The sequence below is a fragment of the Pempheris klunzingeri genome, chromosome 22, assembly GCF_042242105.1.
Source record: "Pempheris klunzingeri isolate RE-2024b chromosome 22, fPemKlu1.hap1, whole genome shotgun sequence".
Lineage (NCBI taxonomy): Eukaryota > Metazoa > Chordata > Actinopteri > Acropomatiformes > Pempheridae > Pempheris > Pempheris klunzingeri.
Genome location: NC_092033.1, coordinates 9524480 through 9640247, shown reverse-complemented (window position 1 = coordinate 9640247; position 115768 = coordinate 9524480). Strand labels below are relative to the sequence as shown.

General features: G+C 40.6%; 2 protein-coding genes across 2 annotated transcripts; one reads left to right on the top strand and one right to left on the bottom strand.

The window, feature by feature from the left end:
• Positions 1 to 6986: 6986 nt before the first annotated feature.
• Positions 6987 to 18639, top strand: slc6a1l (solute carrier family 6 member 1, like). The gene is made up of 14 exons (XM_070853508.1): positions 6987 to 7227; positions 8651 to 8782; positions 9562 to 9662; positions 10799 to 10908; positions 11065 to 11197; positions 12653 to 12787; positions 12878 to 12981; positions 13068 to 13192; positions 14651 to 14763; positions 15542 to 15673; positions 16036 to 16138; positions 16464 to 16564; positions 17866 to 18033; positions 18544 to 18639. Exons 1-14 carry the CDS (start codon positions 6987 to 6989, stop codon positions 18637 to 18639), a joined length of 1794 nt encoding a protein of 597 aa, XP_070709609.1.
• Positions 18640 to 24009: 5370 nt separating this feature from the next.
• Positions 24010 to 115196, bottom strand: iqsec3a (IQ motif and Sec7 domain ArfGEF 3a). Its single transcript, XM_070853506.1, has 14 exons — positions 114610 to 115196; positions 95365 to 95445; positions 67603 to 68242; positions 57006 to 58312; positions 48187 to 48348; positions 43188 to 43310; positions 39207 to 39373; positions 36415 to 36554; positions 32710 to 32835; positions 31335 to 31434; positions 31017 to 31175; positions 28896 to 28988; positions 28383 to 28426; positions 24010 to 24582 (listed from the first exon to the last, which is right to left on the bottom strand). The coding sequence occupies exons 1-14, from the start codon at positions 115194 to 115196 to the stop codon at positions 24010 to 24012; spliced, it is 4302 nt and encodes a 1433-aa protein (XP_070709607.1).
• Between the last annotated feature and the right edge of the window lie 572 nt (positions 115197 to 115768).

Genomic DNA, 115768 nt, shown 5'->3' with positions numbered 1-115768 from the left:
ATGTAAAAAAATATAATGTTAAAAAACAAATGTATTTACAAAGGTATAACTTGCATGTGGACTGGTGTAAAGGCCCCATTTTGGGATTTAAAAACCGTTTTAGTTTCATTTTGTGCTTTTTGTTAAAGGGCTCACACAGAAATATCTCTGTCTTCCTCCATGAGCACGTGATGGATTTGTCTACGGCCCGTTTGTGATGTTATCTTTGGGTTGTTACTAACATGGAGCTGAATGGTAATTGTTATCTTATCAGATAATTATCGATGTCTTAACAAGGCAATCTGATTTAACACTTCTGAGCAGTCAGCCAACACAGCGAAGAGCTTTTCCACTGTCAACATATTTCTGCGAAACTTTAAACTTTAAATGTTGTGCTTGTTTAGTCATGTCTTATCCAAATTTAATGCAAATTAAGAAAATGCAAATCAATGTCCATTCCTCTAAACAAATGTTAGGAGTGGGCTGAAATGAGAAACAGTTGCGTGTCCTAATTTTCCAGGAGGGTGCCATTGCAGAAGAATAGGGCACAGCGAGATGCGTCAGTCAAAACTATTGAAAATGTGTATAAAAACAAGAAGATAGAAACACACTTTTTGTTTGCTATGTTTTACAGAATACACGGCAGTGAATGACATTGGCGGCAGGACACACATTTCTCTGTGTTGCATTTATGGCCATAAGTCCCCGGCTATATATCTTCATCAATGTTTAATGAAGCTTTTGATTGTTTGCTGCGCTCAGCAACAACTCCCACAGGGTAAGAGCTGAGAAAAGGGAGAATGTCTGGCATTATTGTTCAGTTAACCATTTGATGAAAATCACTATGATGAAGGCAACACTGAATGCATCACAGTAACCGATTACAAAAGTTCTACTTTTAGATTTATGCTGGATTGCTTCTTTAGGGCTTTTATGGTGACAATGTCTTGATGTTATATATTGTGGGGCACATTAAGGACAATGACTTTGCTTATAAGGTTACAAGGATATGAGACATGCTATGATGATGGCTAAGGTGGTTGATAGATCTCCAGGGAGGAAGCGCACACTCTGCAGTAATGCCAATGAAACTCTGGTGGATTCATGTATCAGACAAACTGTAAATGAAGACATTTCAATGCCCCCTGTCACGTCTTTTATGTGAAGTGCTCCCTCTTTCAGTTCTTCTTTCTATCTCCAGCTATGGAACTATCTTCTTTGGTGTCTTGCAGTCATTTTCCCATCTCTATGTATCTTTTCACCTCAGTCCCCTCTTATCTGCGCAGGCAATACGGCGACATCAACTTTTCCCATTTTCATCTCACTACCTTCTGCCTCCCAACTCATACCTATACCTTATTCCTCATTCTTTGCAGCGATTTCTCTGCCCCGGCCACCGTCGTCACCTTTCATCTTTTCGTTTTTCCTCTCTAATTAACACAATCACGCTCCTCTGATGTGAGCCTCGCCCACAGTTTGTCCTTAACCTGTGGAAATTTATGCGGCATGCATCGTCCTGCCGCATTACTGGATGAAAATGTTGGTAATATTAGCCTCCTATCTATGCATGCCAATCGCCTCTGGGTGTTCCTAGTTTTATAATAACCCCCACACTGATTCACAGACTAACACACGTGCTGTGAATTAAAGACAGTTCACAAGGAAGTCTCAAAGGCAGCAGTTTTTCATTATCTTTTTAACCAAACTGTGATCCGTTTCTGTTGAGGTTTGCGAAATCATTTTCACAAAAAATTGGCTGAATTAAAAAGAATGCTAATATGCCACTTTTATGATTTATTGACTCAGACTTCAAGTTGTAGTCATTGAAATTATTACAACTGTCACTTTCCATTCATCAAAAACATTGCAGCAACTGCATGAGATCTAGTCTGGATATTCTATGTTATTGTTGCTGTGTTGAGCAATTAAATTAAGATTGTATTGCTCTGAATAAGTAACTCGTGCTAGTGGCTCTGTGAGACTGGAATCAAAAGCATGCTAACAAGCACGTAAAGTCAATGTTAACATGCTGATGGCCGTTTTAGTATGTTAGCATGATAATTCTAATCAGCAAAAAAACCCAATGTGCAGCTGAGGCCGATGGGAATGTCATTTATTATGTTTATATCAGAATGCACTGCAGCTCTAATGTGACGTGTCAACCAATGTGATGAGGAAAATGCATCAAATGTATAGCCTCCCTAACTGGCAACAGGGTAGGCATATACCTTTCCCATTTCACATGTGGAATCAACATCAACTTACAAAATATTAGACTCACCTTATCTGTTGAAAACAGTAAATCTACAATAACTTAGGATATTATTATAAATATTGGTCCAAAGAAACATTGAGAATTTCCAGAATTTACCATTTTCAAAAACTGTACACATGATTTATTTTCAACATTATATATGCACCATTACTCTACTTTTTGAGAAATTGTTTGGATGTTGCTAAGGGCAATCATTATACGGTGACAGGACCAGGGCTCATGCATACAAATGGCTGTGCTGCTAATGTTTATCACTGGGCATGCTGACTCAGTACGTCTGAGAAGTATCCATCTCAAGTTGGGCTGCTGTTACAAAGTCAAGAAAAAAAGATACCACAGTGTGTTTAACGGAGGCCTGAACACACACACAACATGCCAGGTATGTTAAAAATGCACAATAAAGTGGTTGCAAGAATGATTTTACATAATGCGTAATGACACATGGGTTTGCTTCTCCTGGTGTGTCTTTTCTATTTCACACTACATTTGTATTTGGTCTCAGTACCTTAACTGCTCTGTACCAATGGGAGAAGGCAACAAATCTGTAGCAAAGAAGATCTTGAATTCTGACTGTGTTTTTCAAAATTTTAGCATCTCACTGTTAAAATTCCTTTTTGTCGTTCTCCTCACTTACCTCTTTATGCCTTTTTCTTAATCCTCTGTGTAATTTTTCTGCTTTGTATCACAATCTTAATATAAATCCTCTGAGGAAATATGACCAGGCAAATTCTTACACAAACCTCAAAACTCTGACAAACTTAACTTTTGCTTGATGACATTCAATCTCTCTGTCATTCTGTCTATGTTACCTACATAATTGCTCCCTATTATTCTTGGCTGTGGACGCTCTGGAATCATAATTAGGCTGCATTGATCGAGGGACACTGTAAACAGATTGATGAAAACCAGCTTTGACAACTCCAATCCAGCCAGCTATCATTATTTGGGTCCACATGGACAATAAACCTCACCACTGTTCTTGATAGGAGCGGCTTGCTGCAGGTGTAATTAAGCTTATAATACGATTTAATCTCTCACTTTTGAAACCCCTTATCTACCAACTGTCCCCATCTACCAGCACACAAATGGGCACTTGGTACAGTGCTGCCAGGGCATTGTGGAAAGGTTCATTAGTCGTTCTAATTGGCTGGTGATAAAATATCTCGCACAGATATTAACGTTAGGAGGTTACCTGCCAGGAAAAATAAGAGAGGTTCATGCCTCATATCTAAAGCCATTAATATTAATGAAGTCATTATTTTACCTTCACTCAAGTAATTAATAAGACAATATATATAAGGTCAGCATATCCTCTATGGGCATAACATTGTGACTGTGAGGACACAAAAAAGCACTTGCTTTTTAACAAAATAAACTACTTAAAGCAAAAAATTTGAATATTGAACTTATACTTGTAACAGAATTTTTCAACACTGTGATAAAACTTTTACTCAAGTGTGTGTGTGTGTGTAAAATGGTTTTATAATGAAAATCACGCCCTCTATACATCACTGCTTGATTCTCTCAACTCTTCTGACTCACTCACTTTTAATGTGCCATTAATTTCCACTGTTGGCCACCGTTCAGCAGAAGTTAAGCAAAGTCAAAGTCTTGCTTGAATGTTCCTTAGAAGGAACTATTATTTCCAGAGTTTTTTCTAAATAAAACAGCACTGATAATTCAGATACAGTAGACACTGGCACACGTATGTGTACTGGTCTGCATTATGTGCTGGGCACAATAGTTCATATGGCGGCTATTTGTGAAACTTAGCTGCGAGGGTTGCTATATACCCAAGATGGAGATTGCTTAAAATTGCAGGCATGTAGCATCTGGCATATTCAAAGTTTGAAGAGAAATGAAGAGAAATGAAATGTGTGAGTGGCACTCACACACTTTGATCTGTCCTCATTCCTTCCAATCACTTGGGTGAGGACACTGAAGATGAATATTAGGTCAGTTTATGTGCTGATTGCTGTGTCTGATATTGGCATGACTGCATTTATGGTCATGCATTTCCAGGGTCTTTGCCAGCAGTCATCGCTCCTTTCATTCCAAAGCTCCACGAGCTCTTTCACCAATCAGGCCCTTCTCTGTTGGGAAATACCATGGTAACAGTGCTGGCAAAAGCTGACCTCGGCTATCGCAACAGACACATACGCTCCAAGCACACACACACACACTGCTGCTGCCGCTAGAGTTCCCCACCAGAATTGGGCGATTGACATATCCCCCATGGCCTCAGGCCTCACTAGTCAGAACTGAGCAGTAATCAAAGCAGACACACAGGTCGAACCTTATTATCAACCACTCGATACCAGCTGCAGGAACAGCCACAGGTCCTCCAAAATACAGTATACAGGAAGGAGCTGCTAAATCAAACAGCTTCTGGGGCAGCAGATACATTGTGGCTTCCCTTGGGCCTGGAGAACCGGCTTGAAGCTTTCCACAGCTGACACAAAAATGGTCATTTTTTCCTTTGGATGTTAAGCTGAAGACTTTTGTGGTGCCGGCGTAGAGAATTGAGGCTGATGACCTGACAAAGGACTTGGAAATCTTTCAGGTAGGATTCTCCTCCTCCCTCCTCTGCTTTTAAAACTGTCTGTCATCAAGAAAGTTATAAAGATGAATTTGTTCTGTTCGATGGAATGCCACAGGCCATAAGAATAAACACCTTAATCGATGTCCTGGATGAAACTCTTTGTTAGCAGTTATTGCTATTGAGAGACAAAACTTTTCTGCTGTTGAAAGGCCAAATAAAAATGGCATTTTAAAATCTGTGCTGCCATAAACACCATGATTTATTTTGAATCTAAATGGATGACATCCTCAAAGGGAATCTCTGATGTGTTTTGTATTTTTGGTGTGCTTTGGAAGCAGATACCTGCTGTCACCTAGACAACAATCTGAAAGAACATTTTTGATCATTTCACAGTTTTATGCCCAATTGAAGTTTTGTTTTTTTGTTTTTTTCTTTCACAGTGTGGAACTCAGTCTGATCAATATTGATTAGACTCTACCAAACATCAGTCACTGTCCTTAACTTTAACAGATTTGTACTTAATGTACAGTTAGGCTACCTTGCACTGTTTTTGGTATTTTCATCTGTATCCACTACATATATATATATATATTTTCACTTTGCCAATATTCCTTTTCATCAACATCATCAAAGACTAGAGACATAAATGATGCATTTATTAAATAATGCACAGCATTTCATCATGGGAAATTGCTGTTGATATGAATATACATTTGAATACTTTGAAGAATATCGTGAGCACAATGAATCAGAGCACATATAATGAAGTACAGCAGGCTTTTTAAATCACTGTAACATGATTAATGATTAAGTATAACGAACAATTATACTGTGAGAAAGCTCAGCGGGATCTTGTTTCAAAAGCTGGTATTTGCGAGAAAATAAGCTGCTAAATATCCTTGAAATAATATCAGGGTTGAGCAGAGAATATATTTGTTCAAATGGCTGCAAGTGGTGGCACGAAAGGATTTAGACAATTTCTGGGTCAATCAATATTTGCAATCATAAACAGCTTCCTCTCAATGAACTTCCTGATAATGCCATCCAGACATGAGAAGACGGATCCTTCCATAGGCAATGAATGGCTTAATAATTATGAATACAAATTTGATTCTGCGGTTATATTTACATTACAGCTAGACGCTGATGATATTTGAGACGTACAGGCAGGTGCTGACAGAGGAACCTTTGTGGTATTTTCATCAAGGTTTTTCCTTGGCTTTTCCCATGTTTTGGTAGTGTGGTGACTCACCACTCTTGAACCTGACTGCAGTGGACTGGAGAGAAAGGTGAAGCAGGGGGTGTGTCAGTAATTATTAGGATGTACAGTGCAGAGTTCTTATGGATGAGCTGGATTGCGCCACCTGCCTGCTCATATCAGACCACCGGTGCTGTTCTGTGCTATTTTGTTTTGGCTTGAGATGACATACCCACACACAGTGAATAAAATCAAAGCATTTATTGTGTGTCACAATGCCTCTCTGATTTATTTTATTATAACTTCAATATGAGTTAATGTAACTTCCTAGATCTTCCCATGTACCTTTGATTTTAAAAAGAAATTTTACTGATTCCATTGTTGTTGATGTTATGCCAGTATCAAACCTGCATTAGAAGAAGCAAATATATTATGATTAGTTGATTAATTGATTAGCCAATTGACAGAAAAAAACTGTACAGTTTTTGAACCAAAGATGTGGGCACTGACGAGCATCAGTTGAAAGAGTGATCACTGGTGTTTTGTTATCACCCTTGAGCCAGAAAGTGAGTCCCATTTGATGCACCTTCATCATATTTCAACTCTAGATTTTTATATTTTGTCACTGCTCATGTGGTAGTGGTTGGCTTTAGTTTTGGAAGGTATGTAATTGAAAGTTAGTATAAGGGCTGTAAAAGTGCCTCAACATCATTACATTTTTATTTGAGTAGTATTCCCCTCAACTATAACACTGTCAAATGCAGCACAAAAATCAGAATATTGCCGATAGATAATTGTCATAACACCTATGATGTTCTCCTTCTCTTTACAGCACATTCAGTGTCCACACACTGACCTGAATCTGTCAAATCAACAACTAAACTCAGTGTGACAGACTCAGCCGGACAGGAACAGAGACTTTAATTGGTCACCATTACAGGCTGTGAGGACCGAGTGACTTCCTGACCCCTCTAGTCTGTAGTGGTCACACCATGGGGAAGACTGGGCAGAGCACAGTGGACTTAAACTCCCCAACAGAAATCAAACAAGCAGTTCCCTTTGAGGAACTGGATCCTGTGTCGACCCCTGAAGATAAAAAGAAGAAAAATGAAGAGCCACCTGACAGGGGAAGCTGGAAGGGAAAATTTGATTTCCTGCTGTCATGTGTAGGATATGCCATTGGCCTTGGAAATGTCTGGAGGTTCCCTTATCTGTGTGGCAAGAATGGTGGAGGTACGTACCATCCCAAGACCTTCAGTCAGTTTAAAGATAATTCTGATAAAATAATCATCACTTTGGGGGCATAAACTAAAAAAACATTGTATCCACCATCATCAGAGGTTTACATGGTTCCACTAGTTTTACCAGTATTCAGTAAATAGCTAACTATCTACTATAAGAACGTCTTTTGAGTAATGTCCCTGATAATAATGACCAAATAATGATGATATCAAAATTAATTTGTGTATTAGGGTAAAAGTAGAGTCAACACATCATGTTAGGCTAATATTATGACAAGATAGCTAAAATGCAGGCCAACTAATGTGAAAATTGAGCCACCAGATGAACAAAACAAACTGTTTAACTTGTCTATTCAAATAACCAGCATGGTAATATCATGCCATGCCAAGTAGCATACTGCCGGAGCCACCACATAACCAAACAATCTTCTGCAGATAGCCCACCTTGGCAATCGACAGAACAGAACTTCTTTACTGCACTTTCCCAGCTCATCCACTGGTTCTGCTTTGCCTGAGAGACTGCTCTTGCATATCTAGCAGCCTTCTTGTGCCACTTTTCTCCCCACTGAATTATGCCTTGGCAAACATATATGGATGTTTATAAAAAACTGCCCTAGCTCGTTCCTTTTTGCATCTGTTTTTCCTAAGACTTTATGGTTTCCTTGAAGTTGCCAACCTAGTTTTGAGGTCATTCTGCAGCACATTAATGCTCAGACGAGGCTACCAATCTCCTGTTGCTGCCTTGATTTAATTACCTCTGAAGCTAACCTTTCCCACTCTCAAAACCCCAAACCCTTCGACACCGTATTCATTAATTAAATCTTTAGTCTTTGCAAACTTCTTCTCAACTGTCCCCTTCTGTCCCCTTCAGAGCACATATCAGAACTGAATTAAGAGTTGTCCTAAACTGATTGAGGAACGTGTTCCATAGGTTGTTTCACTGCTTTTAAGAATACATTTTATAGCAATAAGGTCCTCAACAGCACCTTAACACTTACAGAAACTTTTAATCAGTTGTAAAACTTCCAATTGTATATTCTGTGGAAGATGTGTGTCTCCTGCATGCAAATTTTACAATATCTTAAGCGAGACTGTCCTCTAGCATTTTTCATAAAATGCTCATAATAAGGAAAATCTTCTGGCAGAAGCCGTGGTTTAACAAATTGGAGAAAGGGATATGCCATCCTTACCATAATATTACAGCAATATTTAATTTCCTTTTCAGTCTAAAATGAACAAAAAGAAACTCAGTTTGTGCAAATGGAATTCACACAGTCACTAAATGATATTAAAACCTTGTACTTAGGCAATCATTGACTTTATCTAATTAGTTCTAAATATAGAGTCCTTCTAATTACTATCTACATTATCTGATTGAACATATTTTGTGTATCTGCTTTGTGGTGATCCATCAGGGGCCTTTCTGATTCCGTACTTTCTCACCCTGGTGTTTGCTGGGATGCCTCTCTTCCTCCTGGAGACATCTCTGGGACAGTTCACGTCAGTGGGAGGCTTGGGGGTGTGGAAGCTCATCCCTATGATGAAAGGTAAGATCTGGAGATAAATAGGAAGATTTACCTATAAATAGGCAGATATAGCGGGTTGTCCACCACACGAAAGATTGGTGGTTCAATCCCAGGCTCCTCCATGTTGAAGTATCCTTGTTCAGGATGCTAAACCCCACATTACTTCTGCAATGTTTGAGTGCCTGTACATGATTAGTTCCCTCCTGACAGTGAAATGACATGATCCTACTATGACAACATGAATATGCACTGAACAGTAAGATATGATAGTTTAGCTAAATTAACTTTATAAGATTTTCATAAACTTTTAGTGACTGTACATCTTATCAGCGTGGGACAGGCAATTCAAAATCTACATTAAATGATACTTTTGCCTTTTTCCAGGTTCCAGGGACAGTATTTTACTCCACTTGACTTTTTACTCAGCATTTCCACATTGTATCGGGTTCTTTCTCTTTGCCATCACACTTGCTGTTGACTAAGCTACCAAAAAGGTGCAGAAACACAAAACCAAAGTTTTATTTACAACTTTTTTCATTTAAGAATCATTAGCAGCTAGTGCTGGGTGGTAGCAATTATACTACTGCCTCTAAGCTCAAAGAACTCTAGTGAAGCACATTTTATCTGCTGCCAGCACAGACAGCAACAGTGATAGGGAGCATGCTGCTGTGCCAACTGATACTCAGAGCCAAGGGCAAGTAAACATTGGAAATAGCAAAATAACAATGATGGGGATAATGAAGATTGTAACTAACCATCTGCTCTGGTGTTCTGCCTGTCTGTGCCCCTTTCTTCTTCAGGTGTTGGTTTAGCTGCAGTGGTTCTGTCCTTCTGGCTCAACATCTACTATATTATCATCATTGCCTGGGCTCTCTACTACTTATTCAACTCCTTTGGTTCGGTATGTAACATAATCAGTCCATAGGAAACCTTCTGAAATGATAGGTCAATTAGTCAATAGTTTATTAATTGTTTCAATCAATTCAAAATGTCAGAAACTTGAGATTGTGGACTGTTAGTTGACTGTGTCACCCTAGGCTCTGGGGAATTATAATGGGATTTTTTTTTACCAGTTGCAGCCCTAATTGTCTTTATCTTTCCCATTTTTTATACTGCATCTGAAAGAGATTCAGGAGTTCACAAAAACACTTAAGCAGTAAGATTTAGGCTGCACTTAGCAGTACTGCTTTTATGTTTGCAATGAAGCAATTGAGTATATGTAATGTGAAAGCTGTGGTGTGTAGTGGCACGCTCATTTCTGCAGTTCAGAGTGTTTTGCATCTTTCAGCTCATTGCTTTGGTGTTCTCGCCTGCAGTTTTTTTGGTTCACTCTCAGTGCTCTCATCAATGTTGTTTCTAGCAGAAGCTTTCAGTGAAAAAGCAATGATAAACTCACTGTACACTGCAAGAATCAAAACAGCAGCCTGAATTCACAACTAGCAGCTAAAGAGCTAAATATTTCCTTTAGGAGATGGTGGAGACCAAAAACAAAGAGGAGTTATTATTATTACTGCATTGGGTGGGCAAAACTCCAAATAAATGCTAATGTCGCTCTGTATCTGCTGGATGTATATAAAGGCCTATATATGAAAATATACTAAATATAATATACTACTAAATCTGTTTATAAAAATAAGTACCAACAAGGTGATAATATGTCGCTAATCCCAGTGGCCAAACATTAGCTATTGGTGGTTCACAAAAATACTATAATGGTAAAGTAAAAATTCAAATTTAAATTCTATTTTATGCCTGATTACTGGCTTCATCACCTCATGTGCACCGAGAGAAGATACTTGGGTCTTGTTTACCACCTAATCAATGCTTTTGTATGTCTCTTCACTTTGTTGGCATTGTGCATGCAACTCTTGTTGTGGGAAATATTGAGAACTGAGAGACAGAGGGCACAAAAATATACTGTTCATTGTTAAATGTTTTTATCTGAAGGCTAAAAACATAGTTGGTTCAGTAAAACTGGACTGTGATGAATCCCAAAACATTGCCAAAATATGTTTCTGAACATATTTTTGAATGCAGGAGCTGCCTTGGCAAAGCTGTGACAACACCTGGAACACAGAGAATTGTTTTTCCAACTACAGTCTACCAGACACCACCAACCTGACCAGCGCTGTCACCGAGTTCTGGGAGTAAGTCAGAGAGATATGTTCCTGCAATCCAGTGTGTGTACAAGGTGCTCAGTACAAGAATGTGTACATCGGTGTTGAAGCTATTTCTGGAAGTTATTTGTGCTTATCTGTGTCTGAATTCTGTGTGTGTGTGTGTGTGTGTGTGTGTTCCTGTAGGCGTAACATGCACCAGTTGTCCAATGGTCTGGAGGAACCAGGAGAGCTTCGCTGGCCCTTAGTGGGCACTCTGGCCCTGTCATGGGTTCTTGTCTATTTCTCAATCTGGAAAGGAGTGGAGTGGACTGGAAAGGTCAGAATCTTTGCTTGAGTTTCTCTCTCTTCTTTCCCTTTCCCCGTCCTTCTTTTCTTTACTCTCACTGGCTGCAGACTGTCTCTGCTACTTCACAGTCTACTTTATCTGAGCCTCTTTCTCTCTCTTTTGCATATTTTAAGCTTTAATCGTGGAGGCATGGAATGACACAGAGCTGCTCGGGAGGCAGAACTGTTGTTGTTGCTGTCCATTTTTGATTAATGGGTCCATTTTTTGATTAATGGAGCCAATTGAAGAGGAAAAATGATTCAGAGAAAACATGAGCAGGAAGTATGATACAAAAGTTAAATACAGGTATATGTAAATGAATCCGTCCGTTGGTCAGACAACCATCATGGACCAGACTGAACTATCTCAACATCCATGATCCCCAGAGGATGAACCTAATGACACTGGTGATCCCCTGACTTTTCTTCTAGCACCACCAGTGTTTTGTTCAGGTCCCTTCGTGGGCCAAGAAAAGTAATCTCATGCTTCACTTTCCCTTATTCCATTTTTTGATTGAGTGTGTGTTTATTAATGACAAAGCACATTGGCATGAGTCTAAGCTCTTAGTTCACAGCTCAGTTGGATATTATTCATCATTGCTCAGGCTATTGATCTATCCCAGACTTTGCAAAAGGGGGATTTATCTATTGATCTCAAAATTCATACATACATAAATGATAGTATGAGAGTTTTAAATTAAGTGATGGTGACATTTAAGCTCATTACTCACTAAAATATTAAATATAAACATCCGTGATATCCTACTTTAATAGTTACTGATTGAAGCTTTGAGAGACATTAAATCATTTAGATGTACAAGGCTGCAATGGTGTGAGTGATAACACTCCATCTCTTTCTCAACATTTCACCCAGATGAATAGAATTAGAAACATTTTCAAAAGTTATTAGTTAATCTCAAACTGCTGGATGATTTAGCGGTGATTGGAAATGAGTTAGAAAAAGAAAAAAAAATCACTCTGACTAGAGCCTGGAAATTTTAAATTACAACAAGTCGAAGCAATGTATGTGAGGAAAGACACATTTACACATTCACTGCCAGGGATAATTGGATTTTAATGCGTGTGAGAAAAATGAATTCCCCCAAGGCCCTGGCCTTGACGGACATTATCAATTAAGCATGATCATTATGCTACAGAAGTGGCCACAACCTAAAGGCAAGTTTTTCTGGAAAAGAGAAGTCAAGGAAATATTCTAATAGCTGACAAATTTTCTCTGTGTGCTGAGGATTTTTACATCTCCTTTTCAAATGTAGTTATTTAGGAGAAATGACTTTGAGTAGTTTGCAATTGTATTTAACTTGAAAAACTCCCAACCCCATCTTAAAACAAGCTTTCTTTTTGTTATTTTTGAACACAATAACAACAGGATAGGAATCTGTGTTACTTTATGAACCTACAAAGAAGCTGTTCTCACCCTTTCTCTTAGGTTGTGTATTTCTCAGCCACCTATCCCTACTTCATGCTCTTCATCCTGTTCTTTCGTGGGATCACTCTGCCAGGAGCCATAGATGGGATCCTCTTCTACATTACTCCAGACTTCAATAAACTCATGCGGTCTGAGGTTGGCAGCTTGCAAACACACTTTCATCAACATTTTCGTAGTCAAATAGACAAGGCTAATGGCAATGTACATGTACTTGTTGTCCGACAGGTGTGGCTGGATGCTGCCACTCAAATCTTCTTTTCCTACGGACTGGGCCTGGGCTCGCTCATCGCACTGGGAAGCTATAACAATTACAACAACAATGTATACAAGTAGGAACATGCTGTCACAAGCTTTGTACATTTAAGTTCTTTTTCTTCTTCCATGCCAACTTTTCATTTTGTTCCTTTCTCTTCAGGGACTCCATTATAGTGTGCTGCATCAACTCCTTCACCAGCATGTTTGCTGGTTTTGTCATCTTCTCCATTGTGGGCTTCATGTCCTATATCACTAAGAAACCTGTCCAGGAATTAGCAGCCTCAGGTACAGAACTGTATTGACTTGTTTGGCAATGCAAAACAGCATGGGATGTGTTAAAATTGTTGCCTTGGTGCTGTGTCTATCTTCCAACTTGGCATGAGTCTGAAAATGTTATGGTATGATTATCTTCAAAATCCCAGATTGTTTTGGTATGTGATAAACCACACTAAAAACAATGCATTACAAGTACAATTTTATATATATTTTAGTTTCATTTCATTCTACTTTCATTTTATTGACTATAACATATAAATATATTGTTTCAGTCCTGATTGATTTGGTGACACCCATGGTTATTGGTGATAACAATGAGTGAGGTTTCATACTACCTTGATCAGATGTTTTATTTTAGAAGAAACATAGGAACAATAGGTGTGTCCTGTATCTGTTCACAGTGCAGCCAAACAAACCCACACTGTTTTAATGAAGAATTCAGTCACTAATTGGCCAAAGTAGTTTTCCACACAACAGCAGAGCAAAGTATTAGAGTTGATTACTATGCTGAGGAGTCAGAGATGTGCAAGTTATTGTCTACAGCTCTTCATCAACCAGCTCACAGTTTTATGTATTTTGTTTCCTGTGGCTGCTTCACATTAAAAGCTAAAAGATGTTTCACCAGTTGAGCTTTTATTTCTAACTTTTTTTTAACCATTGCTTGTATTCTGCTTTGTATCTATGTTTTAATGTGAAGAAAGCAACAGTAGTTTGTATGAGCAGCAACTTCATACAGCTCTGATACAGCTGGAGGGGAGTTAGTAGAAAATAGTGAGACTTAGATCAACAAGATGAAATTTTCATCCTTCATGTTTGTGAAGGCGGTTTGAATCCAGTGTGGTCATGGTGGACTCCACTAACAATGAATGATGTAAAAATGTAAAAATTGCTGAAAGAACATTAAATATTAATATACAGTATATTAAAAAAAAACAGGATGTTGGATTATAACAAATCCAAACATCCAAGTTTTTTTTTAAAGTTTTCCAAAATAAAAGTACTGACCTACTTTGAATTGCCATATTTGATAGTTGACAAGGTTTCTGTCTTTCCCTGTCATGGTGGTAATAGAAATAATGCTATAACCTTTTAAAAGGCATGCAGTTGTACTTATTATTTTCACATCCCTTCATAAATTCAGAGAAATAAAGCACACCAATATCCTTCTTCATGAACAGAAAAGTTCTTAAACTTGACAGGTTGTCCATTTGACCTTTACATGGAACAAGCCCCCTCAGACAAGTTGACCAAAATGTTTCCAAGGAGGCAGACTAACCCATTGCATCTCAAATTCAAAAAGAAAAACAAAGTAACTGAGTAAATAATATGGTGCTGTTTGTGTCTTGTTTCTTCTGTTTTGTAGATGTGCAAATATGTTCATGTGTATACATTTCAGTAGGGTGCAGTATAATGTCATAACATGAAATATGTGGGATTGGAACTGTGTGCCTTCTGTGTGATTATTAGGTCCGGGTCTGGCGTTTTTAGCTTATCCTCAAGCAGTCACCCAGCTGCCAATGTCCTCTCTGTGGGCTATCCTGTTCTTCTCCATGCTCATGATGCTGGGATTGGACAGTCAGGTACAAATAGCACACTCTTTAGCAGCTGCTGCACAGATGGTATTATTAATTAGATGTTGTTTGTTGTGACCATTGTTCTTAACTGACCATGAAGATGTTCGTCACTCCAAAACACTAACAAAAGCCACGAATAATAGTAAGTTATTCATTAAGTATTTAGAATCACAGTGTCCTGTTCAAGAAAATACTAAGACCTGAACACTGAAAAGTGTCTAATAATAATACTGTATAGTTCACAGTTGGTCTGAGTATGCCACGCTGTCATGACACTACCTGTATTGACAATGAGCTTAACAAGCAGCAAGTGCTGCCATAAATAATATGGAAAACGTTTTTTGCCCTGGGTTTCGTCTCTCAGGCTTTTGCAGTTCAGGCTACCTTATTGGTGAAGGTTGTAGGGCCTGGATTAAGCTTGAAATGAATACCTTTGGTAATCAAGACTTGAAAAGGTACCTTGTTTATTTTGGATTGAAAAATCATTCATTTTTATTTATAGATAATATTGTTCTAAAATGACAATCTTTTTTGTGTAACTTTGCTGCGAGTTGCATTGCACACCCAAATATGTTAGTGGCTACATTGCACTGTGGGTAATATAGGCACCAGGTTTTAACTAATGCATGAAATAAAAAAAAGACTTCATGGTTCTGTATTATGATATGGACTATATCTCCTGCACTGATTTGTGTCCATCCTGATATATAAGTGAAATTCTAAATCAGTAGAGTACTTTTGACATAAAACAAACCCATGTGTCTTAAAAATGCCATGTGTTTAGTTCTGCACAGTGGAAGGCTTCATCACAGCGCTGATGGATGAATATCCCTTGCTGCTGAGGAGGAGGAAGAAGGTCTTCATCCTCATTGTCTGCTTCATCTCCTTTGTCATCGGCTTTTCCAACATCACACAGGTATAGTTGTGTACATGTTTGTATAAATGCCCTTAGGCCGTTCTGATTTTCTAAATAAAAAAATTGTTTAGTTTACTGCAGTGAACTTGACCTGCAGGCTGTGTGGTTGTATGATTGATGTATTTTGTAAGAGGGTAGTTGTCTTAAAACCCAATGCACATGTGTGCATGTGAACATTTGCATGTTTTTCTGACACTGGGGGAAAAAAGCCCCCTCCTACATTATACAAAATGACAAAACGATCTCACAGCAACCTGCGATGCCTATTCATCATGCATATTTTATTAAATGATGAGAAGGATATTATTATTCAACTCTAAAGCAGATATGTGTGTGTTTGTGTGTGTGTGTTGAACTCTCAGGGTGGTCTGTACGTGTTCAAACTGTTTGATTACTACTCTGCCAGTGGGATGTGTCTTCTCTTCCTCGTCTTCTTTGAAACAATTTCCATATCCTGGTTTTACGGTAGGAAATCTATTTTTACTCTACACTAAAACCAAACACTGTAGTGTGAAATCAAATGGAATCACCCGCTGAAATAACTTAAGAACATGTGGATAAAAAGGACTTTTTTGTGCCAAGTTACCACAAGAATCAAGCTTGGAGATTTCCCATACACACAGTTGCCATCCAACAGGAAATTACATTTATCTGCTCCAAATTCTGTGATAAGACTCTCTTTCCAATCAGCTTTCCCTCGCTTTCTCTTTCATAAGGCTTTGTTCTTGTACTAATTATCTCCAGATTAGCACACACTTTTCTCCTTTGTCCTTCTCTCTTTATGCCACAGGAGCTGAAAGGTTTTATAAGAATATTGAGGACATGATCGGCTATAGGCCATGTGTCTGGTGGAAGCTCTGTTGGATGTTCTTCACTCCTCTGATCTGCCTGGTAGGTGGAGGATGAGTATTGGTTTAACCCTCATAACATGCGGCATGGAGATCTATGAACCAATCAGGCTACAGCAGTTGCCGATGGTTAGAGATCTGATGACTTTGCTGTGTTGGTTTTCTCTGCCAAATGGTGATTTGTACTTGTGGGCTGCCAGGCCCACAGAGAAATCACAGCTTTGTCTTTATCTTCACTACTGTAGTGATAAAGGAAATTCAATGTTATTTGAAGCTATATAAATGAAAAATAAAGTTTATTGTGCCAACATGAATAAGTAGAGCTTATGCCAAGTAAGCACTGATTCCATGTTTTACTGGCCATATGACATTTAGAAGAATAGATTAAAACTGGGCTAAATTTGGTCTGGACTGAAATATTGCAACATCTATTTGATGGGTTGCTTTTGATACACACATTCATATGGTTTAAGAGCAAAAACCTGAAAAACTAGCGTCATTCAGCCTCAGCTGTACTTTGTGTTTAATGCTAATTACACATCACATCAAACTAAATGGTGAACATGGTAAACTTTATACTTGCTAATCTAAATATCAGTATGTTAGCATGATGACATTTATCTCAAGGCGATACTGTGCACTACTCTCTCTCATTACTTTTACATGCCCAAAATACTTACAAAAAAAAAAAAAGTTTCTTTTAAGTTGTTTACATGACTAATCAAAATCAAAATATTCCACTAATATTCCCGTTAACATGCAGCAGTGCAAACTCTGATTGGAGCAGAGTGGAACGGCTGGGCTATTTTGCTTCTTCGCGTCAAAATGGGACTTTGATCAGCTGTGGAAACATAGCCGCCCTCTTTCATTTCTTGAAATCACCATGTTTACATCACAGAGCCAACTTCAAACCGGCAAGAGGCTGCTTGTCAAAAACTACTGTAAATATCCCAATTGAGGCGCTACATATTTATTGTTGAGCTTCTGTTTTGTACAGTCTCTGGTGTATCTCTTTATGTATTTTACAAGGCCTATCTAGGGACCGGCCTTGAAAACTAACTTTGGCTATGAATGCTGTGGTGTGAGGTATTGGTTTATGCTACTTGTCCCTCTTGTTTAGATATCAACGTTATGAGTAACTGCTGTATTTGAGCGTGATACAGGACCCGAAGAAATATCATAATCTATAAATTGTCTCAAAAACTGTGGTTATACTTTTCTGTGAAATTTATCAACCAGGATGTCCTTCAACATACAAATCCCAAATCAGTCCTTGCAATAATCTCATTCTGTAGCCTGGCTAGAGATAGTATGGACTAAATAACTAATAACTGTGTGTTGTAGGGGGTGTTTACCTTCAGCGCCATTGAGATGACCCCTCTGACCTTGGGGAAGTATATGTACCCACTGTGGGGCCAAGTGATCGGCTGGCTCATGGCTTTGTCTTCCATGATACTGATCCCGGGTTATGTCATCTACATGTTCTGCACCACAAAGGGAAGCATCAAACAGGTACGAAGCTTCCTTACATATCTCACTGTTTTTTAACATCTATTCCCCTCAGTTAAGTACCAAGGATACTGCTATGTGGAACTGGTGCAAAGAGGGAAAGTAAACAAAGTAAAACAGTATAGGTGATAGCTGAGAGACATGCTGCAGACTGAGATATTGTGCAGATATGGTTTAGACTTTAGTCAGTCAGGAGGGAACAGGAAAAATGGGTTTGGCATGAAGCCAATATCATCATCCTGGTTGTAGGTAGGAAGGTGAGCACACCTTGTGCCTGTCAATCTGTTGTTAGTGTTTGTGTTCAACAAAACACAACTGTACCATTTTTAAAATTTCACTGTCTCTGACAAATGAATGACAGTGATAAGCCTAGTTCGGACAGCTTGTTTTTCCTGCTTTTTATTTAATTCTGTGTTTCAGTCCATCTAATTCTACATGTCTGGGCTCACCTAGAATACCTGTTAAGCATTTAGTGCAAATCTGAGACTGATGTACCACTCTTTATTTGACTAGCGTTGGCGGAAAATGACAACTGCCCAGGAGGATGAAAAGCCATCGGGGCGTGAAGAATTTACACACACGGGGAGCGTGGGCGAAGCTCCTGTCTAGCCAGGATCGTTCAGGTCGAAGTAATCTGACTGCCATTTTCCCCTGTCTGCCAGGACTTAGTGTAGTCCACACTGGTATTTGACAATTGAAAAGATGAAATCTTGTACAGTATTTTACTATGACTTTTACTATCTCCTCCATCTTACACCGTGCTGAAAAATCAGACGAGTAAGAACAATCTAAATATAAAACAGCACTGAACCTGTGCACATAAACCACATATGTACCATTAATGTATGACTTCAACCAACATGTACATTTTCTTTACCACTCAGCAAATCGCAATGATTTGTCTGTGTTCATAAGCCACAAACATCATGAATGTGGTTGTACAGGCATTAAAAATCTGGTAAAACTTGATTCTGAGTGTAAAAGTAAAATGCGTCAAAGATTATTTGCTTGATAGCTTAAAAGGACCAACCAGTACATGAAATATTACTTTTCCAATTAAATGTCTGTATATGTAAATATGTGGGCCCTATAGTTTTATTTGTTGTCTCTGCTGATCCAGGCCTACAAAAAAAGAAAACATTTGTAACTATGATATGAATATGATGAAGGTTGTACAGACTATTCACCATAAACGGTTTCTCAACTAACACAGCTCTGAGGTAAGTTTTAAATGACAGTGTGTAATCTCAAGCTTTGGCCTCCATGACAGCTTGTTTGATTATAATATTAGAAAACTGTAAATATAATTTTGTCAGTATATTAAGTTTGTTGCATGTTTTGTTTTTTGTAAGAGTTGGATGATGATAAAACAATCTGTTTTATCAGTTTGGGAAATATGTTCAATTAGATGTATGAAGGAATTTCTTCACTCCAGTTTATTCATGTCAGTAAAAACAAAATAAACTGCACCTGGTAACAGCATCTAGTCGTGTGGTGTTTGGTAAGTTATGCAGACAGTTTTTCATTGCTACTCTCCTAAAGTTGAAATAGAGAGTACTTCCTAAACGTTTGTGTTATTTTTCATGTGGTGTATATTGAAGCATCTGTGTTTATATGCCTCCTTGGTCACTTTGCATTTGATGTATGTGACACAGGCCAGAAAATGTATTATAAAAGTGATCCATTACACATCTGAGGCAGTAGGAAAGGTGATGTGATGTAATACATTCCCCGCAGCACTCGTAAAAGGTTGGGGTTAGCAGTAACAAGCTGTAAACAAAACACTCACTTATTATGTCCTTTTTAAAGTTTCCAGCAAACGCAGAGCAACATCAGCATTAATTTGAGTTGCGTCTGGAATGACCTGATAAGCAGAAGTCCAGTACTTGCTTTCCTTTTACCTCTGGTTTGTTCTCCACCAGCTGCTGAAGGAAATATCTGCCTCTCCAGACACTAATTGTCCCTCCTGTGTCGCCAGTGACTCACTAACTCTGTCTGTTTACTGTTTGGTGCTGGCCAGGTGGTGTATAGCGGGTTTGAAGGGTCTGAAAGCAGCTGCCTGCTGCTGTTGGAAACAACACTGATGAGAGCAGAGATTTACCAAGAAAATAAAGCTGAGGGGCTGGAAAACCAAAAGAATGAGCTGATACAATAATTATAACAATTGTCTGTGGGTTTGCATTGCAGGTAACCCCTTTCACATAAAAGTAGTAATGTGATCCTTTGTTATTACAAAAGATATTGATTGACTGCGTGAAAGAGGTGAATGTAGCCACATTAACATAAGCCATTGGTTTGTAGACTGCGGTTTTGACACTTGGACTTTGACTTTTTGGTCATAACCATCTTGGTTTTGAATCCAGAAGTGATGTTAATTCTGCGAAGACCCCACCACTGATTTATTAGGGTTAGGCATGATCCATCTGTCATTGGTTAGTCACAAGATAGTCCCACCCTACAGCATACCCTACTTTATGGTCTATTTTACTCTGAATGGGACCATAATTCACTAAACGAACCTCATGCTGTATCGAAGAGGACTCGAAACTAGTGATTGAGACCATAAATTCATTAGGAAAATGTTTACTGAGGTAATAAATCACGTGAGACGTAGGGTCATTTTCCCATAGACTTCCATACAGTCTGACTTCATTTCGCAACCAGTGTAGTCGCCCCCTGCTGGCCACTTGAAACAATACAGGTCTGCACTTTTTTAGCACAGCATACCTTATTTGGATTAAACTTGTTATATATATATAATACATTTTGTTTCAACTTTCTGGGGTACAATTAAAATGTTGCATGGTGGAATGCATGGTAATATGCATCGAACAATTGTTTTGCAATAGCAAGTCAAACACTGATGGTGGCTTTAAAATGTTTGAAGAATCAAGCTATTAAATCCAAGAACCAGAGCAAACCATTGTGGTGAATAGACTTAAATCATCTTTAATAGCATGTTGATATACTGCAAAGACAGGTAGAGGGGGGTTCAAAGCCAACTGAGGGAGGTGATGTTTCATAGCAGTTACACTCAGTTTCCACCTGTCTTACCCTAAATATGTCAATTTTTTATCTACTATGAGCAAACACAGTGTTGAAGAGCCAGACAAGATCCACATGTCATTCATGAAGCAGTGCACTGGTATGGCAGAGCCCTTTTTTCAGTTTCTTTAAGAAAGTTAGCCGCTACTGGACTTCCATATCAAATGCTGCACTCCCTAAATGCTACATTGGTTTCCTTTCAAACATACACTCGTGATTTTCAGTGTGCCTCATTTATTCTCATTTATTGCACACACAGTATGTCTCTTTCCCAAACCGCTTAAATACATTGTCAAGTAGGAAAAAACTGTGCAACCATAAACAAAGGGTAGTGAAAGACAGCGAAACACACATGGCCACAGTTTGGCAAAGTAGAGGCCTCAAATCTGCTATTCTCAATCCATTTTCATTTTTTAGGGCTGCTTGCAATCACAAATTACTTTTTTTCAGTTTCACCACTAGCTTTTTTTTCATAGCATAACAAGAAAACCTGTCATCTTCTTCTCCCACTAGTGTTCTCACAGCGAATTCGCCCATGCACAAAAAAATTTCAAGACTTGTAGGGATCAGAGTTCAATAGGCCTCCAAACTGATGTCATGCATGAGAAAAGAATCATAATATATCTGAAAGTTGATTTGAACAAATAAATGAGCAAGCGTACAATCATCATCCATCCAATGTAAAATAATCCATAATAGCAGAACTCTTGATGTTCTATGGGAAAGAACATCTGTTGACTTCCAACGTTTGTTTACAGCCAGCGAAAATATTGAACATTTCATAACAGCTCTTCATTTTGAAATTCTTCTCATTGTGTTACAAAATAATAACAAAAGCAACTGCCAGGACGAACAGGACTCAGGTCGCATTTTGTTTGACGTTGTTGGCAGGTCACGCGGACGCACACACACACACACAGGCAGGCACACACACAAACACACACTAATCATCTCTGCCAGCCAGAACAACCTGCTGTTTTTTTCTGCAACCTCTGTCTTTCCACTGGGGTAAAATCGTGAGTGGAAAAGGACAGAAAGATGAGATAGAGACCTCCCTGCAGTGGCTCTGTGATTATAAATCAACAAATCAGACAGATGGAGGTCAGATGGGAGCAGAGTTAACCGAACGTCCATTTCACAGTACCTGGTGGGGCTTATGTTTAAAAGATGGACGCATTCATGCTGGGGCAGTCGCTGACCTATTTCAAAATGAAGGACGCGTGACAGGGCAATAGCATTTTGAAGAGACTAAAGGTAGCTTGCTTGTCCTTTCTGACACTGCTTGAATGTGGTATTTACAATCTAGGCTGGGGTGAAAGAGAAAGAGATCAGATAACGCATTCTTTTTGTCCCATTCTTGTTTAAAGCAGGCTAGCCGACAGCACAAACAATACCATTAATGCCAGCATTTGCAATATAAGCTGTGTGTGCGCCTCTGTAGTTTTTGCCTTTTTGAAAATGTCAGACTGAAAGGTTAGGAGGGAAGAGAAAACAGTCACAAGGAGCTGAAACAAAACCTGGGAGTTGTACAGACATAAAGAGACAGTGTCTGGATGTCTTGTGGCTGGACTCGGTCCTGCATTTATGCGCCGACGGAAAACACACAGGGGTGGAATATGCTTCACACAAATTAAAATAAACACAGATCTTGACATTTAACAGTTGTAGCAGAAGCATCTTCATGGAAATTCATGGCGATTTCCTGAAAAAGCGAAGAAGCATCTCATAAACGACAGATGACAGCACAGTGTGTTGTACACATATGTTACATGTGAAAGCTGAATCGTCGTTTTAGAAAAGTCCGAGAGCAGTTTCAGCAGCTCAAACAATTTCAAGATATGAAAAACTTTCCCTCCATCAGCAGATAAATGTGGCAAGAACTCCTGGGAAGAATTAACGATATTAAATATGAGGAGTAAAAGACAAATGACAATCAAGAGGACCGTCCTGGGCTGACTTTTTGGTTTGGCAGCAATCCATGTGATTGGCTGCCTTTGTTTCCTGTCACCTCGCCGTAGAATGATCTATGGAGAGTGACAATGGTGTGAGAGTGTTTTCTGATAATAGAGAGCCACAACACAACAGAGGAGCAGATGAAAAACACAGCTTATCGGAGGATGTTTTTTTTATCCAGGGGAGCAGAGAAGAAGAAAGAAGGCCCTTTATCACATAAATAAATCAGCAACAGCGCAAATGGGGAGACAGTTTTTTTTTTTTTATGAAATATCAGTTTTGTTATTCATTTTTTTGTGCTCCTTGAGGGAGAAGCGTGAACTGACTATTTTCTCAAAGCAAAAGGATAAAGTACTTTTTTTTTTCTTTTCTTCTAGCCCTAGCGTTTAGTCAAGTGCAAAGAAGTCAGTGTTTAGTGGAGGCGTATGTATTTTGGCACACGTTTTTCAGTAAGTGTCAACTATGCACGCAGGCGCACATACAGCACAGTAGGCATGAGGTTTGGGATGATAAAAGCAAACAGAAGCGGAAGGTCCTTGGAGGGTGTCCACCCATCACAATCCGAAAAAAAGTCTGAGGGATTCGCGTATTTCTGTTGTTGTTGGCGTTGGTGGTGAATACTGGAGCTACAAGGAATCCATCCGGAAACTGAATATGTGTTTTCTCTAGCAAGAATTAAAACTGACAAAAAGTTATAGAAATTTGTTAAAACTACATAATATTTCAAAATACATGTGGAATCAAGTAAAACTTTAAATATGCACTTAATTTCTCCATATCTCTTTTAAAACCTTGATTTTTTGTTTTAGTTCATTTTTTCCTTAAATATATGCATATAAGTGAGATTTCATTTTTTATTATAGCTCTTTCATCTGTATGTATATATGTACATTATGTACTTTTAAATAGGTAGAGAAGGGGCGGGGTTTGTGAGGAAGTGTGTGCGTGTGTGTTTGAGGGAGAGAATACTGATTCATTTATTTACACCATGCTCCGAGAGCCACTTGGGGTCCGGTGTAGACTGAGGCGGGGGTCAGGTGGTATATACTGGTGCGGGTGGTTGTAAGGCGGAGGTGGAGGAGGCAGCGGGGGCTGGTGGCCGTCATTGCCATGGGTGCAGTCCGGCGAGCGGACCGGGGTGGACATGGCCGACTGGCTGAGCTGGTGGTGGCTGTGGTGATGATGCTGGTAGTGGTGGTGTGTGGGCGTTTGGCTGAGGAAGGCCTCCATGCGTCCATGGCCGCTGTTATCAAGCATGATGACCTTGACGATCTGCTGACACTGGATGAGTGTCTCGGGCCGCAGATCAGCCATGCTGACAGCCGGCTGGTGGTGCTGCTGGAGGTGGAGGTGGTGGGCAGGGGTGCTTGCCGCTGACTGCAGCTGCGGGTGCTGAGGTGGAGGTGCCGGCCCCTGGGTTAGCCCCTGGGTTAGACCCTGGGGCCCCTGCTGGAAAAGCAGCTCCCCCCGGTGGTTAAGAAGGGCCACGCTCTCGGGACTCCGAGCCGTGCTGCTGCTGAGCTGGTACGTCTGAAGCCTGTTGTGAATTGACACCTAGTTTAGAAAACAGCCAAGAGAACAGCATCAAATGTTATAAAACTGGTTCCTCCTCTACAATCCGTCAAGCCCTCTTTTTGTTTTTTTTGGGGGGGTGGTGAATGCACAGCACACACACACACAGGGCATGCGTGGGGGCTCAGGTGTTGGGGGTCGGTGGAGGTGTAAAATTATTGTGACTACTGCACACTCCCCTCCCTCCACCTCTACAGGTACTGGGAACAGTGTAGACTGGAAGCTGGGAACACCAGTGTGTGACTGGGGTCAGGGGGAGGACAGTGGTGGGGAATTTGGTGCAACGCTACAGAGAGGGGTTCCCGGTGGTTCCAAAGGGGACACTGAGGGCCCCTGTGTCTCCCTTCCAAACCACTGTGTGGCGCTCTGGGGACGGTGGACACGAGGAGGCTTGGGGGTTAGGGGTAACCAGAACATAGACGGAGGTCATACGAAGAAGAGGGAGAGGTGGAAGAAGAGGAGGAGAGGAGGTGAGCAGACTGACAACCACAGACGTCCACAGGCAACACTCATCAGAAAGCAAACCTCCATATGTCACATTTATTTCAACTCTTTCTGTAAACAGTTTCCTTAAAGTTACTGCTGTCCACGTTCCTTTACTGTATCTTTCCTCGCAGTCTTTTAATGTATTTTAGGAAGCATATCACATTCTCAAAGTGACCTTACACTGACTTCTCAGAAACTTCTCAGAAAGCATGTATCAAAAAAGGGAGCATCAAAATTTATGGACTGAGCACAATCTGAAATGCATATGATGTGTAGTGGACCAAAGTCGGGCAGGCTACTTTTAGGCTAGGGTTAGGGTTTGTCAGATGAAGTTTAGTTTGAATTATTGGTAAATATAACTTAAAGGAAACTATTTTGACCACAACACCCAATTTCTATTTTCATGCCAAACCCTGCCTGGATTGTTACGACCAAAAATGTTGTTTCGTATTAGAGGGCACATTTCTCGCACTTTTCATGGAGTTCATATGTAGCTTTTAATGCTAATATCTCAGAGTTTTGTAAGATCAGATCACTTCCAATTAAATTTACACATCACCCTTTTTTAACCTTTGAATTGTCAAGCCTACTAGAGCAATTAAAATAAATGAACCCTATGAATAGTATAGTACACAGTTAGTTTTCTTTCTAATCTTCTGTGAGTGTGCAAATCAGAATACAGTCCTGACTGTGACTCTGTGAACAAGGTCAACCTTAATTCACCTGCAATATAACAGACTTTTAATGTGAAGTATCTGAGGTAAGAAAGGGTTTGCTGCAGCCCCCCCCACCACCACCACAATTCTCTTACAGGGACCGATGTAACTCTTGTGCAAAAGACCTCCATTAACATTTACTTCTATTCATTTTGTCAACCACTTTTTCTCCTCGATGACTTAGCACATATACTTATAGTATCAATGAGCTCTGAGGCACTTAAAGGTAAAGTATGAGTTTCTTTGACTTTCTGGGGCCTTCAAAAGTTTGATTTCTAAGTAGAAAAGAATCACTTTGTTTCTTTACTGATTATAAAATGTCCTTCACTGCAAAATGTTCAATGTTACATTAGGTTGACAGATTTGGTTGGCTTCTAAAAAACTATCTTTTCTCTCTGAATGAGGACATTATCCAGCTGCCATCACTTTGCTCTGACGAGGCCACTGGCTTTGATTAGGAGTCTGGCCTTGAGAAGGTGGTGGACAGAGTGGGTGGATCATTAGCTGGATTGGCTGCACCTGAGGAGAAGCTGGCAGCGCTTAAAAGGGCACCAGTCTCTGCTAGCCTTTTCTCTCTATGATGATGACTTTCTTTGTGCTTGGTGGTTGGTTTTCATGAAAAAAAAAAAACTTGAAAACTTAAAACAACCCACACTGTTCAAACATGTCCTCCACCATGTCACTGGTTTTCCTGACAGTCCACTGCCACGACTGTCTTCAAAAAAAGAAAAAGCAGGACTTTGAAAATGCAAGGGGAACATTTAAATGACACCATTGACTGTCTTTAGCCACTTTGAAGCCTAAGCACAGACCAGCATATTGTCACTGCTGAAATCTCACCTTCTATAACAAATTCTGATTAAAAGCTTGTCGTGGGATCTGGTCATCCCTCCTGTCATGCCTCTAGTATAAGCAGGATTTTCTGCTTGCCCCTCCTGTTTTTTCCAAGATAAATGTGTTTTGACAGTTAACTGCTCGCCACGAGCCTTTAGCCATATTTGTATCAGCATATTTTGAAGCATTTCCATTAGAAAAGGTTTATGGGCAAAATTATTCACTTTTGCCAATGTTTTTTAGGCTTGTTTTGCCTTTTTTCAAAAAAATAGTTCTGATGTAGCGAACATTACCTCACATGACTGATCGGCTGTGCATCAAAATCATTACAATCCTTTTTTTCCGTCTGTGGAGAACATGAAACAGTGGTGTACTGCAAGGACAAAGTTTTAACGTCTGCCTCTTTAATGGCCCTCTTTGTGTGTCTGTTAATTGGTCCAAACCAGTTGATGGAATCACGCCTAATTTGCAATTTCTTTTTCTTCTTTGGCGGCATTTCAAAAACTCCCTTTTAAAATTTGCTTGACATTAGATGGAAACATCTACTGACATTTACTGTAGGCTGTGTGCCAGAGGGCAAGATGGCTGAAGGTAGATCAGACAACCATGAAGAGTGACCTGATCATAGCTCTAAATTATCAGGACCCAAAGGTTGATGAGCGAGAGAGATCTGGTATTTATAAAGATATTCCATTGCGCAATAAAAAAAAAAAAAAAAAAAAAAATCTTTTTATGTCTTTAAATGGCTCTTGTGCAGCAATGAATGCATGTTTGCCCGGCTGTAATTATTGTCATTCCATGGGCATTTATGGCTTTGAAATGTAATTGCTCTGAGGCCTTTCAGTGTGATGTATATGTAATTATTTCTGCTCTAACCAGCACCTGAGTTGAGATTTAAAGCCTAACATGGTGTACCAGTGAGCTGTGCGGAATTAAACAGCCACTGAATGTCAGATTGACCCTGAGTATACGGCTTCTCACAACAGCCCTCGACTCCACAGCCACCGAAAGGAGTAGGAAAGGTCATCTGATGCCTCCAGGATGGTAATTGCAGAGCCCCATGGGTACTGTACTTCAGCTAGCTTGCTCTCTTGCTTGCACGAAATGTTCGCAAGAGAAGCTCCCCCTGGAGGTCTTGGAAGAGGTGAGGAGGTGCCGACTCCGGGTCAAATGAGCGTTAAATTCACCCGCCTGCATGTTACTGTGTTAATTAAGGTCTCAGTGCTCACACACAAGATATGCATTCCACACATGTCCTCAGCTACTTTTAGCAATGGTTGCTTCCTCTTTTCATTTCTTTTTTATTTTTTTAAAAGGCCCTAAAGGAGTCACATTCACTCTGTGAGCTTGTGAAACTAATTACAAACTATTCCTTTTTAGGCTTACAGATAATATTTAAGCCTCTGAGTCTGATGTGTTTTCTGTGGGTTGAACATGTTCTGACTGCTATGATTTTAATTTCCCCACATCACCATCTTTAATTTTTTTATTTTTTTTTGAACGGAAAAAGAGTCCTTTTTTTAATCTAACATTTAGTTTTGTTGGATTACCTCACATGCCCGCAGCACTCATTCTCTCATCCACTTCTCACCTACTCCTGCTTGACGCCTCTAGCCCTAAAGGTATCACTAGTCCTGGGCTTTTATCCTATCTCGTCCTACAATACCCTAATAATGACGCACTGCACTGAACTGCTGCACTGACTTACCTGTTGTTTGGGACATGGCCCTAACACTAAGCACTTACCTCTACTGCATTGTGTCCACTTCTGTCATCCATCTCCTGGTTTCCTGGACAGAGGGGAAAAAAATAGGAAAGAAAAGGGGACAAAAGTGGCAGCAAAATGCTTGAGTTAAACAGTTATTTTATCTTTTAGCTACATCTTAACATGTTTTTAGGAGCAAGAAATGCACTTTAAAAAAAAGAAAAGCTTCTTTTTTATCTTCATGTATTCAATGTGGATCATCAACTCGTGAGGCTGTTTTTTTTTTATCACCTTGCTGAGCATTAAAAATGTTGCCATTACATTACGGTTTAAGAAACGATGAAATGTTTACTGATCCAATATTCGCTCCATGTTAAAATGCCAGAAGTATTACCTCCTTCGTTTTTTTTTTTTTTTATATATAATTGATCAATTCGGGAAACAGCAGTGGCTCAACTTTCTTTCAACAGCAGATAAATTACTGCAATTCAGGGACAAGGCCTCTGCAGTGAGTTTTAAAATTAAAAGGCGACGATGCTCACGCACTCACACACCTGATGGGGAGCCCTGTTTGCCACGCAGCTCTAGCTGTGTGCCGTTGTTTTTTACTGAGTGAGTCTTGGCTCCCTGCTGCTTCTCCAGCTCCCCTGCAGAGAACACAACACAAATGATCATCCTCATAATCACAGCGACAGAGAGCAAAATAGGTGGAGAGACAGACAAGTAAAGGGTGATGGGGAGTAGTGATAAAATTAAAGGCATATTATATATACACTCATATGCTGCTGTGGTTGCCTTCCCCTCCCACGCTCTTCTAAGCTCAAAACACGGCTCCATCTCTGTAATTAAACTTCACATTTGATGGTAATTGCATGTCATTTCCAATCATGATGACTAAATGTTGTTTTTGTCTCCAAAACTGAACTGTACTCTAATTCTGATGCTGAACCACAAAAACAGACAGGTGAGACTTAAAGGGTGCAGAGCACAATGTCCTCCACTTCATTTTGGTGCATGTGTGACACAAACCTGGCAAATCTAACAGATAATGCCATGTTTTGTAGCTTATCGCTGAGAATACTTTATTCTACAGGTCGATATTTCCCTAGAATTTATTTGTGAAGTTCCTGTAAATAACTGTTTATTTTGGTACTCATTATATGGCACCAGTACCAGTGTTACTGGTACAACTGTTTACAGTACAAACGTCCAATTATGTGCTAAAGTAACCAACAGCAGAGACTTTTAGTTAGTGCACAGCAAGTCAGCTAAACATGACAAATGTGTAACATCTCAAAGGCCAAGCGTACATTTCAATATATGACAAGAACAAAGTTTCAAACAATAAATGGATAATTAATTCATATTTGCTATTTGGGCAATTAGTTTTTCTACTTTTATATATACTGTTACCAAAGTAACAGTTAATATGTTTTTAGAGTGAGTGTAGGGTTGACTTAAAATGATCAATTCCTTTATGAAGTTCCCTCATTATAAACTTCCAGATGCAGAGAAAAATGCACCTTCACTTAAGCAGAAATTTCTCAGAGGAAAAACCCAAACATAAGTGAGCCAGCTGCAGGCATGTTTACTAATGTGCCAACAATATAAAGCACTTAGAGAAGAAAAGAAGTCGTGGTGTTTTTGTCTGTGCAAGTGACAGCAATAAGTTTTGCTCCTGCAGTATATTATGTCTTGAGAAAAAAATGTATGTGTGCCATTTATGTGTTTGAATGTCTTTAACAAACATGCATTTTTAATAAGCGTGCAATGCCTTATGCATGTTTTTGTGCATAGTAGCTGTCTATACTTCCTTCTAGAGAGAAAAATATCTTGCTTCTGTCAACCTCTGCTTGTCTCTGTATGTTGTTGCCTGCTCTCACTGGGCTGCTGGCCCTCCCTCTCTGTGAGGACTAATGCAGTTGCGTCAAATCCCAGCAGGGATGCTCTTTGGTGCCCACTGGCAGGAGCCAGGCTCTGGATACTCCGTTTTTCCATGTGTGTCTAAGTGTGTGCATGTCTTATTGTCTGGAGAATTTACTATGCACTCTGACCCAAACAACTCAGATGCATGTCTGCTTTCAGGAACACTGGCCTCTTTTTACCTCCAATGTACTACCTTCCTGCAGTCTGTATGAGCTGCAGTGCACTTAAGCAAGCCATTCTGCACCTACACAAATGGGATGCTGACAACGTGTTAGCAAATACAAAACAAAGGCTGGCTTGTGACTCGTGTGCTATCTGAGGACCTATTGATTTCCACACAGAGGATCTAAGAATCCACTGAAGTCTCTCACTTCCCCAGATGTGAGATTATTGATTTAGTCCAAAATGTAATAGGATGTTGACTGTTCTTCTGTTGCTGGGTATGTTGCCACAGGAAGAATACACACACACACAATGGACAAAAGCCAACACAGGCATACTGCACATGCACCCAGCCACAAGTCTTGCATCAGACAGAGAATGAAACGCTTGACTCAATTCTGATTTCATAAATCCATATGCTGAAAGCAGTTGCAACAATTATTTTCAAATTCTTTTGGCCAGCTTTATGCCGCATATACCCATAATTTTCCCTCTATGTTTTGGTGGTGTCTGGTCTACACAAAATTGTTGCTTTTGTCAAAAAAGATTACAGTGTATTGAACGTCTTAGAGGATGCAGATGCTTACACTCGATGCGTATCTGCTCCATCTCAGACACCTCTGCGATTGATTCCTTCAGGTCTTCTAGAAACTTAAGCAGCTCCTCAGCACTTTGGGCACAGAAGTTAAGTACCTGCTTCTTGTCTGAGCCAAAAGGTGAGAGGATGGTGATGCCATGAGGGTAGTCTGGGGAGACAACAGAGGACATTGTGGTGTTGAGACAAAAGTAATAAGAGATCTGTTTGCAAGATAGTCGGCGTAACACTGAAGGTGTAAAATGCCATCAAAACATGTGTAGATTAGTTCTCACTTTGTTGTCCTTTTGGAGACATTACTTCTACTTACATTCATTTTCAAATAGGTGAAACTGCATGCCAAGTAGGCCCATAGCTTTGCAGAAAGTGTAGGCTGCAGAGCTCTTCTTCTTTGGACAAAGCTTCAAGATCTGCAGACAACCGGGACAGCAATGAGAAACCAGAGTTATACTAACAACTTTGAATGACAGGAGAGCCCATTAAATGATTTTGCTCAGTGCTCTGAGTGTCTGAGATCTCTTAAATTGTGACTGAGATTTCCATATCACAGAGCTATCTCAAAGAGCTTGTAGAGCTTGTATAATTTTAAATACATTTTAAAAGAGCCCATAGAGTCAACATCAATGTTCACTGCAAACTTCAAAGTGTTTCAGATTCTGCGCCAGTGCTCTAATTTGTATGGAAAAACACACCTTGGCAAGCTTATATCAGGATGTATTGAAGATATTATGCTTTTTCATTGAATGACCTTCCAGATAGAGAAAGATGAGGCGAATCTGTACTGTGGGGCATAATTTACCAGGCGATCCGTAGTAAACCAATACATCACACTGGCACTTTAAACACTCCTTGACATGTTCAAGCTGCTAGAACAGGGGCACAAATTCAAAGAAAAGTCCCCATCACTTTAATTCCACGCTAAAATTTTTCAAAAACAATTTCTGCCCCGCTTTCAAAGCTGTCAGGAGAAAACGTCTCGCTGGAATATATGGCACTGCTAACTTTTACTGCCAAATGAACAGAATTCCACTGTGATGTTGGAAGATAACTTCTACCGCCTCACACTTCAAAATCGTCCTTTTAACCTCCCTTTCCTGCAGCTACCAATTACTTTTGTGCTTTAACGGAAAAAGGATGGGGGGGGGTGGCCACGCTGCTTTCTCTTCTGCTGTGTTTTGCTGGAGTGAGATCAACATTTGACATAATTGAGTATTTAAATATTTAAGATACCCTCTCTGAGACTCCTAAATGAACACATTAATTATGCCTAACATTAAACCTTTTGATAATTCCCCAATCCAAATGCGACTTTGGACCGAACGAACAACTTATCTGTGCTGTGGCCCAAGCGAAACACAACTTCACCACTACCGGCCATTAAAGCTGCTCTGTAGAGGATGGATCTTTACTTATGAGTGCACTGCAACACTGCGTTTGCCTACTATCTATTATTAAAAGAAATGGCCAGAGAGTCCCGAGTTATGAAACGTAAAAGAGAGGGAGCTCACAGTCGCAGAAGGTGATGGTGCATTGCAGCTGTCATAACAAAATAAGCAGCTTTAAAGCTCGACTGTGTGCCGCAGAAACAACCTTTTTAAAGGTGGTTTAAAAGAAACTGTACTCGTGTAAACAATATGACAAATATGAATTATTACACTGAATGTCAGCGTCAGAAGTTGCCTTACCACAATGAGATCATTGAAGAGGAAGACTTCTCTCTGATGTGCTGCCTGTTTTTGGGCCTTGTTGACATCTGTCACCTCAAAAAGTCGACTACAGCACACTAGTCTTCTATGAGGGACAGAAAGAACCTGCAGAGACCAAAAAAAAACATCCACGTTTACGTAGATCTTCACTCACTCAGATTAGGTAACTGAGAGGGATTCGAGGACCATTTCAAAGGAGAGAAGAGATGAAGAGAAACTAGAGGAAAAGAGAAGTGAAACAGGGAGACCATTGATACAAATGACTTTTGGCCACAGTACTACACATTATTCACTGGGGTTTAAAAGCTAACTCTGATGTATTGGGGAAAAAAACCATTAAACACAGTATGCTAAGACAAATTAGTGACATGATGACTAACCTACAAATCTTAAAGAGATCTTAAAACATTAATTGGAGCAACAGATAAGATGGCGTGTTGTTTCACGGTTATCCAAACTGTGTTTATTAACTCTGTTTCCCTGAGGAGAATACGGGCATAAATGCAGATTTATATTTTAGGATTTTTTTTTTTCACCCTTAGAAGTGAGCAAGCAAAAAGTATCATCTTGCATACAAAACGTGTATGAGTCGTTGCCAAATTGAGTGTTATATCTCTTGTAATATACATCAGTTATTGGCTCTGACGTTAGACCAAATCGGGCTGGCAGAGGTTGTAACGCTACATTTGGAGGTCTAATGTAAAGGTTTTCCTTACAAAATGCTGCAGTTGTGTCCCTGGAGGCCTGGCTTGTCCTCTTGGCCTAAAGTGCTTTTCCCCATTTTAAGCAGATTACACTGCAAAAAATGGCTCATGCCTTCTGAAACTGATCTAATCATGTTCTCGGCCTTTCACACTCTTGTCTCTCTTGCTTGTCTCGCCCAGCTTTCTGTGTTGTATCACTGCAATCCAAACAGCAGCTGGAGTGACTGTCGGTCGATGTGGAGTCAATCCCCTCTTCATGATGAAATACAAATATATAATACAGCCTCTTTTCAGTTTTTTCTCTGTGCATTTCCATTTTTTATTCCCCCTGCTCCCTGTGGACTATTTGCATGCAATGCAGTGAGTACACATTGCCTCTGTCTCTTTCTTGGTCTCTCGTCTCTCATCACTGCAGGTTCAACAGACTCCCACCCAGCTGGTCACATTGCACTAATATCAGAAACATGTAAAGACATCATTAGCTTGAAATGGTTCTAGCTTGCTCAAAAAATCATTTCTTTCCTGATGACATTATTAAGAAGCCGTGTGATAGCGATTCTACATATGAGAGTCTACATATGTTATCCATACTTAAGGGCATTTTAAGTGTTTTAAGAGGAATAAAACTGAATATAAAACAACTTCATCACATTCAAGTACAATTGTTATATACACCAAGCGAACTCCTATTATGGGAAAACCAATTATTTAGAAAGGAAAAAAACATTCCAATGTGGGCTACTCCCTCTTGGCATAATAGATAAGAAGTTTTAAATCCACAATACAGGGACTCTTCCTAAGAAATACTAAAATACTATCAGAGCATAAAATTTATCTAAGTCTTCCTTTTTATGGCAGATGGTGCCCATGGGCAGGAATAGTCACTTCCTGTCATAACAATCCATCATTGTTTTGGCTATGACAACGCTCCCTCTGTCATCCTATGGCTACTAATCCATCACAGAGATACACTTAAAGGCACAAGCCAAAAAAAGGAAAAAAAAAGACGACGGCAATCATTTCAATGTCAGAGTTCCAATGTCACTCTGAAAGTTAACAAGATAGAACAAATTGAATTTAAAACTACAAGACAAGACTTAAGAGTCTACAGCTAGTAACATAATGCATACATGTCAACAAGTTGAAGACAAAGTGCAGATCAGAATGTAATTAATTTTGCAGGCATTTAGCTACATTGTTGCCAACTATTTTCAATGGAAAGTAGTTTTTGTAGTAGTCAACAAAAACCTTGCACTCAAAACCCCAAATGTCAACCTCAATGTGGCATTGAACTAAAAGTCAGAGGATCACTAAAGTTTGGATCCATCTCCTGGGGATCATGGATGTCTGTAAAAAAAAATTGCATAGCAATCTATTCAATGGTTATAGCAATAATTGTCTAGACATTTTACTAAAAAAGAAATCATCAATCTGCTGGTGGAGCTAGAGGTAAAGTCAGCACATCAAAAGAGATATGTGGGATTCATCCTCTGGGAACCATGAATATCTGTATAAAATGTTATGGTAAGCAGACTGACCAGCATTACCATCCCTAGATCCACGCTGCTGAAATCTTTCAAACTGGCTCTTGCATGTGGATACAATGTTTTCAGTGTTACAACCCTAATTCTATGGGAGGAAAATCAGCGACTTTTATCTACGTTTCATGAATATGAAGTATTGAAGTGTTGAGAGGCTGTGGTGCCCTGATAAGATCCAAACAGAATTCCCTGAAACACTGAAGCATTTAAAAAAGCCTTTCAGTGTTGTAAGTGAGCACATACAGCATATTCTGACATGAATCAGTGTAATCACTCATTTATAAAGCTATGGATATCTACCTCTTGTAAAGTGAAAGCATAAAAGTTCCCACAGACACTACAGAAATGAGTTTCAGCCACTTACATGATGCTACTCATGTGCACTGGCCAAGCCTTTTAACCTTAAAAAAAGACTCTAATGATAGCGGTGGCTAATGACGTATCTAGCTGGAGTAATGAACTGGGGTAATGATCGTGCTGCTGATGAGTCATTTAATGGCTAATAAATGTGCTCTACTAATGCTACCAAGGCTAGGTGATAGTGATAAGGCCTTGAATAATGAGTGAGTGACTTGACAAAGAGTTTCAGGTGTGTGTGTGTGTGTGTGTGATCACATTCATGTTTTTGTGTGATTAATCCTGCTCATTTACTAATGTGGCAAGCCAAGAGGATTATAAAATGTGTTGTAAAAAATATGGAATAGGATTAAAGACGAAGGCCACTTAACATAGATGAAGTGTGCATGGGAAGTTAACTGTACTGTTAACTCAACCTCCATCTTGGGAGTCTGTTTAAGCAACTTGTGAGTACTCTTCTGCACCTTGTCTTTCTAAGCTTTAGGCCTTGAGATTCACAACATTTTTAGAAAGTGACATTTGAGGGAGGCCTCACTACTTCAAATGGCAGTTTGAAAGGTTACACCTTGTTTTGTTTTTTATATGCTCTGATAAATATTTTCAAAATTAAAAACGTAGCAAATTACTATGTATAATGTGATTAAAAACACAGAAAACTATGACCACACTCTGCAGTTGCCCTTAGCTACACAAAGCATTTTAGTATCTTTTAGCTCCTTGTTTTGGTTTTAGGGACCACAACTTCATGTTTTGGTTCACTCTAGCTGTACCAGTGTCTTCTCAGGATGAAAGTGGTCGCAGTTTTCACTAAAAACTCTTATAAAACAAGTGGTCTACAAACGGCAGATAGACAAGTTGGTGACTAGCTGGTGAGTGGCGCATTTTAGCAGCTAAAGAACCACATATTTCCCTTGGGAGTTGGTTGAGACCAAAAATAGACGTTAAAGAGTGAATATTTGCCAGGTGGCTACAAACACATCTCCAAGAGAATGATAATGATGCTCTGCTGGATGCACAAATGGGCAACTGTTTGCCAAAAACATCCACTAATGGATGAAACAAGAATGTGTGTGTGTCCTTACCGTTTTCATGCCTACGATGGACTGCTCCACCTTGGAGACGTAGGTGACGTGGTCTTCATTGGAGCGCAACTCCCTCTGCTGTATTCTTTCATAGATTCCTACGACCATGTCTCTGGGGATGTCTGCTCCATCATCCACACCTACGATGGGAATAGGCTGATTACGCACAGGTATACACCCACATCACATGGTGCCTGCTTTTAATTTTAGCAGATTTAAGCAATCCTGTCCATCAGAGGGAATATGGAGTGTGTTCTGTGGTGGTAGAGGAGATGTGCGTCTACAATACAGCGGGGTATGTGTCACTCCCACAGCAGGAGGCACACACACAAACAAAATATTACACACACTGTACAGTCACATTTGTTTTGTCCCATTATTTGACATGCAACGAGTACAAACAATTTCAGTATTCAGAGTGCTTTCCTCTGTTTCGTCTGTCCTTCTTTGACTTTCTGTCTTTCCTTGCCTCCATTAAGTAATGACAGAAGGCAATGTGAGGGGAGGTTAATTGGCAAATGAAAGGTTAACACCCCGCCTCACTCTTAGAAGATTTTCTATCTGGAACACAGTGCAGTTCAAGGCCGTGGCATTTCGACGCAGGTAGAGCTGCACACATTAGGCTGAAAGGTTGCCCTCGAGATGCTCCCTGTTATATCTGCACAGCTGTACCGCGCCGTGTGGTACATTGGCTTTTCAATGGGGCAGGATGTGTTTGGAGAAAATGAAGCCGCCACAAGTGATGGCACTGACAGCGAGGCACCCTGGGACACTGCTGAGACATCGCTGCACATTATGGAGTCAGAGAGAGAGAGGAGGAGATGTCCAGGGGGAAATGTGTGTAAAGTGTCAGATTAATAAGCTACAACTTTTTGCTGAATGTCTCCTTTTTTTAAATTTATTTTTCTGCCAGTTTGCCCACTTGCCTTACATTCATTGTGACTTCACTGCTTTAATTTTAGCCATGTTAGCCTTTGCCTTTGCATGGCAATTACAGTTGGTTGGTCGAACATCTTGGTCCAAATAACAACAACTACTGAATGGGTTGACTGTAGGGATGGATTTCGTATAGACACTCTTTAAGGCTCAGAGGGTAAGTTTCTACATTTACCAAATGGATTTTGGCTTTTTTTTCCCCAAAGCCCACAGTTATTGGATAAATCCCTGAGAAATTTGGCACACACATTCATGTTTTCCTTATGCTGAATTACAGTAACTTTAGTGATCCCTTAACTTTTCAATTCAAAATGTCAATTTGTCCAGTATTTTGGTTTATGACTACCTACAGGGGGATGCAAGGGAACACATGGGTAAAGTTTCCAGTGACTGAAACACAACAATTACAATATTCCAATAAGCTCCACATAGTGGATTAATTTCTGAAACTGCTGTATATTATGTTGGCCCATTGAGGAATAGCTTTGACGCTGACAGTCTGTTTTAATTGAGATTATGAATGTTATATGGTTCTTCATTACCATTTGGTTTCTGGTGCATAATTGCATTTCACCTCAGCCAATTAGTTGAGTGAGCTATTATTCTGTCAGTGTATGAGAGACATGAGTGTGGGGGGAGAGGAGAGAGAAACGGAATATAAACAAGGAAAGGCAGACAAAATAATCTGAAACAAAACAAGATAAGAGAATGGATAGAGAGCCAGAGAAAACATAGTAAACTAAGCGGAAGACAAATAGAGAAGCCGAGAGAGAGTGGCATATTTTAATTTGCATAAGATGCCGAAATTGATTTTTCAACTTAATTTAATTGTGGGGAACAGTCTGGATGAATCTATTAAAGTTGTTCTGCATCGACCTCAGTGTTCCCTGATTGATTACGCAGAGGGAGAGCAAAACTACGACGCCTCTGTCTTTCCCCCAGTGCTCGGCAAAAGAGCACCTGTCTGCATATGGGAGGCAAGAATTACAGGTGCTTTCTGTCGGCGTCGCTCTGGGCTGTGGGTGCCAAAAGCGCGGCGGGTTGGGATTGAAATGTAAACTTTATTTTTTATCACCTAAATTCATGCAGGGCGGTTTGATTGTATACGGATCCAAACACTGTTGGACACTGACTCACTTTCACTGATTTATCTGTGGGGTCCACTGCTTCACTCAAACCCTCAAGAGAAGATATTTCAAAAAAAAAATATTGAACATTACTGAATTCTTATCTTATTTTCTTGTCCACACAGTCGTAAAATTGAAACTACTGGGAAACAGTCACAAAGTAATTTCTCTAACTTCTATACAAGCACCTCTGTATAGTCATTCATATCTTAGCCATTGGTGAGCACTTTCTAACACGTTCTTGTACCATAGAGTACAATGTCACTGAAAGCCATATACTATAATAATGGGACATTTCTCGGGTCTTTCAATTTTCTTCCTGTCTGTGGTGACTTATTCCAGTTTTTGGTGGTATTCAGCTGTCATAAATAAATCGGCACCCCAGCACTGAGGTTGAAAGGTATTTGCTTTGTATCAAAATATCTTAAACTTTTAGATGGGCTGCTTGAAACTATGTACAGACATTCATGGGTTTCAAAGAAGGAAGCATCCTGACTTTGACCCCATGACCCTTTACTGCCCTGTGGTTTGACTTGTCCTGACAGCAAAGGATTGACATGACATTTGGTTCAAATAATTGTGGTCTCCATAGGAATAATGCAATAACTTTAGTGATCCTTAAAGACTTTATTTATTTATTTTAGATTTTGAACTGATGAGGTTCAAAATTAATAATTAATTAAATTAATTTAACACCTCTAGAGGCAGCCATGACACTGTGTAACTTACCTCTTAGATTGCGTATGAAGTCCTCCAACATCATCTTGCGGTCTGGCTTGATGTTGGGACTGTACATGTCAGTGTTGAGTAGAATGATGGCGAAGGCCAGGATGAAGATGGTGTCTGGGTTGTGAAACTGCTGCACCACGTCGGGGTTACACATGCAGTACCGCTGACTGTGGGAGGTAGAGAAAGAAAAGGATGAAAATCTGAGAAAAAAAATGGTTCAATGGAGAAAAACAGGATGGTGTATAAAGTAGGAGAATACAGGCGGAGGGAAAGGAGAAGGACAAATATGTGTAGTAATAGATCCTTAGGTCCTGACAGAGGACATAAACATGGAGGAATGACAGAGAGGGAGGAACAGGAAAAAGAATAGATTAAAAAGAATAGGTGAGGCCAGTTAGGAGGGATGATAAGTAGACAGAGAGGTGAATCAGAAAGATATATGGGACATATAGGAAAGGATAATAGATAGTATGTTATTCTTAGACACAAAAGGCATTCTTCAACACGCTACATACTTATAAATGCCTTGACACAAGCTAAGCATGAGAATGTCAAACCAAAATAAGAGTTATGGCTTTAATTTTGCTTGTGGCTTCATCTGTAGCCCTCAGCTACAATGAACCTCACAGTGGGCGCTCTGCTGAAACCGTGTCTCTCTGTATAAACACATTTGTCCCACTGGATTGGATGGTCACATGGATCGCGCCCTGCACAGAAATCTAAAGGGTGTGTGGATGCATGTGTCTGTTTGACTTTATCTAGGGTGAGTCCACTGAGCCCTTAGCCATACTTAAACATTCTCCAACATTTATGGGCCTGGTTGCTGAATTTATGCAGGTTGTTACTGAGCCACAGACAAGAAATATGAAGTTTGAAAAATGAAATCCCTTACCAAGGCACTTTAATGCAAAAGAACGCGACACAGGCCAGGCTCAGTTTGATGTAGTTCCCAAAAACACGTCTAAATATAAGAGGCGGAGAATGGAAATGCTTCTGCGACGCGTGGTTATGGAAACCATGAATCTAAAAGATTTGTGTTTGGTTTGGTGTTTGCATTCCTGTGTGTGTTTAAGAAAGAAGTGCCAAGAGGAGAGAGAAACTGTTTTTCTGTTTGTGTGAGGTGCATAGGTACTTCCTACTTAGAGGGTGAATAATACAATAGTACAACATCTACTGTGAATGAGTAATCAGAGACAGCAATATAGAAAGCAAAAGTAGAATGAGAAGGTGTGTGTGTGTTTGCACCCCGTGTGTCTGAGTGCATACTGTAATCGTTACTTTAATCAGTCATCATTTCCACATTGGAGCTGTAACACCATTTTGCAAACCCACTGAGCTGCATGATTGGAAACTAATGTCTCTGTGGGAGTGACTAAAGACACACACATTGCTATACATACAGTAGGTTCATACCTTTTTGTCTCAGACACACTCACACACATTTTTAATCTGCTTTCCCACACTGCTGAAGCTTTCCAAGGCATGTATCATTGTCTCTCTCACGTTTATAGGTAGATTCTTTGGCTCAAGTTTTTTTTTTACATTTAATTTTATTTATTATTTTTGATCATCAGAGACGATAAGTTTAAAGATTCTTTGACATTAGAAGTGGCATCTTGATTTTTTTGTACATTACTATGGACAGTCTGAAACAAACCTAACTTATTATTTGCTAGATGAAATAAATGTGCATACATTAGAGAGAAAAACCTGTGATATTACTTGTATATGCACACATACACGCACACACGCACACACACACACACACACACACACACACAACTTGTGTCTGTGCCATTAGCAGTAGTGTTTCGTGTGTGTTTCCCATCAGACAGCATTAGTTTAGCATGGTAATCACAGGGCTGCGCAAAGATGCTTATTCACATCTCAGTGTCTGAAAACCGTGACTCGACAGCAACCAGTTATTATGTCCTCATCTGTAAATCCTAATGTACTGTAGCACCACGCAGTGAAAAACTCCATTTATGCTGCTTTCTATCTAAGTGTGCACTTACTCTGCACAGAAAGACTGCACAAAAAAATGACTAACCAGCTAACAAAAGTGAGAGGGTAAAATGGCACATGATGCTGCTCACTGAAATGGATTTGGCAGTCTTGAAATTTGGCATTTACTGCTGTCTTCCAAACCCATTTTGCTTTTGTTACAGATTGTTAAACATGGTGCAAGCCAACAGTCATCATTTACTCTGTGTGAATGGATTTTGGTGCAAGATTATATATTTCAGGAACTTTATCTATAATAACCATAATAGAAAATGTAGCAATTGTATGTGACTGCACTACTCACCCTGCTATGTGACTGCAGGGTGAGTAAATAAGGATGTCTGGATACTACGCTGTAATGCAGACATGAAAATATAAATCTGCAGCATTGGGAGCTGGCTCATATTTGCTCATTCATTAGCACACTGACGCAGCAAATACTGAGGCTGCTGGCTGCTTTTCACTTTTCCCCTCGCTCTTTCTCACTGCTGCCTCAAATCCCCTTCACTTACTTTAGAGATTTCTCTCTTTCTCTGTGTGTGTGTGTGTGTGTATGTGTGTGAGTCTGTGCGTGCGTGCGTTTGGAGGCATATCAAAGCCCAGGAGCAGGGAAGGCAGGCAAAGAGAGGCAGTAGCGGTTACGCAACGCTGGTTATTTATAAACCTTCCTCTCTCGCCTTCCTTCCTTGCTTCCTTTTCCCAGTTTGCATCTCCTCACCCTTCCCGTCCTCCCCCTTTCTCTCGCTCCTGACGTGTACAGCCAGCCTCATGTCCAAATATTACTAGTGCCAACCTCTCAGCCCACTGACTACGACAATGCCGCCGTTTTTCTCCTCATTGGGCACCTCGACAACTGTGACAGGTGGTTGTTACTCCAGAGGGGCTACGGCAAACAGTTAGCATTAACACACAGTGGCACAGCTGCACCGCAAATTGTCTCCCGGCTTCAAATTGTGGCCAGAAATTATACACCGACTGGCTATTCAGATGGAGGGGATGCATTGTCAACATTTTATTTTGGCCCAGCAGAAAGGAAAGAAGAAAGTGTGTTTGTGTGTTTGGAGTGAGGCCCTGTGACACGACTGCTGAGCTCATCAGCGTGTTATCAAGATTCGTGTGTGTGTGTGTGTACTCTGGGGGAACCCCCCCCCCCCCCCCCCAAAAAAAAAACAGAAGCTCATCTCACGAAACAAAAAGTCACATTTGTTCCTCTCCGCACGCCTTAAAAACTTGATGTAAGCATATTACATAATCAAAAATCCTGTGAATTGCATCCAAAGGTTCTGCAAGACAAATTTGGTCGAGGGGGAATTCTTGCGTGTCAGTATTTCATTTAACTTTTTTCACATTCACTCCAACGATGCCAGCAGGACAAATAATGGGTATTTTGCATACCCTACAATATGATAAATATTCATATCCAACTCCCTCTCCCTCATTTTCTCTGCACAACAATGTTCCTGAATATTAAAACATTTGTTATGCATGGTCAATTCTCTTGTCTGTTCACTAGCGACTGACCACTCATCTGTTAAACTCTGATTTCTGCTTTATTGTTCTCAAACAGCTTCATTTTTGATAAGGGAAAATGCTTTTAGGATGAGACTAACCAACATGAGAATATAAACTTCCCTAAATCCCTCCCCAAGATTGATCCGCCACTTCCACAGAGTGGTAAAATATTACAGATGTTCTAGTCATGTTTTTTTTTTTTTTTTTTTTTAAATAAGCTGTCAATCTTTTGCTGTTTTGGAGCACGAAAAAATAAGCTACCATCATAACCCTTTAAATGCATGACTATTGGCATGAGCATTGCCATGCCTTGTCTATGACTGGACAATCGCGGAAGGTGTTTAGCGAATGGTTAAATGAATACAGGAGTAGAAATGGTGGCCAATGTGCTTTCCTTTTTATAATACCAGTGAGAGTACTACCAAGATAAACCATGACTCTCACAGAAACTGATTTTGTAACTACCTGAAGGCCTCGATAAGGCGTTCCACTTTCTGGGCTTCTCCCTGGACACGAATGTGGGCCTGAAACTTCCTCAACGCTTCGTCCAGCTCCATGCCTGAGAAGTCCATCTCGTCCACCACACAACTGTTGAGCATATAGGGGAAAGGAAGAGATATGGGAAGAGCAAGAGAAGTGGAAAAGAGGACACAGGAAAGAAGCACATGTATTAAAATTTCTAGCAATGTATCAACGTGTTGGTAGTGGCTGCTCCTTCACTGCTGGCATGGGTGGGTCTGCGGATCGACACCCAAGATGAAAGATGCAGAAGTTCACTCTTTTGCTTCCCAGTCACAGCACCACTCTGCTTACTGCAGGTATTAGACATGCTCGGACACCAGGGATAAGACAGGGCCCAGCTATCTTCTCTGTGCCACAGCTGCCAAAAGACACACGCACACACATACACGAGTACAATCCCTCCGAGCAGAAAATCCTCCATTTACCTGACAACCCCGGCTTAATGACTTTAATTAAAAAAGCTAAATATCCTGTCCAATGAGTTCAGGGGGGTATAAATACAACGTGGGTGATTTGGAGGTGAAATTAGGTTTTGAAGTGAGAGGTGACTTTGGAAAGTGTTAGGAGGTTTTAAAGTTTGTCTTTGCTTTGATGTGAGATGGTCTGTCGGGGTACAAAGTGGAATGATAATCGAACTATGAAATTAGAGTCTTTTTTTTTTTTTTACACTCGGATTGGCTTTCATGTGGTTTACTCCAAACCAATCCACGCTAGTGCAAGATAAACTTAAACATTTGCCTCTGGTTCTATCAGCCTATTGATGGTTATGGACAGCGTGTTCAAAAGAAAGATGATGGTGTTGATCTCAGAATCAATAAAACACAGGGTATGTAGCGGTGTCTAGACAGCGCCTTCTGCTTCTGATCTTTTCTGTTTGTTGTACTATAGGAAACAGTGGGGTGCACGCGCTCACACACACTACATGAAGATGGATTACTGTGAACAAAAGCGAGTTAATGAGGTGAGTACTTGTTTGTGACACATGCTGCTCCAGCAGAAAGGAGTCAGAAAGTTGAGTCTACAATATTGGCTGACGCACAGTGTCCCGTAGATCACAGTAAAAATACCAGGTGTACTATTTCATTTAGTCCTATCGCTACCACAACTAGTATTACAAGAACTACACACAGCCCTTCTTACTGTAATAACACTACTATTACTACTACCGTCACTCCTACTGCTATGGCTACCACTCTTCTTCTTCTTCTTCTTCTTCTTCAAAGTAATTATTATTAAAAGTACTACATGTAGCCCTTATTTATCATGTCTACCAAAGCTATAGTACACTACTACTACAGTTACAAGTAGTATTTGTGGTATGTCTAATATGATTACTACTATTGTAGTCACTATCATAACTACTATGAGTATCAACACTTGTACTATTACTCTGGTCACTACAGCTGCATGTACTAGTAGGTAACTATTCAGATTAATGTCTACAACAGTAACTAATTCTGTACACACTGCACTAATATAGCTAATGCTGTTATAATAACAATATGACTGGCACTTTGGAATACAGATACAGCCCTGTGCATTGATTGCCAACATTGGGAACCCGGATGAACCAGGCCGATGAAATTCTCTGCACAAAGAAATAATATTTCACATCTTTACTGGTCAGGCGTTGCCTTCTCCTACAGGGGAAATCTCCTTGCGCCCCCTCTGTTTCGGGGGCTGCTTTGCTAAATCCTTTTGTGTATATGTGCACCAGGGTGACGTGTGTAAGTGCTGGTATGTTTCATTTTTTTTCACAACATGACTGGCACTTTGATAATCACTAGCTAAACTTTGCAGTATTTTCTACCAGCGTTTGGATTTAGAGACCATTTCAGCACAATGTTTTTATAGCTAAAGCTTTTTGTACACAGTGACTCTGACTTGGCCCTCCTCTTGATCAACTCTCCTGACTGCCGTGTCTCCCTGATCGCCCTCTTCATGACTCACTTCCTCGCTCCACCAGCCCTCTCTCGCGTCTTTCCCGGCTGTCACTCCTTGTTTATGTAACGTCAGATGAGATGCTCTCTAGCCTAAGTACATCAGCCCTCTCCCTCCCCTCCCTTCTCTTTCCCATACACACACATACTGTTATCATGCATACACTTTGTTGATCCGTGTACAGTACCTGGCAGCGAAATAGACACATCTGTCTGCATAGCATGGCTTAAATTGTGTGTTTACAAAGCTGTGATGGCAGGCGCACACACACAGGCATGCACGCACACACGCAAATAATAAGAAACAGCAAGCCAGATGGAACCATTTTTTTTGAGCAGCCATTGAGTAGATGACAGGCAGAAAACAGATTCCATTTTTCCTGCTACACAAGTACACTACATTATCAGTAAATGAGTCCTCAGGGTGCCACATTTCTTGGAACCCAAATCTATAACCACAATTTGGCTTAATTGACTTGAGACATTTTAAGTATTGTTGTTAGTGCTCGAAGAAATGTGATGGAAATGAGGCGCCATTAGCTTTATAAGTAGAGGAGAAGGATTCGGGAATACAGGGGACGCCTCAAACAAAACACAAGCACAGAGACACATGCACATTCACACCCTCCATATGTACACACAAACAGAAGTCACACGCTTTCACTCACTCATTCACTTCCTCTCACAGACGTACACACAGTCGGGCTCAGTAAATCACCATGAGGGATTTTCACATTAGACTGCAATCCCTCGCCCGCTCTCTTGTGACTACACTTTATTGAAAGTGCTCTCACACACACTTTGCACTCTCCTATCATGTTCTCCTTCAACATCACTTCCACTCCGAGTGGAGCTGTGAGGCTGCTCTGTAGGAAAATAGGGAAAATATACATCTAAGTCACCTGTGCCAACTATATCTTCACTGTGAGTTTGAGTTTGAGGCCTTAAAAGCATAATCCTGTTAATACAATGTATTCAGAACCATGATAGCGTCCATTTAAGAGAATATGGATACAAGAGGGGGCCCGGGGTGGACAAGTTGCTAGAGTGCTGTGTCGTGTATGACTGACCTTGCGAAGACTGAAAGTGTATTTTTGGTTTGATAACTTTGACAAAAAGGAGGATAAAAGGAAGATGTGCAGTACCTCCTCTGGCTGATATGCAAATTTAGAGGTAATTGGTGAATGGGAGAATGTAATAGAATAAAAAAGGCAATTACCAAGATAAAGGAAGGAAGGTATTGAAGGATGGGAATAAAAGAAAAACAGAGAAAGTGGTTTCAAAGCAAATAATGCCAATTAGGTGACCTGGAGTGACACTTAAAGGTGAAGTAAGTCATGTATGCATGTTGGTGTCTTCACATTTATTTGATGAGTAATACTGTTCTTGTTCTCCCTGTTGTTTTACTGTCATTCTTTTTTTCTGGAGTAAAGAACAGAGTATACAGACAGTGCAGTGATCAATGCTTGTTTTTTGCATGAGGTAACACAAGCTAATGAATGTATTATTCAATGCAGCGTCATTGTCATAACTTGTGCATGATATTTTATTATTTCCAGAAGCATTGTCTTTCATTATGTAAGTACAAATTAATGCAGCTTCTAACTGATTCATATGTTGTAGGTTGTCAAGTTCTCACATTCGTCTTGAACACAGATACCAATTGTAAATGATACAATAGCCAATTTACTAATTATGCTCAGCCTGTGAAAATAGCTGTATGTCATCTTTGGTGGCTCTGTTGGCACTTCTGGTCTATCTGAACTATCCAGGACTTGGGCTGGACTAAAGGTGTCATTGGTTGCATTATGAGGGCTGTGGGATGCAACGTTAAATTTTTCTTCATCCCAGTTATAATATCATACCTCAGGATATTTAAAAGTGGAGCTGGTAGTTTAAATCCCTACTGAGATGCACAATGGGTGGTGTAGGACATTTTGTATCCCTTCAATGTCTTTTTTAATTCCTCCCTTTTAGCAAACTCAGACAAATCTTAATTCAGCCAAAGCCCCTTGTTTATCCACACGAATTTCAGTTGAAAAGCCGGCATGTCAACCAACCAACACTAAGGATATATCAATGAGGATTGGGCAGTTAACTAGATATAATTAAATACTTGACTAGCGAGCACTAATGCTATAACGCAGCCGTCCTCATACATGTTCTGGCATCATAAGTTAAGTAAGAAAATCAAGTCCCTACATGCTTAGAACATATTTTAATATACCACACACACAACAGCTGTAGTTCATCAGTAGTACAGTATACACTGCAGACCAATATAATTTGTTCTGCAGTGGTGGTTTAGATCCAATTTAAAGATGCCAAAACCACAGGCAAAAATACCAATAACCACAGCTAAATTCTCCTCCATTCTGCTGAGATGGCTTATGACATCTCAGAAATAATATTTACATTATCAGATGAAAGCTAAATCGAGCCCTTGTCTGAATTATTCCAATACAACAACAACTACGGTTTTGATATCAATGTGATTAAAATAAGATGAAAAACAAAAAAAAGGGCAGGAAAGGTTGTTGTTTTATTTCAGTCTTATCAGCTTGTTATCCAACTTCTATGATTTTGTCTTGCAAGTCAACCTAGATTTACAAAGTAAAGAGTTAGATGAAGGCTTATTTGTTGGATCAGGACATTTCAATTTCAGCTTGTTTTCCGCTTGTTTACTATGATGCAAAATATCATAAAATGTCAATGTCTGCAAAAATAACAGCCTTGACACAAGTGGATACTGAAGTTATAATTTAGGTTTCACTTTTAGATTCCAGGGAATCGTCTGACCTCGAGATGAAGCCGAAAAACATATACTGGCTCACGACTTGCAACCACTGTAATGTGAATGATAAAGCTGAGGATTTTCCTTGTGCTAAATCCGCTAGCGAGTCCAGTCCTGTAGTCGACCCTGACCCCTGATCTGCCAGAACATGGAGGGATTACATGAAGAATCACCTTATGAGTTTCAGTGAATAATGTATGCTACTCACTCTAGGACATCTCTGTTGAAGGGCTTCTTGCTGTTGCCGAGGAACTCTCCTATCATCTGTCGGCTCAGGCCCTTCCTCTGGAGCAGGAAGTGGGCCACGCCGATGGGTGTGTCTGGGATGAAGCCTCGAGAGATCAGGAACTGAAGGCCCTTGTCGGGGTTTCTAAAACAGACAAAGGAAAGGAAGGGGGAGAATGAGTGAAAGGAAATTTTCTTTTCAGGGAGCAGTGTTCTAAAGCTGTACAGATGCTAATTTCATATCCTAAACATTTGTGGTAGCAGTGTGACAGTGATAAATGATTTGCTCTTTAACATATGTGAACATGCTCAGCAGCAGCGATAAGTTGTTCTCACATTGTGCTCACATTAACGGTATTTAGAGGCAGGTGTAAATGTGATACACATGCAAACCAGATTACACAAAGTAGAGTTACATCCTTTATTTGTTCATTATTTATTTATGTATTTGTTGAAAAGACCGATGAAAGAGCATTAAGGACATAAAAAACAAATAAAAAATGATGCATTACAGTAATGAGGCTCTTGGTCTTGGTCTGTAGGTTGGGAGTTTACTGTCTGCCGGCACGGTGGGCAAAAAGTGATAAAACACACAGGGCAGAATCTCATCTGTATTCATTACCGTGCTGAATTACGACATTCATTAACAACTAATAAACAGCTCGACACTCTAAATTCAGAGTATACAGCCAGAATCATAATGGCTGACCTGGGATGCAACTTTAAATCCCAGCTTATATGCACAACTTGGAGGCACTCTCAAGTAAACATTGTTGGGACAGGTTTAAGATAAGCTCATGTCAAAGTTTGACTTTTGTTTGTATTTAGTGACAAACTGTTAACTGTGATGGATTAACTTTGCTATGTCTCTCCGAGTTGGTTTTAACAGCATGCCAACATTACTAAACACCAACAGCTGCCTGGATGATTGTATATCAATGTAAAAAAAACTCAAACTCAAAGTTAGACATTTTGAAAGGGGGAAATAACATTTCTCTTACAGACACAAAGAAAAGATTCATGTTGGGGTTTAGCTGCATCAGCTTACATGGTTTGGTACAACCAGCTAGTGATGGCCAATATTAGCTCATTTTATATGGATTATCTGTGTAACTGACATCAATGAGTCTAGTGCTACTGCACAGTGCAGTCTAGTGCTAATGCACTTAGCATTCAGCAATAGTCACCTGAAGCCACATTAGCTGTTGTACCAAGACTATTGGCTTGCTTTAAAGCAAGGCCGGGTAACCTTTGAAATAATGAATATTACATTCAAACTCTAACATTAGCTACCACAAGCTACTGGTCATACCAGAACAATTAGCCCTCGCACAAAGCTCCTGATATAACTGAGTTAGTGACATTCTGCTGCTAGAAGCAGCTACTAATGGCTCAGTTCGATAACATCTTAATGGACATTTTTATACATGAATATTTACAAGCATCTTCTAGCTATTCCTCTAACGCCCTTGTAGCTGTTTCGTGATCTGGATTTACACATTGGATTTAGCCATTATTATTATTACTATTATTATTATTATTATTATTTTTAGCTGCCTGAGGCTAACGTTTGCGACAGCATTCCAAATAAATAAGCGGTAATGTTCACAATGATTTAGTCCCCCATTACCCTGTAAGGCTTTATTTTGCAATAATGACCTCCATCTGATGTATATTATCCTGCTTATTAAACAAACTTCATACTAAATAAATCCACAACTTGGCACAAAATACTGCCTAAAAACAATTTTATAGATTTTAAAATGATTTTCTCGTCTAGTGCTGTGAGACCGTAATAGACCAATCAGAATCGAGACTTCTACAAAGCTGTGTAACAATGGTTAATAACTAGTTTTTGTATTTTATTCTTTTATTTGAGGACTCATCTGTATGTTTACTGCATTGTAAATGCATATATGTATATGTTGTCTTCAGCCTTTATCTGAAGTGTGTTTAGCTCCTTGCATAGCTGATCGACTGACATATGAGGGCATATGAGGCCATTCAGCAAGCTAAAGCATAACCATTAGCAGGACCCTTTAGAGCTCACATGGGATTACATGTGTCTATGTGTGAATTGTATAATTGGAGCTCTGTGTACCTGGATAACGGGGTGTACTTTCATGCTCACATCCTCAGAAAATTGTCTAAACATCTCAATGGTTTTCATGAATCATTGTTTTTGAAAATCATCTCCTTTCCGATGATCCTTTCATAAGTCATACATTTTCAGCTGACTGCATGGCAGAAGTTACTTATGTATGAACAAGGGAGTAATATCATAACTATTTATAACCCTATTAGACACAGAGGATAGTTGCTCTAGGGAGGCCGCTGCTATCCCTCTGCAGTCTCTATACAGTGTTTAAACCACAGTCTTTACATAACAGAGCAGTGTGTGTGTGTGTGTGTGTGTGTGTGTGTACCACAGCTAATGGGTTTAGTAAGGCGAGGGCGGGACAGAGGGGAGGGGAGAGGGGAGGATAAAGGGCAGGATAGAAAGAGGAGGCTGGAAGAAGACCAGACAGAGCAGATGTGCGGCAATGGGAATGTGAGGACAGAGAGGGAGGACTGCATGAAAGCATCTGCTGTGACAGCCTCAGCACACTCTCAGCTTCTTGCTCACCCTCTCAGCTGAAGGTAATGTCTCGCCAAATGAATTTGGCAGATATCACTCATTTGATGTTTGCCCAACAACAGATGGATCACACATGGTGATTATTATTCGCAAACAGAAGTGGATGGAGGGATGAAGACGGGGAAAGGAAAGGGAGGAAATGATGCGGGAGATGAACGATAAATTTATGTGAGTGGTGCAGAACAAGACTGTCCACATCAGACAATCACAAGTGTGGGTTGAAGACAGAAAAATGGTTTGTTACGAGGTTCAAGTGTGAAAGGAGAACAGGAGTACAACTCACAGACGTGCATGCACACAAAACAGGGGAGGGAGTGCAAGAGACTGAGCCAAACAGGACTAACATGTCATGCTAACATGACAACTTGCAAATAAACTGCTACATGCCCGGACAGTTTTGTCCCTCACACACACACACACACACACACTCTGTTTTTCCACCTTGGACTCATCAATAAATATTTCCCTCACTACCTTATCCACTTTTACAGTACTGGCCCTCTATTTTCGATCTATTTCAGTTGTGCACAGTGTTCTGTGTTTTATGGCCTTTACAAGCGTTTAACTGTCAGCACTGCATGTTGCCTATTTCTCCAGATGCACACATTTCTTTTTTCATTACTAACCAGTTATAGATTGATGGCCGGTTAGCGCCGGTGCTGAGTGGGAACATAATCGTGCGGTGTGACTATAAATGCTTTAAAAGCCTGAATCATTACACCGATGTTCACTTGCTGTTGTAAAACGCTGATCTTGTCCATCAACTACGCTTTTGCTGAAAATGAAAGAATACATGGCTGCTTTTCTCTTCCTTAGGTTAGCATTTTTTGTGTTTTAGAGCAGCGGTTTCCAGCCTCTCTTGTCCAATGTGCATCCAGGGCCCTGTCAGATGAACCTCTACATCAACACATCATGTTCCAAATGTGTTTGTTTGAATTTTGAAGATGTTCTTTAACACTTAATTATTTTAAAGATGGATGTTGATACAATAACATTCTCGTAAAATTTCTTTTGTTATTGCTTAGGTGCAAATCAGCATTTGGACTTCTACTACTGGCAGGAGCTAAACATTTCCATTAGTTACCCATAACTTTTATCTATTAACTATTTTTGTTACCATTTATGATAACTTATTTGAACTATTTAGCCATTACTTTTGGCTATTTCACCATTGATCCTATACTTTGTTAACTATTTCAAATTTTAAATCAGTTTAACTATGAAGTTCAACCATTTCTCCATTACTTTGAAATTTCTCAATACATTTAACAAACTAAACAGTTTTTCCAATACCCGGCTAACTAGATCTTTGTTTGTGCCGCCTGTCAGCAGCAGAAGAGACATCAGAAATGCCTCCTCAGTTTGCCATCTGGATTTCAGAGTTTGTAATTATGTGGTGGGTCATTTAGCACCGAGGGCAGAATGTTAATACAGGCAATGTTTGTGTATGCACAAACCATACATACACTGAGTTTTTTTTAGAGCTCCCTCCTCCTTTATCCTTTAGAGGTTATCTCTCTCAAGGCAAAGCAGGCAGGCTTTTGCTGATCCACTGTGTTAATTAGCCCCCCTTGACATACGTATGTATTCAGATCTGTCTTTCTCTCTCTCCCACTCTCTTCACACACTTACACCATCACTTATACATTTCTTATGCAACCTTTTCTTTAATTCATACAGCTCTGACGGCGCTCCAATCAATGCTTTCACTACACTAGAATGCGTGAGGGAGAAAAGTGAATTAAGGATATGTCGAACCCAGTAGTATGAAATGGAAAAGTCATGCATACAAAAAGAGAAATCTGTCATTAATGTCACACCTGCTCACGTCCTCCCTTCTCTCCCTGTCCGTTCCCTGCTGAGGGTTTGCTAGCAGCTCCCTTGTGTGGTGGCGGTGTCCTTGACACACTCTTCCCTCACCATAATGGAGTCATTGTCATTCCATCCACACTCAAGGTGGAAACTTTATCAAGTGGCCCCTCCACCACCACCTTTTTGTGTCTATCTCACTCTCTCTCTCTTGCTTTTGCACTCTATTCCTATCACTGACTGTTCTATCTTTTTATTCTTGCACAGGCTGGTGTATACACACACACACACACACACACACCTGAAACTTTCCCTCTCTTTAATTTACTTTCTGCCCTGCCCTTCTAACTTCTCCTGCTAAAGCAGTGAATCGGCCACCTGCTGCAAGACAAACACACCCTCTCACACATTACATTACCTAACTGTGTGTATATGTGAATGCTTTTTTATCCGCATGATCAAGCAATACCCAAGTTTTAGCCAAAAGCAAACAGCCCTGTTTAAGATGCAAAGGATACAACAGCCCAGGTATTAGAGGGAGGATATGAACTGGTGGAACTAATAAGCCTCAAGCTTGATTGCCCTCTCTCTCTCCCTTTTTATTTTTTTCTTTCCCTTCCTCAATCTCTCTCTTCCCTCATAGCCAATTTATTAAGTCAGCTTATCTTTTAAGGTGTTTGATCGGGCGAATGAGACGAGGGGAGTGCATATAGACAGGGGAAGACCATGAAACTTGTCGTTTTTATGAAAATGGACCTATCGAGTCACAGAAGCTTGTAATCAAACTGCTAGCTTTCGTTAAACAGCGTTACAAATGTGTACACTTTCCCTCTATAGGCATGTCATTTTAAAAGAAAACTGATGAGTGTTTCAAAGAAAATCTGGTCAAACAGATAATGCGGCAGCCAATCCTTCTCTGCCACTCCAGCTGCCATTCAGACTGACTTCATCACAGTGGGCATGTTTGAAAAACTAATTGTACAGAGAAAAATAAATACGGAGTCCAATATATAACTGTCAGGGACTTTGTAGGTAGACTTGCTAAGTCTGACTATTAAGTCAGACTAAGATTTCATTAAAGTAGTGCAATACTATGCAATTCCTCTGCATGGGAAGTAGCATGGGGCAGAAACAGACAGGCTACTTTAGAAATAATGTGCAGAGAGTGTGATACCCTGGATTAGTTACTCTTTTGCACTTTATATCTAATAACTATTTTAATAATTCAATGTTTAGGTGTAGTTTAAAACAAGAGATTAAATCCTGACCTGAACTTGAACCTGATTTAGTTGCCAAACCATGTATCTGTTTCTATCATCTATCTATCCTTTAAGTACTTTAACTCTAGTTTCTAGCTGTTTAGCTGTTCACAAACTTTGATATTCTCTGAATTAAATGGCAAAGTAAGTATATTTTTGAGGTTAGGGAAACATCAAGATTTGGGTGAGTATTTTGTTAAGGTTAGGGGATCTTTGTTGTCATGGTTACAATAACGTGGTTACAAACACGTGGTTAAGGCTTTCAGAAGATCTTCCTGACCTCTTTTGCTCCCCTCATAATTATCATAGGGTCAGAGGAATTACTCACTTCCATGTAAACAATGGCTGCAATAGTCTCCTAATATATAATTGACAATGCTCAAAAACACACTGTGCACCTTGTAAATTTCTAGTAGTATAGTTAAATGATTGCTGCACATCATTTAACTGGCTGAATTCAACTAAAAAAATACTCAACTCTGTGAGGAAAATAGCTATTCAAGATATTAACAGGGACGCTTCAATTATCCACTGTACTACAATACACCTTTCAGTCCTGCACCCATAACATGGGTGCAGGACTGTTTTTGTACACATGGGAATAAATCTTATACTTGAATCTATACTTAATCTTGCACTTTTTTCTTTATGCTCTTCTGGGAATTTACTAAACAGATCTGTTGATACCTGATGTTATATTATTATTATGTTTTATTTTTGCGATTTCTATATAATCCACCTCCCTCCTTTCCTTTTAAAACTTGATTAATATACCATAATCAAATTTACTTGACAACTTCACAGCTCTCTTTTAGGCCTTTTAATGAGACTTTCTTTTCTTTTCCTATTTTGTTCATTTCCCCTGTTAATTATTCCCTCCGCATCTTCCATCCAGTTACTGCAGAACTCGCTGCTTCTCTTCTTGTTTCCAGTGTCACGCTCCAGCATTGAGTCAAAGTTAATCGGCTTTATTGTGCACTTCTACTGCACTGCAGAGCTTGGCACTGAACAAAACGATAATGTTTATGAGCTCCAATTTTCTAAATTTGGATGAGGTGGCTTAATTGGGGCAATATCGTTACAAAATCTTGTAGTGGTTTTGTACCCATGGGAACACAGTGTATTTTGCTTAACTGCAAGATATTTTGGAAAGCAAGGAGAGCTTCTACTAAAATGTTTGAGGTGGTAAGGACAAGAAAAAAAACACTTGGATTGAAATGTTAACAAATTTTTCATTCCAGTTCCCAAGGTGGCGGTTCACACAATGCTGAAGGAACTTTTAATTACATTCACAACTCACAGCAGAATGACTAATGAGAATTTTAGGCTTTATGGATCGTTGCCATTTTTTTTTTTTTAAATTCCTCCCTCCTGCATTCCAACTAATTGTACCCTGCTACTCCATCAGTCGTTGAGCTCAACTTGTAATATATGCAAGTGCGTCCAGTTTATTTCTTTGAATACATGGGGTGTTTAGGTCCTTCAGGGTATGCTCTGGGTGAGAAGCTAATAGAGCATATGGTAAATCTCCCTATTAAGAGATTCCTTCCAAGTGTGCTGTTGGCTGCTTAGCACATTTCAAATTTTCAGGAGTTGTGTGGTTACAAACATTTCTAAAAGGAGAATTCAAACTGTTTTGAGGGGTAAACCACATCAGATTTCACTCCTGAAATCAACGATAAAATATATTTATGAGATGCATTATGCAGGTTTTTTCAGTGCTTCTCTGAATATGTAATTCTTTTAAATTATAATAACTAGCTGAAGGTCATAATTCACCAAGCTTTCAATTTTCTACAACAAAACTAAGTGAGTCTGACACACATCTCACCAAAGATTCAGTGTTTCTCTCAACAAATCAACACACCAGATTCAGTCAGTGCGGCCCCATGCACTGTTATCACCATGGCAACACCTTTTCTTCCTATCTCTCGCTGCCATAAAACCACGTTGCACCTTTGCACCTGCGTGGAGTGCGTCTTGGGAAAGGTCTTATCTGGTTTTGACTTTGTCACTCTTCACCAGGCAGCAAGGGGAACTGAATTCACAATGAGTGAAAAGCGACATCCAAGCAAACACAAACAAGCTTTTCATGACAGACATGTTTTTCTTCTGCTGACAATTTGTGAAGCCGCAGAGGAAGATGTGATGGGTGTTGGGTAGTGGTAGGAATACTAGAATTACCCAAAACAGGTTTTATGCCTGGGTTCTTGCCATGAAAGATGCACTTTAAAACTGGCACATCATACCTGACACAAATGTCAGAAACTATATCATCAAGTCAGCTGGAAACATTTAAAGGCCACCTGGAGACTGTTTTCAACCAAGTCATGAGGCCAATGTTAGCTAGCTAGCTAAAGCTGTTCTACCAGCAACAGTTGACAGATGTCAGCCGATGTTCAGCCTGCAAAGCTAGAAAAGAGAAGCCTAATTTTGTCTACCTCACCAATCAGCGATCCATTGTTTCAAAAATTACAATAAAATAATTGTGTGGTAAATCTGCCGCTCTCATCATTGTTAACTGCATACCTGGAGCCTGTCAGTTCCATCATGTCTGGCCACCATGTCTATAATGCTATCACTTTATCTAATCTCAACTAGGTACACCACATTTCCCTGATTTTAATTCTTTCCTCTTACAATTCTATCTCTCCACACTTCTCTGTTTCAATAATCCACCCTCTCTTTTTATCCTTGTCTCATTTGCCTCTCTGAGAATAGAGAAGCACCTCAGATCTAATGAATCTGACACCTTACAAGAAGAACAATCATATTACTGGACCATGATTAGCATTATACCAACCTTGTAGTTCTTCTTTTTCAATGATTGCCAATGTCATGAAATTCCCTGACTGGACATTAACATCTGATCATATGTGCTTGAGTGTGTGTATGAGCACGATAGGAGTAGCTCTACCCCTCTAAAAGATACTTAAGAAAAATAATTCACCAGAAAAAAAGGATTGTTTCTCTGCAGTTAATCATGGCTAACCGACCAGCAATGATTCAGAAGTTATAATACAAAAGCTCAATGGGATTTTAACGTCTAATTAGAATCATCACACATAAAAGAATGAAAATGTAGAAGCTACTCACACATTGAAGAGGTTGAGGCCAATGCGGTAGAGGCGTTTTCGCATGACGTCAGTTGACAGTGTGGGTGATTTACAGCTGGCGGGGTTCTCACAGTGGTAGCGTGGCAGACTGAGGATCATGGCCTGCAGTGCTTCCTTGGACGAGGCTTCGGATGTTGAGCGTGCCTCAGTTGATGTGCTACTGCTACTCATCTGCTCTGAGCTGTTGTCTGCTGTTTCTGAGCCACATCTCTTCACCTCCAAGGGTTCTACCGCGGGCAAGCTCCCCAGCAGTACAGCCTCCTGTGGTGGAGGGGCATGAATGGGTTCCATGGGCGGTGGCGCCAACACCACTGTCTCCTCTGGGCTTTGAGGGGCAGCCATCTTGTCCAGAGGGGTTAGGGGAGGTTGCACATCCTCCCCAAGCTCTTCTTCACTTGGAGGAGGAGCAGGGAATTCAACATCCTGCTCCTCTCCTTCTACCTCTGATTCTGGAGGGGGTGGGGGTTCTTGTGGGGGCGGTGGGGGGTCTATGGGTTCAGCTGGGACCTCTGCAGGAGGAGGAGAGGGTTCTTGTAAGGGGCCAGGAGCAACAACGGTTGGAGTTGAGTTTGTTGATGCGGAAGATGTCGTGAAAGTGGTGGAAGGTCCTTGTTGGGCGCAGCTGCCGAGGGTGACAGAAGCAGATGATTCCATAACTGAGGATGAAACGCGGAAGTTCTGGCTGTCGATCTGCACTGTCACATCTCGGAATGCCATCATCAGCTTACTTGCACTTCTCGACAGGTCACTTGGGTCCACCGGGCCTTGAGGAATCGTTGACACTCCTACACCACCTCCTTCTCCTTCTCCTCCACCTCTACCTCCACCTCCTACTCCTACTCCTCCTCCTCCTGCTGCTGCTGCACTGAATGAGTCGGCACTGAACTGATAAGTGCTGCCCTCTTGCAGTGAGCACATGGTCTTCAGGCTCCAGTTACTGAGTGCATCATCTATGGACTTTGCCAGTGACTGGACCTGTTCAGTGAATGAGTCTTCCAGGTCGGTCAGGGTGCCACCAACTGTGGCAGGCAGAGACGGTGAGCGCACCAATGGGATGCCTGCCAAGTTGCAGCCTTCTGCCAGGGCCCGCTCAGCAGACAAACCTTCCGTGTTTTGCACACGGACCTTGCGCAAGGAGATGCGTCGAGGAAGACGACTCTCCAGCAGCGAATTGCGGATCTTCTCGAAGTTCTTGCTGAGCTGGTACTGGCGGAAGGCAGTCTGGATCTTGCAGGCAGCACGGCGGGAGATGAGGTGGCCACCGTATTTGTGCTCTAACATTTCGATCTAAAAATAGAAGAAAGGATACAAGAAAAAGATGAATTTCTGTTGTATTTTGGAATTTACAGGACAAAGACGACAGCCTATAACCCATGAGGACAATAACCAGAACTGTCAAAGCATATATGACAGTCATGGCTGCATAATGATTAGAAATTGTACAATAGACACAAGACACACATGGATAGAAAAAACGCCGACAAGTTCAAAGAGGGATCTTCACCTGTCACTCCATAATACCTTTTATCAAGGATGCTTAAATCTGCGAGAAGGGAGCATGCATGCCAGTCACTACCAGTGTGTATTTCCTGTTTTATTTTGGCATTCAACTTCTCCGTCTCATTTCAGGACCCTTGACTTCCTGCCCTTGTGTGTTTCCCGCTCCTGTGATTGTCTGCCCCACCTTTATTGTTTCCACCTGTGCTCCCCTCCCTGGTGTATATACAGTCTGCGTTTACCCCTGTCCTGTGCCAGATTGTCTTGTGCCTTGTGTCGAGCTGTGGTGCCGTGTCTTTGTTGTTCTGATACAACAATAAACTGCACCTTTTTACCATGTGTTTGCCTCGCGTTGAGCATTTGAGTCCGTCTTCTTGGGTGCGCTTCTGGTCGCAACATTTAAGCATTTTTAATATTCTCTTTCCTGTTGCTGTGGTGCATGACAGATGAATATAGTATACCAATTGAAATGGCATGGTTGTGGTGGGAAAATAAAAATAAATTAAAATCCCTGGAGATGAAAAGGGTTGTGAAGTCCAATTTTGTAGTAGGCAAAATTCAAATATTAAAGAACTTCAAATTCAAATAATAATACCCTCAGAAAGCCACAGCTTGAAAGAGAGAACACAGTAAAGGCTGACTAATGGCATTTGGACAAACTGTTCATTTCCTCAGCAAATAGAACTCATAATCTCTGCGAATTCCATAGAGAGGTCCTCCACGCAACTTTAAATTGTCTGCAACTGAACAAGCCATTAATCTTGCCTGTGAAAAATTGCTCAAATGCTGTGGGAAATAGATAGAGATGTAATATAGCCATCCTCATCTGGCAGCAGCTCAAACCCTAGATGAGAACTCTTTGAGTTTCCCAGAACAATCAGGGTGTGGGTATCTTTGGAAGTGCCCAGAAAGAGCCCTTATCTTTTTGAGTCACTCTGAAGTCTTTTTCATTCAGACTACATCAGTGAAAATAATTCTGTTTCTGTTCTAACTCATCAAGGGCACGAGTATGGAGGAGGATTTAGCTTTGAAAGAATAACAGTGTCACATTCTGTCATTTGACAAATATAAAAAAATGTACACGTTAAAGTAATAAATAAGCCACATAGAAAGTGCACATTAAAAATAGAATGGCGTTTAATTCTAGGAAATAGAATCTTTGCCGTTTCCCCTTTTCTTTGGGAGCGTTTTGTATCGGGGTGATGCAGACATGCGGATTAGTCTGGTCAGAGTAAAATATCCTTCCTGTAAATTGAAATGCAATTGAAGGAATTGTGGCCACGAAGGGTCAAAATGTGACTTTCAGCCGCTAATCTCCATTCACTTTAGTCCTGGACAAAGTCAACCAACCACCTTGTACAGTCTCCTGATCGACTATAATGTCTGGAGGGTTTGCAGTTTGTGATAAGTGGTTAGTTCAACGAGATGCAGCCTCTGCTGTTGTCACTGGAGGAAGGGGATCACATACAAAGCTCTTTAGAAAAGTGGAATGACACTGAAAATCTTATCTTCTCCATTTACATTTCACTGCAGAGCCTCTGCGAACAAAGTGAGACGGACTGAGAATATTAAGGTGGATTCTGAATAGGATGCTGGTTTGGAGCTCTACTGTATCTGCTGATGGCGACTTCTCATTAGCTGTCAACTCTTGCAGACTGGTCGAACTCCACCTGAATATTCATCACTTTTTAATCTGGATTGTTCTGTGACTGCGCTGTGTGCACTCTTGAAATAACAAGGTTAGCCTTATCGCCATGCCTGCGTTCCAAAATAGATCTTATAGTTTGTTTGTTTTTTGAGGTAATATGATTGACCTCATTACTCAGAAAGGTGTCCCTCATCAAAACAAATTCTCCAGCGAGTTCCACTGCAGAGGTGCCCTTGAGTGTGAGAAGGGACCATCAGTGTGGCTGCATTTGATTAAATGTGGCAGTCAAGTTTGTTTGTTTTTGCCTTCTGCTAAGCCGGGTCGGGGATGATGAATAAAGCATTTGGGTCACGTTGCTTTCTTTATCAGTGTGTATCTGATACAATTTTGCTATTCAGATGGAAGTACAGCCGCCAGGATGAGCTGGGACATAGTGGATGGAGGATGGAAGCATGAAAGACAACGAAGTACAAGAAGTAGACAGGGTTTGATGCCAGTCTAGCAAGGATTGTGTTGGACTAGAGATGTGCCGTAATACTGGTATTAGTACAGTGGTCAAATATATTGATAGCGACAATTCCTCAAACAAGTGTTATCACCATCATTACTGTAATTATCAATGTTTTCAGAGGGCATCAGGAACAAAGCCACACTTGTGCCTTAGCAGTTTTTATTTTGATTAACCAAAAGGAAGCTGGTGTTCTATTAGTTAAACAGAGGCGGAAAAACAACATGACCACAGAACCAGGCTTATTGCTGAGCATGTAGTGTGCAGTGGGTTCTTAAAGTTTTTCCGCTGAAAACAGCTGCCTGCTGAGGCTGAAAACAACACTATGAAAGACTGAACCAAAACAGTGAAGTTGCAGGCTGGGCAGCTAAACAATGATCTCTTGTAACGAGTTTCAGCTCACTGTTTTGCTGCCCAGCCTGCAACTTTACTGCTCTGTAAAGCAGAAGGGAGCTACAGACTTGGGTGATAGACAGTAGCCTCATCACTACAAGTGAACCTTTTCACATTGTTTCCTTCTTTAAAAGAGGGGTGAGCTGAATCATAAACTTTGGCTTGAGAAACCAAAAGATTCTGCACACTAAAATTCAACAAATGAATTTCACCAGGGCAGCAGGTGGTGTGGTAGTTAGCACTGTCACCTCACAGCAAGGAATGAGCCTGCCGGTCAGTTGGGGCCTTTCATGATGGTTGTGTTAATAACATTTACAATCATATTTATGGGCACAATAATGGTAGCATGAATATTTAATACCAACTCATCCCTAGTTGGGACTTGACCACTGTACAGAGAGCAGAGGTGTGGACTCGAGTCACATGACTTGGACTCGAGTCAGACTCGAGTCATGAATTTGATGACTTTAAACTCGACTTGACAAAATGTAAAGAGACTTGCAACTCGACTTGGACTTTAACATCAGTAACTCGTGACTTCACTTGGACTTGACCCTTTTGACTTGAAAAGACTTGCTACTTTCCACACACACACACACACACATATATACACCATAAAGTCATTGCAGTTTTTCAGAAGTGATAATTCAGATAATTTTTTAGGGACTGAGGAATTTATTTTTTAAGTGATGACAAAACGTTAAGGCTAGATTTAAGTTAAGTAAAGTAAAAGGGCCTGTCTAGTTGAAGGTGAAAACTGTTTTGCAATATGATGTGAGATCAATACAATACAGGACAGAAACTGCTGTGCAACTAGTTATAGTGCAGTATGCTATGGAAATACAATGTCAGCACTTTTTGTGCAAATTACATTTGCATTTGTTTCTTTCAAATGTGTTTGAACAATGTTCTTGCTAAAAAAAGGTTTGAATAAATACAGATGTTGTAGCTTACATGATCTGTGTAAATATTATTTCTCTGTTGTTAAAATGACTCGAAAGGACTTGAAACTCAAATGGTAGGACTTGGGACTTGACTTGAGACTTGTCGGTCTTGACTTGGGGCTTGACTCGGGACTTGCCTGTCCTGACTCAGGACTTGACTTGGGACTCGAGGGCAAAGACTAGAGACTTACTTGTGACTTGCAAAACAATGACTTGGTCCCACCTCTGACAGAGAGCTTATCATCTGCACAAGATGTAAAAAAACCCATAAAGAAACAGCAACAAGATGGATGAACGGAGCGCTCAAGAAACAAGAAAATAAGTGGCTCAGGTTATTGAGGCGAAGGTAAGACGTAGAAAGAGGTGGTGAGACAGATGACCGCGCCAAGAGTGGCACTGCTGAAAATCCCCCCCATTAGCTGTCTGTCAGTTCTACCTCTGATCACTTCACTACGCGCTGATGGAGAGAGATTATTCCGGAGACGCAGAGGATTGAGGGAACAGTGATGGCACTGCTCTGCTCCACCAGGGCCTCTAAATCAATTTTGACGGGCAGATCCGCAGCATGCTGACCTCGTGTTGCCCTTTGAATGAGGGGGAAAAGGTGGACGACAAAAAAACAGTGCAAAGTGGTACAACACTGCAGTATGCCGGTCTACGTATATCTGGAACTGACAAGTTTCCACTGAGAGGAAGAGATGTAATTCTTCTATAAAGGGTGAATAAAAGTGAATAAAAAGGATATGTGAATATTTAAAGTCAATAACATAGAAGGAGCATTAATTTGTAACACTTTGAAGTCGTGAGCATAAGTGCTGAGTAATTTTAAATGTATTCGAGTTGCAGGAGAAATGGCTGATTTTCAGCATCAGATAGTGATGGTGAAAGACTTGGCTTGATATATGGGACTTTCTCTGTCTATATATGAAATATTAATGCTTTGGAAAGGCAATGTGTTTTAGTGTGGAAATGTTTGTACCTAAAATGGAAATGTGTCTCAAAACTAAAGGTCAACCTAAAGTACAACACACAGCATGTTTTTTTTAAGTGATTTTGAGAAGCAGATTTTGTTATTTAGAGTCATGTGTCATGGTTTTTATGGCCCCCTCTTCTTTTGGAGTATCATAAGATAACCTGGCATTACACTGCATGTCTGTCATATTCTGCTTAGCAATGTTAAAGCTGCGCACATTTTACACACATTTTACTTCAATTTTACAGGGTGTTAGAGCAGAAGGTATTAGGTAAGTTAGCAGATTCCCCCAGAATTCAGTCTTTGTTATTGGTCTTCTCATCTAACTCTCAGTAAGAAAACCAAGCACATTTAAATGACGCACAGCTCTTTTAAAAGATAAATCATTACTAGAGGAACACAACTTCTTGGCATAATGAGCCATTTAAAAAAAAATGGCTGAAAAAATCTCACAAAACTGAAACTTTTGTTTTGTTGGTTGTTTTTCTTCTCTTGTGAAATGTTGATGTTTTAGAGGTGCATGGTCTTTACAGGATTGCAACAATATGATTGTTATGATTATGATTATCTCTATCAACTGTCCTAGAATACCAGTCATAATAACATCAAATACAGCCCTCTCTAATAATTTTAGATTTTTTGAAAAATCAATCAGTACCAGACATCATGAGTTTCGCCCTTAAGCATGTAAGAAAAGACTGATGAGCATAAGTAAAACAGCAGATTATCAGATGCTGCAGAAATAAGAGAGAAAATGCAAAGCCGCGATTATTAGCTTTCATGCTCATGCACGCTGTCTTACAGCACAGAAACATCTGCATGATTAATGAGATGATTATATAACCGCAAAACTGGGACACAACTAATGCTGACTGTATTACAAAATGAGGATGACAATGAAAGACTTGATGTCATCAGAGGACGGTGATCCGTTAAGATAATTCATCCTTGACAATCCTTGAAGTCAGTTACAGGAAAAGGTCAGCAGTTACTAAGAGAAAATTCTGACTAAACAACAGGAAATAATGGGGTTATATTGTACTATATATTGAAATAAAAGGGATCTATTGACTCCTTTCAGTCACACAAAAGAACTATGATCTTGTTAGAGTGGCAAAAAACTATAACATGATGATTTTCACTGTTCTCAGCAGCGACCTTATCAAACAATGTCATCACATTTTCTGATCCTTGTCCTACTAAATATATTAGACTTCTTGATGATCTGAGCTCTCATCTTGCCCTTGTTTGATATTTCTTGAATGTCACTTGCAAATTTAAGCCACCGAATTTAGTTTTTCACTGTTGAATGTTTCACTTATATAGATGACTGCCTTTCTGACTCATGGGCACCACAATTAGTCAAACAGAGATTAGCAGCAATTAAAGAGCAGGAGCAGTCATTTAAAGTCAGATCTTATCACTTATCACTTCATCACGCTGTAAAACTGCAAAAAAGGCTGAAGCTGCATTACTTACTTTTCCAGTATCTCTCTACTTGATGAACAACTTTTTAGTTAATTTGTCAGAGCTAAATAAACAGCCAAAGCCATAGGAATACAACACTGTCTTTTCTCTGAGAGGAGTTCAAATAAACTCAGAACAATTGAAAGAGTGGACGGCAATTGAGTCTGAGCAACACTGGGTCACTTAAAATTATCTAAAAGGAATTCAAATTGTTGTATGGTATTGTAAGATGACATTATCTTTCGTTAAGGCTTGAGCTTTGCGGCGGATTAAGTGTAGGTTGTATGAGGAAAAGTAGATGTAGCTTCTGGGTATGAAAAGTGAAGCCAATGCAGAAGTGCCTAAAACGGTCAGCAGGGGACGACTCCACTAGCTCAAAAAAGAAGTCTGATTGTATGGAAGCCTATGAGAAAATGACCCTACTTCTCAGTAAACACTTGAACCAATGAGTTTACTGTATCAACCCCGAGTTTCATGTCTTCTTCAATACAGCATGATGTTCATTTTGTACAATATTGTTGCATTTAGAGTAAAATAAACAATAAAACAGATCTACCTGTTCGCTCTCCAAAAACGAAACGCCATTGCAACGGAGAAAATGCCAAACTCAAGCGTTGAAAAAGGCTGCCCACAAACCAATGGGTGACATCACGGTGGATACATCCACTTCTTATAACAATCTATGTGATTAAAGAGCTACCAACTTTTGTTTTTTCCTCCTCATTTGCTCCTGCTGCAAGGCAGAGCCAACATATTGCCTTTTTTGTTAAGTCTGAAATATATATCAACTCCTGGACACCATTGTTGTACTAAAACTGTCCCCTTTTTTCTTTCATACCTTATGATAATTTATGAAGACTGTATTTTTTTTTTCATGTTGCACCAAACTATGATTCTTGTATTCTACAAGGAAATTTTACTTGTTTGTTCATGTTGATGAAAAAGAAGCAAAAAGCATTTTACCACGAAGAATTAAAATCTGACATCCTAAATTTGAAACTGTATGAAAAAATACACAAAAAAGTTGAATTGGAGGTTGAACGCTCAAGTTGAAGAGAGTTAACGCTAAAATGCTTTGTCATGAGGTTCTTCCCCAGCAATCAAGGTATCTCCGCACAGATCCAATTACACTGACATTGATCTCTAGATGCATCAAGCCCGTGCACCCCCAACTGTACAGACAGAAGATCAATCTAGCTGATTGCGTATCTCCAGCATTGTTGACAGGGATAGCGGAAGAGGGAGAGGGGGGGGGGCTTTCAGATGTGAGATTAAAAGTGTGAGAATGGAGGTGAAAGGGAGACACGGGTTAGGAGCTGAGTTCAAAAGAACCCTTAGTCTCGAATGGGGAAGCAATGAATGAGGAAATGAAGTCCAATCGGAGTGAAAATTGAGCTGACAGAGAGTGAAATAAAGCAACCACATCACTCAAATACATTAGTTTCAGTGGCAAGTCGTTTGGAAGATGGATTTTAGTAAACATCCACCAGAACGCTTCGGTAGCTCATCTTGCAGTTTTCTTCTTGTTCACTGAATTTAAACAAATATTGACGCTGAAGGACACAATTCAAAAGACTCTGAGAGAATCACCACTGAATACATTTATCTTCAGTCTATGGAGGGTGCCCTGAGGCTGAGAAACACTTAACACCTGGGCGACTATGATTACCACTTGTTCTGGGGTTATTGATTAAGTGTGGTCAAATGTGCCAAGCCACATTTACAGCGACTGTAATGGAAATTAGGAGATATAAGCATTCTAAAATCTGACAAAAAATGCATGATGTGCAATTTAGAGCTTCAACTAACAAGTATTTCCATTGTCAACTAGTCTAAACAAGACAGATTAAAGAAAAAAATGGCCAAAATTGCAACAGCAGAGGTCAAGATATTGTCACTTTTAGTGTCTAGAGGCCTGTGTGGGTGGTTCATTTCTCATAATGTAGCATTTTTCATTAGACCCTTGCTGCCTCCTCAATGCTTACTTCTTTCGAATACCACATCACCAGTGTGTAATGATAGCTTTTATTTCTTCAAACCTTGGAGAACTCTCTTTCAGAGCCTTAGATTATATGACACAGCTGTTTTCACAGGTGCTTGGTGCTTGGTGTGACAGGTAAACTGAACCTCGTGTGTGAAATCAATGGAGTGCCCCTTTAAACTGCAGTTGTAGAAAACTGATCAGGAGCAACAGCGGCAGCCCCAAGTTAGATTCAAACTTCTGCTGCCTTACCTGGTTGAAGATCCATGGACTGAAGAATGTTGGTTGGATGGATGGTAATGAAAACGGATGGTGGATGCTTGATGGCTCTTGAAATGAAGATGATTATGTAATGATTTCCAAGCCCCTGATGAACAGCATGATAAGATGATAAAAACAGAATCATGAGAACATGAAAATGCACGTTTAAATACAGTCACAGTTCATAGACATATCAGTTTCTGACAAAATCGGTTTAACTGGCTGTAATATGATGAGAACAGATAAGTCAGATGCTTTTTCTCCATGGAAATGAGGGCTTTTCATTCCAGAGTATCTCATAAAGCAGCAGTGAAACGACAAATTAATAGGCTTTTCATTCATGCAAATACAAATGCAACTTGTTTGCACATTGTCTTTATTTTACTCTGATTTGTGTATACGTATGTATGCAACGTTGCCCAAATAATACAGTGTTACCTGGAGTGTACACAAGTCTCTCTACTTATAGTAAATTACAACACAACAGTAAAATACCTGGTGATAAATCATATAATGCTGTCAGAAAACACACTTTCACAATCCAGATTTGGTGAAAGACGAAACCTTCTGAGAAAGGTGATGAAATGATGACATGGCAATGACAATGATGGTTCATGATAATGAAGAAAAGGAAGCTCATCATTAGTTGATACAGTTTGGAACGCCTAGAAGCGCCGACAGGGATCAATACAACAAACAAAAATAAAAAATCTCGTCAAACACCAGCTTTTTCCTCAAACCAAATGTCATCCTCCTCAGACAGAAAACTAAACATCACGAACATGTCAGACCACAGGACGTACAATACACACAAGCCAAGTTACTCTACCTGCCGCCCTCCCACTCTCCTCACCCAAACAACACACCAACCCTCACCCCCTCCCCTGTCCCCAACACAACCCTACCTGCTTATTTTTGAGGTCAAGCGAGAGCTCATAGTCGGAGGTGGTGGAGTGCGAGCCGGCCCCGTTGCGCTGCACCCTCAAGGGCGAGGCTGTGTGGTGCAGGCTGGCTCTCCTCCCCGCCCCACCTCCTTTTGCTCCTCCCCCTTCCTCCTCCTCTTCTTCTTCCTGTGCTGCCTCGGCCTCATGCCACTCGGCCTGTGCCTCCTGTCCCTCTTGCTTTCTCTTTGTCTCCACAAATTCGTCCGACTTTTCCTCCTCTTGGTCCACCCTTGTCTGCTCCTCTCTGCAAGGTGAAGGGGCTTTAGGGGCGTCCTGTGCTGCTTCCTCACTCGGAGCATCGACTTGGGGCTGAGGCTCGGCCTCGGCCTCGGGCTCAGGCTCAGACTCAGGCTCAGGTGCAGGCTGGGGTTTCGGTTGGGGTTCGGGCTCAGGTTTGGTTTCAGGAGGGGGCTGAGGTTCAGTCTGTGGTTGGGGCTCAGACTGGGGCTGTGGCTGTGGTGGTTGAGTCTGTAGCTGAGTCTCTTGCTGCTGCTGCTGCTGCTGGGGTTGTGGTTGTGGTTGTGATTCGACCTCACTCTGCAGCTCCCCCTCTCCTCCCTTCCCTTCCTCCCCCAAAGACGACTCTGGAGAAAGGTCATCGCTGCAGAAAGGAGGAGAAAACGCAGAGTGAGGTTGCTGCTGCATCCGTGGTGAGCTCTGACCTCTTCTTCAGGCTGCCTGGGTTAGTGGTAAGAAGTTGACCCTTTTTTTTTTTTTTATATGATCTCACTCAATCTGCTACCAACTGTGTGCAGGACCAGGTCATCTGTCTGCGTGCTATGTTCTGTCTGCTTCTCTTGTCTGTCTGGACACTGACAGACAATGAAACGAAGTAAAAATGTACAACACAGAACAGCTGACAAAAACACAGTGTACAGGAGTGACAGAGAGATCAAATCGATTATTTATTTCAGAAACCTTCAGAAGGGAAAATGTGCAAAAACAAGAAAGTTAACAGCCAATAGTGACACACACTCAACACACACACAGACATTGGGGACAGTCATGCAGCTAATACAAATGTCTCTATGCTTTTTAGACTATATGTGTGTTTGTTTATGTGTGAACGGTCACATTTACAAGTGTCAGTGTGGGAGGTGGCGTTTTAAGGTGGAATAACAACAAGAGGTGCGACGTGAAACACAGAGGGAGGGTGGGAATCTGTGTTGATGTCTTTTCATCTGTTCCCGAATTCCAGTTAGACTCTGCTTTCTTTTATGAGCCCCATTTTTTTGTGTTGAAGTTTTAGTGTAAAAACGATGGGTTAACTTTGTCTCTATCTTTGTCACACTCTTGTGTTTGTTTTGAGTGCCATGGCCTTGAGTTTAATCATTCATGTTGGTCTCTGACTGGCTGTGAGGTTGTTTCTATATGGATGAGGTCATACTGTACGAGCACTGAACACAGGGCTATTTCTGCAGTATAAGCGCTAATGTAAGAAGTGATACTGAAATTATGATATCACCATTTTATGACAGCATTGTAGCATGGTAGCATTACAATTTTGACCTGATGATGGCACTAGGTGAAAGGTTGTGGGATCCCCAACATAACTACAATTTATCCTGTTGGGGACATGGATGCTTGTAGAAAATTTAATGGCAATCCAACCAATAGTTTTTGACACATTTCACTTATAAACACAAAAGTTAAACTCATGGAAAATTCAGGGTATCACTGGAGTCAGCAGGATTCATCCTCTGATGACCATGAATATCTGTACAATATGTTGTCAAGTCATCTGGTAGATCTTTCACTAGATTAGTTAAAAATGTTTACCTGCTGGTGGCGTTAGATAAAATGTCAAAGGATAATCACATTTATTAGGAATCATCCTCTGATGACCATGAATGTCTGCATAAAATTTAATTCTAATCCATTCAATAGTTGTTGAGATATTTCAGACTAGACAGAAGTGTTGGACAGGCAAAAACCCTTTGTTCTATTTTGCTACTACACACGTTTTAGAAAGGTAATATGTTAAGCAGCAGGAGCTTTTCCTGAAAGATCCTTTTGAATTCGAGCCAGGTTTACACACCAGTCGACAGTGGTTGTGATAACAGCTCAGTACGTTATTTCCAAGATTAAGATAAGACTTTTTTTCACTTATTGGATATGATGATAAGACTGGAGTCAGCAAGCATAAAATCAGGACATTCAGGCTGTCATATGCAGAGCACTGCAGAAGAAAATCTTCACGATTCTCCCCAGAGGGGTAGGAGGCTTCAGAGAGGCGACAAACTTTTAGTCTAAACAGCGGAAATCTGTGTATCTGCAGAAGTTTCACAGAGGAAGGGAGGGTAATGTAACCTCCGTGCGTAATATATGTGTATTTATGGCTAAAAAGCTGCAGTCTTATATGAATGCATGTATTAAAATAAAGGGTGAATCAGTCCTTAAACCTAAAAAAAAAGGATTCAAACAGATTTGTGCAGAGCAAAATCCCATCTGCTTCCTCTTCCTGCACAGGAGGCTCACTTTTCATTTTCATCACACATGGCGGCACATAAGCTTGAGGAGAAAGTATCTTTAGCGGGGATATAGCTGGGTCTGCAACTTCTAAAATAGAGCTCATATGAGTAATGAATAATGAATAGAGAAATAAAGTCTGCTGCTTCGACACTCAGCTGCAGGTGAGCTTTTTCTTTTGTGCGAAAAATAGACCTGCCTGGAAAAACAGAAGACTTCTTTTAGGGCGGTAGTCGTTCTGTAGCCTGCTGCCTCTGCTCACAATGTTTCCACTCATTGTTGTGAATCTAAATCTAGTCTCTCCTATTTGCATTTTGCAGGAGCACTTGTTCTGGTGAGAGATAATCTGACGACCAATAGGCTACATGTGACTGGATTTAAGTCCATTTCTGATAAGAGAAGCAAAAAAAGTTACATAGCGGAGAAGGCGTTCAAAAGGGATTATTTGTGAGGGTACACAGTAAATAAATCACCATATGTCTGAATGCAGTCACTGATAACATAATATATGCATGTGTGTATATTTATGTAAAGCATCAGAGTCAACTTCAACAACTCCAACCTCTAAGTCTGTCACTCACGCTCTCTCTGTGAATGTCAACTTTTCTCATCCTCATTCCTTTCATCCATTTTGTCAAGCTCCCTGTCATCCTCTCTGTCCAGCCACACACACACACACACACACAGCTTTCCTGCCACTCCGTCCTCCACCAGGTAAGGAGATTGAGCGGTTCCACGTGTCAACGTGACTGACGAAGCAGAGACCAGCCCTGGATGCTGCCTCTCTCTCCTCTCATCTTTCCGTACGTCAGTATCAAAGACGGATGAGCGGAGTGGCCTCCATGTGTTCCGTTCAGAGTATAATCGCATGCCTGCTGACGTCTTCTGCTCTCTCTGCCATGCTTGCTAACAGGCTGGTACTGCAGTCTGATTTGAGGTCAGGTCTGTCTACTGATGTGTGGGTTGTTTGCTTAGTGTATCACCTGGGCAACATCTTAGAACAGACCTGCAAAGCAAACGTTCACTAGCATGACATTAATCGAGTCAGCGGATTGTAAGGAATCTGAATTAATTGCAGGACATCTATCAGTAAATAGGAACTATGATGGGAGGCAAACACTATGTAAAGACTGAAATGAGAGTATGGGCTTCATTTTGATTTTGCCTGCACAAAATTCCCATATGTCGGAACTGTCAGAATCACCTGTCATTTTGCAGTATTGCAGGAATGAGAAACATATTATATTTTAGCTGAGTATGTGGGAAACCAATGTGTTCACACATGCAGTTTTTGATCTGCTTTCTCCCTATGTCCACAGGCCCTTTGTCCAGTGGAGGGATGTATAGATTCTTTACTGAAGTAAAATACACAATCAAAAGTCCTGCAATCAGTAAAATTGCAAGAGTAACTAATTCCTATAAGTGATATATTATATTATCAAGCAAATGTTCCATCAACACAAGTCTCCCCTCTGGTAGTTTAGTCCAGCGGACCCTCCAAGGGTCGTAAGTTAAATCTGAGATTGTTGTGAGATCATCAATATGGTTATTCCTTTTTGACATTTTTGTGAAATACTGAACAGTTTTATCTCTTTGGGGCCTCAAACAATTATTCAAATCAAACCATGTGAGAAGTTTAGAGGTAAAGTCTCTATCTGGTGGAAGTGCTAATAACTCGTAGACCTCTAAAATGTGAAAAAGTAGGCACTGCTTATTATGAAAAGTCACAAGCTGAAAAACCGCTTATCCGTCAGGGTCGCGGGGGAGCTGGAGCCTATCCCAGCTGACATTGGGCGAGAGGCGGAGTACACCCTGGACTGGTCGCCAGCCAATCGCAGGGCCACATACAGAGACAGACAACCATTCACACTCACACTCACGCCTACGGACAATTTAGAGTTACCAATTAACCTAATGTGCATGTCTTTGGATTGTGGGAGGAAGCCGGAGTACCCGGAGAGAACCCATGCTAGCATGGGGAGAACATGGACCTTCTTGCTGTGAGGCAACAGTGCTAACCACAGCACCACCATGCTGTCCTATGTAGTGGAATAACAAGTTTAATATTTCACTCTGAAATGTAGTACAGCAGAAGTATAAAGCTGCATAAAATGGAAAGGATCTGTTATGGTCCAAATTCACTTTCTAAATCTGCTGTCCACTCTTAACCATTAAAACACTGTGACATCCCAACAAAAAAGGCACGAATAATGAGACAATAAACATGATCTCAAGAAATCCCTGCATATAGACAAAGTCGTCATCTGTTATGTGACTCTCAAGTCAGTCTAGATCTCTGGGTCGTCTTGTGGGGAGGCACTGAGAGATGCAGTTAAAAGTAGCCCTTAACATCTTTAAATTTTGGATGAATTCAGTTTCTGGGAACGTTGATGACGCAAAAGTACGCTGTGGTTGTAATTTGGCATTTTGTTGCATAGTGTTGTCCATTGTCCCGACAGTGTTATTGTAGGAGCGCAAGACTAAATTTGTGGAGTATTCTTTTCACAGAAGACGGACATCAGAGTAGTATGGAGCTTTTCATCTAACGAAAACGAATGAGCATATTTCCCAAAATGTCGATCTAGTCCAATAAATACTGGTGGAAATCTAATTAATCACAACTAAATTAGAAGGGCACATTAAAATAACATACCCCTAACCCTAAGTTCTCTTAGGTAACCATTGTGACCGGTGTTTCTATTTTTTAGTGCTAGTATTCAGCAGCCATTAGAGACAGCCTACAACATCTTCTGCATTTGGCTACAGCTTTCTGGCATGATGGTTACTGGTTGAAAAAAATGAAGGGTGAAACAGACAGATTCCTATTCAGCTACCAGGTCGAGTGGTTCCATTGGGAGGGAGAGGAAAAATATTATGAAATTGAGTCTCAGTGCTGACTACAGCTACTGAGCATCTGTTGCACTGTGTGTAAGGGTGATGACATCTGACAGGAAGACCACCGTCTTTATGCAGGAGATCCACTGATTATGTCCTCAGTGTGAACTCAGTCGCTGTGGGCTGGTTCGACTTTCATTAACCTTGATCGCAGAGCTTTTGCTGAATCATCACTGTGGAGGTGTGCAGCAGCAGAGATGAGATATCGGCCTGTGCGACTAGTGGGGTTCAAAGGGTCTTTCCTCTGGTGGACTGCAGCCAAAGAGTTGCTGAAGAGGGCATTATGTGAAGAAAAACAGCTGAAGTCATTGCTTGCTGCTATCATTTCTTGCTCAAGAAAATAGTTTTCTTTCAATCTTAGACATGGAAATGATGTTTTCCCCATGTAGAAGACAGTTTTATTTTTGTAGCCAACGAGTACTGATTTCACTCTCTGTTCTAGTTTCTGCTTCTCAAAGGCATTCATCTATAAAACCAAACAGGAATCAGTTGTCATTTATACTAAATTCCTCTACCCCCGCGGCTTCCCCTATCTTGTTTTTCCTACTGCTCATAGAGAATTAATCAGTTCATCAGGCAGAACACAAGGGCAGACTGGAGAGCAGAGGCTCCTGCATAAATAAGCATATTTCTTCCTTCCGATGCATGGACAGGGTAATGTATGGGATAGATTTGCTGAATACATCACCCGAGTGTTTCTGAAATTCATCACAGTCTCTGCAACTTAGTGCCACGTGCATTTCGTTTGTTATAAAGCTCTCTTATTCCCGCAAATCTCTACATCTGAGGAGAAGTAGCTAAAGTAAAAAAATAAAAAATAAAATAAACATATATATATATATATATATATATATATATATTTCTGCTAATACGCTTCAATCTCACACTGATGAATTTCCAAGCCGCAAGAACACAGATACAACAAATTGGCTGCCCTGACAGTGACACAAGTTCAGCTTTGCACCATTTCTCTGCAGACTGCAAATCATTTTCATTCCACTTCATTTAAGAAGCTCTCACCCCTGAAGAAAACACAGCTATTAAAATGCACAATGTCAGCTCCAAATTAGCATCAAAAAGACTCTGGTTCTCTCTAATCGTGAGGTCAAGTTGAGTCGTTTTTCTTCACTGTTAGCAATCGTAAAGAGTACATAACATAATTTCCTTCTTCTCTCCATTAATCTATGACCTTGCCCCTTGTTAACCTCCCTGTGAACACGTATTTACACTGGTTCAGGATGGAACACTTTGACAGTCGCTTATTTTGTGTCATTTTTAAAATATAATACAGTAATGGGAGCAGTAAGGGCCACAGTGTGTGAGTGTTTGTGTGTGAACTGTTTAGTGGGAGAAGTGCTATGACGCTGTGTTGCATTGGGAATGAGAAGATGAGATAGACCATGAGAGTGACAGACGCACAGAGACAAAGCTCTGACTCTGGAAATGCTGGAGTGGGACTCTTGTACATTAATATTATTTTCTGTGATCAAAGACCCATGAAGTTAACAGCGCGAGATGCGGGCATTTAAGCAGGGAGAGTCTAAGGAAAGATACCAGGCTACATTTTGGGAATTGTAGCACCCACCATTTTTAAAGATAACCCCATTCTAGGGACTAAAACCAATATATCTTAGCCTCTGCTGCATCAATTTTGACCCTTTCTTTTTTTTTTTTTTCTATCTCTGAAGTACTGCTTTAAGTTGTAGAAAAGCCCATGAACATGATCCAGGCATTGAGTATACAAAGGTAATTTCAGTTACATGATAACTCTAAGAGTATGAATTATTTTACTAACATCAAAAACATTTTGTCAAAAATCTGTTATGTTGAAGCTTCTTTAGAACAAGACAAAGAATCCACAGCCATGCCAGCAAGTCTGTGAGGCTGTACTAAGGCACAGCAGCTGAGGCTGATGTGAATTTCATAAAGCAAATACCTGAAAGAACTGGATGTATTAAAACTGAGACCTGATGATGGCGCTAGATGAAGAAGTTTGTCTCGGGAGGGACAAGAATGTGTGAACCAAAATCAATGGCAGCGGATGAGATACTTCACGCAAAAACACAAATGTCAACCTCATGGTGACGCCGGAAGAAGAGTCATGGGATCAGTAGTCAGTAGGATTCACTCTATGGGCACCATGAATGTCCTTACAAAGTTTCATAGCAATCCATCCAATAGTTGAAATATTGAAAACATGTTTTTGTGACAGTATGGTAAAAGAGGACAGAGCTTTTAGTGAGAATAAAGAGCTAAAATCAGATTTATCTCTTTGGAATCAAATATATCCATCTGGCCTTCCATTCATCAACAGATGAAAAGGTATATGCAGTATCTTGTCTTTGAGTCTCTGTTTTCCATGATCAAGGTCAAACATACATACACCCACACATCTGCAGCACCCTCACTCCCATAAGAGGCACCCTCTTGTTTCAAAGCAGACATTACAGTCCAGAAGAGGACTGAGAAACCACTTCACATACTTTCTACATATTGTTTAATCTCCAGAGAGCAGGCAGCATATTCTTGGTCAGGTTCACTGAAGCTTTAGTGCGGAATGGTTAACAAATATAGCTATGACATGCGTAAATCATGAAATAGGCGGATAGCGGATGAGTCACATGGTTAACAGTATATGTGCTTTGTTTCTTTCCCTGAGGACAAGAAGTCAAAGCCTCTGCACTTGCGTATGACTTATAGCATGCTAGAGGGAAGGTCATTTTGAAACATAAAAGTGATTGACACTGATCAAATAAACAATGGAAAGATGTGAGCCCTTTTCTTGTTGCAAATCCAGACAAATGTCGTAATAAAGTCCTATTTTAATGGTTAAATGAATATAAAATATGCTTGGAATACCTATGGCACTAACATAGCTAACTCTACCCTATCAAATTCACCTTGAGAAGACATGCTGTGATGCATGGTAGGAGGTATCCCCTTTGTGCTTTCTGCTCGACTCATGTGATCAATCACGAGGTGATGGATTGGTTATGGAGATTCCAATCAATATTGTGCTCACTTGGGCAGGACGACCTAGCTCATAAAAAGCACTATTTAGCAAGAAGGAGGTGAGGAGAGGAGAAGAAACCTGGCATAAAAGAGTTTGTAATTCTGTATTTTTATATGTAATCCATGCTTACTGAGCACTGGACGTTGACTGAAGAGGAGTGAGATCAATGTCGACCAGTTTATGTCTCTGAAAGCAGAGAATTGGCCTTTGGCTCCTGTGAAAATCCCATGCAGGAGGCCGGTGATCAGTATTACAGGGTGAGCAGGTTGAGGTGGGACTACAAAACAAGACACGGCAGATTCAGTTTCTTGACGCCCGCTGCAAAAGGGTAGGCTTTTATTTATCATGTTGAATTTTAAGATTGAACAAGGCTAATCGCCCTAAAGGATTTAAGAACAAACTGCTTGCACATACAGTATGCAAGTATATAGACACAGACCAGTATAACCACAGGCGTTCCCATGCAATGTCAATGAAACATCTTTCCAGCAACAACAGAGCACACGGGTGTAAAAGCAGGTTGGGCTCGTGAAATATGCAAGACAGGATTTCAAATTGAATCTCTTCAGAAGTCGACGCCCCAGGATGTGGGTAAAATGGAGGGAGAGACGCGAGAGATAGAAAGAGAAGGAGAGAGAGATAGCAGTAAGGGAAATTGCATCGCAGATTTATGGTTGACATACCGCAAGTGCACAGATATATACACAGCCTGGGACTCACAGGCAGGACTTCAAGGATGGAAAATGACAGACATTCACAAAATCATTCAGTGTCACAGAATGTCATAGCTATCTGCCAGAAAGTATGTTTCTATACAACTAAACTTTACTATTCTACCATTTGGAGGGAACTTCCTGAATTATATTCACTGGCAACGCTATTTTTCCAATTGAGGAAGTGCAAAATCCTTGGGGATGGGACAAAGTTATATTGTTGTTTTATGAGTCACAAGTAAGTCTTGGCTATGAAGGTCTATGTCATTATGAACTAAATGTATTGCTAATAAGAGAAAAAGTATACAGTCGTTATACAGTCGTGAGTATTAGTATTATCATATAACTGTACTTAGGCACATTGGTGATTTAGATTTTCTCATTTTCTTTAAACATTTCTTAGTTTATTCTGTTGGTATGCTGACAATTCCTAATTAGCACTGAACTACAACTGATGATAATAGGAATGGGAATAATTTTGCTGATATTTGATTGTCAACCAAACAAAATCTGACCATGATGGCACTAAATGAAAAGTCAGGGGATCACCAAAGTTTTTACAGTTCAACCTGAGGGGAACATGAAGGTCTGTCATTTCAGCATTCCATCAAATAGTTGTTGAGACATTTTACTCAAACCCACAAATGTGAACCTAGTGGTGGCGCTAGAGGAAAAGTCAGGGGGGCATCAAAGTCACAAGGATACATGGGCTGGGAACCATGAATGTCTATACAAAATGTCATTAGAATCCATCCAGTAAAAGGACAAAGAAGAGGAGCTGATGGGCTCCGCACTCTTAGAACTTGAGGAGGTTATAAAGTCATTCCAAGTCCAAAGGCCAGCTGTAAGTCCAACTGAAGTCATGACTCATTGCTGTCAAAGTCCTTTATGATGTTGCGAATTGAAGTCTGAAACCAAGTCTGACTTGAGTCAAGGTCATGTGACCTGAGACATTTTGCGTCTGGTATCCCAAATGCTGTTAGGAAAAGACAACGACCTTATCCAAATGCTTGAAGCTGCCTACACATGACCATAAAACAGTTTGCCCACTTGATCAGTTTGAACATTTAAATTGTCAGTTTGCAGATATACTCAATATAAATGTTTCCTCAGCCATGCAGCACTACATTTCCCAAAAATGTATTTGCTGATGTAAACTAGATGTATATGAGCATGATTCTGAGGAGGCATGCCAGTAGATATTGTGCCCTTGGATATTGTGTTGTATATTCAGTAAAACTGAATGTACACTGCAGTAATAAGTCATTTAGCTCTTAATGCAAATAGTGGTTGTTTGAATGACATTATTCTTTGCCTGTGCATTTTCTGCTTCTGTAAACAGACTGTATATAAAGATGAACAACACTGATGGGGAGCTGTAATGTCGTCCATCTTTATATATAGCCTATGACTAACCAAACCCTTAAAAGGGTTAAGATTGGATATACAGTGTGCTACAGTGCGTACGTAAAGCCTGCTTTAGATTGTCACTGTCACTTGTCTTATTTCCCCGCATCTTATTTACATCATGCTAAACACAAGAATCACAATGCTATTTATATCTTGTGGCAAAAGAAGCTTTTTATGGGCACCCAACAAAGAGGCAGAAAGAAAAGAGTGTGTTCAGGAACAACAATGCCCGAAGAAATGATTCAGCTGGTGCTTTGCCTTGTTGTGAGTGAAACAAACAATTGAGCCGTCCAACCACCCTGATGATTTCACAAGCTAATTGCCTATTATGTGGCTCGTCAGGGGGAAATAACTGTGTTTTTTCCTTATTTATCCACTTTCTTTCTCAGATATTCTAATATATCCTTGGGCAGTTTCCTGATGCACAACTCTCTAATTTGAATTTGACTCTTTTAAGCAAAACAGTTCAATACTTTGAGGATCATATGACAGAGACTCTAAGATGCTGTGGAACAGGAGCTTGACAAATACTGCAGATGATTCAGAAGTATCAGAGCAAGTCTGACTTTTTAATACAAAAGATATTAAACAAAATGACGGTGCACAAAGTGTATGAGTGTATTGATTCTACTGTTCTACAGTAACTTGCTGCAGAGGGTTTATTGCAGTTCTCAAAAAGAAGAGAAACAACCTGTTATCATTAAGGACGCTTCTTATTTGGCATTGATGTATTAAGGGTTAAAACAATCAAACTGAATGGGAACACTTACTGTAATATTGTACATAATGGCGCACTGTTGTATCATGTCATATATCATAAACAATGTTTGAGTGAAACATACACAGAAAATCTAAATTTTATGGCTAATTTTGTTAACATATGCACTACTGTGTTAATCTATTGAGGGTAAAAGGGTGATATAACATCACGATTCAGCTCATACAGTATTTCATTGTAATTCATTGCACAGTGTTGAAGTACAGGTTGTTAACCCCAGTTGGTTGTAATGGAGGGGAGAAAATGAAACAAAAATTGCTGTAAAATGACAAGGTAACAATCTCTTAGTTAAAAGTAGGATAGCACTGTAATTCTTCAGTGCTTCAGAATGTAGTTTCAAGGCCCTCAAAATGTAATTTCTCAACCAGCTTCTTGCTAAAAGATCCAAATGAACATTAACATGATAATCTACCATACATGGAGAGACCTGCAAACTAAATCAGGTAGGGGTGGGTCAAATAATATATAAACAAAACAAATAATTTTATGAAATTTCTTTAAAAATGTTTCAATTAAAAATTCTTATTAATTTATGTATATTTTATATATCACATCACTGGGTAGTTCATGAATTTCCCCTGGGGACCTGTAAAACCTTATTGATTGGAATAATATTGTTATTCATTTATGGGTTACATTTTGTATTGTTAATCTGAACCTGCAAAACAACTAAAGCTGTTAGATAATTGTAGTGGAGTAAAAAGTGCAGTATTTGTCTCTGAGGTGTAGTGAAGTGCAAGTATGAAGTATCGAAAAGTAGAAAGACTCAAGACGTCATTAAGATGAAGATCTGGGTAATTTTATATCTGTACATCCGCGCTGTTGGCATTACCTTACACTAGCTAGGTACGGCTGATAAAATCTCCAAGCTACAGTTGTCACTTAAACTGACAAAATCCATGGTTGCTGGCTGGTAATAAAAAGCCTGCTATTGTTTACTCCTGTGTGAAATCAAAGACCCATTGTTCCGAGAGTAGCAAGCTTGACAGGCATAGCAACATTAGCTAACAGGGATGGGGCTTAGCAAATGATCAGTTTAGCGTATGTCAATTCGAATAAAGAAGAAAAAAGACCATGGCAGCAGGGGAAAACGCTGTCAACAGATAAAGAGAGGACATAGAGGAAAGTCAGCAAGCTGCTCATCATGAGCAGGAAAAGGTGGACTGCAGGATGGCAGGACAGGTGGATAAGGAGATGACAAAAAAGAAATATCCATATACTGACTCTACAAATGGCAGATGGGAATTGTCAGACATGGAGATAAATGTAGACTTTCATTACATCCAGGAAGAGAGAGGGAATGTGTGGTGATGTTGGGAGCTTGAAGGTGCTTAAGAATATCCATGAACTCACTGTAATATTTCAGAATGGACAGTGAGAGGACGAAGCCTTCTCAAGAGCAGAAAAGACAGATTCACAAACAGTACAGAAAGACAGGCATGTCATGGGAAAATTAAAATGAAATGAAACTGCTTAGCGTGGTGGTGGTGGCGACAGCTGAAATATTAACACAGAACAAGATCCTGTGAGTGAAAATTTTTCCAGGTGTTGAGGAATGACTTTGCTGTTTGGAGGATAAAGATGAGTTCTGAGAGGATTATCAATACGGTGCTGAAACTGATTGTCTAAGAGATTATATCTGAAATAAACAGAGGAGAGACAAATATTCACATTTCCAGAGTGACTGAGACAGAAATAATGGAAGTGCTGGCTGAAATATTAGAATGGAAGATCAAGTGTGGTGATGCACTGTAGGATATGGACAGATTCTAGCACATTTGGAGAGACAAGCCAATACAGAAAGACACAGGCAGGGAACAGACATACATTTAATCATAAAGCTAACGTGCTATAGCTGATTGATTAAAAGAAAATAAAGGATGGGGTGTGTTAAACCTGCATTCAATCCTTTTTTGGCCACTCTGAGAAGCGCAACAAGCTGTAAACACAATGTTGGTACATCATCGTGTGAATTCAATATAGTGCCTATTGACATATCCAAAAAACATGAAGCTACATCATTTATCATCATGTTTCTAGGCCACCTTGTGAATGTAAGTCCAATATTTACTCTCCTTTGAGCTTGGCTTTGGTCTCCACCAACTTAGGTACAGTGGGTTAAGTTGTGAAAACAACACCAATCTGAAAGGTGCTAAAACACACCGTAGCTCATAGGAACTGTGGGCTGGCTGATGACAATGAATTTCTCATGCATTACTGTCAAAAATATATAATTACAGTTTGAATACTTCCTTGCTATATTTATGGATATAGAAAAAATAAAGTGAGTTTATGATCTAAACTGAGTCGAAATTTTCATTAAACAGAATTATGTTGAGATATTCATAGCAGAATCTGAAATACTTCATACTTTACTTTACTTTGTGTTGCTGAAATAGTGCCAATGTAACAGAAAAGAAAAGCATCAATCCACATCCTTAGCAACCTTTGAAGCCTGCTGATGATCACTTACACACTCTAAAGTGTTAAGGAAGTACGTAATACTGTCAGAGTAAGAGCTTTCCTGTTCATACAGAATGATCTGTTTGATCCATGTTTGAAGACGAGAAGAGAAGAGATAACAAGACAGCACATTTGGCATCTGATAAAACACATCGTAAGCTCTTCAGTGTATTACACCAGAGTGGGCCATAAACATACACACAGGCATCCATACACAGCACAACACAGCCGGATACTTAATGCAACCAAACACAGCACTGGCTTAGGGCTTGTGAAACAATAATACAGGGGGACCATGAGACAAACATGTACACATATCTGATAAATGCCCTACGAGTTGTTCAGTGTATTATACCACGTATCATGTTCCAGGCTATTGCTATGTTACTGTATCTGTCTGACATCTCTTTACACACAATGGAGTAAAATCAGCAGAAATCTAATCAATTTTTAGTAAAGGAAAAAAAGATTTAAGTGTGCTTATCATGAAACAAATTCAGCAGTATATACAATAAGCCCTTAAACCAAAGTACAGTTGAATTACATAATGATAATTGACAGGAGAAACCCTGGCGAAATCAAAAATATTATTATGCGCACCTTCACTTTCTAACCCTTTTCTGTTGCTGTGCTATGTGAACGTCACACAACTTCCTGCTTTGGCACCAAATGTAAACAGGTAATTTCTAAACTGTTTGAACACACAACAAATGCAGCCGATCTTTCTGGAGAGGAGTCTCCAGATTAAGTGCACAGACCGAACGGTGCAAAGTTATTTATTTCACTTCCTACAGGGTTTATTTGTCACCGGCGCTCAGCGCTACAAAAGAAAAGAAATCGAGAGAGGAGGTTATTTATCGTACTGACAGAGCCGAAGCAGAAGGGGCATGGTCTGGCATCTGGCGCACTATTCACTCCTTGGCACGTTCTCCATTATCTGTCACTATTTTCAGACACACACATGCACACACTCATAAACTCCAAATCAGTCTCCCCTCATCGGTGAAATTGCTTTCAAGGGAGGGGTAAAAAGAAAAATAACTTTCACTCTGTTCGTTCTATGGTAAAAATAAAGTTAAGGCAGGAGGGGGCCAGCTCTGTGTTTCCATTGACTCTCCACTAGAAAGTGGTGAGATGCTATCCTGTCACCAGGCCGATAAGAGCAGGAGAAAATTCAATTACATTTCAGTGAAATGTGAAAGGTTTTTCTTCCAGAGTGAGAGCCCGTCCAAACCTGTGTGGACCTTCACATTTAATCTTTTCTCTGACATTGGTCCTCTTTGGAGGTGATGTGGGCCGTGAGAGAGCAACCAGACTGGCTGGCAATGTCAAAGCAGGTCTAACTCGAAATAGGCTTAGTGGGCTACTGTAGAAGCGGACTAATGATGCGTTTTATAGTTACCAAATGGGGTGAAACATTGGAATCAAAAAGAGAAGGACACCTGGTCTGCAACTGTGGTGCAATGACAAGTCTTGACTTCACCGACAAAGTCTTTTTATATTAAAAGGTCAAAACAGTTCTTCAGAAATCTACATTAACTGTCAATGATTATGAGTCACAGACACAATTTTCAGCTTCTTTTTCTTCGTCTTTTTCTAAAGGCATCTTCATTTTGAATGCTTCTCTGTGCTTCTGTGCAACATAAAATGGAAAATGTTTTTTCGACTGGCACCGCTGGTCTTTTTCAATGAGTAACTCATTTTGACCGCCCGTCACCTCTTCAAAAGAAGGCCAGAAGTGACAAGGAATAACACAGCCTGACATACACACTGCGAAGATGACTCACCACAAAACAAAAAAAAAAAAAAACACAGTTGAAGTCATGGTAACGGCAGCACACTGTGCACAAAGCATGACAGAGTCGAAAGGGGTAATCTCTGACACATTTTTCCTTTGATCAGCATTCAGGCCTCTGAAGGTGGGTCATTCATTCCAGTGTAATGAGGAAACTCAAAAAGTAGACAGATCCTCCTCACAGAAGTCTTTCTCATCATAAATATAGGCATTCATTCCACATTCATTCAAACGGAAGATAGTATCTCTTTTACCAAATGGAAACAAGCATCCACCTCATTAAATCTCGCCATTCCCCTGCTCATCACCCCTGTCTCTCATTACAGTGAGCGAGGCGACAGCACAGTCATGTCGCCTTGTCAGCGGTTTTTTAGCATCCTCCTCCGCCTCCTCCTCCTCCTCCTCTCCACTCATTTCCTTGTTGATCTACTGTCGTGAGGCTGTCGGTGAGCTGTCAGGACAAGGACTCTACCCGATGATGTACGCTGAACCTGACAGTGTCACCCACGCCTGGGACACCTAATGTCCCTTCACAGGGAACAGTGGGGAACAACCTGTACCCGTTAGATCGCGACCTGGTTCAGTGTGTGCATGACTGGGAGGTACAGCAGGTGTGCAGAATTCCTGTTTTTCTCTTTTAACACCTTTCTATGTATGGAAATCTTTCACTCTCTTATGAGTCCTACAATTATTTATGCATATGCTGCACTTGCTTCTGACGTGAATGAGGTTAAACACACGAGGATGATCTGGAAACAATAGCAAATCCAGAGTAATATGGCACCTAGCTGCATGAAGGCAATGTACAGTCATGGTTGTGTTTGAGTGGAGCTCTGAGATTCAGCCTTCGAAGACTTAACATACCTGCTGGACAGCTGCTATGAACTGGCTATATTCTTTAGTATGGAACACCAGGTTTAATAATATAAACATCCCACTCACTCCCACACATTGAAATACCAAATGTAGGCTTATCTTTCTAAATCTATCTTTTCTAAATCTGGCACTTTTGGCACATCATATTTTTCATGAAATCTTGATCCGATTACGAAAGAGTTAGATATTCAGCTACATCGATACCCAACCACAGATCTGACCCAAATTCCGCAAGCAACTCAGAAAAATCGTGCACGTTGACAGTACAGTTACAGAGAGGAGGTCATCACAAGGACCCAGGGAATGAAAACACCCACTCAGCAGCATTTTAGTGAAAAACCCACCCTCCGTAGGGACTACATTAAAAGCTAGCTCAAAAGTTATCCAACGTATCACTGCCTGATTACGACTCTATGTGTGGAAGACAACATCAGCTTCTAGGGTGATTTTGATTCAGCATTTGAAATAAAATTTTAAAAAGTAAAGGCCGTGAGAGCACTTATCACCTCTGCCGATTATGCCACCAATTATACAGCAAAGTAACAAAAAAATTCCCCTCAATTTACACATGATAAAGCTGCGGATAATTTACATTCAAAAGGTCAGAAGAGCCTTACATTTCCAAGCTCTTGGTACCTCATCTATTACCTGCCGTGCACAGCAGAATGAGCCAGATTGTTAATTCTTCTCTCAATTTGAACCCACGGGAGATTTACAGCTCACACTCTGCCCTCTTTACTAACTCTGGAGCTGATGGTAGTGCAGCTGAGAGCACCAGATGCCTGCTTTTGGGGCATTTGGCTCTAGCTTTTTTCCACAACGAGGCGTGCCATAACACATTGGCACTGGTTGACATGTTGTGGACTATGTGGGTGAAAGTGATGGTCACTGGGCTCCAATTGTAAAGCAGCTGTCATTGACTTCTTTACAGTTTAATAGGAAGAGCAAAGATGACTAGGTGGAAAGATGGAGGATGAAAATATGGGCTGAGGCCAAAAGCAAAAAGGTCAGGACAAAATGTGCAGCCAGCATGTGGACCGACAGCTGTCCCTGACTGGCAAGACTTGTGTTCCTCATTAGCACCCCCTGCTGTCCAGAGGAGAGGCATTTTGGTTATTTGTAGAGCTGCAGGCAATTTAGATACAGGGACAGCTCCAAAGAAAGAACAGAAACACAAACAGACACTCGTCCCTGGACATTATGCTGTTTTTTTTTTTTGGCCCATGCTCTTTCCTGCATACACAAACACTCACCTACACACAGGGGACATTTTATCGCAGCACAGTCAGGCAGGAGTTGAGCTATTGACTGGCCTGCAGAATGGGACTATGGGTATTCTGGGACCCCTGAGATGATGAAGACTAATAAGATGGCAGACCATTAAAGACGGCCGGAGAAAGGAACAAAGGAGGGGAAACGGAGAGCATTAATACTACCATGGCACATTGTGTGTGTGTGTGTGTGTGTGTGTGTGTGTGTGTGCTAGTGAGAAAGAGGATGGTTACTGCAAGTCAGTGAGGCTGTATATCACGCAGCTCTGCCACGGTACACGAAATCTTTATCTGAAATCATACGAGCTGGTTGTAGCCTGAACGCAGCGCTCATCTGAGCCATTATAAAGATCTGTATTCAGACTCAGAACTAAGAGGGGCCATAATCAGAGCAGAACTTCAGCTCATAATGATCACCTCATTTGTCTCTGAAATATGGAAAACATTACGGAAAAAGGTACATTTATTGTTTTATTTCTCACAGCAACTCTGCCAGCTCACAATGGTTATTACTGCATAATAAGCCTTCCTGCAGCATATTTCAATGGGTATTATGGTAGTGGCTGTGACTCCAGGGACAAATGAGTCAGCTCCTGGAAATGACCAAAACTATTGTTTAGCATGGTGCAGTCCTGTATAAAAATGATCACATTTCTCAAATAGAGACAGAAAGAAAAGGACAGAAAGAAAAGCAATCATCGTAGTGTATTTCAGCCTTTTGACCTTCAGTTACTATTATACTGTGTATAGCAGCACAATTTTGAACATTTTGCTTGAACTTTTGCTGTATTATATTTATATTATATTGAAATACATTTTACATACAGGAAAATATTCCTTTTCTCCCTTCCTGTAGCATATTTTAGTGGATATTATGGCATGCCGTGACATTTGGTTAAACATTTCCTGCCTCTGTCCTTGTGCTATACTTAAAGTTGATTGTCAGCAGTTTGGTATTGCACAAATTTTTTTTAAATGATCAAAACCGAAGCAACAGAGATCACAACTTTAGTCCCTCATATGGTTTAGGCTTCAAAACCACTGGATGCTACATTTACTATGATGCAACAACTTATATTTTGTATTAGACGATCAGACTCTCCCTGCTGGGTGAAAATCTAAATCTTTTAGATTCCGCTAACAACTTTTTGTTATAAATTTGTATTCTTCAAGCACAAGCTGAGATAACCCTGATGGCTGCGACACGGAAGACATTAAACAACTGTTTTGAGAGGGTGAGTAGCACTCCTCATGACTTGTAACCTGATTTTGACATGTAAACCTGGTTGAGTGGCCCGGTAGAAATATTGATACACTACAATTATTATCAAAAGCTTTCAGTCTGCCTTTAAAAGCAGTTTCTCTGTGCCAAAGAAGATCTGAGAACCAGGCCTTGACATTTATACAGAGGCTGAGACTTAAAAGACTGCTGATTCTGAGACACACACACACACGGAAACATTTGAAAGCCCACACACACAAGAGATGCTGCAGCAAAGTCATCAAAATGTTGTGCTTTTATTAAATCTCCTCTGTAATAAAACCCTCCGCTCGCTTCGCAATGCTGCCATAAGCTGCAGAATGGAGAGAGAAGAGGAGGAGAAGCTCCCAGATCGGAACATTTGAAGTCCACCACTGTACCCCTGATCTGCTAAGAGGGGAGATGGGCTGACATGACAGAGGAATGCGGCAGAGCGATGACGTATAAAGTACAGAGCGGTGTGGCCCTCTTTATGTATAGCCTGTCGAGATATGTATGCATTAAAAAGGACAAAACAGTGAATGATGCCCATGATCGTTAAACTGAGCATGAGCAGATCTGTTATGTGGTAAGTGTCTTGAATAAAGCAGGCCTCGGGGTGAAAATAAATTAGTCGGAGCATCACTTTAATTAGAAATTACTCCAAGCACTCGCACTCTTTAAAAGCTCCTTTCATTCATTCACAATACTGCCGAGTGCTGATTTCAATTTTCGAGTGAATTTAGGCTACTCAGATCCCAGAGGATGTGTTTAAAGAGGAATGAGCAAGAACAAAAACCAACAGCTGAATGGATGGACCCCTGAGGAGAATGACACTGTGCTGCTCTGATTGGCTTAGAGACAAACCCTTTGAGCCAATAGGAAGATGACAACAGAGAGACGGGCAAATAAAACATAAGGCTTACTGATGGCTGTGCAATTATTCAAACAAATTCATACATGCGCACAGACAGACACACACACACACACACACACACACACACACACACTCAGATACGCCTAACTCCAAACAGACAGGCTCTGGATGTTATGCCGTATCTTCCTGCTGTGCCCTCTGTTCCCATGACAACAGAACAGCAAGCCGACAAGGTCACTTTCTCCAGCTGAGGCAGCGTGATAGCACGACCACATCATGCAACAGAGAGAGACGGAGACGGAGGGAGATGAGGACAAATATTAAATTATGGGGTGAAAAGGTGAAAGAAATTTGGCAAACTGTGATTGACTATACCACATGTGTGAAATTTAATTTGCGGCTGCACAGGTGAGACTAATACTGATATGAGGACAAAAAGTAGACGTGATCTTGCATTTTAACAAGTGTACAGTGTGAGAGTGTGTGTGGGGGTGTGGGGGTGACTACTGCACATCTCAGAGGCGAGTCCTGAATGGCTAAAAAAAGCTTCAGGCACACTTTTCCCGACGTGCCCCTGAACGTCCTCCAACTGAACGGATCAATCATTCTATCAGTTCCTCCGCCTGTCTCAATGCATCATGGTCCCTGTAGCTCTGCCCATTCTCCCCAGCAGCCATAACCTCTATTTGTCTCGGTTGCTACGAGAAGTGACAAGGCATTTCCAGCTGTGTCCTTATGCATCCCACGTCACCTTCCCATTTGGCAGACAGCATGACTCCACTAATTAGTGCAGTTTATTATTAATTCCAGTGATTAATTAGAGAAAAAGGTGTCTTGGCGAGACGACACAGCTGTCTACTTGTGCAATGACCAGATTGAATTAATTTCCTGCAGAAACACCATCATTCTCCCCACTGTGATCCCTCGCCCTGCCAGCTTCATCTTAACCACTCGTGGCATTTATCGACATTTTATTCGCGTTCACGATCAAGGACGTTTTTGAGGTGCAGATAAAAATGATGACACAAGCCTCCTAAATCTGGGCATGGCATTGATCCAAATGTGTTGTCCTTCTTTTTATATTTCTCTCAAGTCATATGCCTCACCAGCTGGACTGTCTAATCCCTCCTTTCCTCTATTCCTTTATAGCGTACCATAAAAGATAAGGTTGTAAATTTTAATTACACTAGGAGTTCAAAAGTGCAGTCACCTCTAATTTATTCCGATTAGACAAGGCTAAATTTACTTGCAACTGTCACTTTTTACTTTTGGATGAATAGTTTTTACTGCCCAGCAACAAACCATTACCCCCCAAAACAAACTTTGATTATCATGTGTTCATTAAGATAGAACTCATTATCGGACCAAAAAAAAGTATAGGAAGCTCATGGACTTGATAACTAATTTCCTTTCTGACAAGGTAAATCATGGCAGATTGTGTGAGCTAATTAGCATAGCATACCTCATTAAGGTGTTGGTGGTGTGTGTGTGTGTTTTGTCAGTAGCACAGCAGGAGGAAAAATTTAAAAGGGTTTTTAGATGTTGAGCAAGATGCCAGTCTTTCCGTGCGCACTGTGAGCTGGTGGGGGAAAACAGTCGCTTTGGCTGCTGAATCAACGACGGGCTAGTGTATCAAGCCAAAAAATTTGTGCTGTCACCTGCCAAAGGCTGACTGTTCAGTTTATATTTAACTCTGTGACCAAAAAGAGTGAGTGTTAACTACTCTATCAGCTTCATAAGCATGCATTCAGGATGATTCCGCCGTGAAGGGACACTGTTTTACTTGAACTTAAAGTCCTGTGGAAACATGTAGACAAAGTATATTGTGTTGCACACTTTCTTTCTTTCTTTGTGTCAGTCTTTCAGCTGAGCAAAGCTAAATTTACCCTGCAAGTATGAAGACTCAGCACAGTTGTTTTTATGCAAATGGTGATACACTGCAATACATATTGGCACTCACTTGAGACAGAAAAAGTGATTAAAGACATTGTTCCGCGTGACATTATTCTGTGCGTCTGGGGTGATGCTATTCCAGAAATGTGCTCCTGTTGTGGCTGTTCTTTCGCTTGATGTGTAACAACTCATAACTTTGCTTATAACTAGCTTATAACTCACACAAACACCTATTAATTTAAATTTAGCGCCATAAGAAATTAAAGGTTCTCCACAACATTCAGACCATTAATATAGCATTAAACAACTATTTGCCATGAAAAGATACGACGACAAAGGGGCTCAGATTAGAACACACACAGAGTGACTGATTTTCAGTGAGCGAACCACCACTGGGAAAGCAAGCTTAAGTCAGAGCTGCTGCCCAGTAACAGACTCAGCTACACTACTGAGCTAACGCAGTAGCACAAAAGCTAAGAGAGCCTGTCAGCCATTGATTGTGTACAGAATAAACAAGAATGACCAAGGGACCCGGCTGCAGAGCTGCAGCAGTAGTGGGGGCACATATTTGTTTTGGTCTGAAGATGCTGAAATATCGTATAAAGAACCTTTTAAAAATACATTAAAAATGTAATAGCAATTTGACCTTTAGACCTTTATACCAGTTAACCATTTCTTTGCTTTATGAAAGGCATACTGAATTGTTTCAAATAAAGCTCCCTTTCTTACAGAAGAAAGACGAGGAACCTATTTAATGCTGCAGTCTTTGGCACTCATTACCTGCAAGTGGCTTAAAGGTTAAAATTGCTGAAGATAGTCCTTTACCTGCCTGTAAACGAGGCAAGCTGACAGATATTTTATCTGCAGCTGCTGTCACTTTCCTGACTAAAGGCCCGTTCACACCATTAAGTCATGTGGGGAAATGATCACATCTTTCAAAATATTGTGTTCCATAATTCTCATACAATGAAAATGAAAATATAAAAGTAAAGCTAACGAGCTTGCTAACGATCAGGTAGAACTGAAGTGAATGGCGCAACACAGCTGATAATCTGCTATGGCTTCCTCAATTTCAGACTCTCCGACTCTTCATTCCCTCAAAGGTCAGCACTGTCAAGGCAACTTGCAATTGGTCATTTACTTTGTCCTGACAACTGCCCCCACAAATCAGATCCACCAGCCCAGAACTGCATGTCTGATCCTGGTTATGGGTCCTTTGCATGAAGTGACACTATGTGCTTGCTTTATCTTCAGACAGGATGAAATATGGACAGAATAAGTACTTAACATGGAAAAACACCATCCTTACCAGAAGCAGACATGTAAAAGCTTGTAAAAATGTTTTCTCAAAGTTAGCTTCTCATTTTGTTGGAAATACAGAGTGATAATGCAAATGCCAGCCTCTTTTTTGACCTAACAATAGCTTGGTGTCCCAAATATCACAAAGTAAAGGGTTTTTTTCTGATACTGATTTGCATCTCAACAGAGAAATTACTAAACAACAATGTCTTTTACCAAGATTCTGCTTGTCTTGAAAAGCTACTATCACTGATGTCTTCTGTATTCAGTCCATATGGCTGTAATGTGCCCCGTGTCTGCGGCACTACTGCTGTGTCATGCTCTATCAGAGCCAGATATTGCACCAGCGACCTTGTAAGTTTTAAGTGACAACGCTAACTAACCCTAGCCAACAATTTATTGGCTACTTTACTGGACGAGATAGCTGAGAAAGCAGCTGCTGTCTCACTGATCTGTTGATACGAGCTACACCTCGCACTGTTCAAACTGGCAAGGTGTTACTCTTGTTTACACATACTGTACAGACCAGTTTTTATTGATAGAACAGCACTTACAGCAGTTATTGCCACTTGCAAAAAAACTATGTTTCTGAAGTGGGTGTGCGGAGACGACAGTTTCTCTTAGTGCTTGAGAAATTATTTGTATGTGGTTCCAAACATCTGAGTAAACTTCACACGGTGGCATCAAATCATGAGCGTTAAGTCATGCATTGGAAGTGTTTTTAAGGGTAAGGAAATGTTTCTTGCATTGTTTTCCTTGTGCTACAATTCCAATCAGGCCTCGAGTGTGCACAGTTTGTTACGTGGAAACTCAAATTCAGATATCTTATAGATTTAAATACTTAAACACAGTTTAACTATTGTATTCCTGTAACCCTAAAGGCTGGAAAGGCTTTATTTTGTTGTGTAAGAGGATGCTTGCATTGGCACCAAAACACACAGCGTTGATTTAAAAGGTAATAACGTTAGCTACTTCTTGTCCACCAGGCATCTTCCTCAGTGTCATTATTTATAGTTTTTCTGCTGTGTCACTCTAAATGCTAGAATATTCTAATAAGGCTTGCCTTCCATCTATTAGGTTTCTGGGGCCCTGTGTGTTGACCACAGCAGTTCTCAATTTTGCTGCAAAGCACAAAGTTAAACTTAAGGTCCCCTATGGAAGTGTAAAAGTAACAACAACATCCTGTTGTAATTTTAGCACACAGCAGCAGAAGATGGCTCACAGTACTAATTGAAAAGCCGTGGCCATCCCGCACAATCAGCCCCTTCCATGAGTGATTATAGATCTTACTTGGTGACCCTGAATACAAATCCGCTATAGTCTCTGAACCCTCTGGTGCCTCCTTAAAACCTGGCAAGAGTGACCAGACTGTCAGGGTGAGTTTCCAGCCTCCGTAGGGTCCTCATTATATGTGACAGTGAAATCCTCACTTCTCTTTTCAGTTCACAACTTCCTACTTTCTCCTCATTTAAATGATCCCACATACACCGTGTTATTACCTGCTTGTCCCCCATCTCCTAACTGAACGAAACCAAGAGCGACTATGGCTTTAAATTAGTACAATGAGCCCCTGTCGAAGCTCATGCCAGTGCCCTTTTCTGAGCCGACCCCTCTGACACAGAGGCATGAATTACTCTCAACTAGAAAGAGCAGTGCAAACAAAAATATCAATGATTGTGCTTTGTCTGTCAGGTTCAGTGTGTGAAATAAGGCTTCATTACATCCTGAAGTGGAGGCAATGAGTTGCACTTTTCATATGTTAATCGGGCTGTGTTTGGTGGCAAGTGGAGCTCCTCAGCTGTGCAAGACAACAGGATCCACTCACTTTTGTTTTTATAGGAGGCCTTTTGTAGATTTTTGCAAGTAATATGCTGCGGATTGCAGCAGTTTGCATCAAAAAATACTTCTTCTGAGAGTCAAAACGCATAAACAAATATGAGAACACGATACACATATTTTTTAGATTCAGTGTGACTTACACTTTCTGAGGATATATTTATCTCTGATGTCCATTTTGAAAAATGTCCATAAATCGACTTGAAAATCTGAAAAAAGATGTTCCTTATAACTCCAGAACTTGCCTGAGAATCATCATTCTTTGAGTTTTCTGCACTATCAACGTAATCCAGTGATAGTTGTCTGATTTTTTAACTAATATTTTGGCATTACTAAGGGTAAGAACGTCCCGTCGGCATAGTACTGCATCTACACACGTAGAAACACTTCTCCCCCACAGATATTTGCCCTTTGAAAATAACAATATATAGCATGTAGTGACTCTGCTAAAAGCTTCTATGTCAAGAAAGAAAAAAAACATGTAAAAAAGGCAAAGGGTTCGGTAAAGTGGATGTGACTCACTCATCTCTTCGGCCAGCCTATCATTACGGATTTCCCCTGCTGATCTGGTGGCGTGCAAAGTGTGTTTACCTGGAGTATGTAAATTATTTTATGTATGCAGTGTGTACCGTGGTGACACACTGGCACATTCACGTGTACATTAACACACACACAGATAGACAGGGAGCTATGTTCTGATCACTGCCAAGCCAAAGCATGCAACATGATAAGAACTTTTTTCACATGAACACAGATGCATTACATGTGTCAACAGGAAGGCTCACCAATTTCCAGCATGGGAAAGACCCTACAGTACACACATCAATGCATTATGGTAGTTTTACATTGCATAAATTACAATTTTGTTACATGTTACATGACTTTTTCAAACTTAATGTGACCACAGTGGAGAGACAAGCCCGAATGAAGTGACCATGAATGATGATGGATGCAATGAGGTGTGGGTGCTATGCGAGTTATGTCGCTGTGATGTGATGTGGTGATGCCACGTGAGTAAATGATCAACAAATCACTGACAACAATGCGGAAATACAGAACTCAACAACAACAGAATACAGCTTTCAAAAAGAGATAAGACGCAACAAGAACAAAAAAGAAGGACAAAACCACAAGCTGCTTTCTGTCTCGGCCCCAGAGAGTCCTCCTTTGAAGTGGTTTGCTTCAGTTATTGGCAGGGGTTTGTTTTGAGGAGTTGGAGGGGTTGACAAGTTAGCAAGGACCTTGTGTTGTGCACTTTGGTTCTACTCTTAGCTAATGGTCCCTAAGCACAAAGCAATCACAAAACACAACAGCACCGAACGGCTCCTATCAAGCAAAGTTCAAGCTGCTGAACTCCGATCGATTCTTGTCTTTTGTTTTTTGTCTACCTTTTCAATTTCCCCTCCAGCTTTGATTTTCTGAAAGTCACTCCTGTTCAATTTTAAACACTACCTCTGGAATTGCAACATGTTTAACAGGCGTGAAGTGACTTTTAACTGCAAGAGACTTGGGTTTTGAGTCAGTCGCCGTCGGATGATTCAATCAAACTGACAATTGGCTTTTTGTTTTTGCTGTTCGTTAAGGTGGCACAGTCAGCCACTAATAAGCATTCACTACTCTCCCTTCACCACCATGATTCTGTCCTTCAGTCTATCCATGAGGCTGATTTTAATACCACACAGGCCTCTGAGGTGTTTAAAGGCCGATTTTGTCTGTGCTTGTTGCTCTGCATACTTCTGCCACTTATTGTGTCCAGCACTGCAGGGGTTATGATTTGCCATTAATTCCTGTCTACTTATCTGCTATTTTCTGCCAAGCTCAGACAATGCACCAACAAACAAACCATTTTGGGGCGGATGGCTTAATTGCTACTGCTGCGCCTTAGCTAGACAAATGGCGTCATTTTAAGTTAACCTCTGGTGGTGGAGTGCACTTGGGTAAATAAAAGCAGGAGGCAAACAACATTTTGCACCATCAGTTCTGCTTGAAAGGGGCGAGATAGCACCTCATCAAAAGCCTTGTCAAGAGCTTTTATTATTTCTTTTTGTTCACGCTTATCTAATTCTATATTTTTTAGACTGCCTATTCAACACTAAATATCAATTATCCTCCCCTCAAAGCTGCCATACAAAGGTACAGGTATTACAGCAGCTAATTATTGGTTGCTCTATTTTTCACATTCCCGAGAGCTTGTGCAAATTACCACATCAAACTAACAATAGAGCTCTTAAATTGGCTGACTTGGAAAACTTTTATTGAAACAAAAGACAGTGTTTGGGATTCATATGCAAGTATTTGTACAAAGTCGGATTTCCAGCTGGCGGCATCAGCTCTTTCGCTGTCATGTGCCAATCTGACATAGAAAAGATAACAGCATCATCATCCTGCTTTGCTTGCTAAACTCAATGTAATTTTTTTTAAATCAAATTTTCATACAAGGGCTTGACCATTGTCCAGGAAATAGGATCTTGATGTGAATGATTTTGATATCATTATGGTGCTCCAGTGAATTCATCTCATCAGCCCGACAAGCAGCCTGTGGAACTGGCTAAATGTATCCAGTGTGTCTTAGATTCACTCAGGAAACAATCTCAAAGCCTCAACGAGACCCAAAACCCAAGCTGATGTGACAGAAGTCTCCCTCTTATTGGCCCATTGTTTTCATTGGAGGGGAAGAAGTTCAGAAACTGAAGCATTTACAACCACTTCAACTTAGATAACACTTCTGGGGTAGTTGTGTTGCCTTAAGTAGCTACTGCAGCACCGCTATTAACAGGATGCATGATAAGTGGCTGCAATTAAAATTTACAGAAAATAAAAATAAAGTTGTTCAAAGTAAATCAATAAGCTAAAAAAAATATTTGTGCAGATGTTACAAGGATGCAGACATCTTACCTGGGGACACAGGCTGTAGAGGTCTCCCCCTCAGGGGCCTCCGGGGCAGGGCAGCAGAACTGGTGAAGTACTGTTTGGTTGCTGTGTGAAGAAGAAACAGAATAATGGAGTAAATAGAAACGATCATAATGTATCCTTCTTTTGTGTTATAGTACTACATATTTGAGTCTTGTTAAACTTGCTAAACCTCTCCCCCGAACAGCGATTGCCCGATCATAGCTTAGCAACCGAAAGCACGGCAGTCCTGTCAAAGTTTGGATTTCTTCACGTTAAAGCGAAGCAGTATGCACAGAGCTGAGGAAAGATACTATAAAAGGTTTGGATGCTGCTTTCTCTTTCTTCTACTCTCTGTAAAACATAAAGCAACAAGAGACAAAGTGTAAGGAATGAATTCAATTGTGCTTGTTGACTGTCCCTTTAGCCAAACCGTCTACCTCTACCTGCCTCGTAGCTAGAGCTTTCATGCCTTTCCCTTGTTTTACCTGCCTGGTTGACCCATCACTTGTTTTGTTTTTTTGACTTCCTCTTGCTTTGGGCCTTCTGGCTTTCCAGCCTTCTTGTGTGATCTTCCAGATTATCGACCATGGAAAGGCTGATTCATCCTCACAACCGCAGCCTCCAATGTCTGCTTCTTTTGAGACCATGTTACAAAGCGCTTTGGCCCTCACACTGCCTCACTCAACTCAGACACAATATTGCTGCAGTGTTTATTTATAGGGAGACTTTAAGGATTACCCCAGCGGCATAAAATCACTGGCCTAGTGTCAGTTAGGCTGGTAATCAGAAGACAATGGCTGCCTGGTTTTGAGCCGTTGGCAGCTTGGTTGCCCGGCTTACAGCAGTTCTACTGACACTGGACCTTCATACAGCCGGATGTCTTTTACATTCTCAAGTAGTTAGTATTGTAGTAGTAGGCATTGTAGAATATTAGTTAGTCCCCCACTTGAACAGGTGGCATTCATCAGTCCAACTTGGAACACTCGTATGAGTTTTAGGATGAGAATACATAAGGCTGTCGCGTGTTTTGATAAAAAACAGTGAATGTGAACATAACTTTCCTTAAAATCTACAGGCCACCATTTATCTTGATTATATCGATGTGGACCGTAATATGTTTGCAGTCTTAAAAGCAGCATGTGAACATAGTCTCATATTTTGGGATTTGGAAAAAGATGAAGGGAAAGTCCACAAGCATCTGCTTTTGATGCATGTGTATCTGTGAGGTGATCTAAAAATGATATAAAGAGAGATACACAGAGGATGAATTCGATTCATCACCATGGAGATAGACACAAAGAGACACAAGGTTTCAGTGCTTCAGCACTGAGAGACGCACAGCCAAAGAGTGAATGTGTCAGCGCCATGGACAGAGACAGAAGACACGGTCGACGTTTCATGAAAAATGTGGAATGTCTGAAAAGTTTATTCCCTAGAATCAAGGAGAGAATCCTCCCAAAAACATGGCAAACTAAGTAAAATGTGGTTCCAATCCCTAATAAAGCAAAATGAGGCTGCAGCTAAGTATTTTCATTATCAATTAATCTGCTTATTATCTTCTGGATTGACTGATTAATCATTTAGTCTATAAAATGTTAGAAACAGTAAAAAATTGCGTCCTACATCTCGACATTTGAAGCTGATCAGCAGATTGACCAATCATTTCAGCTTGAAAGCAATGCCAGTAATATCCTCCATTGTTCTTTCATTATTTGCTCCCCTCCAGCAAAGGTATAAAATATTCTCAGCACCAAGTTTTATCTTACAACTCACCACAATATTGAGGTTGCGTTTCACAAAGTAGTTTAAAGGACTTAAAAGAGAAGAATTAATGGAAAAACAGCCAAATGAATGTGGGAAAAACTGACTAAACTTTCAAAATGTGTCATATTTTGGCAGAAGAAAAATAGGTGCAATTTACAGGTTGGTGAATGCAAGTGAGCCGACCAATAATACTTCAAAGCATTTTTAAGACATTCCCTGATTAATGGAACGCAGTGTAGATATACATTCAAGTGAAGTAACTACTACAGAAATATAGCAAGGAAAGAGCAAAGATATGAAATTTTAATGCGAATGTGAGAAAGCCAGGAGTGCATTTGCTTTCCTCCCTCCACTAGTATGCCCTCTCCTCCAACCTGGATGCCGCACATTCTTCACATTCTTCATCTTCAGGCTTCATCCATCTCATTCTTCAGCATCGTCCCTTCCCCCCACTCTTCTCCTCTCCTTCTGTCCCCTTTACAGGGATTTTCCATCACTCTGTACGACTCCCCATCCCCCTATTCCTCTGTCCTACGGGCATGGTGTGTTATGCAAGAGGGGAATTTGCTCAATTACTTTTGCTGTCAGAAGATGTAGCCAGTAAAAAGAGCAGCCGCTTTCCATATGCTGTGTCCTGTCCCTGGACATGGGACTTGGAGAAGGTCAGAGAGGAGAGAGGTGAAACATAAAGATGAGGAAGCAAGACCGGCATTCCCAGCAGCAGCCAACCTTCCATCCCTTATCACCCCTCTGTTGCCTTTTTATCTTTTGCCCTGTAGTCAATCTCCTTGCCCTCATCTCTTTCTATTTTCCATCCTGTCTATCCCCTGGGAGAGGACAAAGAAAACAAGGAGACCTTTATGTCTTCCTATATCGAGAGGATATACAGACTGCTGGTTCACCTCAACAGCACTTCAATCTCTTCACTTTAACGTGTCGTGAAGTGCAATAGTTTATCACACAATACATGAGGTCCGTTAAAAAAAGAATTTTTAGGCTGCAGATTTTAAAGGTTGATCCCAAGACGGCTCAACCATGAAAGTCTTTTTTTGTGCCCCCGTTGCACTGAAAACACAGAAAAAGTAACAGTGAGCAAGATCTTAAAAGGGAAGTTTGGTTGAGGGAGGTTGAGCAGCAACAGTACACAGTAGAGGGAGGGTATGACAGCAAATTAATTCCCATTGTTAATGGCTCCTCTAATTGTGTTCGCCTTAACGACCATGACACCACTGTGGCCGTTTTTAATAGGTCGAGAACACAGGCGGTCTCTGAGGGGACACAGATTAGTGCGAGCGTTGGAAACTACAGAGCCACTTGTTCACACAGATAAAGAGTATATATTCTGCAGGAGAAGGTATAAACATCTGGGTTGATAGATGTGAATGAATTAATACTCATTAATTCATTAATACTGTTGGAAACAGAGGGAAACTGCTAGTGTGACTCTGTCCAAAGGTAACAAGATCCACCAACCAAAGACTCTGAAACTTAATAATTATACCTTGTTTCTTTAATCCGTACAAAAACCAAGTGTAAAAAAACTACAGTTTGTAATTTTTACAGGGGGTTCAGCCCGGAACTATTTATTGGCTGGCACAGTGACTTCCTGGAGTCAATCCCATGGTAATGACAGTGAATGTGCTGTCTCTAGTTTCCCTTTTTCCAGTATTTATGCCGAGCTAGGCTGCTCCTTGTAGCTTCATATTTAGTGCACAGATCTGAGAATTGTATCAGTCAAACTCACAGCAAGTGAGCAAATAAGCAAATTTCCCAAAGTGTCAAACTATTTCTTGAAGGCAGATGCTATTTGTATCCAGGGTGGAATAGCCAATGTAGCTATTACAAGTAATTTGACTAATATCAGAACAGTATTTCTAGTAACGTTGTAAATATTAAAGACGTATGTAACCAAAATAAACCAGAACTGCAATCTCTTAATTTTACAATTCGAACATGATGGCCAATTTGCTGTTTAAAACAAGCTGTCAACTAACCTGACACCAATTAAATCTTCCATGTTACACTTTTGAGATGATCCTAACTCTAGTTTTTCATCATACTCCTGCTCCAGTTTCAAATTTGTGCATCCCACTTAGATGTGGCTCTGATTCTGAGTGCTGGCCGATGCATATGTATGAACAAAGACGGCATAATCTCAGACACTTCAAACCTGCTGAGTCGTACTTTTCTTGACAAAGGAGTAGAAAAAAAGCAGAGCTCATTTGAATTTAATCAATGCGTATTATTAGCTTTACTTGAAGTGGCGATGATGAGACACTTGTGGGTGATGTACAGACATAGTTTAAAATTACATAAATCCACTAGGAAAAAATAGTATGGTCACATCTGAATCTTTGATTTTGAGAAAAACACCTCACAGGAAATAATTGTGGCACAGAAAGAGGATGAACTGTTTTTTTTTTTTTATCCTTTAAAGCACCTTCCTTTTTACTCATCTTAACCATCTGCCTCTTTCTGCTTTGATCTCTGGCTTCTCCCAATTCTCTCTCCATTATTTTTGCCATCTCCCTGCTCCGTTTTACTATCACCCCCATCTATCCACTCAAAAACATCTTGCAAGCGTTTTATAACAATTTTGGTTTATGTGGAGACCTGTAAAAAGGCACCGCTGTGCTACAGCGATAGCACGAACCCAACCAAAGCTGCATAAAAGTCTACTATCATGTCACATATCATGAATCTTGTTCATGCTAGAAACAAGTTTCACTGATATGATAAGACTGGGAGCTATAATTTACTAATTAATCTCTGCTCTTCTTTCTCACACACACTCATTGTGATGACAATCCAACCATCCCCATGTTCGGGATTATGGAAACACTGCCTCTGCATCAACATGAATTTCTCTCCATGTTTTTGATTTTGAAAATTTGCAAGAGCCTCCAGTTTCAAACACACACCTCCCTCGAAACAGTGCGTGCCGTTTGATCAACGCGGGCACGGAAGATTAAACTGAACTCGCATGACCTGCTTTCTGATCTTCCACACCACTGACTCAGCTCCCCTCGTGTCCTAAACTCACTAATACCACCTATAAAAAATCTATAAGCTTTCGTAAGCTCTTCCACACACTGGGTCTGTTTGAGGGAGAGTGTAATCTGCACACCATGGTTTCATTGTATTTTGTTTTAACTTCTCGTGTCTAATGTGTTTGCCGATGCGCTCCTCTGTGTGTTGAATTCAGCTTTACTGTGTCAATAGCTCTCCGGCTGATTCAACTCGGCTCAAGGCGGAAAAAGATCTGTGCACACTGAAGTGATACAATTTGAAGCATGAGACTGAGAGAGAGGGAGCGAGGGGGATCAAAGCTCGCAATAATTGACGGATTAGTTTTTCACAGACCATTTCCTTGGCAGTTAGGGAAAAAAATAGCTGTTAACATGTTCACTCATAGAAATAACATAATATGCAGTATTAGAATCTGCCCCTGAAGGCCAAACATGGTAAAAACAAATACAACTGACCTTGAAGGAAGCATGCATAACAACAACAGTGGTGCGGCTGAGGTGCTTTAGGTTTTGTGACCGCATGCTTGAAAAAGGATCTTTATGTTTGTTGCCATTATTTCCATCTTTGTTTTGATGCAAATTTTTGGGGGGAACAAATGCATTTCAGAATCAAGGTCAAAGTCAAATGAAGAGCAGGCTTCAAAAAGGGAAAGAAGAACATGCTAGGTGGGCTAAAATTGTATTCTAAAATCTATTGAAAATGCATTTAAACCGAGCAGTTCTGACAGTCATGCATACTTGTTTCATACAGAGAAAAAGGTAAAAAGAGAACAAGGTAATTTAGGTCGGCTACAAAAGTATATCATATGCATTCCACAAGTCAACTCATCTCATGGCAGAATTACCAGAAGCACTTTGATCATGTTAAATCAAGAAAAGACACTCAAGCTGTTTTTGTAATACTTCACTTCCATTTGGGAAATTGGCAGTCCCTGTAAGTGCCATTTTATCACTACGTTTTACAGACTGAAAGTGTGTAAGGCTTTCAGAGAGAAATAAATTCAACACACACTCACAGTGCTTCGCGGTGGTGTGTGTGTGTTGGTTAAAACGATGTATTAAACATGATTGTGCAGTGGATTATCATCTGAAAAATATCCTTGAACTAAATGAGACATCTCTTGTATATGAGCACTGCACCAATCTTCCACACAGACACACACACACACACAGACACACACACACACACAAAAACACCCCAAAACGCTGTCTTGAAAGCCTACCGTATCAATTCCTTTACGCACACACATGCACAGTGTATTAAAAAAAGCTTCCTTGAAAGGTTTACGTCAGCATGGACTCTTGGGCCATCCCAAGCGGCTTAGCTCGCCTTCTGCAAGCGAAACTGAGAGAGCTGGAGATGGACGAGAGAGCAAGACCACTTTTCCCAAGAGAAAGCAAACAAAGGAGGAAGAAAAAAGCATTTTGTCCTTGTATTCGATCCCTTAAAAAAGCTCCTGGCGGTGCTGATGTCAGGAAAGCTGCCATATTTGAGCTTTATTCACACTTTTCTCTATCTCATTGTGGCCTACTTGATTCCACAGCGGCACTTGATGGTAAATACGAAACCATTTTACTATCATTTATATCTGTCTAAACCAGACAAGCCTCCATCTCTTGAGATCACAGTAAAAATATTTACCCAACCAGATACACGTCACCAGTTTTGGGACATTTTCAAAACAATTATACACTAAGATATCGAACGTAAATTTCAGCTTTTGATCCCCTTAAAATCAAAGTAGAGAGAGTTTTTTCTCGGCTCCCAACATTTTACACTCCTCTTCAACTCAACTCCCAACTGTTGGTCCCCTTCAATAAAAACTTAAAACAGAGGCCTTTGAAGGAAGGGGCAAAGCAAGCGGAGGAGGAGAAAGCTGAGCAGGAGCTCCATCAGCTAAAGGGGTTCAAGGCTGACACTGAGCTGGATTTAGTTCTACTGGACCAGTTTGTGTCAAGAGATGAAATATGTTGTTCTTTAACCAAATTTCTGAGGTACTGTGACAGATACCAGGGTTATTAGTTTGTACATGGTGGTAGACATTACAGAGAAACAGCCTGGGAAGGCGCAAAAAACATTGACATTTTGCACAAACATTGTTAGGTAGTTACTGAAATGATTCTTGTGCTGATATAAACTGTAATGAATATAAAATAGCTTGTTGGGTTATTCAGTGTAAGAAAGGTAACAAACTAAATAGCCTTAATTAGTTCTCATCATCAGTCCCTAACATGTGGCTATGCTCTTAGGCTGAGGGGGTTCAAGACTTAAATTTAGATTTATTTCCACTTTATTGATACAAAAGAAATATGTTGTTCTTGAGCCAATTTTTATGCCACACTACTAACAGATCTTTAGTCTGTGCACAAAGGGTGCAGTAGCCATTAAAGAAATGCAGAGCTAGTCTGCAAACATCAACGTTAGCTAGCGACATCAGCTGAAATTATTCTCACATTGATTTAAAATCTCACTTATGTGCAGTTACATGTTGGATTACTCAGTGTAACCAAACTAGCAACTCAAATAATGGCCTGATTTTTTTAGCTGATGATGTGAGTAAGCAGTAACATTTTACAACAAGAAGCTTGAAGATTTTAACCAGGTTCAGCAGATCCAATAGTTATTGACAGCTTGGCTCCAGACCTCAGAATCGCCACCCACATCAACTGAACTTTGACCACATTTCCACCATGACGCACATTGACTATGATTCTGGCTTTGACTGGAGTTGGAAGTGTGGCTCCAATAATTTTAGTGTAGAGAAAAATAGGGAAGTTCATTTTGCACATCTCTGCTCTCTGATGCTATCAGGACTTGAGTAAAAAATGTCAAGCATGGCAGAACTGATCAGATAGGACGCAGATACAGGGGTAGAAAATTAATATTGTAATTATTACCCTTACATGTGGTAGCATCCTAGTCGGCTGTGTCTCACTTTGTGTGAGAAAAAAGGGAAACTCAGTTACTCATTTTCCAATAAAAGCAGAAGTTTTTCTTACTGATTTCATCTGATCTCCAGCTGGCGCTTCAACTATTGAGCACTTTTAGCAGCTTATATCCAGCATCACGCTACACTGTGTTGCTGCAGGACCATCTGCTAAAGACTTGGCAGTGGGTCAGATTTCACAGATATTCTCCATGCTTCACGCTGATGCTTGACAGCTATCAAACTGACGTAGTTGTCATATATCAGCCAGGGCTTGGGCTGATGAGGAAAATCCCATCAGCCAGATCAACAACAGCAGCCCATATATTTTGTGCTGAAGTAAATGATTTGCCTGGTTTTCTACACAAGAAGTTTTTGCTCATAAAGACTGAAAGGACGAGGAAGAGAGGGTATGTAGGCAGATGATGGGGGAGACATGAGAAAAAACATCATCCACATACAGTAACTTCTTTACTCCAGTTCCCACACGAATGACTCATTCGAACTTCAAACTTCTTGCTTATCTCATTGCTTCTTTGCAGATTTGCTCCAAGTTGAAACCTCCAATGACATCACAGTTAGAGTCACCAGCTCCTCCCCCTGGCACTGCGTACCTGATGATGTAATCCTGGCATCAAGGGGTTGACAGACGGGGCGTTGATGATATAACCACAGTGCAGGCGAAGGACAAGATGTCTTTATGGGCATCTGAGTGTGAAGTCAAACTACTAATGTGGCAAACCCAAATGCTTGTTAAATGTCACGGGTAGCACAACAACAAGGCATGTACACACACTAAATTTAATGCACGGGCACCCACACACATCTGGGTTAGTCATTTCTACCTGTGACCTCCAGGAAAAAGATTCAATTCTGTTCTCCGACAAGCATTTAATCCAAAGTGACAATGCTACAAAAATTGCAGCAAAGCATCTATTTTAGTAACAAGTAACATACATGTGAAAGGTAATTGCATGAGGGAATCGTGTGTCCACGTGTGTGAAGAAATGCAAATGAATAATGGAGTATTGGGGTAAATTTGAAGCCAAGTGGATGTATCCATTGTTTTCATTCTTACACAATACAATAAATCATGGTCGAGTCTTGGTTGAGGCTTTTTGTGATGTGCTGAGAAGACGAGGAAAGCTGATTGGACATGCTGTGCCTGTTCCGATCAGCACTACAATGCCTCGCTGCCTTAGGTGGACGGCTTCTAACATTACTCTGGGTAGTAAAGTTAACCATACCTGACATTTCCTTAGGCACATGTGTGTGCCTGTGCACAAGTGTGTTTGCATACAATGCAATAGCGGACATGGAGATTATGTTAGATAGAGAGCGATGGCCAACAAACGAACCCCAATAATATTCAGTTAAAATGACAGTATGTACATATTACTTGCTTTCAAACAATTGTCCAGGGTTTCCGTTAGTATGTTTCAAGTTGACCCCTTGCCGTGCCAAAGCATCAGGGAATTGTTTGCATGTATTTTTAACATGTCTTTTTTAAACTACAGTTACAGTGGGGGAGCTCAGATGGAAATAATGGTTGGAAAGCTTACCAGTGACATCTGACAAAACAGCAGGTCTAGCATTAGTGTTCTTTACCTGCTTCCAAGTATCTCAAGCTCACATTACCTAGTAACCTTAGTCACAGTAACACAAACAGTCAGTAACACAGGTACTTCAGTTGTGATATTTAGGGATGGTGTCAAGTAGAAAAGGCAAAAGACGGCCAATTACTGGAGGTGATGGTGATGGTGATGGTGATGGTGATGGTGATGGTGATGGTGATGGTGATGGTGATGCTAACATTCGCAGCTCCACCAAGTCAACAATGTTAGCCCAGCCTCGGTTCAACTAAACCCAACCAGCAAGTAAGTTTCTCTCTGCTTTAAAGTGATCAGTTTGGATCTTTTGGTTGATCTAGCACAGTAACAATCAGGACTTAAGTTTTTTGTATAGTGCAAAAACTTAAATATTATTTATTTTAATTCATTTTATTGTTGCTGAAAAGCGCAGCATTCCAAGACTGTTCAGTGTCAGGTTCTTTGTAAGACTAAAACATTCACTGATTTTTATTTGAATGTGTGCTGAATAAAGGACTTTTTATAACAACACATTACAGTCATATCTTTACATCTCCAATCAGTTTTTAGCACTGACATGTAGAGTCCTATGGAATCTGTCATAGCTTTTTTAAATGTTCATACTATACAAGCTTACTTAGTAGTTGACTTTTTCTGACTGGACCTTGGTTGGTCCTCCGCAAGAAACAGCTGCATTATTCCATCAAATTCTAGTTACAAGCCTGTGGTAATGCTTTGTACAATCATATCTTGTTTAATATTGTGTAGACCAAAAAATAGAGGTTTATAAAAACTACTAGACTTTTAAATCACAAAATTAGTCACAACTAGATATTTCCCCGAAAATGCTCAGCCCTAACATGCACCCACAGTTTAACCGCTCGCCTAACCCTCGTTGGACACTCACAGATGCACACTGGTACAGATGCAGCAAAACAATTAGGATTGTCTGTTCAGGGATTTTCAGTGCTAAGCTCTCAGGAGGTGAAATCTCTGCGACAGATGGGTGGACATTTTTCCATAACGGCACACAGTTCCTTCTTTCAAAGATCCCTTTTCCCCAAGCTGCAGAGGTCATTAGCTCACTGACCAATGGGAGTCATGCCACAGCATTATCTGCCCTTGGGGAATCCCACCATCTTAGAGGGACAAACATTGGAGTAACACGCTTTTAAATAATTTTCAAGACATATGTTAGTGTTAGTCTATGGTCAACAATCTGTTTCATTACAACACCACATACATTAGCAGCTGCGAACTGCCAGCTAATAGCACATTTTGTGCTGAAATATAAAATGGGTTGTAATGCATTACAAGAGTGTGATATGAGGGGTGTATAAACAAGTGCTACACTTATCCCATCTGCCCATATTTTGGTTTTTCTTCCCTCCACAATGAAAAAATGTGCAGTTGTTAAGTAGCTGTTAAAGTGGCAAACTCATATAACATATAGTGCAATTTTATTTTCATAAAGGCTTCACTTTTACGTAAAAAAAGAAGATAGATTTGTTTCAATAACAAATTGAAATGTTATCTTTAAACAAAATTTGGTGTTAATATTTTTGACATTTCTATCAGAGTAATAAAGATATGCAAAATTAAAGACGGATGAAAGCTTTGATTATTTGATAAAATTATCTGCTTATATTATGCAATCAGATTGAGTGACGCCAGATGACAACACTGATGTCATTTTAATTTGCAACCGCAACTCTGAAATATGTAGATTGCATACTAATGACACACACACACTCTGCTGATTGCTCATTAGGCTTACAGTTCATTTGCATGAGGAAAATATGAAAAGCATCAATCAGTTGTGTGAATAATTTACCTCCAACCACGAAGGAGGCGAGTCACTATGCGTGGCACAATGACTAATGTCAAAAACAAATTCAAATTGTGTGCACATCGTGTGGGTGTGCATTATTTCCATATAAAGGATGATGTCATGTGAGGCATCTGGAAGTGTCAAGGACGAGGATGACACGCCTGTCTTTCAGTGAGTCGGCATCTAGCCCAAGTGACAAAGCACTGCCAGCTGGGAGCCATGTTTAAAAGAAAAATCAAGATTCAGCCAAACGTGTCATTTTGATTGATTAGGAATCACAGACGCAGAGGACACTGGGAAGAAACTGTTTGTGTTTTAGCCAAGTTATGACAAAAATGGGACAACATTTGGACTTTTCTTCCCCGTTTGTGCGATTATTCTGTCCCTGTCCTATTTTTTAATCTAATTATATAGCCTGTCTGTCATTCTGTCTTTGTTTCCACATTATGTATCCTCTTTACCATGTTCTCCATAATTATCTACCCTTTTAATTTTGAACAACATATCTGAAAACCTGAAAGGTGAAGCAGGGCAGCCTAAATAACAACCAACAATCAAAAGCTGACAGACAAATTTCTTATTGTGCTTTGTATTTTCTGTATTGGGGAGATGTTGTTTGCAGGGGTGTAGGCTTAGGATCTGATTCAAATAAAACAACACAATAAGAAAGGGGTTGTCTTTTTTGATTTAGAGCATTTTCAGTACGTTTTTGTGCCTGCATTCCAGAGAAGTACACATTCGGCTTATTGCATTTCCACATGATTTGCAAAGATACTGAGCTGAGCAAACTTATTTAAATTAGATTTAAATTTAAATATCAAAATTGAATTATACAGCACAGAGTATAAATAAATAAGTAATGATGTTCACTAAACTGAACACCTCAGACCAACAGCGGTGTCAAGTAAGCCAAAGCAAGTTACATCCTTGATTACCAAACACCCCCCACATAAATGAAAAAGAGAGAAAATGATCCCATATATCCCCTTAGCTGTTCTTGGGTCCTTTTAGCACCCAGACACAAAAACAAACACAATCTTTAACACACACACACACACACACAGCTGCATTACAGATAACTGGGACTGTCTTTGCTCAACTTGTGCATGAAAACCGCTAATATTCTACAGGGGAGTCAGGAATCACCCGGCAGCTACGTCCTCTGAGAAATGAAGCAATTTAAAAGCACTACGCACCAAATGTGATATTCATGATTTGGATTCCAGCAGCAGAGCCAAGCCACCCTGTCATAACCGAGCAGACGTGATTCCCATTCAGACGGAGGGGAGAGGAAGCAAAGTAAAGAGCAGAGGTTTGCAAGAGAGGAGGATCCATCTCTCAAGTAATGGTGGTGAAATACATATAGGAGGACAGAGAGAGAGCAAGTATAGATTGGACCAATATGTCCATTTGAACTCCTTGTATCCATCATCCACCCATCCACTTCTCCCTCAGTCAGTCCCACTGATGTCTTTGAGAGACAAATGTGCAGAACAGCAGTGGTTCTACTTCTCTTTCAGCCTCCAGCAACAGAAAATTGTCATTCTAAAAGGGTCAATTCACTCAAATCACAAAAACAATGTACATTTTCTCATTTACCACGAGGGGTATAAAGCTACATAGATAGTTTCAGTCTTCATGCAAAGGTGTTTAAGATATCTGCCCCTGAAGCACATGCCACCACAGTTACATGAGTGGGCTTGAATAAAGTTTCATTTGCGTCGCTCAAAGTAATCGGAAATTACATTCAAATGAGGACAGATTCTTCCATAGAAAGTAATTCTGATTCAGTCTCATGGCTCTTATTGACCTTACTGTTTTCAGGTAAAGGCTACTTATAATTCCACATAGTGGAGCACTTAACGGCTGAGAAGCCAGATATTTCCCTCAGGAGTTGGTAGAGACCAAAACAGGAAAAAGAGGAGGGAATATCGAACTTACAAATGGATGCTAATATCGTGATAACTACAAGTGGTGTTTTGCAGGTTGTCCCACAAAAAAAAATCTATTAGTACATTTTTAATGTCTGATTAGGTTTAACCAACTTCTCAGTGAAGGATGGAGAAAAATCATCTCCATGATTAAAAGTAGAACTACTTGGTTAAGCTTAGTGAAAGACTAAGGTGAGACTGTTTGCTAGGTAAATGTAAAAAAAAGTTGTTTATTGTTTTATGTATTTGTACAAATGACTGATACTATCAATTTATGGTGAGGACAATGTCATCCAGCTAGCCACACAACAGCGTTAGCATTAGAAGTCTACATTTTCTTAATCACGCTGTTAAATGAGGTTATTGTGGCTCTAAGGTTTCACCTTGTGTTGGTTGTATGTTGCTCTCACAAAGTGAAACTTTAAGTGATACTGAGCCCATTTTCAACTGGCTTTGTGTCATTATAATGTTAGTAGTATATACAAATGAAACATGTTTAACTATCCTCCGTGTTGCCTGAACCAAGAGCTCCCTGTATTTGCTGCCATAATGGTTCTGTACTACCAGCATTGTAACATACAATGCCAGTTAAAAAAAATCAGCAAAAGTATCGTTTCAAGTATATTATCTAGAGAAAAGGCCCATTATATATTAAGATAAAGGATAGCTTGGATGTAATACCTGTAGATCAAGGCTAGAGTGTCTGTAAAGGGTTAGCATAGCTGGTGGAGTCCGTGCTGGCAAAGCTCCAAGCTCATTGATCTGAGAGCATCAGAACAAGGAGAGACTGCAGCATCCAGCAGGCGCTCAGCGGGGGTACTCTATAATGTATGTATGTGTCTGAGAGTGTGTGTGCGCTGAACTCCCCTTCTGCGAGTGCTACCCGTACATCCAAGTTTATCTCTGAAAGAGACGAGCACAGTCAGGAAATGGCATATGAGATGGCGTACATTCTGCACTCCTGCTGGTACAAGGCCAGTAGGGGGGAAAAGCGAGGGCACGGTAGGTGCAGAGGAGAGTCGCGGCCAATGCGGAAAAACATGCTGGCAGCCAGGTGGCATGAGGCATGTTTGTGTGTAAGAGTGAGAGCTTAATATATCTAAGAGGGTGTGTGGGCGGCAGGGAAGCAGCAGAGAAGCACCTGGAGCTATATGAGAACACTGGGATTTCCACCTCAGGCAACAGGATTGCTGCCTATCAGACACGCACGGGCCTCTGTGCACACAAACACACCACTTTGCCTACGCTCGCTGTCACTCGTCTTGACTCCCTCCTGAACACACAGTCCAACCCTCACACACTCATTTCTTTCACACACACACACACACACTTAGCAGCCCTCAAGCGTATACAGGGAACCAAAGGACACGGTGGATTCAGTGCTTCAGTTCAGCCAGGAGATGGGTTAAATGCTGGAGAGCCTGATGGTGAGCGGGTGGGACTGAATACTCATCTGCAGAGGTGGCTGCTTTAGCATAAGATGCTGATTACAGGAAAGGCGAAAAGGGAAAGGGAGGGGAATGAAGATGGGATGGTGGAAAAGGAGAAATTTAGAAATATAGAGTTTAGAAGAAGGGGAGAAGAGACAGGGACAGTCGAAGAGGGAGAGATTTGTAGGCTGGGAACGAGGAGTCAGCGATTGGGATGAGAATACGAACAATGGAAGCTGAGAGTGGGAGTTGACAGAGAGAGGAGGATGAAAAAAAAAAGAGTAGACGGGATTGCTAAAGGCTTCCCTCAGATCACACAGGCCCCTTAAGAATCTCTCTCAGACTGTGTAACACAACTGCAACACTTCAGATTCCCCCGTCTGAGAGGTTTGAGCTGACACCGGAGCAGAGGAGTCTGCTAGGGATGGAAACAACTTTTCATCCACGTTCACTTTTTCAAATCTGAAGGCAAGCCTTGATTTGCATTCTTCAAATTATGCCACTGGAAGAGATGAGGAATGCATGATGTGAGTGAGACAGCATTTTCATTTTTCATAGCTTTCGCTAATGGATTCTCTGCTTCCTTTCAATCAAGTGTGGAAACGGTGCTTACGTTGGAAATCCGTCACATCCCAGTATTATTTGTTTACTCACTCGCCTCCTTATTTCCTTACTTCAGTAATTAACTCTGTGTTATTATTCCTTGTGTGACTTTCGGTAATGTTCCTTTCACTGAACAAGCTCCTGCAGGTGTCTTCCCTTCTATTATGAGATTTTGGGAAATAAATGATTTGAGAACACAGCGTGTAAAACCTTTAACGGGATAATGTGATCTTACCTCTGTCTGTCCCTATCAAGCGATGGGAGGACGACCTGAGGAAGTGACTGCTAATAACATGCATTAGCATATTCAGCAGCTGCTGATTCTGATGCTGGCGTCAGTGAAGTAATGACCGATCCGACAAGGTCTGAGGCTTATCTGTTCTTCCATAGACACATTTTATTAAAGGAGGTGGAACAGAACCATGTCTATCTCAAAGCAGACACCACACAAGTCTCACGTCTCTGAGCTGATGCTAAGCTAATTTGGTTCGTCACTACTATTTGAGGCCACTTCTTCCTTTCATTGGTAGCAGAATGACAACATTATACCATTTGAATTATAGCCATGTTCTTCTTCAAAGGTACCACTAATAGCCAGGTTAACTTAGCCTTGCAAAAAAGACCGGACTAAACAGACAAGAGTAATAACAATAAATGCTGTTTTACGGGGAGTTATGTCTCATGAGGCTGGACGATTAGTATTTTTTTTCAATTACGATTTTGGTTTCCAATAATCCTGAAATGAAGACAATTTGAGATAAAATGGCTATCCTGCCCGATTCCCTTTCACAAAGTTGCTCTCATTTTATCTTGTGTTATAGATCCAGTGCACCCCTTTCATATCCCCCCTCCATAGCTGACGGGTTCTCACCGGGGTCGTCTCCGAACTTTTCTTTTCCAGGTGTCACGATCTGTGATACCACATCATTCATTTCCCCAAAACCTTTAAGAAAAGAGCAGACACCTGTAGCATACCGCTAACTCTCGCAGACAGTAAAAGTCATCGCACCCATCATGTGGCTATGAATACCGTGGATAAATATATAGACAGATAAACACTCCACCCTTGTTAGTAAGTTAGTGACATGTCCCTGTCATCCATGCTTTAATGGAAATGTATTGCTTCTCCTGCAGCACTGACAGCACAGCGATACACCATCTTGTCCAACCAGGATCAATGCCATAAGTGGAAATTACAATGCTCCTTCACGTCCCCTGCCTTTCATGTATCGCTGCTTTTACATTAAGGATAAGACAGTGTATAGTATGCTCTCTCTCTCTCTCGAGCTCTCTCCCCTTCTCTCTCATTGTTCATCATTCTGCACAACTGTCAGGGGACATGGTTGGTAAATCACGAATGAACCCACTTATTGAATCCCCCCTGACATTTATTCTGTACAGCTCATATCTTGTGTGTTTGTTCATGTCTGGGTGAATCCATGTGAAAGCAGCTGTGTTTTTTTTCTCTAGTATTCATGTAGATGTATACTATTCCTGACCTGCGCTCTTTAGGAATTATGTCTTAATGGCACGATAAATCAATCTGGATTAACAGAAACAATGCAAATGCAGCCAAACGGAACAGATGGGGCTCAGTGCGGTGCATTGTGTGTGTCACTGTGTGCATGGGTTTGTGTGCAGCTCAGGCAGAGGCAATTCATGTGACCTTGATAGTAGCAACCAAAGAACAGTCAGCACCATGGACAGTTCTGAAGCCCATACAGTGCAAACAAAAAATAGAAGATTTCATGTTTTATTGCTAAAAAATATTGATCAAAAGGGATTTAACGTGCTTTTTTTAAAATCAAAAATGCTATGCTTCTCTTCAGCATGTCTTGGAGGCTCGAGAGGGTAAATGAATGTTGCAAAATACAAGTAGATCGTGGAGAAAAACCTGATGCAGGCTGCAAGAAACCTGCAACTTCATGGGGAGATTTGTTTTCGAGCAAGAAAGTGACACCAAGCTTAAAGCAAAGCTACATGTAAATGGCTTCCAAACAACAATGTTAATGTCCTGGAGAGGCTGAATCAGAGTCCAGATCTCAAGCCAATTTAGAATTTGTGACTGGACAGTATTTCATGTTTTATATTTGTTGTTGATTTAGATTGCTTTGTATAAATGTCCACATTGTCCACTTTGACAATAAAAGGGTAGTTTTCTGTTAATTGGTATCAAAAAAGCCACAGTAAATCTACTTTGACTCAATGCTGTCGGAGAATAAAATATGAAAACTGCACTGCATGAGCACTGCATACATATACATACATGCATACAAACACCCATTAGAGTCCTACAGATGTCACCACCTTAGTCCAATTAACTAATACTCAATATAATATATTCAATAAAGAGAGTCACTGAGGGCATTTTGTACAACTTAAAGTGTTATCTTCACTTGATAGGAATATACGTATTCTACTTCATATACTTCACAACATCACGAAAACATAAAGTGACAACAGGATGTGATACTGGACACCTTCATATACTCTTTAACACTATCCGAAACTTCCTGTTCTGCCAGCTATTTTCTCAAATAATGGGAATCATCGGGGAAAATGCCTGTATAGTCCAAGTTCATGCCATCAAATAGTTCATTTTGTCTGTTTCTAACATCAACTATCATCATATATTATGAAGAAAAGACACAAAATCCTTAAAACCGAGACGATGGAACCAGGGATTGTCTGGTATTTTTGCTTGAAAAATGAACGATTGATCGATTATGAAAATAGTTGCTGGTTAGTTTTCTGTTAGTCCACTCATCTTTTCAGCTCCTTTGGGAACAAACAGATTGACTAACAGAGTTTTGATGCCATTAACTCTGTATGACACCAGAAATATGACACAACATAACTACAAGGAAGCAGATTCAAACTTATCAAAGCTTACTGGTGACTCTGAAGTGGCTATTCGGCTGTGATTTATAGGCAAACGCTAATGTCGTTCTGTCTTTGCTTTTATCCTCCCCCCCAGATATATTCCTCTCAGTGTTAAAAGAGTCTTAATGAGGAACAAGCTGTTCTAGTCTTACCTGCAGCTTGTGCAACCAGACCTCGATCGTAGGTGTATTTTTATCTTTTGTTTATGTAGCGATGCCAAAGTGCTGACATTTGTCTCAAAGTCAGTGATATGCCTTTAGGTTTAGCTGGTGCTTTGCTTGTTTCAATGCGTGTTCACAATGTCACCACGCTCTGCTGGCACCTGTGAAATCACTGCCTCAGCCGAGCCTAAAAACAGATCCATTTAAACAAAAACTCAGCTCAGTGTATTGAGACACAACCTCAACAAAACGAAAAGGGGAAGGAGAAGCAGACCACAGTATGGAGTGCATCATTTAACCGAACTTCTGTTCCATTACAGGCCACCCCAAAAGACTTGAGCTCTGGTGTTTAGTCCCACAGAGTAGTGACAGCCTACCTTGGTGCACAATTAACAAAGCACCGATGTTAAAATGCCAGCCAAGGTCCTCAAATCAATATCCATTAAGCACACAATTGATTTAACAGGGCTACAACCAAGTGAATAATGTGAAAATACAGGAGGAGTTTGAATTACCTGTCAGAAAATTAAGCCTCAGCTTGTCAGGGGATGTGAAGTAATCAAAGGTAGATTGTGTGTAGTCCAGCACTGGGCTCATACACTGTCTGACATGATTTAATATCTTTTTGTAGGCTACTTCATTACATTTAACTGTATTTTTCTGTGGGGTTTTTTTTTCAATAGTTTCCCTTGAAATATGCTTCCATAATTTCAGCTGACACTGGAGATAAAAGGCTATGGCTTCTAGTCTGACGGCCCTTGAGGATGTCACATTGTTTTCTGGCCAAACACATTTTCTATATTTAGACAAGAAAATCTGCCAGAGTACACTGGGAAAATATCCATCTTATTAGGGTCAGCGGATGTAATGTGGAGTCTTTTATGTGTGTTTTATAAGGCAAGCTTAACAGTGGGCTGAAACTCTGTGCAGTCTCAATAAAAGGTCGTGTAAAACACATTATAAAGATTTTTAAAAAATCAGAAGTAAGCGCTCTTCATAGGAACACCCCTCTCTGTTTTATCTATAGAAGCAAATTCAAAGAGTCTCGGTAAGATGGAGATTGTTTTTTTTGCAGCGCACATAGCATGAAAACTACTTACTCTGCTTTCCTGGCCAATCCAACTGAGCGGCAGAGAGCGGTGGGAGTCTGCGGAACCAGGGACTTGCAGCAGGGGCTCCTCTTGTCCTCCTCGGCGGAGTCCGGGCTGGCTTGGCTCGCTTTGGGTGACTGCGGTGAGGTGGGTACGAGCTGCAGCTGCTGCGGGTGGTGGGAGGACGGCGCAGGAATGCTCGGGTGCTGTTGAGACTGGGCCGATAGACTGGGAATCTGCTGCTGCTGCTGCGGCGGCGGCGGCTGCTGCTGCTGCTGCTGCTGCTGCGCCTGCTGGCCGAGGTGAGCCGCGGCTTTGTTGCTCCCCGGGTGCTGATGGAGGTGGGCCGGCGCCTGGGGACTGGTGCTGCGGTGAGTCGGGTGGTGGTGGTGGTGGTGGTGCTGAGCGGGCTGCTGCACGTAGTGATGGGGGTCCCGCAACTGTCGGTTCTCTCCTATCAGGTCCTCCACCTTTCGCTCGAGTTCGTCGATGCGTTGGCGCTGCGTCTGGATCAGACTTTGCTGGTTCTGGACGATGGTGGTGAGCTCCTTCAGGTACAGAACGGCTTTCATTGGATTATCCAGCAGGCTCTCCATTACTGAGTGTAGCTGTGGCCGTATGCCCGGCTATGTGGACTTCTCCTTCAGCTGCTTCTGGCGCTGCAAACCGTCGATGAGGCCTCGGAACGGTGCGTAACCGGGATGCTCTGGCGGCCGTCTGACGCCCCTTCGCTCTGCTGGGGTTGGGTAGTCTCTCTCTCTCTCTCTCTCTCTCTCTCTCTCTCTCTCGTCCCCCCCACCCCCCTCTCTCTCTCTCTCTCTCTCTCTCTCTCTCTCTCTCTCTCTCTCGCTCCCCCGCCTCTCTCTCTCTCGATACTTTGTGAGGATACCAGAAATGGTGCTGATGCAAGGGGAGGACGGGGAGGAGGATCGGCATCAGTACGGAGTGCGGAGGCGGGGCCGTAGTGGACCGGTGATGTCAACACGCAGGGGAAACGGTGAAGCTGTTTAGCACGTTCCACAAGTAAATCCATGGCGTTTGCATTTCACAGCCCAACGTGAGATCTGACCAGTCTCTTCCCCTACAAACACAGTTCCACTTCACTGACCATAAGAAGAATTAATCCCTCTAGACTTTTATTTGCCTCTGAAAGAATCCTCACTGTGGG

Coding starts and splice junctions, on each gene's coding strand:
- slc6a1l (XM_070853508.1), top strand. CDS start 6,987: ATGGGGAAGACTGGGCAGAGCACAGTGGACTTAAACTCCCCAACAGAA. Junction 16,139..16,463: donor TTCCATATCCTGGTTTTACG/GTAGGAAATCTA, acceptor TTTATGCCACAG/GAGCTGAAAGGTTTTATAAG. Junction 16,565..17,865: donor TCACTCCTCTGATCTGCCTG/GTAGGTGGAGGA, acceptor TGTGTGTTGTAG/GGGGTGTTTACCTTCAGCGC.
- iqsec3a (XM_070853506.1), bottom strand. CDS start 115,196: ATGGAGAGCCTGCTGGATAATCCAATGAAAGCCGTTCTGTACCTGAAG. Junction 95,446..114,609: donor GGATTGGCCAGGAAAGCAGA/GTAAGTAGTTTT, acceptor TTCTTCACACAG/CAACCAAACAGTACTTCACC. Junction 58,313..67,602: donor TTGACCTCAAAAATAAGCAG/GTAGGGTTGTGT, acceptor TTCTATTTTTAG/ATCGAAATGTTAGAGCACAA.